A 144179-nucleotide genomic window follows, 5' to 3' on the forward strand; every position below is an offset into this window, starting at 1 on the left:
AAACGGGGTTTCTAATTTTCCTGTTCTCATGGGGCAGGGCTTGAGAATTATATTTTACATTACAGCAATAACACCCAACTTCTATCGTGGGATTCAAAATTTCCTTTGAGGGCATATATACTTCAGTGAAAACTTTGTAATGCTCCAGTTTTAAGTAGCCATAAGTAGATTTACTAAAAGCATTAAGCTGATTTTGAAGTTTTCAAGTAAGTAAATGTGGTAAGTTTATCTAAGTAGGTTTTAAAGAATGACCAAAATGACCTAGTTGTTGGAACATTTGGACTGTATTGACTTCAAGTTTACCAGAAATAGGTAAGAAATTGATTCTTGGTATATTCCACCTCCCCCCGCCCCCTTACCATCCTGTGTCTAGGTGTTGATTAGCATCTTGAGGCCTCCATATAAAAGGGGCTACTTTGGCTTGGCAAAGTGGGGTGGGGGGCACTCCTCTTATGATGACTCCTAGGTGCCTGTTTCCAATTAAGAGTTTCCTGGTATGATCTGCTCCTGAATAGTTTAAACCCATCTGTGTCCTCAGAAACCCAGTGACTGCTTGAACTACTCATATATTTTGAATAGTTACAAGTCCCTCTAAAGGGGGACTTGGCACATGAGGGCTCTAGTTATTGGTGATAACCAATACCCTGTTCTCCAACTAGCCTGCAGTGGGGAGGGAAGGGGGGTATTTAAAGGATTCAGCTGTGGTTACGCTGCAGCCTATGCAGGTGCAGCTTCACAGTGAATTCTTTTGCCATGCCTGCAGCTATTTGGGGAACACAGGAACCTGGTAGCTAAGTTGGCAGTAAACAACCCTCTGATAACAAGTTTCAATTATAGTGCTCCCAACACACAATTGACTAGAGCAGTGGTTGGCAAACCGCAGCTTGTGAGCCACATGCGGCTCTTTGGCCCCTTGAGTGTGGCTCTTCCACAAAATACCACATTTTTAGCAAAGGCCAGCTTAGGAGTACCCTAATTAAGTTAATAACAATGTACCTACCTATATAGTTTAAGTTTAAAAAATTTGGCTCTCAAAAGAAATTTCAATCGTTGTACTGTTGATATTTGGCTCTGTTGACTAATGAGTTTGCCGACCACTGGACTAGAGTGCTTAGAGTGCTGGTCAGAACCCATTCAATCTTACCACAAGTGTGTCTCACTCACTTCCTTTTCTCTTAGCGTCTGTGGTTTAAGAGTACACAACTCTAGTGAAGATCTCTAGAATTAAGCCCTTTGTTTTTCTGTGTTCTCTACCTTCATCAATAGTCACCTCTTTCATGGCTCCAAAAGGTCATTTTTTTTCCTTTGTAAACAATATTAATTAAACTGAAAACAAAAAATATAAAAATAAAAGTGGGTCTTAAAAGTCAAACCAGTCTACAGCCCTGGTTGGTTTTGCTTAGTGGTTAGTGTCAGCCTGCTGACTGAAGGGTCTTGGGTTAGATTCCTATCAAGGGCATGTACCTATTTGCAGGCTCAATCACCAACCCAGGTCAGGGTACGTGTGGGAGGCAACCAATCGATGTGTCTCTCTCACATCCACGTTTCTGTCTCCTCCCCTTCCACTCTCTAAAAATCCTTGGGTGAGGATTAGCAACAACCAAGTCATTTACAAACTATCTCCTAATACTGTTTTCTAATCAGCTGGGGAGAATTTTCTTCAGCTACCAGAACAATTTTTACAGCATCATTCCAGCTAAAGACACTTGAGCCATCCGTTACCTCATTTGGCTGCCGGTGCTCTCCAAATCAAGGCATGCACAAGCTCTGATAGGTTTATCTGGTTTCATCTCTCAGCTCTGTCACAGAATAGCTGTGTAAACCCCTTAGGCACGACCCCTAGCCTTTCCTCATCTTCCTCAATTTCATCTTAAAATGAGGTAAGAGCACCTAACTCTTAGGGTTAGTCTAAGAATAAATAGAAATATAAGTAAAGTTCTTAGCACAGTGCCCAGCACATAGTAGCAGCCAGTAACTATAAAGTGTTAACTATCATTAGCAGATTGAAGCATGGGACCTAGGCCAGGAAAAGCTAGATACAGATTTATGTTAGCTTTCAAAGCTTACCTTTCCTCTTGGCCACCAAAGATGGCCTTCTACTACCTATACTTACACTTTTACTTTTCTAATTCCTCTCCCTGACTTTCTCCATGTAAGCTTTCCAATCCTGTTCATTATGCTCTTTAAAAGGGGTCCTTCTAGAACTGTTCTTTGCTGCTTCACAAATTGATATTTTGCAACTTTAACTTGTATCTCCCAAGACTTTTGAGACAAGTGGATACTCTGAAAATTTCCCAAACTCCTCACATGTGCCACATAGCCTAGAGCAGTGGTTCTGGCCCTTTAATACAGTTCCTCATGTTGCGATCCCCAACCATAAAATTATTTTCGTTGCTACTTTATAACTGTAATTTTGCTACTGTTATGGATCGTAATGTAAATATCTGTGTTTTCCGATGGTCTTAAGCGACCCTGCTAGCGGTTCTCAACCTGTGGGTCGTGACCCACAGGTTGAGAACCGCTGCTGTAGAGCCTAAGACCATAGGAAAACACAGATATTTACATTGATTCATTAACATTAGCAAACGAAAATAGTTTTATGGTTGGGGATCACAACATGAGGAACTGTATTAAAGGGCCGCGGCATTAGAAAGGTTGAGAACCACTGGCCTAGAGGGACTCTCTTAATCGATCTTCATAAACCAATTTTTATTGAACACATCTTCTGTGTACAGTCCACTATATTAGACCAAAAGTTCTCTAAATTTATCTACTTCTTTGGCCATTTCCAGACAATGCAAGCTGCATTACTCCTAAAATTTTAAATTTCAATGCCCCACCAGACTTTCATACCTATTTCTTGGCCTTATTCTCACTAAACCCTCCCTTTAATAGTGCAAGACCTCCAGTCCCTTCACCGCTCCCTTTTCTTCTTGGCTGTTTCCTAACCCTAACCCCAGTCAATTCATGATGCATTATCCATACCAGGACTATGTAACCTTTTCCCTCTTCCTCCTCCATTCAAACCAAGGAAAACTCCTGGATATATTACTAATCGCGCAGTGCCATAAAATTATGCTCTCATAGTTCAGCTGAGGCTTAAATGCTGATCAGTAATTCCTGTGTATCTCCTACATAACTCCTTCTCCCATTCTCATCTCATGCCTTCACCATTTATACTTTGATTTCCTACCCTTCCAAGGCTTGCTGTCAGGCAGGAATGTGCCCCACCTCCCCTTCACAAGGAGCTCAACATTTCTACTTAACAGACTCAGTATAAGAGATATCCTTCCAATTTTGAAATGCTAATACTTCCACCTACCTACGTTCTTAGGACCAGGTTCTATCTACTACTCTTCTTTAACTTTGAGCTCTTTAACGGGTATCTCCCTAGAATCCACAAATATCCAAGACTAATCTTAAAAGCCTTCAAATAAGGTCAAGTACTAACCATGTTCCTTTTCTTTAGAGCAAGACACTTAATAATCCATTGCCTTCACTTCTTTAATTAGCTCATTCACCATACAACTGCACATAATTGGGAAATAAACTTTATTTAGCATCCACTAAAACGTCTCTAAAGGTCAGTGGCCACCAATGGTTAATTCTGGTAGCCTCTTTATTCTCTTATTTGCTCTCCCGGTGGCATTTGGTATGACTACCCTTCATCATTCTCTCTGGCTTCCATAATGCTCTATTCCCTTATTTCCTGGTTCTCAGCTATCTCTTCCTTCCCAAGTTGTCTTTGTTAATTTTTTTTTTCTGCCCACTAAGTGTTGGTGTTCTTCAGGGTTCTCTCCTTGAGATCTATCTTTTCCTACATGCTTGCTGCTTCTTTCAATTTCCAGCAAAACGTATTAAGAGCTTACTGTATCTCAGGAGATATAAGAAAAAGAATGCTTGTCCTCAAAGGGTTTAAATTCCAGAATTATGGTTTCAGACCCGTATAAAGAATTGATCACTATACCTCTGAGCCTTGATGACCTACAAGAACCTCAAACTCAACATTAACCGTGCCATCAATCGTACTCTTTCTGTACTACCTTGGTAAACAGCATCACCATTTACAATTACCCAAGCCAGAAACTTAAGTTTCTATAAACTGTTATTTCTCTCATCTTAACCACTTTACCAAGTCCTTCTCATTGACACTGGCGTATGTTCTATTGTCTATATTTTAAAAAATGGTTATGATACCCTCCAGAATTTACTCTCCTTCACAACCAAATATTCCAAAAATAGGTGTTTACACTTGGGCTCCACACTCCCCAAACTGGCTTCCATTCAAACTAAGTAACTGCAAGGGTCACTGATCACTTTCTTACCACTAAATCCAACAGATATTTTACAATCCTTATCTTACCTTAGTAGAATATGACAGAATTGAACACACCTCCTTAAAGTCCTTACATCAAGCTAGTCTCATAATGTTTTCCTATTTCTTTTTATCTACTTTTAAATAATGAGTTACTCAGAGTTAAGCACTAGGCCTTTTTCTATACTCTATCCCTAGGTAACCATCCATGTACAGTACTGCTCCTCTAAAGAGCTGGGCTGGTTTGAGAAAGTCAAAAGAAACCAACATGGCTAGAACACAATGAACAAAGGAGAGTTAACACAAAGTGCTGAGAGAGAGAGAGAGAGAGAGAGAGAGAGAGAGAGAGAGAGAGAGGTAGAAGTCACAGTAAAAACAAACAAACCATACTTTTATTCAAAGGGCAGTGTGAAGGCAATGAATGAGTTTCCCGAACCTGCCCCCTCACCCAAAAATACTTCTTAAAAAGAAACAACCCAGCTGCCTGGTGGGGAATATTCTGGAATAAAGCCTATAAGGAGAACATTATAGTGGTCTAGGCAAGAAATAATGGTTGCTTGGGTGAGACAAGAAGAGAAGCAAGAGGGTTCTTCACTTAGTAAGTAGAAATAACTGCAATTGTGACCAAACATAGGGAAAGCACGTGAATTGGTTACTATGACGACAACATTAAAGAACCTAGCTTGAGAAACTCAGTGACTTCACTTATCCAGATAAAGAATAGTGAGAAAGAAACAGAATGATTTGGATGTGGTTTGCTTAACTATGAGATGGATGAGTACAAGCCTGACCTAAGAAAAGTTTGGTCTTAGAAGTACAAATCTTGGCAGCAGATATATTAGTAACACTAAACTCCATAGAACTGACTAAATCATCAGAGACACACAAAATGAGCCAAAGGTCAGGTACTGGTACAGGAACTAGGGTTGGAATCAGTGATGGGGCAGCCAGGAAGGGTAAGAAGAAAAACCAAGAGTCAAATGTCAAGAAAACTAAGAAAATATTTCAAAGAGGAAGTCATCAAAACTACTGAATGCTCCTCAGGCAGTGATTGAGAGCAGAAAAAGAAACCCAACAGATATGACACAATGGAAGAGACTGGTGACCCTGACGAGAGCAACTTCAGAACTGTAGGGGCATATAAAATGGGAGTAAATCGGAAGAGAAGAAATGGGTGTCTGAGTAGGCAACTTAGCTATGGCGGGAACCAAATAAGTGACAGCCCCTTCTTTGAAGAACAGTAGCTACTATGGTATATTTATAATCTGTTATAAATGATTTAATCAAGGAAGGTTGATGAGTAATTAAAAGTTTAGGAAGTGAGGGGGGATGGAATCCAGACTACATGGGGAGGGGTTGGTTTTTAGTAAGTATAAGACAGTGCAGATATAGATGGGTTTGTTAATTTGGTGGCAAAAATGGTGGTTAAAAGATATTCAGATGAAGGGAGTGGGAATATTGAGTGAAAGCATATATAAATCATTGAAGTTTGTGGAGGTTAGTTACAATAAAACCATAAAAAACCTGTCAGGCAGATTTTAGATAAACCTTCCTGGTGTAATCATTTTCTCCCATTCAACTGCTCAGAAGTAGACAGAAGGTTCTAAGACTCTTCTAGATCATGACAGAGAGCGGCATGGTCTCAGGATATTTACAAGGGAGTGTGTTTAACAGTGGGATCTAGTCTCTCAGATGAATAAGCCAATGACACAAGTGAACTGACCAACAGTAAGAAAGTAGTGGTGGTAGGATTAGTTATGATATGGTAAATTCTTTAGTGGAGGTAATCTGAGGTGAACTGGAAAAAATAGTGGTTGGAGAAAGGGAATGTTGAATCCAAGACTTGGAAGTAAGAGGTTTTAAATATAACATCTCGGCAAGAAATAATGGTGGCTTGGGTATAGAGCTCCCATTTATAGGAAGATTATTGAAATGAGAGCACCTTGAGTAAGACCATTGGAAAAATAAGTGATTTGTGAGGCACAGTAAATATAAAAATTAAAAACACATAGAGAATGGGCATGTGACACTTTATTATTATTAATTCTCTCTAATGAGAATTCATGGATGAGTCAGCCATACAAATACAGGAATAAGCATTCCAGACAGATGAGACGATATGAGTAAAGGCCTTGAGATGGGGGAAGATGCTTAGGGTATGTTCAGAGAGATGGAAACATCAGGAAAATGATAGGTAGCTAAGTATTTAGAGAAATTGCCAGGGACTTTGAGTAATAAGATTAGATTTTAATAAAAGTGCATTTAGTTGGCATTCAATAAATACTTAAATGCAGGATGATATTCAAAACATTAATACATTCAATCAACTAGAATGGATAAATTGACCAGTCAGAATAATAACCATTAGTAAACAGCTAATCAAGCCACCTTGGTGCACACCTGCTGATGATCAGTCCTGGCTAAATAAATGCCATTTTAAATCATTTCCCCAAAGTGTGTTCCTTACTACACTAATTTAGTGATATATACCTCAATATTAAAAAACATTGAATAGACCTAACCTTCCAACCCTCTGGTATTTCAGTAAACATTTTGAAAAAGGCTACTTTACTGCTCTACATTTTAACACCTCTCACCACTAGTTTCTCACCTCCATTAACATTCTTTTAGCTGGCTCCCATCATTTTTCACCTGGACTATTTCAAGCCTCCCTGCTTTTTTATTTTGTTTTTTTGTTGTTAATCCTGACTTGAGAATATTTTTTCCATTGATTTTTATTATATGTTTTAAAATATATTTTTTATTGACTTCAGGGAGGAAGGAATGGGAGGGAGAGATAGAAACATCAATGATGAGAATCATTGATCAGCTGCCTCCTGCATGCCCCCTACTGGGGATTGAGCCCACAACCTAGGCATGTGCCCTTGACTAGAATCGAACCCAAGACCCTTCAGTCCACAGGCTGATGCTCTATCCACTGAGCCAAACCAGCTTTTAATCTCCAACTTAGCCAATGTATTCTCTCTATAGTGCCAATTATCTAAAATTGGTACCTGATCAAATTGTTTAATTTAAATGCATTAAGTAACCACTTAAACAATCAAGCAAAAAAAACAAGATAAAGGTTAATATGGCATACAAGAACCTTCATGATCTCACCCATCTGCCTCTTTAGTTTCTCCAACTTCCTTTCCGCATGGACTACTTACAATACTGCAAATGCACTATGCCCCTTTATACCTCCATGCCTAGAATTCCTTTCCCCTCCCTCTTACCATCTGATGTCTACTCATTCATCTTTCAAGACTCATCTTTTCTATGAGACTTTCATAATTGCCAGCCTTCTTTCGCCTTACAAAATAGAGCATTCTTCCTTTGATGTCTCTAGCTATAGTATTTACATACTTTTATTTTAATAGCTATAGCAACTGTATTTGCTAGCTTAATAATCAAAATTTATCTTGTTAAAACTCTACCTGTCTAGCCCTTTAAAATAATTTATGCTGAATTTAACATAGCTGAAAATTTCCCAAACTGTTACATTTCACTTAACACAACAATGTATTTTGAATAAATAACATGTTCTGATCTGTAAGATTCAAATTCTTTGGGTTTAGAAGAGAAAAAAACCCCAAAATAATTTTATAATGATGAAATCTTAGGCAAATTGAGGCTGCAGGAAAAATATATCTCAAGACAAATGACTGAGGAAAAGTATACCATGAAAAATATATTCTTTATGATTCTTTTTTTAATACTTAGGCATTACATTCCATATCAAATTTTACCAACATGCTATTCTATATTCATATTTATTTTATACCATAATTTGATTATTTCTGTTCCATGCTAAAAAGCCCACTCTTCCATATAACTTTGAGCATACAGAACCTGGAATATAAAAAATTTAACTCAATGTTGTCAAACTCTTCTAACATATACGAGAACCATTACAGAAATGTCTAGTGGTCAATGTTCTTAAGTTAATGAGCAAAAGAAAAGCCCCAATACATTCACATTTTCACTTAACAGTGGCTCATCACTAAATTAATCAGAAATAAACCTACTTGCCTCTGCACAATATAGGGAAATTTTGCCAAATGCCTACCTTTAAGAGCTAGATCAACTCTGAAGAAAATTGTACGAAAACGTAAGTTGTTAACAAAAATTTAATATTAAAATTACTCAAAAGTTATTGTTAATATAGGAAAGAAAACATGTCTTAAACACCCACAAGAACTTTTATTTTAATAAATAACAGTGGACTTACCAAAGGGTAGGGATTTTAATGTGTCAAGTTTTATGGATATTGGTAATAAACCTTAAGGAGGTGAAACCAACTATTCAATATAACCCATTAGGCCCTAAAAATAAAACTATAATACTTGTTCATTTATTCAGAGTACCAGCAATTTCAGTTCATGTTAAGTGCTTCATTTTCCTGCAAATCTGATGTTGCACAGGGAATATACACATTTTCATATCATCACAATCTTATTAATATCTCAGGCTAATAATATTGTGAATGCAACTGGTTTATAACAAACACAAAGTCAAAAATCAATGCTACTATTTATGGCAAACAGAAACAAAAGTCAATTTGAAAGGATGTTTTTCTTTTGTTTCCCGTGCTGATTTTAGTTGGACTTCAACTAAACTCTCCTGAAATTAACTTCTATCTCTAGCTGTAAATCCACAGTATAAATATGGTAAATAAAGCCAAACTATAAGAGCTAACTACATACTGAATAACCAAAATAATCAATAATAATAACTAATACTGCTCTGGAGGACCAATCTAATGAAAAAAGTATCATTAGATATGGTGGGAAATACAGACAAATCTGTACAATCTAACATCTATAAACAGTAAAACCGAAACATCCAACTTCCTTATAGAAAGTGTTTCAAAGGACTCTTGCATTTTATAAACACAAGATGGGCTCACTTTGATGATACCAATTTTAAGATTTATAAAAATGTTTAAAAAAATTTTCCACAAAATTTTATACAGTTTAAAGCTATACACCAATCTATAAATCTCAGAAAATGGGGAAAAAAAACCCTTTGTAAGATCACATGTATAAAACAAGAAATGAAATGTGATTTTATTTAAGGCAATACTGGGCTACTTCACAAATCACCACCTCAAATATTTACACTGCTCCACACTACTAGTTTCTATCACATTCACAAAGGATTTTTTTTTATAATACCAAATGTTTAAAATCTTTGATGTAAATTCTTTATTCACATTTCCATTATATATCATGGAATCATATTATCTATATCCAATTAGAAGCACAGGGAGTGGGGGGACTGTAGCTATAGGAAACTGCTAAAGAATCTGCTTTAATTTCACATAAATACCACCCCAAAATCCTGGATGGCAAATTTACAAAGCAGAGCAAGGTGTTGATATAATGTGCCTGCTTTGTGAAAAGTGATTCTGAGATCATCTTGTAAATAAATGCTTTATGTAAAAATTAATGAACTATGGCAGAGTTTCTAGTTTTAGTTTAAAAAATTCTTAATTTAAAACAATAAAAGAAGTTTTAAAAACTTGCTTAGTTAAAAATTAAAATTCCAAATATAAATGTGTCATTTAATAGTTTAGACTTACATACTGCTGGTGGCAGCAAATGATTTACAATAATAAATATATACAAAAAAGATATCTACAAACAAAGAGTACTGTTATACATGAGCAGTGATTGGTGAAACAAATCAATCTCACAGATAATTCATTTTAGTTCATGAAAAGGACAACTGGTTGATAGAAATTTGAGTTTTAGCTCAATATTTACAATAACTTAAGTTTTGATTCTGTTCTTCAAGTCCCATAGGGATAAAGAAAGTTTTACATGACAAACGTCATGCGTGTTCTTTTTTCTTTTTTTTTTTTCCCCCTCCATTTTTTGGCCAGGTTATTTCATGTCAATAACAACAAAAAATAATGAAAAAGTTTTACAATTCTAGCATGCTTGATGGCTATTTAAAATAAAATTCTAAGTGACATATTTATAGCACATTAGTTATCAGTACTGTCCTCTCCCTGTGGCTTTGCCCATACTGATTTCTTTCATAACAGACACAGATCGATCATTTGAATGTACTTCAAGTTTTTTCAGACTGACAGTAGGTTTCATTTCCTGAAGTTGCTTTAAGACAAGCTCGGTGCAGTCTTTTAGAGTCTTGTCTAAAACAATTTTTACATTATCACTGCACTGAAGCTGTGATGGATTGGCAAACTGTACAAAGGTTTCACTTTCTTTATGAGAACATATATGATTTCCACTATTCACAGCAGTCTTGTCAATATTTTTTCTTGAATTTGAATGGGATCCTTTTTTATTTCCACTATTTGAATGCTCTTTGTCAGTATTTTTCTTCTGCTTCACTGCAGACTCCTCAAGAAACTTCAGAAATGATACTTCAAATCCCATCGGTTTAAATGAGCTCCAGTCAAAAGATGCAGGATGCTCCTCAGTGGTTTGAATCGCAACAGCAGTTTCTTCTTCTTTATGCGTATTACTTAACTCAACTGCTGGTGCTGGTTCAGCCTTTTCAACTTTCCTCTTTTTATTTTGGGATACATTTTTTTCTTTATTACCTCTCTTCAAATTACTTCCTTTTTGTTTTTCTTGTTGGCAGGGTTTATTTTCCTGAAAATCATTATTTACATTTGAAGAGGTATGAGCTTGGGTCTCCACACTTGTGCTATCTTCATTTATTAATTTTGTAATAAATAATTCTGTTAGTTCATCCATTTCATCTTTTTCATTTTTTTCAACTTCCTTCTGTGGAACTGTAGTTGTTCTTGCGTTATCACTGCTCTCTGATACACACGTATCAGATTCTTTCACATCATTCTTATCAACGTCTTGCTGAGAAGTTTCCTTTAATTGTGAATTGCAACACTGTTTGAAGACAATAAGAAGATTGCGGTGCTGTGATGTAAATGCTTTAGATAACTTATGACATTTATAATGTCGAATTATATTGCTTTCACTTGTAACAACTGATGTACACCCCTTTATCATACATGGATATTGGGTTACAAATTTGCTTGTACATTCAGATAAGGCATCATTTCTTGCCTTTATAGAATATACATGCTTTCCACGTTTCAGAGAATAAGGCTTATTTTCTTCAATCTGTACAATCTTTGCATTCTTGTTTTCTAAATTATTTTTTTTCCTTCGTTTGATCTTAGGCATTTTGGTTCCTTCCTTTCCAGATCTGTGTTTTGTTCCCCGATATTTAGACTTTGTCTTGTCTTGGTTTGCTTTGCTTGATATATTTTCCTGACCAGATGTTAATCTTCTTGGCCGAATCAAATGAGCTTTATGTTTATCATTATGCTTATTAAAAATGTGTCGAAGGAGATTAGACCGAGTTGCATATATACGGTCACAGCCCTCACAATCACACTTGTATATGCCATCTTCTTCAGTTTTACTCCCCCTTATCCCAATTCCATGGTCTGCCTCAAGATGAACAACATAGTTCAAATATGTGGTAAAGAAAGATTTACACTCTAACTGGTCACACGGAAATTTCCCAACATCCACGGAAGCAGTCATACTTTCAATTTCCTCAGGAGTCATTTCATGAAGTTTCATATAGTGTTGTATTAAGCCAGTAATAGCTTGGAAAATTCTAGAACAGTCACTCACCTGACATCGAAATTCTTTCACCGTTTGTTTAGTTTCAATTTCTTCACTTTCTTTTCCAGTTTCGCTTTCCTCTTCAACCTCTGCAGAAAATGCAGGTAGATCTGATTTGTGTACAGCCTGGTAATGCAGAATTAAGTTCTGCTGTATTGTAAAGGCAGCAAAGCAACCCTGATGAACACATCGGTAAGGTCTGTAAGGACTGTATCTTGTTGGAAACTCAAGGGATTGGGAAACTGGTTTCTTGCGTTTTTTCTCCTCCTTTTCTTTTTTATGTCTCCTGATTTTCCGTCCTTTGGTTTGTATGTTTGTGAGGGAATTGGTATTACACTGTTCTGAAATAACTGTGCTCACTTGTGGAGAACTTTCTGTTTTTTCAGAACTTTTTTTTTCTAGAAGTTGATTTTCTGGAATCACTGCTATATTACTGAAGGCATTTTCCTTCATTGCTCCCAATTCCATAGCAGACTGAAATTCCCTTTTATTTTCCTCTATCATAGCTAGCTGTCTTTTTACTTGTGTTATTCGTGAGACTGACAAACTTTCATTCTGAGATTTTCTCCCATAAGGTCTTTTTATTTTTAACTTTACCATTTCCTCTGTTGTAAAATGATGTACCAACTGACAGTGCGCCCGGAGATTAGAATTTCTTGTAAATGTTTTTGTGCAGGTAGGTACTACACATTTAAATGGAGCAAATTTCAACTGATTCTTCTTAATTTCAAGTATCATCTCTGGAGTGTACTGATGAATTTTACCATAGTGCTTAAATAGTGCATCCTTTGTCATAGCACTGTAATTACAGCCTTGGTTTTGACACACAAAGGGTTTATTAACTTTGTCAATAAACTGAATATTTATCATTTCAGAAACTGGCTGAACAACTGTAACATTTGGAATTACTTTAACAGGAACAGGAGTCAGTGTCATTGATGTATTTGTTAGTACACATTGGGATGCTGGAGTGGATAGGTCATTTTCTAATTTTAATTTCTGTAAGCCTTCTAAAATTTCCTGTATTTGATCCTCCTTATGTAATACTTCAGACTGAGGAATGTTACTTTTTGTCGGCACAACACCTACAAAGGAGGAAAACTGAGAAGAGTCAGGTAATTTGTTATTTTGTACAGTGTTTACTGAAGGAAGTTGAATGTTATAATTTATTTGAGCATTCTGTGATGTTTCACCAATACCCTGAGATCCACTTTTTACCTCAAGTATTTGAGAATTCATAGCACTTTTAATAATTTCAAGCGTCTTTTCAAAGTTTTGTATAACATTGTCTTCAGTAATCTGCAAATCAGAACTTACTGAAGTTGTGCATGAATTCAAAGCCATCATTTGGGAATCACCATTTTCAGTTTTTAATGGTAAAGGGGCTAACACTGTATGAGACTCAAGATTGGTTTTAAAGTTTTCTTTCACATCAGTCAGAAATAACTGATTGTCCACATTACTTAATTTCTGTGTTAGATTTTCCACCAAAGCCTGAGGTTCACAATTTGGAATTACGTTTGAATGAAGGTCAGCTGGTATCTCAATGCTCTTTGCTATAAGTCCCATTGCTGTTAAGTCACTAGTTACCAAGTTTTGGGAAGCATTAGGTGCAATAAGTGGAGGAGTAACTTTCTTTCTTCTCTTAGAAGCACTGTTTCCCTTTTTATTTAAATGACTGGACCTTGTGTTCTGAGGACCACTTATAACTGAAACACGTGAACTGTTACTGGTAAAATTTTGTGATGGCCCACTAGCATTAGGGAATGTACTAGAGCACAAACCATTTTCAACAGTCTTCAGTAGTAAGTCATTTGTTGGAAAAATGGGCAAAGTGCTGCATTCCTCAATGGAGGGAGTTTTGGAGTTTGGTGTTCTATTCTGGCTTGTCAGCAGGGAGTTTGGGTGGCACACAGTCTGCAACAGGGTGGGTGGCACTGCTGGATTTGGTATCACTGTAGCATTTACTTGAGCTGCATCTGAGACACAACCTGTTGGAGCTTGAGAAAGCATTTCAGCACCCTCAAATGTACTGGGAATCCCAGCAGTTTCCAAAGCCTGTTTAATAATTTCACTTCCTTCTTGGCTAACACTTGTATTAAAGTTAGTCACACCAGTCCTAGGAAATGTATTTGGTAAAAATGTTGAAGAGCGATTTTCAGCAGCAAGAAGTTGCAGGAATGATGGATCTTTAAAACATGTTTCTGGATTGAAGGTACACTGTTGTGGCTGCTGCAAATTTATTGCATTTGTGGAGAGAATCATGCTGGCAAGAAGAGAAGGCTGTCCATTACTCTGTAGAAGTTCTTGAGCAATTTCTGCTCCATCCAGAGGTTTACAATAAGATCGCTTAGACAAGTGTCCACCCAGCGATCTGGGATTGGTAAAAGCCCTATAACACCTGCTACAGATAAATTTCCCATCTCTGATAATTGCAGGCCACTTAGCCCTTTTGTTGTGCTTGGGTTTTCTTTCCTTCCCATTTGGGCCCCGCCCACGGTCTTTTTTAACTTTCTCAGGAGCAGATTGTTGCGTACTGGTGCTGCTGAAGTCATTTGCAACATTTACTTGTGAGGGAAAAACTGCATTTTCAACATTACCTCCTTTTAGAAAGGAGGAATTAGTGTTTCCTTCAATCTGTGAGGAAAAATGACTTGTATTGTTTTCCAGTTGGGAAAAAACAGAATTAGTTCCACTATCTGCTGGGGAAGGGAAGAGAGACATTGAACTACTTTCTGCAGGTAAAGGAAGGAAAGGATCTGAGCCACTGTCAATATTCAAAGGCAAAACTGTTTTGGTTAGATCTTCCATTTGTGCTGGTATGGTAGTATTAGACAAATTTTCCATCTGGGAACATAATATACTACCACCCTGTTCATTTTTATCCTGAGAAGGTAAATGTGGATTTATGACACTTTCTACTGAGGGTAACAATGGAGTTGATACACTGGCCAACTGAGCTGGAAAAATGGAAGATGAGACTTGCTGCAACTGATTTGAACAAGTAGAATTTCCATTGGCTTTGGTTTGTGGTGTAAAAAATGCATTGTTAGAGCTGCTCACCTGTGATGGCAAAAAATAAACAAACTTTCCATTATTTGGTACATTTAAGTTGTTAGATTTCTGGCCTTTTTTACTTTTGCATTGCATTTTAAATGCAGCATACTGGTCAGGGTGTGCTGTCTTCATGTGCTTCCCAATACTCTGTGAAGAATTATAGGTTCGAGTACATCCCTCAACCTGGCAACTGAACTTTTGAACTGGCGCTTTTGGAGGCACTGATGGAGTTCCTAAAGAACTACTTAGATTGGGCTGTGGTGGAACAAATGTGATACTTTCTAATGTCTTAAGGGGTAAATTATAAAGATTGGCTGATGTTTTAACATTACCTCCACATTCAAACTTGGATGTTGGCAAACTGTTTTGAAATCCTGTCTGATTTTGCACAGAAAAGGTCATCAAGTTGTTCACTTGTCTTTCTAAGTTTTGTGGGGTAAGGTCACCTATTTTGAGGGTTTCTGAGTTTACTAAAGAATTCTGAGTAATCTGGGCTTCATTAAAGCAATCCTGTTCTTTTCTCTCCTGGAAACTTGAATGACACAAATCATTACAAGTATCTTCAACTACTGTATGTATGTTTGTGACCAGTGATTCTCCAGTATCTTCCACAGTTGAATTTTCTTGCTTTCCAAAGTTATCCTCAATTCCCTGATTGAGGGACACCTTAATGGACACAGCCACTTCACTGGCCTGTAGCAGAGGAGTAGTAGCAGGGTTTTCCAAACCATTTGACAATGGTTCATCAGCTTGCCTGAGCTCAGAAGCAGAAATATGGTCTTGTTTGGCCACAGCTGATTCTGCATTGCTTTTATCCCAAGCATCACTTCTATCTGTTGATAACGTACTTTCAACGTTATTTTGTGAAGGAAGCATAGACCTTTCTTTCTCAGTAGTCCCTTCTGAGTTCTGATTCACTTTGGAAAGCTGAACAGAAGCTCCAGAAGAATTAAGTTGGTCTTCTGGAGGCAGTGCTTTTTCAGGAGTGCTATGATCTTCCAGATGCTTTTCTAGCTCACTCTGAGAACGATATACTTTACCACAACCTGTGAACTTACAAGTATAGGTATTATAATGCTGTGCTTCATGATCGTATAGTAAGTAAGCTTCTGAAAAAATTCTGCCACATTTAGGAAACATACACTTCGCTCTAAAAACTTGATGTTCTTTTCGGTGGGTTAAGAGCTCTGCATAACTATTAAAACCAGCCTTACATTTCATCTGTATACAGATATATGGTTTACTGCCACAATGCATTTGTAAGTGATCATTGAGATGAGTAACACTTACAAAATGACGTCTACAGTACTGGCAAATAACTTTTTTGCTTTGCATTTCAAGAAAGCGCTTGGCATCTTCATTATCCTTATGCCCCTTTACATGAGCAATTAGATTTTTAAAGTACTTAAAGCCCTTTTTACAAAAAGTTACAGGGCAATTAAATTCATTGACAGGTACTGGTTTCTGGACTGGGATGACTTCTGGCTCATACGACTTGTCTTTGTCATCATTTTCATCATCTGAACCATCATTGTCATTAAATACTATAAAGTCTGTTGAATAAAGACTATTCTTTTTTATAGGCCGCTGTTCCTGTTTGGTCACAGCATTAATCTTCTGATTATCATTGGTAGTTGTGATCTTAGGCGGCCTTCCCAATCTTCTTAATGGTTTCATAGCTGCTAGTCTCTCTTTACTAGATTGTTTAACATGCAATGTGACATGAGGGACAAAAGTTTCTTTAGAATTAAAGTTCTTTGCACATATAGGACAACTGTAAATCCCATCTTTGTAATGTTTTTGAGCATGTCGTACTATTCTATGACCAAGAAATTCTTTGTCACATAGCACACAATACTGCATGTAGGCTTGCCAATTCCGAAACCTAGCAGATATAAATCCTCTCTCTCTTAATTGCTTTATCTCTCTCTTCTTCTGCTTTTCATCACAAAGAAGGCCAGAATTAGCACCAACTCCACCAGAAAGTCCATTCACAGAAGTTTCTTTTGTCTCTTCCTGGTAGTCTACTACTTTCTCATAAACTTCACTGTCATTTAGTTCATCAATTGAAGACACAATGGATGCTTCTTCCCCCATTAATGCAAGACATTGTCGTTTTAAGGTTTTCCAGTCCCAGAATTCTGGATCAAAGGGCCACTGAGTTTTTAACACAAGTAAGAGCTCACAGCGTAGAGAATTTGGTATTGGAAGATTCTCTTCATCATATTTCTGGTCTGGCTGGTTATATAACATTTCCACAGCATAATATGCATCTACTGTAGGCTCAATAAGAAATTCGCTCAGTTGACAAGCACGTTTAACTTCCAGATCATCAGGCAACAAACAAGAAATGGTCTTGCAAATAGATATTTTCACTTCAGTATTTTCTGTAGATTCCAAGCGAAGAGCTTTTACGCATAGTTCTATACAGGTAGCAAGTCCAGCACCTTCAGTCTGTGAAAAAACAAATAGGAAATATTAACTTAATCTACACTAATCAACACAGATTTGTGAATTTAGTAATTTAAAATCGAGGTTTCCTTTTCTCAAATTTTGCAACAGCCAATGCATGAAAAGATGCTCCTTATAAAGCACTGCACCATAGCCTGGATTGGTGATGGTGTGTGTGTGTAAAATGAACTGCACAATATAGCAGAAAAAGCATAAGCATTGACAGCCTAGATCAGCTGTGGGCAAACTACGGCCCGCCGGATCCGGCCCGTTCGGCTGTTCTATCCGGCCCGCGGAGCCAAAAGAGCGGAGGGTTCTCTTGCTCTCCCCTCCGCTCCTTCACCAGCAGCAGTGTTAACATGGCAACGTCCGGAAACACGGCCGCAGCTCCTTCTTCTGAGTGGGTGGATTTATATCCGCCCATTCAGTAGAAGGAACAACCTCTCAATCTTCCAGAGGCTCCTTGTAATGCCCGCGGATGCGTCCCCCGACATCACCCTGGGAATGCGTAGACACGTTATCGTGGTGATGTAGGGAGACACGCCCCTGGAGAGCACAGTATCAGAGCATTAGCTAAAAAGGAGACCAACAACACTGTTCCCACTGAAGTTGATGTTTTAAAGACCAAAAACCTTTCAACCCAGTCTACATTGCCATCTACATCTATGTCCCAGGCATAATTTGGAAGTTGCACTAAAGAAAATGTTTAATTTACTGTTTACACATTTTGTTCTTTTCTATTTGTTTTAGTTTTAAATTATTTTATTATATTTAAGTTTAATTTGAAAGGCTTTTGTACCTTTCCTTTGTTAGGCAATTTTATTTTGCCTTTGCCATTTCAATATAAGGTATGTTATTGTGCTATGATTCCTCCATTTTTTGAAGTTTCAAATTATAATAATTAGTGTTTACATTCTTCTTGTTAAAATGTTTGAAATGAATAAAACTATTGAAATAATAAAAAAAAAAAGACCATACCCTTTTATGTAATGATGTTTACTTTGAATTTATATTAGTTCACACAAACACTCCATCCATGCTTTTGTTCTGGCCCTCCAGTCCAGTTTAAGAACCCACTGTGGCCCTCGAGTCAAAAAGTTTGCCCACCCCTGGCCTAGATTATTTAATAGCTAGGCAAACTGTAAAGTTATTTAACTTCTCTCACCTTTCATATCCCACTTATAAACAGAGATAAAAAACCACTAACTTTGTAAAATTGCTGTGAGCATTAATGAATATTATGTATCTAAAGCAGTTGATATAGTTTGTTATAATGCCTGGCACATAGTGATTAATAACTGCCATTAATTTTATCAAAAATCTCATTTCCTAATTTAGCATTTGCAACCCTTCTGAAACAAAATCCTCTTAAACCAATTACAAAATGATAATGTCCTCATATTTCCTAACTGAGTAATAAAACAAGGTTTTCACTTTTAACAGAGTAAAGTTATTTGATCCTTAATAGTGCAGATTCTAGTTCTATCACAAAATTCAATGTCAAATTACCTACCTCATGGCCAGATCAGCTTAAGAATTAAGAGTACAAGGAGACATAACAAACTTTTTCCCTTTTGAATTAGCATCTTGCACTATTATAAGACTAGAGGCCTGGTGCATGGATTCATGCACAGGTGGGGTCCCTCGGCCTGGCCTGCGGGGATTGGGCCAAAACCAGCTCTCTGACATCCCCTGAGGGGTCCCGGATTGCTAAGGGCAGTTCTTGGGTGACGTACCCTGGAATTGGCCTCCTCTCTGGTTCCAGGGTGCATCACCCAAGAACCGCAGCTGCCAAGTCACTGCAGCTCTGCAAGCTCCTGAGTTGAGTGTCTGCCCCCTGGTGGTCAATGTGCGTCATAGCTACTGGTCGGAATGTCTGCCCCCTGGTGGTCATTGCGTGTCAAAGCTACCATTCAGACATTCAGACGGTTGTTTAGGCTTTTATATATATAGATAGCAGTAATGAATGTAAGAGTCATCTGAAAGATACATGAACATAAAATGGGTTTAAAAGGGGAAATATATATGAAAAACAAGCCAGCCAAAATATGTGGCCACATTTATGAGAATGAAATATGTGTTGTATCAGATGAAAAGGCAAGAAAGAAAAGAAGTCAAAATAGCTGACAGGGTCTGTATTTTCACAGATTAAGAAGAAAATTAAATATTTTAATAAACAGAAGCTTAGATTTGTGAGACAAAAATAAGAGCGAGGGAAGGAGGCTGGTATACTGAACTGGACTTAATTTCAAGAAAAGGAAGGGCACAAAGACAAAGAAGAAAACCAAGGAAAAAAACAAACCGGACAAAACAAGAACATAAAACCAATTTTTATAAGTGACAGTGAAGAAAGGACAATTGGGAAAGAGGTGGAATCATATGGCTGTCTCTGGCTTTCACATAAAATTGAATCATTATTTTATACTATTTTGGAATAGATTTAAGCCAGAAAACTTTTACAGTAAAAACTTTTGCATAATTGTTACCTTACGGGCCACTCATAATAGTAGACAATTAGGCCACTCCTATGTTATCATATAGGGTGGGTGGGGGGAGATGAGGTCAGTTTGCCTGGAATTATAGGCTATTTGGGTAGAGGAAAAGGTAAAAAGATGAAGCTAGATGAGATGACACATAGGTTAGATTGTGAAAGCCCTTTTGTATTCCATGCTTAATTATTTTAAATTTTAAAATACATAGGTAACCATTTAAGAATTTTGAAGCAGGATAAGACATAATGCTGTGGAAGGCTAGGGAAAGATTACAGGGATGTACGTGGGGAACTGATATCAGCATGTAAGCCTTGGGTAGCTTTGAGTCAAGGAGACTGGCCAGCCAGAGGAAAGGAACAGAAAAGAGTGGAATTACAAATATAAAACCTTGCATTTTGTTTTAGAAGCTTGCCTGCTGCTATACCAGTGCCAGAAAGAGCCATTTGTCTCTATTCCTCCTTTGAATTGGTATCACTTAGCTTTCTGTTCTATGAGTTATAATTAAGCTGGTGCTATCATTACTTTTATCAAATGAGGTTATAAAGTACATTTTTATGGACGAATTATTTAATTACAGGTACTCATGGGAAACTGATTTCAAACTCAACTTTAAAAACACTTATATAATCAGTTTATGATATATTACTTATAAACTTAATTTTTAATTACACACAGAAAGTTGAATACGCAGAAGAATAAAAATTTTGGTAGTTTATTGTTTTGTTGGTGTTAAGATTTCAACTTTATAACAAAGTTGTTTTGTGTGTATGTGTGTTATTTTTTTGTTAATCCTCACCCAAGGGTATTTTTCCCATAGATTTTTAAAATATCTATATTTTTTATTGTTGGACCCCAAATCTGTGTGGGGGCAGACTAATGGTTATAACTTCTTAGAGGAAACATTTTGTCCTCTGCCTCACAGCACAGTTGAACATGCGTAAGGTTCCCTATCATCCATCTGTGTTAGTAATATTTTTCTAATTTACTTTTCAATTAATTTTTAGTACTTCACCAGTTGGGAGAGGAGGGGAGGGAGACATAGAGCTTAGCTCTAACTCTCCAACTTGACAGAGCCAAGATCTTATCTCCTATCCCCATATTGCTCTTCTGTCCCCATGTAAATATTAAAACTCCAACCCCTTATCTCAATATCCACCAGGAAGGAGAGATCGACCATCAGCTCAAGCTCTCTGCTCCACTCTAAAAGTTCCTCTTCATTTTGAACCTGGGGAATCTCCATAATCCTTGCAATCTCAGCTATTATACATTTTAAAAAAATTGTTTTACTTCAGCAAGTATTTCTGGGTGTTCTGTAGAAGTATTTTTTGTAGAAGAACGTGTGATCTGCCAGATGGCTGGCAAAACCAACCATATATTTCTCTTTATATTCTCTACATTTCTATAGTGGGAAATTATCAAAATAGAATGATACCTATGAGTGAAAATTATAGAATGGTAAACTACAAATATTAAATATATTACTTTTCTAAAGGCTAAGAGCAAACTCCTGGCTCTCGTTTGCATCTTTAAGTTTCTCTGCATCAAATGTTTTAAAGGACTATAAAAAAAAAATCAATGTTCAGACTCCCCAGACGGCGCGACTCCAGCACGGAGCCCACGTCATCTTGAAGGGGAGAACGGCCTTTTTTAGGAACTCATCAACACCACCAACCAGACAGGCCTTGGAACTGCCCCGCGACCCAGCAGCAAATCCAGCCAAAATCCTGCTACCCCAGCTGCAGACCCGCGGACCCTGGGACCTCCACCTCCAAAGGTGCACCGCTCGGCAGCAGTAAGTGCAACCTCCCTCTCCCCAGCGGCAGAACTCTGGAGTAGCGTGTATCCAGCCCCACAGGCAGCCAGGGCACTCCACTCCAGATTCGCGCATATCCAGACTCTCAGGCAGCCAGGGCACTGCACTCCGGATTTGCGCATTTCCAGCTACGCAGGCAGCCAGGGCACTCCACTCCTTAGGCAGCGCTTTGGAGCCGCTAAGAGCCCCCGAGGGTGTGATTCTGCACAGAAAAGGGCACGCGGCCTCGCAGCAGAAATTCTGAATTCCCTCTTCCTGGATAACTGCCCACATTCACCCCAGTGGCTCAACTGCGGTGCCAGGCCCCTTCAGAGGGCATCAGAACTCTGCGCCCGGCAAGCGCACCTCCACAGATGCGAAGTTCCAACAGGCAGGCACCCTGAGCCCATCTACCCACAGGGCGCTAGTGGGAGCCACTGTGAGCTCTCCCTAGGTGCGATCTTGAACAAGCGGGGGCACACTTCCCCCCAGCAGTAGAAGTTTTGAATTCACTCATCCTGGATACCAGCCCACAGGCGCCTCAATTACACGGCTACACTGCCAGGGCCCTTCAGAGTCCTTCAGTGTGCCTCGCTCGCAAACGTACCGCGGGTGCTCTGGTGAGCTGCCACTGGGAGTAAGCGCCTGTCCACCACAGGTGCAACAGCAAAAGCTGGGTCTGCTCACACCATGACTGCAGAACTCTGGGCACCACAGTCATGCCATTCCAGAGAGCAGGCCCCCTGAGCCCCATCACCCCAACAGACGGTTCCTGGGTGCCACTTTGAGTCCCTGCTGGGCATGTGTAATTTCAATTAAGGGTGCAAGACAGCAAAAATTGGGACACTCCCCTCCATGGCAGCTGACTTCTAGACACCGCAGTTGTGTCTCTCAAGCTTGCAGGTCTACATCAAGAGAACCCAAATAGCTCAAGTAGGGAGCTACAGTAGATTAACAAGCCCAGGAGAACTGAGAGATTATGCCAGTAGCACCATCCCCAAAAGAACCTGGGTAGCAAAGCAATTGGATCTACAATTAAAAGATTACAGGAAAACATGGGAAGACAAAAAAGCAATCCCCAAAGGAAAGAAAAAGAGGAACCACCAGAAAGGGAGTTAAATGAATTCGAGGCTAGCAGCTTATCAGAGATAGAATTCAGAGTAATGGTTATAAGGATGTTTAAATGGATGGATGACAAATACACACAACTCAATGAGAACTATAAGGAGCTGAATGAGAATGTCACCAACATGAAAAGAAACCAAGAAGAGATGAAGAACGACATAGCTGCAATGAAGAACACAATGGAAGGCCTAAACAGTAGACTAGAAGAGGCTGAGGATCGCATCAGTGAATTAGAAGACAAGGTAGGAAAAAACACACAAACACAGCAATAACTGGAACAAAGACTTGAAAAGCAAGAGGAGAGCCTAAGGGAACTGTGGGACAACACAAAACAAACAACATTCGCTTAATAGGGATACCAGAAGGAGAGGAAGAGAAGCAAGGAATAGAAAACCTGTTTGAAGAAATAATGACAGAACACTTCCCTGATATTGGCAAGAAAAAAACTATGCAAGTCCAAGAAGTACATAGAGTCCCAAACAAGTTGAACCCCAAAAGACCGACACCAAGACACATAATTAGATTGGCGAACACCAACGACAAAGTAAGAATCTTAAAGGCTGCCAGAGAGAGAGAAAGTTACTTACAAGGGATCTCCTATTAGAATATCAACTGATTTCTCAACAGAAACACAACAGGCCAGAAGGGAATGGAATGAAATATACAAAGTGATGCAAAGCAAGGGACTGAATCCAAGAACACTATACTCGGCAAGGCTATCATTCAAAATTGAAGGTGGAATCAGGAGCTTCACAGACAAAAAAGGGCTAAGAGAGTTTATCACTACCAAGCCAGCAATGCAAGAAATGCTAAAGGAACTGCTGTAAAAAGAAGAAAGAGAAAGGCAAGGAGAAACACAAACACTAAGGAAAAATATGACAACAAACATGTACTTGTCAATAATAACATTAAACGTAAATGGATTAAATGCACCAATCAATAGACATAAGGTAGCTGAATGGATAAGAAAACATGACCCATACATTTGCTGTCTACAAGAGACCCACCTCAGAGCAAAGGATTCACACAGACTGAGAGTGAAGGGATGGAAAAACATTTTTCAGGCAAATGGAAATGAGAAAAAAGCTGAGTTGCGATACTTATATCTGATAAAATAGACCTCAAAGTAAAGGCCATAATAAGAGATAAGGAAGGCCACTACATAATACTAAAGGGAGCAATTCAACAAGAAGATATAACTCTGGTAAACATATATGCACCCAATGCAGGAGCACCCAAATACATAAAAAATCTCCTGGAAGATATCAAGGAAGAGATCGACAACAATACAATCATAGCAGGAGACTTCAATACACCACTGACATCACTGGATAAATCCTCTAGACAAAAAATCAGCAAAGAAACAGCAATTCTAAATGACACACTAGATCAGATGGACCTATAATTGACATCTTCAGAGCATTTCACCCCAAAGCCACGGAATATACGTTCTTCTCAAGTGCACATGGGACATTTTCAAAAATATACCACATATTGGTCACAAGCAAAGTCTCCCCAAATTCAAAAAGATTGAAATCATATCAAGCATTTTCTCAGACCACAATGGCATAATATTAGAAATAAACTACAATAAAAACATTCCAAAAATTCAAACACTTGGAAGCTGAATAGCATGCTACTAAACAATAATTGGGTTATCAATGAGATCAAAGAACAAATTAAAAACATCCTAGAGACTAATGCCAATAAAAACACAACATTGCAAATCCTCTGGGACACAATGAAAGCAGTCCTGAGAGGGAAGTTTATAGCTCTACAGGCCTACTTCAAAAAACAAGAAAAAATGGTAATAAATCATCTGACTCAACAACTCAAAGAATTAGAAAGAGAGCAACAAGAAAAGCCCACAGTGAGAAGGAAGGAAAAAATAAAGATCAGAGCAGAAATGAATGACATAGAGACCAAAAAAAAAAAACCAAAAAAAACAAAACAAAAAAAAAAAAACAAACAACAATACAAAAGATCAACAAAACCAAGAGCTGGTTCTTCAAAAGGATAAACAAGATTGATGAACCTCTAGCCAGGCTCACCAAGAAGCAAAGAGAGGACCCAAATAAACAAAATCAGAAATGAAAGAGGTGAACTAACAACAGACCCCACAGAAATACAAAGGATTGTTAAAAAATACTATGAACAACTCTATTCTAACAAACTAGACAACCTGGAGGAAATGGACACATTCCTAGAAAAATACAACCTTCCAAAACTTACTCAGGAAGATTCTAAAAATCTCAGTAGGCTGATAACTATGGAAGAAATTGAAGCAGTCATCAAAAAATTTCCAGCAAACAAAAGCCCGGTGCCAGACGGCTTCACAGGGGACTTTTACCAAAAATTCAAGTAAGAACTAAAACCTATCCTCCTCACACTATTCCAGAAAATTCAAGAGGAAGGAACACTTCTAAGCTCCTTCTATGAAGCCAGCATCACCCTAATACCAAAACCAGATAAAGATAACACAATGAAAGAGAATTACAGGCCAATATCCCTCATGAAAATAGATGCCAAAATCCTCAACAAAATTCTAGCAAATTGAATCCAGCAGTACATCAGAAAGATCATACACCATGACCAAGTAGGATTTGTCCCGGGGATGCAAGGATGGTACAATATTCGCAAATCAATAAACGTGATACATCACATAAACAAATTGAGAGATAAAAATCACATAGTCATATCAACTGATGCAGAAAAAGCATTTGACAAAATCCAACACCCTTTCTTGATACAAACTCTCAACAAGGTGGGAATAGAAGGATCATACCTCAACATAATAAAAGCCATATATGACAAACCTACAGCCAACATCATACTCAATGGGCAAAAACTAAAACCATTTCCCGTAAGAACAGGAACAAGACAGGGATGCCCACTCTCACCACTCCTGTTAAAAACATAGTGCTGGAAGTACTAGCCATTGTGATCAGAAAAGAAGAAGAAATAAAAGGCATCCAAATTGAAAAAGAAGAAGTAAAACTGTCCTTATTTGCAGATGACATGATACTGTACATAGAAAACCCTAAAGACTCCATCAAAAAATTATTAGACTTAATAAATGAATTTGGCATTGTAGCAGGATACAAAATTAACGCCAAGAAATCCATGGCATTTCTATACACCAATAGTGAACTTACAGAAAGAGAGACTAAAAAAGCAATCCCATTTACCATTGCACCAAAAAAATTTACATACCTAGGAATAAATTTAACTAAGGAGGAAAAAGACCTATACAAGGAAAAGTACATGACACTGAAAAAAGAGATAAAGGAAGACATAAACAGATGGAAGAACATACCATGTTCATGGATTGGTAGAATCAACATCATCAAAATGTCCATACTACCCAAAGCAATCTATAAATTCAATGCACTTCCCATTAAAATACCAACCGCGTATTTCACAGACCTAGAACGAACCTTCAAAAAATTCATCTGGAATAAAAAACGACCCCGAATAGCCACAGCAATCCTGAGAACGAAGAACAAAGTAGGGGGGATCTCAATACCAGATATCAAGCTGTATTACAAAGCCACTGTTCTTAAAACAGCCTGGTACTGGCACAAGAACAGACATATAGACCAATGGAATAGAATAGAGAACCCAGAAATCGACCCAAACCACTATGCCCAATTAATATTTGACAAAGGAGGCATGAACACACAATGGAGTCAAGACAGTCTCTTCAACAAATGGTGTTGGGAAAAATGGACAGATACATGCAAACAAATGAAACTAGATCACCAACTTTCACCATACACAAAAATAAACTCAAAATGGATAAAGGACTTAAAGATAAGACGGGAAACCATAAAAATACTAGGGGAATCCACAGGCAGCAAAATCTCGGACATATGCCAAAGGAACTTCTTCACTGATACTGCTCCTAGGGCAATGGAAAGTAAAAAGAAAAATAAACAAATGGGACTACATCAAAATAAAAAGCTTTTGCACAGCAAAGGAAATCATCAATAAAACAACAAGAAAGCCCACTGCATGGGAGAACATATTTGCCAATGATATCAACGATATGGGTTTAATCTCCAACATTTACAGAGAACTCATACAACTTAACAAATAGAAGATAAACAACCCAATCAAAAAATGGGCAACCGATCTAAATAGACACTTTTCAAAAGAAGACAGAAGGAAGGCCAAGAGACATAAGAAAACCTGCTCAAAGTCACTAATCATCAGAGAGATGTAAATTAAAACAACAATGTGCTACCATCTTACACCTGTCAGAAGGGCTATCATCAACAAATCAACAAACGACAAGTGTTGGCTAGGATGCGGAGAAGAAGAAACTATTTTGCACTGCTGGTGGGAATGCAGACTGGTGCAGCCACTGTGGAGAACAGTATGGAGTTTCCTCAAAAAAACTAAAAATGGAGCTCCCATTTAACCCAGTGATCCCACTTCTAGGAATATATCCGAAGAAACTAGAAACACGAATCAGAAAGGATATATGCACCCCTATGTTCAAAGCACAATTCACCATAGCTAAGATTTGGAAACAGCCTAAATGCCCATCAGCAGATGAGTGGATTAGAAAACTGTGGTACATCTACACAATGGAATACTACGCTGCGGTAAAAAAGAAGGAGTTCCTACCATTTGCAACAACATAGATGGAGATGGAGAGCATTATGCTAAGTGAAATAAGCCAGGCAGAGGAAGATAAATATCACATGATTTCACTCATTTGTGGAATATAATGAACGGCATAGAGTGATGAACAAGAACAGGTCCAGAGACTGAGAAACATCGATCAGAACCTCAAACTTCAGGGAAGGAGGGGGTTAGTGGGAGTAAGGGGAGAGATTAACCATGGGACTTATGTGCATGCATATGAGCCTAATCAACGGACAAAAACAACTGGGGGGTGGGGCATAAGTGGGGGGTGGGGCATAAGTGGGGGGTGGGGTAATGGGGGAATAAGGACACATATGTAAAAAAAAATAATAATAAAAATAATAAATAAATAAATATAGGAAAGAAATTGTGAGGTAACCAGAACCCCAAGAACGCCTGAGAAACTCTTTCTTGCCTTGAGAGCAGTCATCAGCTGTACGGTAATATTACCTGGGGCAAATGGGTAAGTATTTTGGACTTATGTTCCTGACCCTTCATGGGTAAGAGCCCTTACGTGGGCTGATCCCCCGCCTAATGTAGTCACCAATAATACCAAACACCTTGGTCATCCAGGAGGACTATAGGTGGGGCAAGGAAGTATAATTACACAGGGGTCGCCACCCAGCTTCCCTTTTGTATGACACAAAATCAAATCACTGCTCCTTTGTGTGTAAAATTAAAGAGAGGTTTCTGGCTTGCGTGGACACCAAAGGAAGGGAATATCACTACTTGCTCCTGGGAGATGTGCAGAAAATGTAACTAAGACCTTGTCTACACAAAAAGAAATTGACAGCCAGTTTGAAATGGAATTGCCATGGCCTAGAGCAAAGAATATCCTTACATGATATTATTCTACAATGTCATTATAATTTTTCCCAGATTTGTGTTACCCCCATTACCTATAATAGTACCTCGCACCCTTGGGAATCAATAAAAAATCATCTTTATGGTGCTTGGAGACAAAGGTAACACATCTCTTGATATTTTAGAATTACAACAGCATAATGTACAATTATCCCAAACAAACTTACAAACTAATTCTTTGAATGTCTGCCAGTAATTTAAAAAGAACATGAAAGGGTTTAATTCCTTCCACTGTGTAGAGGGCCCCCTGGGGAGGCACCTGAGCATTCTATATTGGCCCCTCTTGCCCTTTTGGCCAAGAGGGTCCCTCTTCTCACAATCCAATTGCCCACAGCTGTTGCCTATGCTTTCTGTTCATGCTGAGGTTGAAACCTCATGATGGCTGGTACCATGGATCTGTCTCTCGCCCAGTGGGGTGAGCTGAGCCCTCCCTGGAGAAGAAACCTGGGTTCCCCAAGATACATGATCAGTGCCGGGGACCCGCCAGCAGGCGAGGGGATCCCAAGGCAGGTGCTCGGCGTGGAGGCCACGGGGGCATAGGCTACCAAGGAGACAGAACTGCACCTTACATCACATTGCTTGGCCCCGGAGGATGGCTGGTTAGCCAGAGACGGGTAAGATTCCTCAGGGAAGGAACAACCTAAGATAGGCACAGTCGCAGAGGGGCCATCAGGAGAGTACTAGGGGGTCAACAGAAGTGGGGCACAGACCCTAACCCCCCCAACTTTGCAGGAGCCTGAACCCTCACCCCTTCTGAGGGAGGTCTCTTGCCCCCATGGCTGCTTCGCTACCCATGCCCGGCTCAAATCGGGACCCAGGTAACAGACAGAGACTTGGCCAACAGCAGCTGCCCTCTCACTGCAACAAGACTTGTTTGAGTTGTCTTGTACCCATGGTGTGGGGAAGTAGGTTTTTGATATCTAAATCTAGCCTAGCACCAGGAATGCTCAGGGCCTACTGAAGAAGGCAATCCTTTCCACTAATATTTACAGGGTAAAATAAAATTGCTGTTAGATTATTAAATTTGACAGTAAAATAGTAGTTAAGTTCTCAGACTAATTTAAATTGGCTAATTGAAATCAGTGAATATTCTAGAAAAATTAATGGTACTGGACAAAGAGCTGTTCCTAAAGTGTTAACTAAAATTTTTATTGGTAGTTCATCTCATGGTAAAATTGTGTAACATGTAATGAACCTAAAGCAGTCATATTTTAGTGCAAAAAATTAAAATTTAAAAGCTATCAAGACTACATTACAAAATTTCCAAAAGCCTCCTAATATTTAAATCAAAAAAGGGGGGATAGTAGAAGAATACCATGTAAGGAAAAATATCCTGTAAGTAAATTACATCTAGAAAATTTTTACTTTAGAAAATTAACTTTCATTTGAAATGCTAACAGCAAGACACCCATGAAAAACACACATGGTGTCGAAACAAGCCAAAGGAAAATCGTTTGGGCAAAAAAATGAAAAAGGATCCCAAGTCAAATTTATAGAAAGGATTCCTTTATTAACTTTTGGTTGAGAATATGTTTGTATATTTTCAGAAAACAACTCCAAGACCATGTGGATTCCTGCAATGGAGAGGAACTGACAGGACTGCTCCAGCCATGAAGACAGAAGAGAAACAGTCCAGAGATGGAAGACGCTGACGACGCCTTACCATACTAGCAGTCAGCAGCTGTGCGTCAAGGCAGGTTGCTCAGGACCAAATCAGAGAGGGTCGGACCTGCAATACCATCATTTGTCCCCCATCCAGAACTGAAATATCATTGCTGACATGTACGCCTAAGGAACTGTTTGACATTGAAATTGGGACTCAAAAGAACTGTTGGCCCAGAAAGAAACTCACTACAGACTGATTCATTTGCCTCTCAGCATAACCATTATTGCTTGTCTCAGTTTCGGTTCTTATAAGTGTATTTCTAGTATCACAAGATCTCACTCATCTAGGGGAAATAATGAACAACATAAACTTATGAAGAAAAACAGACCCGGAGACAGGGAAGCATCGATCAGACTGTCAAACCTCAGAGGGAAGGTAGGGGAGGGTGGGGGTAAGGGGGAGAGATCAACCAAAAGACTTGTATGCATGCATATGAAGCCTAACCAGTGGTCACGGACAACAGGGGGGTGGGAGCATGCGTGGGGAGGGGTTTGGGATGGGAATGGGGGGATGAGGACAAATATGTGATACCTTAATCAATAAAGAAATTAACAAAAAAATCAATGTTCAAAAGCATTAAATGAAATAAAAATCAGTGGAAAATGTGCCAAAATAAAACTCTTATTAAATATACTTTATGTATTTTGAATTAAGAAAAGTCTTACCTCTGAATTAATAACTTTAATCAGGAAGAAAATGTGATATACTGTCTTGGTTAACAAAGAAAGTTGACGACATCTTTCCAGGTACACGTGTACAGATGGTTCTACTCTCTGCTGCAATTTACTCCAAAAGAGAGTGAGTTCCCTAAAAAGGTATAAAAATAAGTTGGAGCAGTAAGGTAATAAACACGGACTATGACAGTGCAGTCATTACATTTGAAATTAAAACTGATTTTATATTTGAATTCTACAGGTATAATTAAGCTTAAGAGCAAAAAAAAAAAAAAAAAAAAATCTCAATTTTTCAAGAGTAAATAAAATCAGGATGTAATTTACCATTTTATTACTATTTTTCAATCTCAGAGAGAAAAGCACTGCCTTTTACTAGGAAAGTACATTTAAATAATTTAAATAAATGGTAACTTTGAGGTACATCTGAATTTTAATAAGAAACACAAAATGTGTGTGTACATATCTATCTATCATTTTGTGTGTGTTCCCTAATAGGCAAATAATCCTATCTAATAAAAGAGTAATATGCAAATTAACCATCACTCTGGCACACCCACAAGCCACGCCCACCAGCCAATGAGGAGAGAGTATGCAAATTAACCCAACCAATATGGCTGCAGCCATGGAGCGAGCAGGAGGCTTGGGTTTCCCCAGCAATGGAGGAAGCCAAGCTTTCCACACACCCTGGCCTGCCTTGGCCTCCGCTGAAGGCTACAAAGTTTCAATTATAGAAAATAAATAAATCCCAGATACCAGGGCCTCTGCTTGGGTCGTCAGGGGGTGTGGCCAGCCTGCAAACCACCACAGGCCCCTCACCCAGGCCGCCCCACGCCCCAAGGGAACCCCCACCCTGATCTGGAACACCCTTCAGTGTAAACCAGCTGGGCCCACCCGTGCACCAGGCCTCTATCCTATCTAATAAAAGAGTAATATGCAAATTGACCATTACTCCAACACACAAGATGGCTGCCCCCATGTGGACACAAGATGGCCAGCAGGGGAGGGTAGTTGTGAGGGACCCAGGCCTGCAGGGGAGAGCAGTTGGGGGTGACCAGGCCGGCAGAGGAGGGAAGTTGGAGGCGACCGGGCCTGCAGGGAAGGGCAGTTGGAGGGGAACCAGACCTGCAGGGGAGAGCAGTTGGGGGGGGACCAGGCCTGCAGGGGAGGGCAGTTAGGGGTGACTAGGCCTGCAGGGGAGGGCAGTTGGGGGTGACCAGGCCTGCAGGGGAGGGCAGTTAGGGGCAAATAGGCTGGCAGGCAGAAGCGGTTAGGGGCAATCAGGAAGGCAGGCAGGCGAGCAGTTGGGAGCCAGCAGTCCTGGATTGTGAGAGGGATGTCCGACTGCCCGGTAGGATCAGGCCTAAATGGGCAGTTGGACATCCCTCGAGGGGTCCCAGATTGGAGAGGGTACAGACTGGGCTGAGGAACACCCCTCTCCCATGCACGAATGTCGTGCACCGGGCCTCTAGCATATAATAAAACCCTAATATGAAAATCGACCGAAGGGCGGAATGACTAGTCGCTATGACACGCAATGACCACTAGGGGGCAGACGCTCAATGCAGGAGCTGTCCCCCAGTTGTCAGTGCGCTCCCACAGGGAGAGCGCTGCTCAGCCAGAAGCCGGGCTCATAGCTGGAGAGCGCAGACTAAGCTGTCAGTTGGACACCCCCCAAGGACTCCCGGACTGTGAGAGGGCACAGGCCAGGCTTAGGGACTCCTACGCCTGCGTGCATGATTTTCGTGCACTGGGCCTCTAATATATATATATATATATATATATATATATATATATATATATATATATATATATATAATGCAGCGATGGTATAATGATTTTTAAAAGGCATTTAATTTTTATCTTTTCCCTTACATTTAAAATTGACTCATTTAATTGGTCAATTAATTTTCAAATTTCAAATAAATTATCATTAGATAAATGTTAAGAATCTATGACACAGAACCTGGAAGTAATTAACTAACTACCCTGTGTCACAGCAGTGAAAAAATAATGGAAATTTTAAAAAATGAACTTTGAAATATATTCAAATGCAATTACAATGTATTTTTCATAGAAAATAATCTTACTGAAATAGTGAATTTTTCTCCCCTTTACCTATCATCCTATTTATCTTCTCTCCTCCCTGGTTAACTTCCACAAAAATCTTCTTTCACCAAGTATTCGCCTCAATACAGGCTTCCTATTAGCATTACCTCAGTTTCCACTCCTAGGAACTCTGATCTTTTACCACCCACTTGAATAACTTGCTCATTTCTGGATTTTAAACTATATACTGAGGACTTCAAAATCTGTCTCTCCAGTCTTTAACACTTTCACCTATTTCTTTATAAGACTTCTCCACTTTGATCTCTTCTGAAACCTGAAACTTAATATATGAAAAAGATGATTAACATTCTTTACAGTTCACCATCTTTCTAACTTATGCATCATTATCACTGACCCTATCAGCCTCTGCTTTTTACTATCCTCAAGACTGTTACCTTATGTTTCTTTTACTACAGCCTACATCTATAAGGAAGCCTTCATAGCCTCCCAGCTGGACTATTATACTGCTATTCATCCTCCCCAATTCTGCCCTCACTGTCCAAGACACTCTCAACTGCTTGTTTTAAACAGTTTTTCTAAACAAAAACTTCTGTTTTGTCCTACTTCTACATTAGGTCTTATAATAAGACTGCTTTCGCTTTTCATATATAACTTTAGATAATTTAGAAAACCAATATAATACATTAATTTATTAGTCATCCATCACTGATACTTGTTATATAAAAAATCTACTTGTCTTCAATAAATACGTTATTTATTCTCTTCAGAATCTTTCTGACTTTTATTTTCTCTATATTGCATATATAATTTTCCATTCATAACAAAGCTCAACTGCTCAGAAAACCTTTATAATTATGCATTGTAAATCTTTGATTACACAACCATTTATTTTTAGCTTGCCTGCTCTATACTTATTTGTATGCCATGTGTCACTTGGTACACCTTCATAAATGTCAGAATTCTATAAAATTAAATATTCTTTTTTATTCCCGTAATACCAAAACAACAATAAAGATTATCAATGCTGTTAACTGACCAGATAAATGGTCAATTTTAGCACTATTTTACGATAGCTGATCATAAAAGTTTTTTTGCGTTAACTGAAGTTAAACTTTCTGTTAGCTATATCTTTCCCTCCCCCCACTCCCAAGGACTAAATATAACAGCCTTTGCCCACTTGGAAATGTACCATATATAAATGGTACATTTTATCCCATACATAAATGACTAACAGTTTCATAGAGTTAAAAGTGTGCAATATGCAGAAGAAGAAAACAGACACATTCAATCATAGGCTGTATAAATATATGAGGAATTATTGTGGCATTAGACAAAATAAACCTTTCTTTCATTTTTCAACATTAAAAAATTTCTCATCAATATGAATCATTACTGGCATATTAAGGAGTTGTATGGTCCTTAATACAAAAAGTTTTCGAAGTTATAGTATGAACTACTTGATAATCAGTTTAAACAGCATATATCTGAAAATAAGCTTTTTGTCTTGATAAGACTTAAAAAGATTTAAAAAAATATGCTCTTAAGTTATCTGAATTTTCACAACCTATCCTGTATTATTACTTAACAAACTTTTCTTTACAAAAGAAAAACAACTCACCAAGCACAATACATTTCTCCTTGTTGGAGCTGACGTGACAAAAACGCAGTACATAAAACAAGAGCACTTTTTTCATCACCCTCAGATTCTAAGTTACAGATCATTTCTAGTGCATCTTTGCAATCAACTTCTGAAATCTATAGGAAAAGGATATAGAAATATGCCATAAGATGGTATTATATTAAGATATATAGTAATATACTTGCAAATTTTCATTAAATATTTACAGATCATTTTCATCAGTAAAACCGCATTAACTCAACCACTATCAATTCATAATTTGTCATTACTAGGCTAGAGTTTACAGAAATAATCTTTCTGCAAGCCAGAAAACCAACTATTTTCAAGAACTTTACAAGCATGCATTTATATGTAAATAACTAATGCTAATTATAAACACCAGCTCTACCCATTAAATCACATTTATGATACTGAAAAAGCTGCAGCATTTGTATTTTCCCCCCTTTATCCAATAATTTAAAAAGCATTAGAATTAGCAAAAATATACAGAAAGGTCTACTGGATATAGACTAATAAAAAAAGTATCTATTCATCTGAGGAAATAAAGTATAAAACATTTTATATAGATGTAACACTTTTAAATTAAGCTCACCTCAGTTTTCTATAAATCTCCAGTATTTTTCTTTTTCATATACAATCGTTCCATCTCAAAGCTTGTCAACAGTCATGCATGCAAAGGTATAATACCTAGATGACGGCAACTCGCTTCCTTTAATTATGCACTTACATCTATTGCTTCTTAAAAAATTAAAATTTACTACCTCATTACAATGACTTACTACATAAAACAAACAAAATTTACCTATGATTTCCATAAGCATTTGCTCTAAGACAAGGATATAACAAATAGCAAACAATGACAAATCACTGGTGTTCCACAGAATAGAAAGACTAATTCCAACATGCATAACTTAACTGAAGATACAGACCATTAGCACCCATGTACCACAGAGGTAAGTAACCATGTCCCTCCTTAGATCTTCTATCTCTCCCCTTCAACTTTTAAATATACGTGTGTGTGTAAGTGTAAAATGTAATGCATTTAGGATTGAAAAAGTGTCTAACTGGAGATGAAGGTATCTTGAAGTTGACCTTTGATAATGAGGATGAAGGTTACCTGGGGATAGATTCAGAGGTTCCACTTTATATATTAAATTGGGCTAGAAAACACTAAAACAAGACCCAATTCCTTGTCTGTGTTTAACAACAATAATTTCTTTAAGTAAGTATGAAGTTAACGGCAGAGTGAAGACTGAAGCCTAAGTGTTGGAACTCCTAGATGCAGTGTTCTTTCCATTGCTCCTCTGTCCGCCTCTTTCTTACAAAGTTACCCCAAACAAACAAACAAAAAGGGCTGAACAATATATGTATGTATACATATACATATACACACATGTATACATTTATACAATCAATATTTTCAAACACCTACAATATTAAATGCATTGTCAGATATTATATATGTTACATTTAATCACAACTTTTCCACTAGGTTGATATTAACACTTTATGTATAATGAATGTGAGGTTCAAATAAATTATGTAATTTACCCGTTACCACCGTTAGTTAAGTGGTAAAACCACAAATCAAGTATGTCTGACTGACATCAAAGATCTGCTCTCTTTTTATTTATCACAGTATCTTTTTATTAAAAGCTGTATTAACTTTAAACAATTACCCTGGCACACACATGCAGACAAATATTAGAAAATCAACCCATGAGCTGTTGTGTGTTTTTTTACTTTTTTCATAAGATGGTAATAACAACAATAACAGATACTATTCATTTATTAATGCCAGCTTCTTAAACAGCATTGCTAGTCAGCACAGTAGTTTGCCTGATAGATACTACAACTTCATTTTAGAGATAAGATTCAGAGAGGTAAAGTTACTTGCTCAAAGGTACATGCTTAATTAGTGGCAGAATCAAGATTTCAACCCAGGTCTAGTTTCAAAGTCTCTGCACTTGCCAGAATTCCACAGGCACAAGCAAACTGAGGCTCTTTATTGTTAAACTAGAGGCCTGATGCACAAAGATTCGTGCAAGAAACAGCATTTCCTTCCCCTGGCTGCCAGCACCACCTTTGCTCCGGCCTGGAGCCGCCTTTCTGCCTTCCCATGCTGCCCAGAGGCCTGGAGCGGCACGGAACACCTGCGTATGCAAAGTAACCCGCCATCTTTGTTGGATTAATTTGCATACTCACTCCTGATTGGCTGGTGGGCGCCACGAAGGTACAGTCAATTTGCATCTTACTCTTTTATTAGTGTAGATATTGATTTTTTTACATTTTCAGGTTTAACAACAATTCTTTTATCTTAAAACTCCGATTTACTTTAATTCTGATTATTTCTTTTTAATCTTCTAAAACCTAAGCCATTCTTGCTAAATGTTCAAATGATATAAAATGTGTACATTATATATAAAGAAATAAATTTATTTTCCTAATGATATTACCTGCATTAGCTTATACTTAATAATTTAAAATATATTTGTATATATTTAAGATAGCCTCTACATATTCTCATATATACAATATACCAACTGAAACATTTGCTATCCCATCTTTAAAAAGGGGAAAAAGTAATATGCAAATTGACCGTCACTCCAACACACAAGATGGCCGCCCCCATGTGGTCAAAGATGGCTGCCCCCATGTGGACACAAGATGCCCGCCACAAGATGGCCGGCAGGGGAGGGCAGTTGTGGGTGATCAGGCCGGCAGGGGAGGGCTGCTGGGGGCAACCAGGCCTGCAAGGGAGGACAGTTAGGGGTGACCTGGCTGGCAGGGGAGGGCAGTTAGGGGCAATCGGGCCGGCAGGGGAGCAGTTAAGCATCGATCAGGTTGGCAGGGGAGTTATTAGGGGGTGATCAGGCTGGCAGGCAGAAGCAGTTAGGGGCAATCAGGCAGGCAGGCAGGCGAGCGGTTGAGAGCCAGCAGTCCTGGATTGTGAGAGGGCAGTCAGACATCCCTTGAGGGGTCCCAGATTGGAGAGGGTGAAGGCTGGGCTGAGGGACACCCCCCACCACCCCCCATGCACGAATTTCGTGCACTGGGCCTCTAATATTCAATAATATAGAAAAACATCACTTTTTATAGGTATACTAAGAAAACAATTGGTACTGTGCATTTGATAGCCTTTATTAAATCCCTGATTTGCCACTAATAGCCCTATTTTAAAAATGTGACACTAAAGAGAATGGCAGGGGAAATGAAACCATATTTAAATTAATGAATGGTTGAGTTAAAATTGTGAAAGTGAAATACATGTCAAATATAGCCATCAATGTCTAAGAATTATTTTTGAAATCCAAGGTAGAGATTACCAACTCTTCTCTACTGCTTTGAAAAGTGAGCAAAGATTTGCCTGGCTAGGTGTGGCTCAGTGATTGAGCATTAACCCAGGAACCAAGAGGTCACTGGTTCAATTCCTGGTAAGGGCATATGCCCAGGTTGCAAGTCCGATCCCCAGTAGGGGGCATGCAGGAGGCAGCCAATCAATGATTCTCCCTCATCACTCATGTTTCTATCTCTCTCTCCCTCTTTCTTCTTCTCTGAAATCAGTAAAAATATATTTTTTAAAGTGAGCAAAAATTTAAATACCAGGAAATTTAGAACTCTGAATAAAATACTTCAAGCCAATTAGATTGAAGTTTGTTAAAGTCATACTATGCTAAATCTGTTTATATAGCAAAAAAAAAAAATCATTTAAAAATGTGAACAATTTTTATGTTTTAATATGGCTCTTTATGCCAGGTATTCAAAAAATACAGAACACTTAATCAATACTTTATTATCTACTTTTACCAAGTGTACTTTTAAAATGTATTTGCTCTACTTACATTTCAAAAATAGTCTTTTGCTTATCAAAATAAAATTGTTTTCATTCCATAAAGGAAGTTAAATGGTAAACCTGTCATACTAAAAAAATGTAAAATCAAATAATGAGCTCCTATTTTTTTTTTTAAACTCTCAGGCTAGCAAAGATTTAAAAGATAGATAACCTTCTAGTATTAAAAAAGAAGAAATTTCATATACTACTTATAAGGGAATAAATTGGCGTAATCTTTTTTGGATGACAGTATGGCTGTGTATTAATTTAAAATGTGTAGATGCTTTGATCCAGCAATTTATCACTTCTAGAAATTTACCCTACCAGTACACCCCCGACAAGAATGAAAGGTTGTATGTACAAGTCAACAATTTAAATGTTCCTTAGTGGCTTAAAGATATTACAAATCCATAAAATGAAATTATGCAGCCATGAGAAAAAATTAGATGAATCTATATGGAATAACATGGAAAGATGTCCATAGTAAGAGATGAAAAGTGACTAGCATCCAGGGTGTGTATATGTATGTTTTAATATATAAAGTATATAATATGTATACACATACACAAAGAAAAATGTCAGAAAGTTTATATATCAAATTTCAAACTTAGTGATTATTTCGGGGAGTATTAACTGAGGAAATGTTGGCTAGAAAGACACAAGATAGAGGATTTTACTATTCAAATTTCTATGTTAATTTTAACAAGAAAAAATAATAAAATACTGGATTTAAAATGAACAGTGCTAATTTGCTTTTTATACCTAAACCAAGAATCCAAGCCAAAACTCATTCCTTCCAGAGATGCCAGATAGACACTAATTTCCCTCAGCAGCAACTCCTCTGCCAGGGCTAGCTGCTATTTTTATCACATTGAAAGGGTCTGGAAAATAGCCAATCCCTTGCCTACTACTGGCTCACTTTGATAAGGATTTCTTCAAAAGGATCACAGCTCCAAGGTATAGTTGACTCTTTCCAATATCTATTTCCACCATACTGTAAGGAATGGGTAAAAAACTCAAATGCCTACAAAAACCAGACAGGTAAAGTAAATGAATGAAGTAGGTCATGTGAGAGAGCAAGCATACCTATTCTGATGGGAACAACTATTCCAAAGTGACTACCTTTACTTGGGGCAAAAATAAGAAAATTTACTTCATAAAACAATAAAGAAAAAGTTTCTATGTTTGTAACAGAAATTTAAAAGAATAATCAAACAATCTCTAAGCAAAAAGGGACTTTTAACAAGAAAATGTGTAGACTTACACATAAATTCTGTCCTGTATTATGTGATCTAGTTTTGTTTCTGGGGTAGGGTACAGAGACTTTAGTGAATTCTGTTTAAGAACATGGAATGGCCCGGCCGGTGTGGCTTGGTGGTTGAGCATCGACCTATGAACCAGGAGGTCATGGTTCGACTCCCAGTCAGGGCATATGCATGGGCTGTGGGCTCGAGCCCCAGTGTGGGGTGTGCAGGAGGCAGCCGATCAATGATCCTCATCATTGATGTTACTATTTCTCTCTCCCTCTCCCTGCCTCTATGAAATCAATAAAAATATATATTTTTAAAAAAGAATATGGAATGTCTTAATTTTTCCTGCTTAACAGGAGAAGGAAAAATAAAATCATTTCATATGACATCAGAACGAGAGTCCACACAGAGAATTTTCTTTAGGGTCTCCCAGAGTAGGTTGAGCTGCTGCTACTCAACTCAGGATAATTAAACCAAAAGGGAATTTAATTTAGGTTCAGTATTGCATAATTTTTAAAATTTAAAACAGCTAAAAATACAATTTTTTTTCCTGGAGATTACAAATTCATAGTCTTCAACTTCAAATAAGACTTCAAAGCTAACCCAACAGCCCTATGTTTAGATAGCTTTCTACTAGAAGGGATGGGATGCTCTTCAGGGCAAAGCCTATGCCTTACTCACCTTTAACTCTCCCCTCCCCCTGTATCCCCTCACCCCCATGCTTAGCACACATCATTCACTAAATAAAAATTGTTACAGGAAAGAAGGACCAATAGACAGACTGACTTAGGGCAGGGACTGAACAGATGAAGGCTTTATGTAGCAGCATAATAACTAATTTAAGAATTAAAAAAAAAATGTTACACACATATCAAAGACTTTCTCAAGAAACTTTATACATCAGCTTATTAACTTGTCTACATAGTTATTCTGAACTAGTAAGAAAACTTCAATCTTCTATTTTGCTCTGCTATACAGTGATTAAAAAGCCAATTACCTGAGATAAAAATAGCAAAGAAAAAAATCTATAGATGAGCCAATGTTCAAATTAATGATATAATTTCCTAAGCTAGAACCCTTTGCTCTACTCCATCCAGCTTAGAAATTGCCTGGACATCACTCTTCTTAGTATCCTCATTATCCTTGCTATACACAACAGGCTTATATCTAATCTTGGTCCATTACAAATACAACCTCTAACTGCATATGGGCATTCAGCTTTCTGTCTGTGGCTATTCTCTTTCTGGACTCTGATTACAATCTCTGTCTACTCAGCTGATCATGCATACTCTGTTAAATGTCCTGTCTTGAATCTCAACTTTTCCGTTTATATATCTTTAAGTTTGTCCCACAATCCCTTTGTTCTCCTCTCCTTTGTTCTGGAGCTAAAGGATACTTATATTAGAGATACAAGACATTTGTACACATTATATTCTCACACAATACTGTCTAACATATTAGTTTTCATTATCTAAATACATATCCTTTCAATACATATTCCCTATTTCTTGAACAACATTTATTTCTCCTACAACTGCCTTCAACTTCACTTTGGAATTATGAATCACCCAAAATGCAAAATTTCCATTTGGACATGATTCTATTCTCAGAATTCTATAATGTAAAACATAAAAATACACGAATACTATGCTTTACGGGAAGCTAGGGGGGAAAAAAGTCATGTGTCACAAAGAAAGCAGTTTTACATTAATATGCAAATATAAAATTTATCCTTACATATAATTAGGAAGAGATACAGACATCTAGCTCTCATGAGAGATACAATATTAAATGAAATGTTTTTTTATACACATTAAAACCACAGAAAGAACTCCTGGGGGAAGTCATATAAATGCTATAAAGTTATTTAAATTAGTCAATTAAAAAAATCTGCAAATATCTGGAAGTCAGGTAAAACTAAGTTAAGGCCCAAATGCTGACAAATAATAAACATTCTACTAAACTGTTAAGTCATCACTACCTTCCCCATAATTCAGCCAAAGCAGTTAAAAGATCCAAATTATTTAAAACAGAAGTTAGATAAAATTATTTTACGTTATAATTCTGAAAGTTGTTTAGAATCACTATCCAAGAGAATACCAAAAATAAGATTAACAATGGTTTTCTCACTAAGAGAAAGAGAAGTCAAAGCATTCTAATCTAACTTAAAAGTTTCTTCAGTTTAAAAAAGAATTACTAACAAAAGAAAACATACTCACCTCTTCGATTAACTTTTCATTTGGTGATGATGTACAAAGACAGACAAGGTAAGTTTGCTTAAAACTACCTTTTGTACCAATCTCTGGATGGTCAGAACACAGCTTTGCTAGAGCAGTTGCTTGACTTAACTGATTTGTTTTGATTAGATGTTTAATTCTCATATCCAACAAGATGGGACCCTCAAAAGCTAAAAATTCATTCACTTTAAAAAACAAGACATAATATATTATTAGTATTTAGTAATAATTCATTTGCAATAAAATACTTATAAGGAGTATTTTTTTTAAAAGCATAGGAACTACCCATTAACATTTGGTAATAATTCATTTGCAATGTAATACTTAAGAGGAATATTTTTTTAAAGCACAGGAACTACCCCAACCCTTCTTTGCAATTAACTATTACTGTTACACAGTTGTCACAAAACACTTGACCTTATAAATAAAATGATATTATATAGCTAACATTTAAAAATTGCATTAAATACCTTTTGCCCCTGAGAGTACCATTTAGAATGAGGTGAATTAACTTCTTGATAAAATAATTTCACATTAAATTCTAATAGTCAATGTTATTAAAATTATACTAATCCACCCCCCCCGCCCCCCCCGGCCCGGCCCCGCATTTATTCTTAAATACCAGGGGTTAGCATCCTTAGAAATTTGCAGTACTAGGGCATTACATACTTATATAGACAATCACAAAAGGATGTTTGGATATTCTAGAAAAGGACATTCAACTAAAATTGTGTTTCAGTACTAAGGACTAAAGTCTATCTTGCTTTAGTAAGTGTTTTAGAACAAATTAAGACATAAAAAATAAATAAAAAGTTGGGGGGAGTCTGCTAGAACTTCTGTGAACTTGTGCTGGGTTTTTTTTAAAACATCAATCAATAAACCTCAACATTTGCTTAAGTACTACTTAAGCATCATACATTTTATTCTTTTCAGATCTTTTAATTTCCTAGTGCTCATTTGATCCACTAAAAATAAGAATTTCATTTTTTTCCTATTTGTGGTTTTAACAAATGCAAGTTTAAATTTTTCCCTAAAGTTTTCTTTACCAGGATGAAAATCATATTGAAAAATTTATTTGGTGATGGCCAACTTGAAACCTTGGAAAGCTTTTAGTAATAAAACTTTAAATGCCCTTTAAATAAAACACACAATTTCACTACCTATGAACATACTGGAAGATATGTCTAGTATGTAATGTGCACATTAGAAGATGAAAAATGAGAGATGCTCTTCCCTTCTTTAAATATTCTTTGCTACCCTCTAGTGTCTATAAGATAGTATGATCAATGCTCCTCAGTATTAAACTATGACCATATAAGCTACTGAACACAGGATGCCAAATTTCATCTTTTTCTTGGTAACTAGACCTTTGTACCTGCTACTCTATAATCTTTACATTAAACTAAACCAAAAAGTATAAAGACTGAAGACAAAGTTTATAAATGCCCAACTCTCTGGTACTTCTGACTATATGTCTTACATATACATGGCATTACTTTTCTTTCTTTAATATCACATGATCCTATTATGTCAATTGTATCTTTTCATAGCTCAGTTCACTATCAAAGCAAAATGTGTAAGGGTTTTAAATAAAAATTTAAGTAAAGTTAAAATAAAGCTATCCTAGCTATAAATAAATCACAGACTTGAAAAAACAGCTTTAGTTTCCTAATACAATAGTTCTCTCAAAAGGAAAATCTGATACAAAGTTTGGGAATTACTTCAAATACTCCCACAAAAGTTCATAATCAATGAACTCTGAAGATCATGCAAAAAAATTATTTACAGGTACCAAGTATTTAAAAAAAACATGATGACAATCTTAACAGGAGAACTGCAAACAGTCCCTAACATCTCAAATATCAGCAAGTTAGAATGACAGATTGTGCAAAAATAATTTCTGTGCTAACTTGATATTTAGGAGAATATACATTAATGTAAATTTCAAAAGCATAGTTGTATGTTTGTTTTTCAACATGGGAAACCACTGCCATACTTAGGGCAAAACTGATTTCAAAGAAATACAGACTATTTCCATATAGGTCATTTTGTCCAGCTCCAAGATTTGGCAGATGAGTAAACTGAGGCTCACAGAAGGCAAGTGACTTCCTAGGTTCAAAAAGCCAGTTAACAACAGAACCAGGAGCAGAAGAATGGAATCTTCTGATTTCCAGCTTTATACAGTGGTGAGAGAAGAAAAAACAAAATCTCATTTGACTACTATATCTAATTAGAACAAGTTTATAGCAGTGAAGAACTGTGAAGAAGTATTAGCTTTAAAAGGAAAAAAAAATATGTATTCTGAAGCTCATGATTCAAATAGATCAAAAGTAGATTACATTCTAATACTCAATTGAGAACCTATTGAAAACTCACTTCCCCCTCCCATCCCTTGTCCATTTCTCGTCAACTGCTTTCTTTCTCCTCCCTTCTTCCATATCTTTCTCTACTTTGCTCCAATCCAGAACATGTTTTTCTTTATAGACTTATAATACCACATCAAAGTCTATCTCTTTCAGAGCTTGCCAGATTTATTTTAAAAGTTTTATGATTTTTATCCTTCAGTAGCTAGTCAATAAACAATCTGAAAAGAATATTAAGAAAAAAATTCCATTTACATTAACAGCAGAGAATAAAATACTTAGGAATAAACTTTGACCAAGAAGATGAAAAATGTGTACACGGGATCCTATAAAATACTGTTAAAAAAATTAAAGACACAATACATAGAAAGATCCCAAGCTCATGGATTAGAAGACTTAATCAATCATGTTAAGATTTACAACTACCATAAGCAAACTACAGATTCAATATAATCCCTATAATAGTCACAATGGCATTTTATGCAGAGATAGAAAAACTTATCCTACAATTATAATCTCCAAGGACCTCAAATAGCCAAAACAATTTCAAAAAAGAACAAAGTTGGAGGTCTCACACTTAAAGTAATCAAAACAGTATGGTACTGGCATAAAGATAGACTATAGGTAATGCAATAAAATAGAAAGCTCAGAAATAAACCCTCAAATGTATGGTCAAATGATGTTCAACAAGGGTGCCAAGACCACTCAATGGAAAAAGGACAGTCTTTATAACAAATGGTGCTGGGAAAACGCTATCTGCATGCAAAAAATAGAGTTGCACTCTTATCTTACCTACACCATATAAAACATTCCAAATGGATTAAAGACCTAAATGTAAAACCTAAAAATATAAACTCCTAGAAGAAAACAAAGGGGAAAAGTTTCAAGACACTGGATTTGGCAATGATTCATTGGATATAACATCAAAGTATAAGCAACAAAAACAGACAGAGGATTACATCAAACTTAACTTTGTTGTATCAAAACAGAAGTGAGACAAAATCAACAGAGTGAAAAGGCAATAGGAGAAAATATTTACAAATTATACATCTGGTAAGGGGTTAATATCCAGAATATATAGGGACTCCTACAACTGAACAACAACAACAAAAATACTATTAAAAAGTGAGCAAAAGACTTGAATAGATATTTCTCCAATGATACACAAATGACTAATAAGCATATAAAAAGATGCTCAACATCACGAATCATCAGAGAAATGTAAATCAAAACAATAAGATATTAGCTCACACCCATCATAATGGCTACTAGAAAAAAACAAAAGTGTCTTTGAGGATGTGACGAAATTGGAACATTTCTGCACTATTGATGGGACTATAAAATGCTGCAACCTCTATGGAAGAACCTGGAAGTTCCTAAAAAAAATAAAAAAGAACTACCAAATGATCTAACTATCCCACTCTGGGTATGGACTCAAAAGAATTGAAAGGAGGCTATTAAAGAGATATTTGCATGCCATGTTTACAGCAGCACTACACACAACAGCCAAGAGGTGGAAGCAATTCAAATGTCCATCAACACATGGATGAATAAACAAAATGTGCTATACACACACACACACACACACACACACACACACACACACACACACACAATAAACTATTATTTACCCCACAGAAAGGAAGGAAATCCTGTCATATCCTATAATACGGAGGACATTTGGCTAAGTTAAATAAGCCAGCCACACAAAAAAGTAAGGATGGTATGATTCCACTTATATGAGGTATAAAGTAGACAAAGTCATAAAAACAAAAAATAGAATGATGGTTATCTAGGGTCTGGAAGTGGAGGGTGGGGGAAAAGGGGAGTTGTTTTGTTATACAGTTTAACTTTTGCAATATAAAAAAGTTCTGAAGATCTGTGTACTTCACATCAATATGATCATACTTAACACTATTAAACTGTACATTTAAAATGATTAAATTATACACTTGATGTTATGTGTTTTTTATGCATTAAAAAAATCAATTCAGCAATGATTGTAAAAAAAAATTCAGCCCTGGCCAGTGTGGCTCAGTTTGTTGGAGCATCATCCCATACACGAAAGGTCATAGGTTCAATTGCTGGACAGAGCACATAACTGGGTTGCAGGTTCAATCCCTGGTCAGGGTACATATGGGAGGCAACCAATCGATGTTTCTCTTTCTCTCTATCAAATCAATGGACATATCCTTGGGTGAGGATTATAAAAAAATTCTAAATTTGGAAATTTAACAAAGGGACCCCCCCCCCAAGTGCACCCCAGGGAAAGGGAAAGGGAAGGGGAAGGGGAAGGCGAAGGGAAGGAAATTATAGGGCTTTTAGATTCAAGAAAAGACTGGCAAGTGATAAAAATACAATTTTTGCAATTGCAAATTATCCTATCTAATTAAAGAGTAATATGCAAATTGACCATCACTCCAAAACACAAGATGGTCACTCCCATGTGGTCAAAGATAGCTGTCCCCATGTGGACACAAGATGGCCACCACAAGATGGCCTGCAGGGGAGGCAGTTGTGGGCAATTAGGGGTGACCAGAGCAGCAGAGGAGGCAGTTGGGGGAGACCAGGTCAGCAGGGAAGGGCAGTTGGGAGGGACCAGAACTGCAGGAGAGGGCAGTTGGGGGAGCCAAGCCTGCAGGGGAGAGCAGTTGGGGGAGACCAGGCCTACAGGGGAGGGCAGTTGGGGGGGCAGGCCTGCAGTGGAGGGCAGTTGGGGGGGGGGAACCAGGCCTGAAGTGGAGGACAGTTGGGCGGGACCCAGGCCTGCAGATGAGGGCAGTTGGGGGAGACCAGGCCTGCAGGGGAGGGCAGTTGGGGAGGACCCAGACCAGTAGGGGAGGGCAGTTGGGGGGGGGACCAGGCCTGCAGGGGAGGGCAGTTGTGGGGGACCAGGCCTGCAGGGGAGGGCAGTTGGGGGGGCAGGCCTGCAGTGGAGGGCAGTTGGGGGGGACCCAGACCAGTAGGGGAGGGCAGTTGGCGGGGGGACCAGGCCTGCAGGAGAGGGTAGTTGTGGGGGACCAGGACTGCAAGGGAGGGCAGTTGGGGGTGACCAGGCCTGCAGGGGAGGGCAGTTGTGGGTGATCAGGCCAGCAGGGAGGACAGTTAGGGGTGACCAGACTGGCAGGGGAGGGCAGTTAGGGGTGACCAGGCCAGCAGGGGAGGGCAGTTAGGGGCAATCGGGCTGGCCAGGGAGCAGTTAGGCGTCGATCAGGCTGGCAGGGGAGTGGTTGGGGGGTGATCAGGTTGGCAGGCAGAAGCGGTTAGGGGCAATCAGGAAGGCAGGCAGGTAAGTGTTTGGGAGCCAGCAGTCCTGGATTTTGAGAGGGATCCCAGATTGGAGAGGGTGAAGGCTGGGCTGAGGAACACCCTCCAACCCGTGCACGAATTTCGTGCACCGGGCCTCTAGTCCCAATATATAAGTAGAAAGGGCTGAAGGGATTCAGTGTGACTGTAATAGAGAGCTCTGTCAGAATTTAATTTTCAAATGATGACATATAGAAGGAAAAGCAGGCTCAGGACCAAGGATACACTGTGAGTATGCAAAACATTATTAAAGCTAAGAGCCAAGATGAATCCTAAGTCACAAAAATGTTGAGAAAAATCAAATTGGTGGAGGTGAGTAACTTTTGAGGAAAAAAAGTCCTGCTGCCTGGGTCTGATGATCTATTACTTATGATGACAAAGAAAAGGAAAATTTCTCTATTTTTATGGTGGTTCTGATAATAAGCTTTATACTGAGAAGGATAGAACAATGGAGGCAAATGAAAACAGATGGTAAAATATAATTTTCAAAATGGGGCTAAAGGTACATTTTGCAAAACTGTAGGCTAGAGGAATAGTTATAATTCTAAGAGTCTCCAAATTAATTATACTAAAAACATGGCTTGTGATTGTTCAGAAAAAGAAGTGTGACTGTGAAGAGCCAAGCAGAGTCACTAAACACAAATTAAGTCACACTTCACAAAAGTTATCTCAAAATGTATCACAGACCCAAATGTAAAACGCAAAAGTATAAAACTTACAGGAGAAAAATATATGACCTTAAGTTTAGTGATAACTTTTTAAATAAAATGCCAAAAACATGGAAAACATTGGTAAGTTGGACTCCATTAAAATTTAAAACTTCTGCTCTGTTACACACATTATTTAAAAAAAGAATAAGCCACAGAGTAAAAGAACATATTTGCACAGCTTGTTTCTGATAAAGTACTTGTATCCAAAATATACGAAGGACTGTTAAAAATCAACAAGAAAATGAACAAATCAATTAAAAAATAGGCAAAAAAACGCAAACATATGCCTCACGAAAAGATATACAGATGGCAAAAATGCATGTTAAAAGATGTTCAATATAATTTGTCATTATAGAAATACAAATTAAAACAACAATGTGTTATCAGTACACACCTATTAGAATGGTTAAAATTCTAAAAACAGACAATAGCAATTGCCGGTGAGGATCTACAGTAACAGTAACTCATTTCATTGCTGGTGAGAATACACAATGGTAAACCACTTTTTTTTTTTTTAAACATTTTTATTGATTTCAGAGAGAGAGAAGGGAGAGGGAGAGAGAGATAGAAACATCAATGAGAATAACACATCGATTGGCTGCCTCTTGCATGCCCCCTGACAGGAACTGAACCAGGGACCTCTCAGTTTAAGGGTCAATGTTCAACTACTGACCCACACCAACTGGGCAGGTACAGCCACTTTTCAAGAGGGTTTACTAGTTTCTTGAAAAACAAAACATAGTCTTACCATATGATCTAGCAATTGTACTCCTAGGTATTTACCCAACTGATGTGAAAACTTATGTCCATACAAAAATATGTATGCAACTGTTTACAGCTTTATTCAACCACCAAAAACTGGTAGTAAACAAGATGTCCTTTCCTAGGTGAACTGATAAACTGTGATACTTTCATACAATGGAATATTATTCAGCAATAAAAACGAATGAGCTGTTAAGCCAAAGACATAGATGAATGTTAAATGCATATTGCTAAGTGAAAGAAACTAGACCAAAAAGGCTTTAATTATGACAATCTCAAAAGAAAAGATGGTGAACAGGTCAGGAACTGTCAGGTGCTCAAGAGAAAGCTAAGTAAAGCAGTTGATTTTCTTAGAGCAGTGAAACTATTCTGTATGATACTGTAATGGTGAATACATGACACCACGTGTTTGTCAAAACCCATAGAACTTTATAGCATAGAGGGAATCCTAAGGTATGGAAATTTTTAAAAAGTTATTTAGGAGGTTTGGGGAGCCCAAGATAGAATGCAAAATATGGCAAAAGAATCTGATTGTATTAGAAATGTTATGAAAGAATTTCACTGAAAGAAGTGGGGGAAAAGGTTCTTAACTAACTTTGGATAGGTGAACTCTATAAAACGGTAAAAGAAAAGTGTATGTAGCACTGTATTCTAATGGATAAATATTTTTCCACAGGGATACAGGTTCTCAATTCTGAAACCATTATACATGTATACTAAAACTGATTAAGTATATGGATGGTCAATGGTAGAAAAAGACAATCTGAAAAGACCACATACTGTAGGATTCCAATTATATAACACTTTGTTGAAGTGAAGGTTATAGGTAAGCAAGAGGAGGATGCTAGAATGATCAATGCGGTATGGATTAGAGTTAGAGACATCAGTATATAGATATGGCTAGTTACACATAGAAATTTATAGATACGTGTACATACACAGATTAGTATACCAACATATGTTTTCTTGCCTTGTCTACTGAGAGGTCCTAGAAACAACGTCATCCCAGTATTAATGAAAACACCCAGCTACCAGGTTTTGGAATCTAATACTATTCTCAATAAAAGAAACCAGGGTTCCTTGGAGAAACTGTTGATTTTAGAACTGGGGCAGGAAATATGTAAGATAAGCCTGAAGCATCTTATAGTGCCAGAAAGCAAGGATGTATGCAAACAAAAAATATAACTCATAATGATGGGGCTATGTCAAAGGGGCACAGAAGTTAACTCCGAGTTCCCAATGGCCAAAGCTGGAATAATTGGCGCAACAAAATAAATAAAGTAGTATTGGATTATGACCAAGTATAAAATAAGTATCCAATGAGTCCTCATGAATATAAATGACTAAGTAAATAAATGGAGACAAAAAGACAAATCTCCTGTGTAAAATTTCAAATAATCTCTGTAGATACTGCCCCCCGCTCAAGGCAATGGAACTTAACTCTCTGCCTTTTAAGTGTGGGCTGCATATAGTAACCTCCTTTCAAAGAGTACAGCATAGAAAGGAGGGGGGGAAATAGTAACTTTATAGTGGAAAACCTGACAAACATACTATCTAAGCCAGGTGATCAAGTTTAACATCAACAGTCAAAAGTAATATGGACAGTATGCATCCTTGATATAATGTAGTGACAATGGCACTTTACCTCTGTGATCTTCCTCCCCCAAACCCACAAGCCCAGTTCTAATCACGAGAGCAACATCAGACAAATCCCAATTGAGGGACGTTCTACAAAATACCTGACCAGTATTCCTCAAAACTGTCAAGGTCATCAAAAACAAGGAAAGTCTGAAAAACTGTCACAGCCAAGAGCAGCCTAAGGAGACATGATGACTAAATGTAATGTGGAATCCTGGATGGGATCCTAGAACAGAAAAGGGACAATAGGTAAAAACTAAGGAAATCTGAATGAAGTATGGACTTTTAATTAATAATAAAGTATCAATATAAACTTATTAATTGTGACAAATATATCATAATATATTAATAGGAAAACTGGTTGTGGGAACTCTTCATAATATTTCTATAAATCTAAATAAAAAGTTCATTTAAAAACAATAAATTAGGTCAGACTAAACCTCATTAAACAGTCTAACTTGACAGAACTCTAGCCAAATAGTATTCATCAAATCCTTATAGACAAAAATGAGAAGCATGGGCCAGACATAAGGAAAAATAGTTGTGTTTGATGAAGCAATAAAAAAAAAATATTGATTAAAGGACTGAAGGCAAGTAGAATGATTTCTATAAGTATCACAGGGACTAGGTATTCTGGACATGATCTTTTCATGATTATTATCAAGGACTTGGATGCTAACAGAATATACACTAGTAAGTCTGCTAATTAGAGGAAACTGGAAAGGATTCTGAATAACAAAATCAAGATTTAAAAGGATTTTGACAAGTTACAGAGACAGAATAAACCTTATTAAAGAGTGAAATTAAAGAGAAAAAAGTAATACCCTATGTGCCAAAAGACAAAGTATAAAAATGTAAAGAATTTAATAGTAGCATTTACTTCAAATAAATATATATATATATATATATATGTACATGTATATGTATATGTATATTGGTGGTTTTAGTGACCTCGTTGAGTTTTGAGAAAGATATGGCTACCCCAAAAGACAATGTCATACTAAGTATAAATTGTTAGGTGAAGGGGAGAGAGTACCAATGGCAGCTCCTATTTAGGGTACATGTTAAGTTCTGAGAATTACACATTAATGAGAACACCAACAAAATACACTCAAAAATTAGGTATCATGATTGTAGATTTAAAAGCATGCCACACCAGGAAGGATTTTAGTCTACAAAAGAAAAGAAGACTAAGTGTTGACATGATGGCAATCTTTAAATATCTCAATTGATATGGCCCAAAAAGAGGGACTTATACTCTTGTTCAGTATGGCTTTAGAGGTAACACTAGATCCAAAAGATGTAAACTCTAAGAATACAGTTTTCACAATGACTATTTTCTAATAGAGGGCTAAGAATGGACTGAACTACAGTTACCATTCTCTAGAAATATTCAAGCAAAGGCCAATGTATTTTTATCAGTGATGTTTAGAAGGGAGCAAAAATTGAGTTTTAAAAAAAAAAAAAAGAGCATTCAGTTGGTCTTTCCAATTCCAAGATTATGATTAAAGAAAAGTACAAGTAATATGTAAGCCTAAAGTTCCTGTGATATTAAAAGGCCATCTACTTGAATTACGTTGGTTTAGTAATTAGAGTTACCTTATTCTAAGAGGCTAACATCTTAAAATGAAATCAGCATTTTAAATTTTGAGTCATGCCCACACCCAATCCCAGAAAGATTTCTTGGTTTAGCTGGGTTTTAGTAGGTCCAAAATCAGTAAAAAAAAAAAAAAAAAAAAAAAAAGATAAATAAAACACACACACTCTAGAGGCCCAGTGCACAAAATTCATGCACGGGGTGTGTGTCCCTCAGCCCAGCCTGCACCCTCTCCAATCTGGGATCCCTCTCACAATCCAGGACTGCTGGCTCCCAACTGCTCGCCTGCCTGCCTGATCACCCCCTAACCACTCCCCTGCCAGCTTGATTGATGCCTAACTGCTCCCCTGCCAGCCTGTTTGCCCCTAACTGCCCTCCCCTGCAGGCCTGGTCCTCCACAACTGCTCTCTCCTGCAGGCCTGGGTTCCCCCCAACTGCCCTTCCCTATAGGCCCGGTTGCCTCCAACTTCCCTCCTCTGCCAGCCTGGTCACCCCTAACTGCCCTCCCTTGCAGTCCTGGTCCCTCCCAACTGCTCTCCCCTGCTGGCCTGATCGCCCACAACTGCCCTCCCTTGCAGGCCTGGTCCCTCCCAACGGCCCTCCCCCGCTGGCCATCTTGTGGCGGCCATCTTGTGTCCACATGGGGGCAGGATCTTTGACCACATGGGGGCAGCCATCTTGTGTATTGGAGTGATGGTCCATTTGCATATTACTCTTTTATTAGATAGGAGGATAGAGGCCTGGTGCACGGGTGGGGGTTCCCTTGGGGTGTGGGGTGGCCTGGGCGAGGGGCCTATGGTGGTTTGCGGGGCAGCCATGCCCCCCTGCGACCCAAGTGGAGGCCCTGGTATCTGGGATTAATGTATCTTCTATAATTGAAACTTTGTAGCCTGGAGCAGAGGAGGCCAAGGCAGGCCAGGGCTGCAGAAGCTTGGCTTCCTCCATCGCCAGGGGCAACTCAAGCCTCCTGCTCTCTCCAGTTCCGTGGCTGCCACCGTTTTTGTTGGGATTTATTTATCTTCTATAATTGAAACTTTGTAGCCTTGAGTGGAGGCCTGGGCCTGCCAGGATGTGCGGAAAGCTTGGCTTCCTCCATTGCTGGAGAAACCCAAGCCTCCTGCTCGCTCTGTAGCTGCAGCCATCTTGGATGGGTTAATTTGCATACTCACTCCTGATTGGCTGGTGGGTGCAGTGGAGTGATGGTTAATTTGTATATTACTCTTTTATTAGATAGGATTTTGTCCATCTGACAAAAAAATAGGTGTAAATTTTTTAAATTCACACCTGATGGCTATTGTTGTGTTGGCTGTTGTCATTTTTTTATTTGACCATCTAAGGGAAAAGCCCCTGACTAAATAATCAGATATTGCATGTTTTAAAAGTTCTTGCAGCACACTGGCATGCCTCTTGTGCCATACCAGTGTGCCACAGCACACCAGTTGAAAATCACTGAAATACTATATCAAAACTCAAGGACTTCACTAATAAACTAATGAGCAAAGCCTACTGACATGTACTTATTGACCTCTGAGCTGAAGCTCCTCTCTTCAAAGTTGGTATAGGTTAGATTAAGTTAAACCAAGGGGCTGAATATCTATAATAATAAAAGTGTAATATGCTAATTAGACCAGACGTCCTTCTGGACGAAGCCAGAGCTGTGAGGGAAGCCCAGGTCCCGGGTGCCGGAGAGAAGCCGATGTCGGCAGCCGGGAGAAAGAAGGTCTACTCTTGCACAAATTTCATGCATTGGGCCTCTAGTATAATATAAAAAGTTAAAAGTTCCCCATTCTTTTGAACCATCAAATTTGAAAATGTAAATAAATTAGCATGTGTGTGTAAAATGTTAGTTCCTTCAACTTTTTCAAAGGAGGAAATGAATAGTTTGTGTGATTATACATAAAATAACTCCCATCAAAGAAGCAGTCTAAAAAATAGAGAACAAAGTAAAGATTATGGCTGCAAAATTCCTTGATCATATAATATTTCTCTGGTTGCTTCATGAGTTATACGAAAGTCTGGCTACCTACAATCTATCTGCTATTGTAGAAACTCCTCTTGGTTGCACAATCCAAATTATCCCAGTGGCTATGTCAGGTGAAGACCAAGAAATAAAGCAGCACAGAGATGGGCAGACATTTGTTAACAGACACAATGTTAGGCATATTTAAACAAGAAAATGGAACGCACTTTTAAAATAAATTTTAAATCTCCGCTAAGGTGAAAGTTTCATTTTCCTAATTTAGCATAATGTGTGAGTTTAGCAAAAATGCTCTTCAGAAAAAAGGAGTTAATTCCTTTTTTATTAATCCTCACCTGAGGATATGATTTTATTGATATTTTAGAAAGGGAGGGAGAAAGAGAAGGAGGGCAAGGGAAGGAGGTAGGGAGAGAGGGAGGGAGAGGGGAAGGGAGAAGGAGAGGGAGAGGGAGAGGGAGGGAGGGAGGGAGGGGGGGGAGAGGGGGAGAGAGAGAGAGAGAGAGAGAGAGAGAGAACATTGATTGTTTGCCTCCCATATGTGCCCCAACCAGGAATTGAACCGTAACCTTTCGGTGCATAAGACAACGCTCCAACCAACTGAGCCAACTGGCCAGGGAAAGGAGTTAATTCTTTATTTAACCTAGATGCAATTTTATTTTATTAGGTTAGGTGCAACAGAGCATATTATAAAAAGGAGATAAGTTAACAATCTCATTTCAATTCTTGCCTCTGCCTCACACCACTGGCAATGTGATACAGAAAAGACAAGTAATCTTTCTGAGCCTCTACTTTCTGATCCATAAAACAGAACAATAAAGAGCCTACCTTTTTTACAGGATCATTGTGAAGGTTAAATGAAACCATGCATATTAAAAGACATTTAAAACTGTTAAAAACTATACAATGTAATTTGATATTATTATTAATATATTACATCCAATATTTTTAAAAGTTGAGAACATTAGATAATACAATTTCATTATAGCAAAACAACAACAACATCATAGTGGTATTAATATAATGGAAAGAAAACTAATATGCCAAAGACAAAAAAAACACACTAAGATTCTCAACTTTTAAATGTTGTTCTTCTTCTTATTTTAAATAATGAGTGTCTATTCTCCATTTCTCTGAGGTATGGAGAACACTGCAGCTAATCTGTGGCTATCCACAAAGGAAGGGGGTACTAAAAATAAACTTCTTGTGAAAATTTAAAAAACAGATAACATTGCTATAAACTATCAGAAAAGCAATGGAGAAATGGTAAGAATGGAGGCCATGTAGGAACAACCAGCCTGGAGAGAAGTTTGGAGATTAGCAGGGGAGCCTTTCAGTAAATATCAAAGTACCAGAAGTGTTTACAAGCAATGGGCTAATTATACTCCCTTCTTAGAGCCTTCATAATTTGCTATCATATTGCAAAATTCTTAGACTCTGCAATCAATCAACAGAAAAAGTTGCAACAAACAATGGAAGCAGCTTATTTAATTCTCTAATTAAATACCTTAGGAAAGGTCAGAGTGAAAACTGGGAACTTTCCAAAATAATCTCAAGTACTAAAGACAACAACTGTGCCCTTCTTTGTGATATATACAATTTTTGGACTCTGAACATTGGTATGCATATTAGTGATTTAGCCATCTACTTCCAACAGGATACCAGCCAGTCTGAGTTTAACTGGGGTCTTTATTGCCTAACTCATACAATAACAACAAAGTTGGATAAAATAAGACTGAGAAATAAGCTGCTTGAGAAACAATACTAATCTTAGAGACAGAAGACTTGAGAGTTCTAGCACTAATTTTGTATTCTATTTTTAAGAAAATCATTTAACTACCCTATTTCTGCATCTCCATCTGTCAAGTAAGTAAGATATTAAATATAAGCCAGATTGCCACCTGTCAGGATGATGTAAAAGAAATACCTCTGTTAAAGAGATGCTGGGAAAAAAAATTAGTTTCTCTGTAATGTATGATTCTAAAGTCCTATAAATACATCTTTCCCCCAAATAAAATAAAAATGAAGGGCCTCAACCATCTCAGATAAAATGTAATTAAATGATCCTTGTTTGGGATATCTTGAGATGAATTATATCAAAACAATTTTAAGTACTTAATTTTTTCTGGTCTAATGATTCTTTTTTTCTCTTTTCTCGCTCTCTCTCTCTCTAGAAAATTTACCTTTATCCTTATCCAATGGTTCCTGGGAAAGAATAGTGCACAGTACCGGGTTTTTCCACACCCCAGTCTCTTGAGCTAGAGTAGCTAAAAAATGCAATTCACAGCTGCCATTCTCCATCAGCTTTTCATGAGCTACCTATAAATATTAAATAAACATCCAAAGAATTACAACAGATTTTTAAAAGCAAGCTTATTAGGCTTTAAATATAATACTAAACTTTTGAAAAATAAGACTTTTATCTTCAAATTTTCATGCCACATTACAAAGTGCTAAATTCCTTTACTTCTGACTTTTGAAGTCAAATCTCAAGGATAAGCTTATATTATTATAAGTTTTAAATAAGAACAATGTATTTTTATAAATAAGTCCATATTAATTTTTCTCCAAAATCTTAAACCAAGAGCAAGGTTATTTCTCAGGGAAGTTACCAAAATATCCATAGCATAAAAGACCTTACACATTTACATCCCGTGTTAGTAAAAAAATTTTCAAAAACTTCTACCATTAATAAATGACAGACCTGCATCAAAGCCCAAGTGACAACTTACACATATTCCAAAAAGAGACTTATGAAAGCAAACCAGCTAAATGTATGATTTTTCATTTATTCACTATATAGCCTTGGCAAAATCCTATTAAAGCTGACATGAACCTTACTTATTCGTTTTTCCAAACGTTCATGCAATTGGCATATTCCATAGACCACCAAAGATCAATAATTTTTATTCAATTAAAAAATGTTTACTGAGAATTTCTATGGACAAAATACTAGGGAAGAGAACAACTAGTCCCTGTGTTTATGGGGCTTATCCTCTAGTGGAGTAAAAAAATATTTAAACAGTTAACACACAGGTAAAATGAAACAAATGTTGTTAAGCAGATATAAAATAACCCTGAGGAAGCTCTAAAATAGGAGAAAAGTGTCATGGAAACTCTTAAAACTGCATGCTATGTTTATACAAAACAGCTATTCCTCAACACCATAAAACTTTCCCACTGCAACAATTTCAAGTGCTTTAAAAAATTTTCTTTGAGCAATTGCTGAAAATATTATAGAGGGATTTAAAGAGTTATTTCCTTCGCATTAACTCACATAAAAAGTATCTATTAGTGCTATTGTTTTAAAAAGGAAAGTTTAGAAGTTTATCTTATACTGACAAAAAAAATAAGTAGCATGAGGGATTCAGTAGTATATTTGTATATAAACAACTTAATTCAGTGTAGAGTATATTTGAATGGCAAACAAAGAAAAGTTCTGAATTATTTACCTAAAAATAAACACACTAGGAAAAAAACCTAAGACACAAGGAATGATATGCTGAAGCAGAAATTGCATGATCAAAAGTTAGTTGCAATGTGACAAACAGGACAAGACACTTTCATTTCAACAAACACTTTTTAAGTATCTATTATGTATAAGACATAATAGAATCCAAAGGTATTAAGATATGAATCCTACCTTCAAGAATTCTGCATTTGATAGAGTTTAATGTTTAATATTAAATAGGAAAATTGATTTCTCTAACTATATTTCACATGCTTCTAAAATTTGAGATTAATCCTCTTTAATACATCCCCTACGAAAAACATAAGGCCAAAGGATATTTTAAGAACTCTGGCTAGAGAAAAAGACAACTATATTTTTTAAAACGAGCGAGCAGGAACATCTCTTTTAACCAATTGATCAAAATTGACTTGAAGCTATAATATATCCAGCACAATCTAGTGCCTGAAACAAAGTTTAATGCTCTTGAAAATGCTCCAAAATAACTAATTGCAAAATTGTGTAGTACTCATCTAAGTAGAATAAAAACCACTAAATAAAAGAAATAAAAAGCATGTGTTTTCAGCTCTAGGAAAAAAAAAAAAGCATGTGCTTTGGAATGAAACACCTGGGTTCAAATAACTACTCTGTGATATTAGCTGCATAAGTACGGGAAAATAAATATTTTAGATCATGAGCCTCAGTTTCCTCACCTTTAAAATGGGAAAAAAACATACCTACCCCCACAAAGTTTTCTTAAGAATTAAGTGAGAGACAAAAAAAAAAAAAAAAAGAAGTGAGATATGTTAAATTCTTATTAAGTATATTGCAGATTTTCAATATTAGTTTAACTGTTCCTTAATACAAATGAGGACATTTTCTTTTGTGTTACCTTACTGCTCTGACAAAGTCCTTTAGTTACCTGATCTTCAAGAACAGTGTATTATTCAACCAAACTACCTAAATGTGTAAATTCACTTAGGAAACATTTATTGAGCATCTACTATATGCAAGACACTAGTGTTAATACAACAGCAATTAAAATTTGTCGTTAGGTGTTTTAAAGTTTAACCCAATAATTTATTAAGAATAAAGAAAACTAACTTAAAATGTACCCATATTAAACCTAACAGGTAAATATTCTCACCTGCACCAGTGTCTGAAATTGTTCCCACTGTTTATCTGATAACTCAACAGGCAGACACAGTAGAAGTTCAACACAGCTTCTAAAAAAAAAGGTAAAGATATATATAATTATTAAAATTTGAAGTAAAAGAAAATGAATTCTAACATTATCAGTAGACGTCCCAAAACTAAATCTATTTAAATTATCATAAGAGCTAAGATATACAATTAAAACAAAAAAAGCTAAACCTAATTTTTATTTACTCAAAGGTGTACTCACAATGCCAAGCGTTCCAGAACCAATGCAACATTTTCACATTCAGAGGTAAGATAAGGTCGGGCTTTAACATAACTTTGGATGGCCACTGTGTATACCTCCAACAAAGGTAAGGGATCTTCTGAAGTTTTCCATTTCTCTGCATATTCAAGGAGTGTCTGTTTTGGAAGGAATAATAAAAAGTATTCAATGTAAATCAAAATACACACTGACTAATCAACTTTTTCTTTCCTCCCTGAGAAATTTTAAAAATAATTTTTTATTTATAAAAACAAAAATTAGTTTATACTGGTTAAAATATTCAAAGTTATAAAACCATAGTCTTGATTTCCAGTTCTCTTTAGGGAGAAAAAAAAAAATAGTGTTAATTCATCCAACAATAGCATCATTTCATAAAGGCTGGTGTTAAATGGTGTAAGCATTATCTCCTTTCTACCCTAGTCAAAATGCCAGCTTTCACTCAAAATTTCTAAGATTTAAGTTATTTTAAATAAAAGACATCTAGGCAAGTAATACTAGACCAGACATGCAATGAAGAATTTAAGAGTATTTGTTTTCTATTTTTTTTGTGTAAGGAATATAAAATTCAACACATAACAAAAAATGAATCACATATAGTCACAAAAAACATGTAATTTTTCAGTTAATAAAAAATTATAGCACATAACATTACTGTCTTTTATGACAAGTTTAACATTTAAAAAATCATCTAAAGACCTTCAACAAATGTAATCAATATTAAAGACTGATTACAAGGTCAAGTGATTTTTGTAATAAAGTGCTTATTTATTAAATTAAAAACACCCCTCATTCCTTAATGAAGTACATATTTCAAATTCACCTTATCACAGAATTGTCAAAAAAATAAACAGCACTTTCATGCTGTTTATCCTACAGAATAAAGAGATGGAAGAAACTGCTACAGTAGTTAAACACCCACATGTTAAGATAACTACTAAAATTACTAAAAACTATTTAAAAGATTCTAGAATTATGCTAAATGACGTAGGGCTCTAATTAAATGTGTTTTTTTTTTAATATAAGACTGACACAATTGGTCCTCTTCACACTTCAAGGTTTAAGATTCATCTCATCACATGTGAAAATTCAGATGTCATTTCCCAGAAAGGATGTGATCTTGAAGGAAAATCCACAAGGGCTTGTGTTCTCTGGCATACAGAAGCAACTTAACCCCCAAAAAACAACTGTAGGTAGTACCTAGGAAGGAAGAAGAGACAGCAGGAAGGAAGGAAAGAGGAAATGAACGTTCAAAAGAAAACACATACTGCCTTATCCTGTCTCTATTAACCTCTAAATAGCAGAAGTAGTAAGTGATCACAGAGAATAAGGAAGAAAGAAAGGAAGAACAAAAAAAAAGGAATCTGGCAAATGAAAGGGCAACACAATAGCCCTGGCCGGCTTAGCTCAGTGGATAGAGTGTCGGCCTGCAAACCAAAGGGCCCTGGGTTCAATTCCGGTCAAGGCAAGTACCTTGGTTGCAGGCTCCTCTCTGGCCCAGGCCCTGGTCTGACCTCGTGCAGGAGGTAACAAATCAATGTGTTTCTCACACATTGAGATTTTTCTCTGTTTTTCCCTCTCTCTAAAAATCAATGGAAAAATACCCTCGAGTGAGAATTCAAAAAAATTATAAATTTTAAAAAGGGGGGCAATATAATAAAAACTCACTTTCTGAGTAATCATATATTCATGGACCCCGATCCCTCTAAGTTGGACAAAAGTGCAGGTAACCTGAAGACCCAGTACTTACAACTGGCATCTGAAGTTAGGGCCACCTTGTGGGACTAAGCCCTTTAACCTGTGGAGTCTGACACTAACTCCAGCTAGTGTCAGAATTGGATTGAACTGTAGGACACCTACTATTTGGTGTCAGAAGTCAAAACAATCTCTCAACAGGACTTACACAATCTAAACAAAACTTACCAAATGAATGGAAAAATCTGTATTCTGGGATTCTTCTGTGATTGTCCCTCTACTTCTAGGAATAAAACTGAGTATGATGTTTTACATCTAAGAAATGTTAGATGAGCCCTAGCTGGTTTTGCTCAGTGGTTAGAGTGTCAGCCATGGACCAAAGGGTCTCGGGTTCAATTTCCAGTCAAGGGCAAGCATCTCAGTTGCAGGTTTGATCCCAGGTCTGGGTTGGAGCATGCAAGAGGCAATGAATTGATGTGTCTCTCTCACATGATGTTTCTCTCTCTCTGTTTCTCCCCCTCCCTTCCACTCTCTCTCTCTAAAAAAATAAAAAATAAATGGAAAAGTATCTCTGGCTTAGGATTAACAACAACAAAAAAGCAAATTATCTGCATAACTGCATAAAGCTATGAGAGTTGATATTCATAACCAGCAAGTATAGTATACTGATGGTAGAGCTTACCTAGTTTCTCAAGACACCAAGATCAGTAGAACCACTGTGAAAATGGAAGCACCCCAAACATGATTGATTAATAAATTATGCTTTCCTCAATTAAAAGTTACTTGTTGCCCTAGCCAGTGTAGTTCAGTTGGTTGGACTGTTGTGTTGTCCTGTACACCAAAGGGGGGCAGGTTTGATCCCCAGTTGGGGTGCATGCAAGAGGCGACCAATCAGTGTTTCTCTCTCACATCGATGTTTCAAAACAATAAAAGAGTTACTTATTTGTACCTACTGCCTTAATCTATACAAGGGCTTTCAGGTGGGAATCCCACAATGCTCAGACTCATTCCTTTCACAGAATTATAAAGATCATTTAATTCTGTTTTAGAGAGGAGTAATTAAAAGATCCAGTGACCTGCACAATATTAATACAATTGGTAATTAGCAAAGCCAGGCAGTCTCACTCTCTGTGAAACATTCTGTCCACTACCAACAGATACTGACTATGGTAATGTAACCGAACTATAAATCTGCAGAATTACTTTACAATTACAACGTGCCTTTTACCTATATTATTTCAATTATTCCTCATAACTCCATGAGGTTACTTTTTATCCAATTTGCCAGCCACAATAGAATAACTTGACTTCTTTATGTATTAAGATTATTTTAGCTAAAAGAAAATGCAACTCAAATCATCGTAACAATAAGAAAGGTTTATCATATAATAGGAAATTAGGAGGAAAGGCCAGTTCCAGGATTGGTTAGTTCAGTAGCTCAACAATGTGTTCAAGGACAAACTGTCTTCAATCTTCCATGGTCAGATGATGCCTCCACCTAACACCCCACCCAAGTGTCAAGAGAGTGAAACAAGCTTCTTACCAAGGGTCAGCAATAACCAGAAGAAAAGATGAGGCCATTTTTCGTGTGTCTCTGTTTTAGGAACAAGGAAACCTTTTCCAGAATACCCCCAACCCAATTCCCATTAGATTTCTCATCAGGTCTCAATGGTCAAAAGTCACACAGCCATACTGGAATCCCATGGCTGACTTTTTTTTTTTTCTTTTTTAAATCCTCATCCGAGGATATTTTTATTGCTTTAACATTGCACCATTTGCCCACCACCCAAAGTAAAAACTTTTCCTGTCACCATATATTAGGACCCTCTGCCCGACTTTTTTTTTTTCTTTTAAGAGAGAGACAGACACATGGAGGTGAGAAAGAAACATCGATCAGTTGCCTCCCGTACTTGCCTGACCAGGGGACTGAATCTGCACCCTAGGTATGTGCCCTGACTGGGTATCGAACCTGAAACCTTTTGGTGTACTAGATGATACTCTAACCAAGTGAGCCACCAATCAGGGCAGTAATATGCTTCTTTTAAAAATGGACAAACTGGAGCACAAACAGGTTAAAGTAATAAGCCCCAAGATCACAGAGCTATTTAAGAGGCAGAGAGAAGATTCAAACCCTACATTTCTGGACAAATGGAAATTTGATTCATAGCCAAAATCACAAATCTGAAAACTTGTCACATAAGAGGCTTATTCTGTGTGGTCTCACAGGGCAAACCAGGAGCTCTAGGTTAAAGTGTGAAGAAGATACATTTCTGCTTTCCATGAGGCAGAAACATCAAACAATTAGAGTTAACCAAAAATAGAACAGGTTAGCCTCCTGGGATAGGAGTACCCAGAACTGGCCAAGATGACTCTGAGTTCAGAAAACTGTATAGGAGTCATATTTTGGAGCCACATTCCTTCATGAAGGGGGCGGCTAGCTCATACAGGTTTTGATTGATGTATACATTGCTTAAAAATGATTTTATTAGTGTCATAATATTAAAAAAGAAAAAAATTCACATAAACCTTAAATTTCTAACTTTTCTTTCTTTAAAATTTTGGAAAATTAGGCAACTCATATTCCAGCATGGCAACTAATGGCTGGAGCTGAGTCATAGATGAGCCAAGCTCCCTGACTGAAACCAGGCATGGACTCTCTGGCTGCTAAAAGCCTCAACAAGCTGCCTCTCTCTTTAAAGAACCTATTGGACCCTAACAAGGTATTTGTGGTTATACCCTCTATTCTACAGTGTGTATTATGGACAGGCCTGAGATAAGAGAAATACAAACCAAAAAAAGGTTAAAGGATCATGCTCAAAGGAGATCTCCAACACAGTGTTTCTCAGTCTCTACTATCATCCGCTCCCAAGGAGCCTTTTAACTTTTTTCCCTAACTGTCCCCCATCCCCACTGACATGTAATACTACAGATATATTATAGTGTATCTGTTTATAGGATATATATATTCTATATAATAAAAGCCCAGCAACCATAATGACCAGAACGACTGCTCAACCAGTTGCTATGAGGTGCATTGACTACCTCTCGTTCCTCCCCCCCTCCCCACTTCCAGCCCGCAGGCTCCAATCGCAGCATGGCGAACAGGGAACCATGGGGAACCAGGTGGGTGGCAGCGGGGCGAGACTGGGAACTGGCAAGTGGGCGGAACGGCTGACCTCTTGGTCCCTCCCCCCAGCCTGCAGGCACTGATTGATTGGTGGTGGCGGCAGGGCGGGACTGGTGAATGGGCAGAAGATGACCCTGATCGTATATCAAGCATCTTCTCAGATCACAGTGGCATAAAACTAGAAATCAACTACAATAAAAACAATTTTAAAAAATTAAACACATGGAGGCTAAATAGCATGCTATTAAACAATAACTGGGCTACCAAAGAGATAAAAGAAAAAATAAAAAGCATCATGGCAACAAACGACAATGAAAACACAACAATCCAAAATCCATGGATCACAGTGAAAGCAGTATTGAGAGGGAAGTTCATAGCTCTACAGGCCTACCTCAAAAATCAAGAAACAATGGTAATAAATTATCTAACCCTACAACTCAAAGAGTTAGAAAGAGAGCAACAAGAAAAGCCCACTGTAAGCAGAAGGAAGGAAATAATAAAGATCAGAGCAGAGATAAATTATACAGAGACAAAACAAAAAAACAAACAAAAAAAACAACCACAATACAAAAGATCAACAAAACCAAGAGCTGGTTCTTCGAAAGGATAAATAAGATTGATGAACCTCTAGCCCAGGGGTGGGCAAACTTTTTGACTCGAGGGCCACAATGGGTTCTTAAACTGGACCGGAGGGCCGGAACAAAAGCATGGATGGAGTGTTTGTGTGAACTAATATAAATTCAAAGTAAAGGAGCGGAGGGGAGAGCAAGAGAACCCTCCACTCTTTCGGCTCTGCGGGCTGGATAGAACAGCCGAACAAGCCGGATCCGGCCCGCAGGCCGTAGTTTGCCCACGGCTGCCAGACTCACCAAGAAGCAAAGAGAGAGGACCTAAATAAACAAAATCAGAAATGAAAGAGGTGAAGTAACAACCGATCCCACAGAAATACAAATGATTATGAAAAAATACTATGAACAACTTTATTCCAACAAAATGGACAACCTAGATGAAATGGACATCTTCTTAGAAAAATACAAGCTCCCAAAACTCAACCAAGAAGAATCAAAAAACCTGAATAGGCCGATAACCGAAGAAATTGAAACAGTGACGATCCCACTTCTAGGAATATATCCCAAGAAACTAGAAACACCAATTAGAAAGGATATATGCACCCCTATGTTCATAGCAGCACAATTCACCATAGCTAAGATTTGGAAACAGCCTAAGTGCCCATCAGCAGATGAGTGGATTAAAAAACTGTGGTACAGCTGAAACCGGTTTGGCTCAGTGGATAGAGAGTCAGCCTGCAGACTGAAAGGTCCCAGGTTCGATTCTGGTCAAGGGCATGTACCTTGGTTGCGGGCACATCCTCAGTAGGAGGTGTGCAGGAAGCAGCTGATCGATGTTTCTTTCTCATCGATGTTTCAAACTATCTCTCTCCCTTCCTCTCTGTAAAAAATCAATAAAATATATTTAAAAACAAACAAACAAACAAAAAAACTGTGGTACATCTACATAATGGAATACTATGCTGCGGTAAAAAACAAGGAGTGCTTACCATTTGCAACAGCATGTATGGAACTGGAGAGCATTATGCTAAGTGAAATAAGCCGCTCAGAGAAAGATAAGTATCACATGATCTCACCCATTTATGGAATATAATGAACAACATAAACTGAAGAACAAAAACAGATCCAGAGACAGAGAAACATCGATCAGACCATCAAACCTCAGAGGGAAGGTAGGGGAGGGTGGGGGTAAGGGCGAGAGATCAACCAAAGGACTTGTATGCATGCATATAAGCCTAACCAATGGACACAGAAAACAGGGGGTGAGGGCATGGGAGGGGGGGATGGGGGGTAATTGGGGAATAAGGACACATATGTAACACCTTAATCAATAAAGAAATTAAAAAAAGAAAAGAAAAGAAAAATCTACCAGCAAACAGAAGTTCTGGTCCGGATGGCTTTACAGGGGAGTTCTACCAAGCATTCAAAGAAGAACTAAAACCTATCCTCTTCAGACTATTCCAAAAAATTCAAGAGGAAGGCACACTTCCAAGCTCTTTCTATGAAGCCAGCATTACCCTAATCCCAAAACCAGATAAAGACACCACACACAAAAAAAGAGAACTACAGGCCAATATCCTTGATGAACATAGATGCTAAAATTCTCAACAAAATTCTAGCAAATTGGATTCAACAATACATTAGAAAGATCATAGACCATGACCAAGTGAGATTTATTCCAGGGATGCAAGGATAATACAATATCCGCAAATCAATAAATGTGATACATCACATAAACAAAGAGACAAAAATCACATAATCGTATCAATTGATGCAGAAAAAGCATTTGACAAAATCCAATACCTTATCTTGATAAAAAAAACTCTCAGCAAAGTGGGAAAAGAAGGATCATACCTCAACATAATAAAAGCCCTATATGACAAACCTACAGCCAACATCATACTCAATGGGCAAAAACTAAAACCATTTCCTCTAAGAACAGGAACAAGACAGGGATGCCCACTTTCACCACTCCTGTTTGACATAGTACTACGAAGTACTAGCCATAGCGATCAGACAAGAAGAAGAAATAAAAGGCATCCAAATTGGAAAAGAAGAAATAAAACTGTCCTTATTTGCAGATGACATGATACTATACATAGAAAACCCAAAGACGCCATAAAAAAACTACTAGACCTAATAAATGAATTTGGCAATGCAGCAGGATACAAAATTAACCCCCAGAAATCTATGGCCTTTTTACATACCAATAATGAACTCACAGAAAAAGAAATGAAAAAAAAATCCCATTTATCACTGCACCAAAAAAAAAAATTAAGATACCTAGGAATAAACTTAACTAAGGACATAAAAGACCTGTACTCGGAAAACTACAGGACATTGAAAAGAGAGATAAAGGAAGACATAAACAAATGGAAGAACGTACCGTGTTCATGGATTGGTAGAATCAACATCATTAAAATGTCCATACTACTTAAAGCAATCTATAGATTCAATGCAATACCCATTAAAATACCAATGATCTAGAACAAACTCTCCAAAAATTCATCTGGAATAAAAAAAAAGACACCGAATAGCCACAGCTATTCTGAGAAAGAAGAACAAAGTTGGAGGAATCACAATACCAGGCATCAAGTTATATTACCAAGCCACAGTTCTCAAAACTGCCTGGTACTGGCACAAGAACAGATATATAAACCAATGGAACAGAATAGAGAACCCAGAAATTGACCCAAGCAATTATAATTAATATTGAGGAGGCAAGAGCATACAATGGAATCAAAACAGTCTCTTTAATAAATGGTGCTAGATATTTAAAAAAAAAAAAAAAAAAAAAAAAAAAGCCCTAACCAGTTTGGCTCAGTGGATAGAGCATTGTCAGCCTGTGGACTGAAGGGTCTCAGGTTCGATTCCGGTCAAGGGCATGTACCTTGGTTGCGGGCACATACCCAGTAGGTAGTGTGCGGGAAGAAGCTGATCAATGTTTCTAATTCTCTATCCCTCTCCCTCGCTCTCTGTAAATATCAATAAAAAATATTTTTAAAAAATGAAAAAATAAAAATAAATGGTGCTAGAAAATTTGGTCAGATACATGCAAAAAAAAAAAAAAAGAAAGAAAGAAAGAAAGAAAGAAACTAGATAATCAACTTACACCATACACAAAACAAACTCAAAATGGCTAAAGGACTTGAATGTAAGTCGGGAAACCATAAAAATCCTACAAGACTCCATAGGCAGCAAAATTGCAGACATATGTCGTAGCAATATCTTTATAGACATAGATCCTAGAGCAAGAGAGACCAAGGAGAAAATAAACAAATGGGACTACATCAAAATAAAAAGCTTCTGCACAGCAAAAGAAACCATCAACAAAACAACAAGAAAGCCCACTGCATGGGAGAGCATATTTGCCAATGTTACTCCGATAAGGGTTTAATATCCAACATTTACAGAGAACTTACACAATTTAACAAAAGGAAGATAAATAATCCAATCAAAAAAATGGGCAAAGGACCTAAACAGACACTTTTCAAAAGAGGATATTCAGAAAGCCAAGAGACATACGAAAACATGCTCAAAGTCACTAATCATCTGAGAGATGTAAATCAAAACAACAATGAGGTTCCACCTTACACCTGTCAGAATGGCTATCATCAACAAATCAACAAATGACAAGTGCTGGCGAGGATGCGGAGAAAAAGGAACCCTCCTTCACTGCTGGTGGGAATGCAGACTGGTGCAGCCATTGTGGAAAACAGTATGGCTCTTCCTCAAAAAATTTAAAAATGAAACTGCCATTTGACCCAGTAATACCACTTCTAGAAATATATCCCAAGAAAACAGAAACACCAATCAAAAAGGATATATGCACCCCTATGTTCATAGCAGCACAATTTACCATAGGTAAGATTTGGAAACAGCCTAAATGCCCATCAGCAGATGAGTGGATTAGAAAACTGTGGTACATCTACACAATGGAATACTACGGTGCAATAAAAAAGAAGGAATTCTTACCATTTGCAGCAGCATGGATGGAACTGGAGAGCATTATGCTAAGTGAAATAAGCCAGTCAGTGAAAGAAAAATACCACATGATCTCACTCATTTATGGAAAATAAAGGACATCATAACCCGATGAACAAAAAGATAGGTAAGAGAGGCAGAGACGCATCAAACAGACTGTCAAATTACAGCAGGAAGGCTAGGGGGGGTTGGGGGCGGGGGGAGAGGTAAGAGATCAACCGAAGGACTTACATGCATGCATATAAGCATAACCAATGGACGCAAGACACTGGGGGCGGGGGGGGGGGGGGGGAGTGGGATGAGGGCATATGCCAGGGGTTAGGGGAGGCCAGGAGAAGGTCAATGGGGAAAAAAAGGAGACATATGTACTACTATTTGTAATACTTTAAACAATAAAAAAAGAATTGTGTACAAATTGAAATGTCTGTGTACTTATCCTCAGAACAACCAATAAAATCTCAATTATGAAATAATTTTTGAAGCACATACACACACACGCACACACACACAAAAATCTGTCAGATCTCAGGATAAATTAAAGCATAGCATTCTACAGAGAAATAGAAGACCAGGAAAATAGTAAGAGATTTCTACCAATTTGACAATGAATATCTTTACTTAAAGAGCTCTTTAAAGAAGGTATCAAAACAACGTGAGTTGTTTTCCTCCCCTTACCATATTGGCCACTTGTACGCACACCCCTTTCCAGATGCATTCAGAAGACGACAATTTCCAGGGATGCAAACGAAGGAGGGAAGCACAGACTGTGATGTTACCATAAAGAACCAAAACTCACTCTAGGGGACAAGTTGTTTTTCATGTACTGTTTCTGGCAAACTACAGACTGACTACTCAAAATATCCAGAAATAAATTCCCCGGACATGTTTTATTTGGCTCATACAGTACATTATTTTCCCCCTAGATATTGTGAATTAGTTGCCAATATTTCAAAATTGGGACATTACTCATAAGAATCTGGATTTCTAGTTATTTCTTTAAAAAATCAGAATCTAGCAACACTGGGCCAGTTAAATCCCATCCCATGTAGCAGTAATAAGCAGGTAGGTAGCACTTGGGTAAATCTATAGGAGCTTTCTAGTTCCTCACTGCTCTTTTCCCATCCAAGTTTGTTACTTTACATTCCTGGGGTTTACAACACTTAACATTGTCACTGCTGGCATAGGCAATTAAGTAGTAAAAGCAGTTTTTAATCCAAGAGAACCAAACTACACTAAGTTATCAGTAAATTAGGTTCATCTAATAGCTCTTCAGCTAAAGATCTGGCTCTGGATATGTCTATTTTTAAGTGGCCAGGCCTTGGAATGCAGAGATTTAATCAAGTGAGATATTAGACAAGATGATTTTTAAAAGTTCATGAATATTTATCATGACTGATCTGGAACCATAATCAACAGTACTTTTTATGTATTTAAGACAGAGAGGGCTTGCCTAATACTGGGAAATGGTGGAAAACCTTTTCTGCATGGCATCCTGTTCCTAGAATACAAAATATTATTAAAGTATACATTGTGAATGAAAAAAGACTTTTGTAATTAGCCTGGAAATTGTACTTCCATTAATAACACAGAAAAAGTATGCTTGAAGTTCTAAAAGAATACAAATAGAACACCTACAAAATAAAAATTATTTTCACTGTCATACTATGTCAACTAAAGGGGCCTTAAAAGCAAAACAGTAACTTTTTAATAAGATACAATATACAGAGTATACTTAAATTTCATATTATATTTTCTTGCACTGGCCAACCTACAAGAAAAAAAGTATTTGATAGCATAATATATTATAAATATTTTTCTCCCTTTTTTTAAATACCAAAGTTAGTTTCCATGGACTAGCAAATGACCCAAATATACCATGTGTATAAGGGAGAAAGTATTGGTACAAATCTACAGCTTTTATGCATAAGTACATATGTATAGTATGTAATTTACCTTGTTTTAGCTCCACAGCATCAGATAGGGTCCAACCAAGAAATAGAACCACACAGTAATTTAATCAGGAAAAGTTTCACATAAAGAGTAATTACAATGAGGAAGCAATTTTCAGCCAATGTGCTGCAAGAATTTTTAAAACATTCACTACCTGACTATTTAGTCAGGGGCACTGACCCCTTTTCCCTTAGATCAGGGGTGGAAAACATCCAGCCAATGGGCCATATAAGGCCCACGAAATCACTTAGTCTGGCCCTGCTAAGGCATTAGGGTGAGTTAATTAAATGTTTAGCCAAATATAGCAGGCGAATTTTTAAGTTGATAATTTTGTATGGCCCACGATTGATGTTATAAATATCCAAATGGCCCTCGGCAGAAGGTTCGCCATCCTGCCTTAGATTATAAAATTTTAAAAAATGGTAACAGCCAACAAAACAGCCATCTGGTGTGAATGAATTAAAATTGTACCTATTTTTTTTTTTTTTTGTCAGATTGGCAAAATATATTTTTGGTGTGCTGCAGAATTTTAGTAATTAGTTTGTGTATGCCATGAGATGAAAAAAGTTGAAAACCATTGCAATAGAGGGTAACATATATAAACATGTCAAGAGAACTCTAAATAATACCTGAAGGCTGTTACAGTACACAAGGAACATACAAACTTGGAAGAGCGCCCTTCCCCAAAGCTAGGGTTTAGACTTTGTTGGAGAAGATGTGGTTGCAATCTACTAGAGTGCAAAGTTGTTCTCCAGGTTGGGTTGGGCCAAAGAGGATGGTGGGTGAGTGCACAATGGGAGTTAGGACACTGAGAACCTGACTGCCAGCAGCATCTGCATAGGAAGGGCCAGGGGAAACAACCATCTGTGACACCACAGACATTCATGAGGAGTTGGGATGTTGACTGGTGGCTTTCCATCAGGAGATATGAGGTTTGGGGTATGCAATGCCCACATCAGGAAAACTGATGAGGTGGTCACTAAGTTGGGGCTGTGAGCTCACAAAATCTGTCCACTCGGCATCCACCTGAATGGCCACATATCCATGCCACTTGCAGCCCTGCAGGAGGAACAAGAAACAAAAACAGAAGCCCCTAACTTGCATAAAGTTCCTTAGGCATCCTCTATTGACAAAGCTTAACTTCATGCAACATAGATGCCTAAAGGGTAAAGCTAATATTGCAGAGCAAGTAATAGAATTGATTTAGAGCTAGAAGGGAATCTGATAACTGCCACACTCAATACTCAGGGATCTACATGAAGGATAAAGCATGACAGAAGCAATAAACTATAAGTATATATTACATTAAATTTGACTAAAAGTTTCAAAAAAAAAATCTGATTGGCTCACTGCTGTCACTTCTCCATTACACTTTGAAAATGGGAAAAATAGCTCAGGCAGTTATTTAACAACATATTTCAGAAACTTCAGCTACTTACAGCACTATAAACTGTGGTTTCCAAAGAGAGAGTATACAATGAAGTATGGGGGTGGGAGGGGATATAGTTTTCTATTAAATTTATTTAAAACAAACTCCTTTTTATTGAATTTATTGGGGTGACACTAGCTATTAAAATTACATAGGTTTCAGGTGTACAATTCTACAACACATCATCTGTCTATTGTATTGTGTGTTTACCACCCCAAGCCAAGTCTCCTTCCATCACCATTTATCTCTTTTATCTCCCCACACTCTTCTCTTAAAACAAACTTTATTATTTAATAAACAGATTCTAACTATATAAACTGAAACTACATATATATGCATATGTGTGTACATCCTATCTAATAAAAGAGTAACATGCAAATTGACCGTACCTCCGCTACACCCACAAGCCACGCCCTCCAGTTATGCCCACCAGCCAATCAGGAGGGAATATGCAAATAAACCCAACCAAGATGGCTGCAGCCACAGAGAGTAAGAGGGAGGCTTGGGTTTCCCTGGCAATTGAGGATGCCAAGCTTTCCGCCTGCCCTTGCTGGCCCAGGCCTCCACTCAATGCTACAAAGTTTCAATTATAGAAGATAAATAAATCCCAACAGAAATGGCGGCAGCCACGGAGCTGGAGAGAGCAGGCTAGGGATGCCCGCGCAGATGCGCAGATGGAGGAAGCCAAGCTTCTGCAGCCCTGGCCTGCTTTGGCCTCCGCTTAAGGCTACAGAGTTTCAATTATAGAAGATACATAAATCCCATCAGAAATGGCTGCCACCACGGAGCGAGCAGAAGGCTTGGCTCCGCTCCAGGCTACAAAGTTTCAATTGTACAAGATAAATAAATCCCATATCCCAGGGCCTCTGCTTGGGTTGCTGGGGGGCATGGCTGGCCTGCAAACCACGACAGGCCCCTCGCCCAGGCCACCCCGCACCCCAAGGGAACCCCCACCCTGATCCGGGACACCCTTTAGGGCAAACCAGCTGGCCCCAACCCATGCACCAGGCCTCTATCCTATCTAATAAAAGAGTAATATGCAGATTGACCATTACTCCAACATACAAGATGGCTGCCCCCATGTGGTCAAAGATCCTGCTGCCATGTGGACACAAGATGGCCACCACAAGATGGCCAGCAGGGGAGGGCAGTTGGGAGGGACCAGGCCTGCAAAGGAGGGCAGTTGTGGGCGATCAAGCCTGCTAGGGAGGGCAGTTAGGGGTGACCAGGCCGGCAGAGGAGGGAAGTTGGGGGTGAATGGGTCTGCAGGGAAGGGCAGTTGGGGGGGGGGGGGAACCCAGGCCTGCAGGGGAGGGCAGTTAGGGGCAAACAGGCTGGCAGGGGAGCAGTTAGACATCAATCAGGCTGGCAGGGGAGTGGTTAGGGGGTGATCAGGCTGGCAGGCAGAAGCGGTTAGGGGCAATCAGGAAGGCAAGCAGGCGAGCAGTCCACTGGAATCGGGCCTAAATGGGCAGTCGGACATCCCTCTAGGCGTCCCAGATTGGAGAGGGTGCAGGCTGGGCTGAGGAACACCCCCCACCATGCACGAATTTCGTGCACCAGGCCTTTAGTATGCTTTATAATTAAACATTGCCATATTGAAGTTTCATATTCAAACTAGGGGCCCAGTGCATGAATTCGTGCACCTAGAAAGAAACTGTGGGCCGTGAGGCTGTGGTAGGCACAGGGGCGAGTCTCGGCTCATCCTCCGCGCCCCCGCTCAGTCCCTCCTGCTGCGGCCCCCGATCCCCTGTCTGCTGGCAACCCCACTCCCACCGCTACCGCTGCTGCTCCCACGCGTGGCCGGCACCGGCCCTGTTCACACGCACTGACAGCGCGAAGCGATTGGGGCTGGCACCAGCAGCGGGTTCAAGCAGGGCTGGCACCGTCAGTGGGTGTGAGTGGCGGCTGCTGCCCTGATCGCCCCTCAGGAGCAAGGGGAGGTGGAGAAGCCCTCAGGGGCGATCAGGGCCAGCAGCCGCCACTCGCACCCACTGATGGCACTGAGTGATCGGGACTGGCGCCGGGCACCAGCAGCAGGTATGAGTGCGAGGCAGGACTGCAGCGTGCAGGAGCAAAGAATTTTCAGTAACCACCAGAGGCTTGCCCTGATGACAGCAACCAGCGCCCAGCCTTGGTCTGACATCCCTGCTCACCTGCTTCACCATCCCACCGTGGTCAACGCCCACCATGTTCTACACACGCCCCCTGGTCGTCAGTGCACATCATAGCGACCGGTTGTTTGGTTGTTCCGCCATTCGGTCTATCTGCATATTAGCCTTTTATTATATAGGATTATTATATAGGATATTTACTAGTATAATACTCAATTAAAAGCAGTTTAAAGACTACTGATGTAGACAATGACCCTACCTTTCCCCATGGATTTTAAGTACATCTTTGCACCATACAAAGAGGCCAAATACTTAAGAAATGCAGATTTTTCAAAATTAGTGCAATGAAATAAAAAATTATACTTGTAGATTAGAAACAGATTTCTTCAAGTTGCTCTCATTGTAGTTCATAAATATGTATTGATTACCTTTAAAAGACCCACATATTACCCAAAAAATCTCAAACTAATCCCCACCACTGCTAAACAAAGAACACTAACACAGTTTTTTAAGTAAGGCTTTCATTGTTGTTCTTTCTGAAGTTTAGTTTCAAGTGATTAATATTGTAAATACCCTTTAAAACAAATTCCATAATCAGCAACCTATGAAAAAATGTTTTACTTAGTTTGGGTTTTGCTTTTGCTTGTTTTTTGAAAATTAAATCCTAGTTACTTGATTTGGGCAAGTTATTACACTTACCTGTGTTTCAGCAGTTTCTCTATATAAACAGGTTAGTAACTACCTACTGAAGATTAAATGAGTTTCTCTCTCTCCTTCCTCTCATACACTCACGTTTGCTTTATAAGAACTACATATATTTGATCAAACTGAATCCTTGTCTGCCCTGAACATAGGTACCCAATGTCAGAATTGAGATGAAACAAGAGTGGTCATAAGAAACCTAACTTCAGTAAGTAATAAACTCTTATGACCAAAAAAATTCACTCCTCCCTCCAAACAATTAAAAACCACCTATTCAAGGAAAAAAAGGAGACAACCATTCAACAAAATTTAATTACTCGCCATTCAGTAAAATAAGGCCTGGCTCCTTCTTTTAAAGAGCTCCAATTTGGGGTAAAGGGATACAGTCATAATACAGAGAAGCTATGATAAAAGCCAGAAAAATACACACTGTCCAATAAAAAAGGATGAAGCATATGTCATTAAATCCATTCAGGATTACTATAAGAACGTCTCTCGAAAAATGTAATAATATACAATAATTTTATCATAGATTGAGGGAAATGTGCAGAAATGGGATTGATAAAAGAAGTTACACTAAAGGAGAGAGCTAAAACCAAAGCAGAGGTGTGGAAGGATGTGTAAACTATACTGTAAAAACAGACTATAAAGGCCCAATGCTACAAAGAAAGTAAGATATGGCTGCCAATCAGCCAGGCTGGCACACTGGGAGTCCTTGAATATAAATAAGGCTACCAGTTAGCTTAAATTTTATTTTTCACAGAATAGCATTTATGTGGTGCTTACTTATGTGATGGGCACCATGCTGATGTCTCATTTAATCCCCACAACCCTAAGAAGTAGGTATTATCATCATTTAATAGGTTAAGAAACTGACCCCCATAGTTGAAACTGAGCAATGCGATTTCAGCTCATGGTGTCCAACCCAGAATCTGAACTCTTCAACATTGTGCTGCCTTTTAAAGTCTTTAAGGACAGAATCTGATACCTGTTTTTTGAAAAGATAACTGATAATCTTAGTAACAATACAGAAGAGGATAGTCTGGAGAAGAGAAGACAAAAAGTACCTTCATTAAAAAACAGTTTTTGTTGAATAGAGTAAACAGTGCATGAGTGAATTTGGCAATTGGGCTGTGGAGGTGAAAGAAGGGGGAGCTAAAAATGATTGGAGATTTCAAAACCTAAATTTGGGGGAGGTCGGGCTGTCACCAATACCAACAGGCTTTCTTTTTGGTGCAGGGTGGGGGAGTGGATGAGTTCAATTTCAGACATGAATATCTGAGCGGAAGAGTTTCACAAGTGGTTGAAAGTAGGAGCCAAGCCAAAAGCTAAGAAAAGTGATAATGTCTAAAACAATGGACATGTAGAAATCCTATCCAGAGTGAGATACAGGGGATGCTGTCAGAGTGGATGACTACTTAAGATATGTATGTAAAGCATGGATTATCAACCAGGACAATATGAGCCACTTGAGGGAGTCCTGTGGTCAGATGCCAAAATGGGTTAGGGAAAACTGTTAAGTTTCACTAATGAAGAGTGAAAAGAAGAAAAGCACATTGAGGAAAATCATACACACACACACACAAATCTTGAATTTAGTTCTTTTAAAATATATTTATACTAGAGGCCCGTGGGGGTCCCTCGGCCTGGCCTGCGCCCTCTTGCAATACAGGACCCCTCAGGGGATGTCAGAAGCCCGATGCATAGATTTGGCCCAATCCCCGCAGGCTAGGCTGAGGGACCCCACTGGTGCACGAATCCGTGCACCGGGCCTCTAGTATGCATATCTCTGGTTAATCTCTTCCTGCCCTCCCCTCTCCCCCCTCCCCTCCCCTCTGAGATTCATCAGTCTGTTCCATGTCTCCATGCCTATGTGTTAAGTGTCTCCCCCCTGGTGGTCAGTGTGTGTCATAGCTATTGGTCGAACAGTCGCTTAGGCTTTTATATATATACTAGAGGCCCGTTGCACAAAGATTCATGCAAACAGGCCTTCCTTCACCTGGCTGCTGGCACCGGTTTTCCTCCGGCACCCGGGACCCAGGCCTTCGCTCTGGTTGCCACCTTCCACCTTCGCTCCGGCTGGAGTCTTCACTCCAGCTGGAGTCTGCAGGCTTCTTGCCCGGAGTCTTCGCTTCACTCTGGGTGGAGTCTTCTCTTTGCTTCACTCAGGCTGGAGTCTTTGCTTCACTCCGGCAGGAGCGTTGCTCCTGTAGCTCCATCCGCCCCCCGCCCTCCCCCTCATAGCAGGCGTCCTGCCCCACCTGGCCACTCCAAGACTGGAGTGGCTGGGCTGCCGCCATCTTTGTCCTGCTAATTTGCATATTCCCTCCTGATTGGCTGGTGGGCATCACGGAGGTACAGTCAATTTACATATTTCTCTTTTATTAGTGTAGATAGACTAGCTAATAATTACTGTGTGTTGCCAGGTGAAAGGAAGAGTTAGTGAAGACATGAGACAATAGAAAATATATATATTGGTCTCTGCCCCTGGTCCCTGGCATAGAGCTCCTAAAACCTTTGTAATTTCCTAAGTGATAACACAAGCAGCATCTCTTGTTCTAATATTTGTCTTTGACCCCATTCCTAACATAGGACTCCCAAAATCCTGTAAATTCCTAAGTGATAAGAGATAAAAGCATTTTTGTTTGTTGTGGGCCAGCATCCTGGAGAGGGAGTATTAGTCACCAGACATCCAAGTCATTATTAAAAGCTTAGGAGTTTCAGCCGAAACCGGTTTGGCTCAGTGGATAGAGCGTCGGCCTGCAGACTGAAAGGTCCCAGGTTCGATTCCGGTCAAGGGCATGTACCTTGGTGGCGGGCATGTCCCCAGTGGGGGGTGTGCAGGAGGCGGCTGATCGATGTTTCTCTCTCATCGATGTTTCTAACTCTCTATTCCTCTCCCTTCCTCTCTGTAAAAAATCAATAAAATATATTTAAAAAAAAAAAAAAAAAAAAAAGCTTAGGAGTTTCAGTCCCATTCCCAATCCATTAGAGAGGGGAGAAGGGCTAGAAATGGAGTTAATAATTAATTACGCCTATATGAGGAAGCCAAAGTGTAGGGTTCACAGAGCTTCCAGGTGGGTGAACACATTCACAGGGAGAGGGTGATGCACCTCAACTCTACAGGGACAGAGAAGCTGCTGTCCTTGGGACTCTCCCAAACCTCACCTTGCCCTATATATCTCTTTATCTAGTTGTTCATTTGTATTCTTTTTTAATTTATTGATAGAGACAGAGGGAGGGGGAGAGAAAGAAACATCAATGTGAGAGTGCAACATCTAACGGCGATATCCTGCACGCCCCTACGGGGGGGGGGGGGGGGGAAACGACAATTCCGCATCCCAGGCATGTGCCCTTGACCCATGCCCGGGAATTGAACCTTTAACCTCCTGGTGCACTGGACAATACCCAATCAACTGCACCACACTGGCCAGCACCATTCTTTATCACATCCTTCTTATTTTAATTACTCACCTGAGGATGTTTTTTATCGATTTTAGAGAGGGAGGGAGAGAGGGAGAGAAAGTGAGAGAGCAAGGGAGAGAAACATCAATGTGAGAGTGCAGTATCAATTGGCTGCCTCCTGCATGCCCCCTACCAGGAATCAAACTCGCCTTGACTGGGAAGCAAACCCACAACTTTTGGTGTACGGGACAATGCTCAAACCGAGTCACACCAGCCAGGGCTCTTTAATGCGTCCTTTAATAAAATAATAAACATAAGCACAGTAAATCTTTCCCCAAGTTCTGTGAGCCACTTTAGCAAATTAATCAAACTGAGGAGGAGGTTGTGGGAACCTCAGATTTATAGCTAATCTAGTCAGAAGTACTGTTGATAATCTGGGCTTGTGACTGGCCTCTGAAGTGGGGTTGGGGTGGGGCAATCATATGGGACTGAGCTCAACCTGTGAAATCTGTCTGACACTTCAGGTGACAGTGTGAGAATTGAATTAAATTGTAGAGCACCCAGCTGGTGTCAGAGACTTGTTGTTATAGGAAAAAGTCCTCATATATCTGGTGACCAGAAGTGTTTTGTGAGTAGTAAAGGAGACTCACAGGGAAGAAACAGTAGGAAAGAACTGGGGTTTTCCCTACATAGGAAAGAAAAAAGGTTTTCCTTTACAGATGACAACTATGGAGCAGTCACACAGGCAATAGAATCAGGAGAGCAGTGTAAATAAATTGAAGGAAGACAAACTTAATCCTCACCTAAAAATATATTTCCATTGATTTTTTAGAGACAGTGGAAGGGAGTGAGAAAGACATCGAAGTGAGAGAGATACATTGATTGGTTGCCTCCACACATGCCCAGACCAGGGCCAGGGATGGAGCCTGCAACCAAGGTACAAGCCCTTGACCAGAATCAAACCCAGGACCCTTCAATCCTAGGGCCGATGCTCTACCACTGAGCCAAACTGGCTAGGGCAGTGGTCGGCAAACCGCGGCTTGCGAGCCACATGCGGCTCTTTGGCCTCTTGAGTGTGGTTCTTCCGCAAAATACCACGGCCTGGGTGAGTCTATTTTGAAGAAGTGGCGTTAGAAGAAGTTTAAGTTTAAAAAATTTGGCTCTCAAAAGAAATTTCAATTGTTGTACTGCTGATATTTGGCTCTGTTGACTAATGAGTTTGCCGACCACTGTGCTAGGGCAAGGTCACAAACATTTTAAAATGCCAACAGGGAGGGTTTAAGCTGGCAGGAACTTCAGCCTGTAACCATGAGTCCAATATTACCATTATCTTCTGATTTTCCAAAAGAGGCCAAACATCCTCATTTCAACATAAAAACATGACTTTTCAAATGCTGACAATTGAATTTTCTTTAACATATTATGTAGGCACATGAAGTAGTCAGAGCTGTTGGACTGCTACTCAGGCCTACAGTTAATGAAGTATTTGTTATAGATATGCCAAGCAAAGGACCTTTAAAAGAACATTTTAAGTGTTGTGAGAGATACAGTCCAAACTGCAATGGAAGGTAAGAAATGAAGGCAATTAATATACCTTTCTAAAAAGTCTGGCCAACAGCCCTAACTGGTTTGGCTCAGTGGATAGAGCGTCGGCCTACGGACTGAAGGGTCCCAGGTTCGATTCCCGTCAAGGGCATGTACCTTGGTTGCGGGCACATCCCCAGTGAGGGGTGTGCAGGAGGCAGCTGATCAATGTTTCTAACTCTCTATCCCTCTCCCTTCCTCTCTGTAAAAAAGCAATAAAATATATATTTTTTTAAAAAGTCTGGCAATAAAGATTAGGGAACAAGAGTTAAAGTATCTTTTAGGATAAGTCCCATATGTAGAGAGAAGGGGTTAGAGAAAAGGGAGAAATCTGAACACAGATTATCAAATGGGGGGGGGGGGGAGAGAGAGAGAGAGAGAGAGAGAGAGAGAAGGAGGGGGAGGGAGGCAGGCGCATATCTATAGATTAAAGGACATGCATATCTATAGATTAAAGGACAGGAATGATGGAAAGAAAACTGATGAAGACAAAGTGGAAAGGTTCTCTGAGGGAAGATCAAGTGCAGAGAGAAAAAGATCCACTTTCCAGAGAATCGCCGCTTCTTTGGAAACCCAAGGAAGAAAATGAAAGATCCAGAGAAAATATAAGATGAAGATGATTTGGAGGAATGCAAATACCTAGATCTTCTTAATGAATTTTCACAAAGAATAAACATTAGCTGGGTATATCTGTGGAACTGTGTGCATAAGTTTTAGTACTTAATATTTATTGTTCATCTCATAAGGTACAATTTCTCTATTCATACTATATGCACGTCAAGTGCCATGCTTCCAGAGAAATAAAGTTATTTTAAATCTCAGGTACAAGAAAGTAAGTTTATTTAATGTGTCTTAGTATGTAAGACAAGAGTAAGCAGCACAATTAAAAGTTTTACAAAATAAAATAAAATATATGAAAGTCTTCAGTAATGGCTTTATTACATCTCTATAACAAAAACATTCATTATCTTTGGGAAAGTACACAGAAAGAAACAGTAGAATGAGGAAAAACCCCAGTTTAAGAAGAAAATGTCAGAAGTATGCTTGAACTCCCGTACATCCTCTAGCAGTGATGCTGTTATATTCTAGATTAGGATTTGTCAAACTGTTCTGCAGAGGTAACTTTTCTGCTGTATACATTAAGCTACCAGGTAAGATTTTGGGGGGAAGGGAGTTCCCCTAATTTTATTTAAGTTGGAAAACTACTACCTAGAAGACAAGAAACTGAAGAGTATTTTACTAACACTAAGATTAATATTCTTTTATGAGGGAAAATTTCAGACCTAGTCCTCTTAAATGCATTAATAGCTAACATTTACTGTGTACTTCCAGCATCATAATATGCAAAGTGCTCAGCACTTTGTGTTGTTTGTGTTTGACTCGCCCTACCCCCAAAAATCTTTCATAGATCTTGTTTTACTTGATGGAAAAACCTACTCTCTAGATTCTTTCATATATACTTTGCTTGACAGCTCATTAGATACTGTGAATTAAAGGCTTGGGATTCTTACGCTGGTTTTAATTTTAACAAAATTGTCTACTGCAACCCACGGCATGCTCCTTATAACTTTTCTTTGTTGCTTTATCCTTGAAATGGAGATGATATAAACCCTTTGTTGTTGTTATAAGAACTGATCAAAGACATAGTTATTTAAAATGATTGTTGTAGTATAAAGTGACATTTTCATTTACACTTAAGAGACTACTTTAGAAACACGTTTGATGATAATACCCTAGAATAATTTTAAAGCAGTGGTTCTCAACCTTTTTAATGCCGCGACCCTTTAATACAGTTTCTCGTGTTGTGGTGACCCCCAGCCATAAAATTATTTTCGTTGCAACTTCATAACTGTAATTTTGCTACTGTTATGAATCGTAATGTGAATATCTGTGTTTTCCGATAGTCTTAGGCGACCCTGCTAGCGGTTCTCAACCTGTGGGTCGCCTAAGACCATCGGAAAACACACATATTCACATTACGATTCATAAAACCCACAGGTTGAGAACCGCTAGCAGGGTCGCCTAAGACCATCGGAAAACACACATATTCACATTACGATTCATAAGACCCACAGGTTGAGAACCGCTAGCAGGGTCGCCTAAGACCATCGGAAAACACATATATTTACATTACGATTCATAACAGTAGCAAAATTATAGTTATGAAGTAGCAACGAAAATAATTTTATGGCTGGGGGGTCACCACAACACGAAACTGTACTAAAGGGTCGCGGCATTAAAAATGTTGAGAACCACTGTTTTAAAGATTAATAATCCTATAATTTTCAAGTCATCTATTGTCATTACTTTGAAAATAACATTACCATAGCCGGTTTTCCCAGTGGTTAGAGCGTCGCCCTGTACCTCAGTTGCTGGCTCAATCCTGGCCCAGTCAGGGCACATGCAGGTGGCAACCAATCAATGTGTCTCTCTCACATCAATGTTTCTCTCTGTGTGTCTCTCCCTCTCCCTTCCACTCTCTTAAAAAAATCAATGGTCCCTAAAGAATCACATCTCCCTGTACCCACAAAGAGGATGGGTTTGACCACTTGATGTAGCCCAGGGGTCCTCAAACTTTTTAAACAGGGGGCCAGTTCACTGTCCCTCAGACCATTGGAGGGCCGGACTATAGTTTAAAAAAAAAACTATGAACAAATTCCTATGCGCACTGCGGGCCCGGGACGAGCCGGCTGCTAAGCAGGACAGGCAGCGGCACCCAGCGTGCTGGATAAATGTCCTCGGCATGTGGCCCGCGGGCCGTAGTTTGAGGACGCCTGATAGCCAATGGGACAATGGCAAAGAGGACACAAGCAGAGCCTGGAAAAGCAGCTGTGCCCTATAACTTGCTTTCTTGCTGTATGGAAAGAAATCCAGGCTACCTTACTAGAGGATAAGAGTGGAGCAGAGATGAGCCGACCCAACTGATGCCCCTCTACCAACCCACTGGACAACCGTAAGACATATGAGCTAGACCAGGGGTGGGCAAACTTTTTGACTCGAGGGCCACAATGGGTTCTTAAACTGGACCGGAGGGCCGGAACAAAAGCATGGATGGAGTGTTTGTGTGAACTAATATAAATTATAAGTAAAGGAGCGGAGGGGAGAGCAAGAGAACCCTCCGCTCTTTCGGCTCCACGGGCCGGACAGAACAGCCGAATGGGCCGGATCTGGCCCGCGGGCCGTAGTTTGCCCACGGCTGAGCTAGACCAATGGTCACCCACTGGTGGTCCTCGAGGTCCGAAAGGTTGGTGACCGCGGAGCTAGACCATCTGGGACCACTGAGCCCCACCCAAAAACCTACCAGCTAACTGCAGAACCACCTAACAGAACCAAAGACTTGAGAATAGTAGTAAAAACATTCATTCTTTTAAAGCCATTAAGTTTTGGGATAGTGTGTTACATGGCAATAATGGATACAAGCTACTTCAAAACAAACAAAGCAAAGCTTCTAACATTCTGAACTTAATTTTATTTCAATACTAGAGGCCCGGTGCATGAATCCGGGGTCCCTTGGCGTGGCCTGCGGCGATCGGGCCAAAAACGGCAGTTCAACATTCCCCAAGGGATGTAGTGCGTGAAGAGGCAGGTGGCTGGGGAGGAGCCCGAGTCCAGGCCAGGGGCCATGCCGCCACTGCTCAGTAGGCTTGCTGCCGCTCCACTGTGGTCTCTGTGCGTCTGTCCTAGGGTGATACTGGCGCGCCCATGACCAAGAAGCAACCGTGGGCTCACGCCCAGTCAGTCCCGATCCCAGTCTGGATGGGGGAGGGGCATGCAGGGTAGTGTCTGTGAGAGAGGCTCACACCCCTGCAGCTGCGTTCGCCAGCCATGAGCTGACATCTAGTGCCCATCAGTCAGCTGAGCGGTGCTCCCACTGTGGGAGTGCACTGACCACCAGGGGGAAGCTCCTGCATTGAGCATCTGCCCCCTGGTGGTCAGTGTGCATCATAGTGACTGGTCGAATGGTTGAATGGTCACTTAGGCTTTTATATATATATATAGACTAGAGGCCTGGTGCACAAAATTCATGCACTGGAGGGAGGGGGGGGGTGTGTCCCTCAGCCCAGCCTGTGCCCTCTCATAGTCTGGGACCCCTTGGGGGATGTAGCTGTGCACCAAGTGGCAGGTGGCCAGGGAAGAGCCTGAATTGGGGCCAGGTGCCTCGCCACTTACACTCATCCCAGCCCGCTGATGTGGAGTCAGAAAAGGCTCCCACGTGGCAGCTGCGCTCGCCAGCCATGAGCCCAGCTTCTGACCACCTGCAGGAGTGCACTGTGGGAGTGCACTGACCACTAGGGAGCAGTTCTGGTTAAAGTAAGTAAGTAAGTAAGTAAGTAAGTAAGTAAATAAATAAATAAATAAATGTAATTGATTGAATTTTAACAAATCTTCTTGGCCAAAAAGTGTATGTACATAAGGACCATTAAAATTTTGTCATGTGAAGTTAAGGGTGAAGATACCTTTTTTTTTTTTTTTTTTACCAACCAGTCGTTCTGGTCGTTCTGCTGTAACGGTCGCTTAGGCTTTTATTATATAGATCCCAAATTTGTAAGGGTGAGTCTTTAGGCAATGTAACCACATATTCTTTACACTTACAAGATTAATTAAAAGTCCTTGGTTTGGATCCTTAACCCTTTGTCTGATTTTTCTATGTAATTTTTCATCCTGAGCCCTGACATTTTTCTGCAAGATGCCAGTTTGAATAGTAGTTTCATTTCTTTCTTTTTTGTTGTTGTTGTTAATCCTCATTCGAGTATATTTTTCCATTGATTTTTAGGGAGGGTAGAAGAGAGAGAAACATCGACGTGAGAGAAACATTGATTGGTTGTCTCCCGAATATGCCCTGACCAGAGCCCAGGTTGGGGAGGAGCCTGCAACCAAGGTATGTGCCCTTGACCGGAATTGAACCCGGGACCCTTTGGTCTGCAGGCCAATGCACCAACTGGCTAGGGATACAGTTGTTTCATTTCTCTGCTTATTCCCATCATTCCCACTTTTTGGTTATACAAATTCATTCAAGACCCAATGTAAAGTGTTTCACTTTCCTGCTCAATTTTTAGCTAAATTAATTTCAAAATGTTATAGTTCTCTTACATTACACTCTTATTATATTTATTACTAGATACTTTACTACCTAATACTGTTGCTTAACTATTAATATGTGCACCAGATTTTGTAAACTCTTTGAAAGAAGGGACCACTCCTTAATTCTCTACAACTCCCTTAGTACTCTTACATAAGAGGAATTTAAGAATCTGATTAAAACCATCCTTTTCTTGGGGTTGCACTACTATCCAATTAACGTCTAATGAGGGCAGTACTGCTAATGCCTAAACAACACATTTGCATCAGGTGGGGCTCTACTTTACCTTGGTGTAATTTTTGGAAAAATAAAAAAATAAAAATAAATCTGGTTAAAGTAAATAAATAGATAGATAGATAGATAGATAGATAGATGTAATTGATTGAATTTTAACAAATCTTCTTGGCCAAACAGTTTATGTACATAAGGACCATTAAAATTTTGTCGTGTGAAGTTAAGGGTGAAGATATCTTTTTTTTTTTTTTTTTTACCCACTGAAATGTACTTTGCAACTTTCAAACCCAAAAGAGAAACAATAAATCAAGTGGCTCTTGGAAAACAATACATAGTTAAAAGTTAAATGAGGTGTGTGACAAACATCAATGAAAAGCAAACTTTGAGGCTACTCACATACTGATTGGTTAATTTTAAGAACTAGATTTATGTGTGGGAATTGGAGAAAATATGGTTAATTTTTCAACCTTGACAGAATCTCAAGGAAAATCAGTACAGCAGCAGTTTCATATAGTATTAATAACATGTATTAAAAAAAAAAAATCCATGGCTTTGCAGGTCAGTAACATAAAATATTATGAAGAGAAATTGCAGAATACATCTTCTCTTCCCCCATTTTAATTTAGACCCAAAAAAGTGTCAAGGAGGAGAGGCAAGCAAAATTTGGCAAAAAGTTTTCCTTTGCTAAAATTGGTAAAATGTGAATTTTACTATCTCCAGCATGCAGTCATACTAATTATGAACACTTGGAAAATTATTTCCCCTGAGCATTATCTAAACTTTTCAAATTTAAATGACTTATTATTCCCTTAATACCTAAAGTAATTATCACTAATTAACAAGCAAGCCATCTTTTTCTTGTGATTTGAAGTGTCCTATAAATTAACTTAAGATATCCTCCAATATGCAAAAGACAAATGTCTAGTTTTTTAGGGAAAATGTTCAAGCATTTTCAAAATCCTTACCACTATAAGTAAAGCTAAGCAAAACATGCAAATAAAGGAATCAACATGTATCAAATAGATGAAACAAAAATATACACAGAAATATTTTAACTACATAATTTAAATACTCTGTGGCTCCCTAATAGTTTTGATTTTTGTTTCTTATACTAATAAGGCACTAAGAATAGTTAATATGGTACTAAGCAGGGGTGGGCAAACTTTTTGACTCGAGGGCCACAATGGGTTCTTAAACTGGACCAGAGGGCCGGAACAAAAGCATGGATGGAGTGTTTGTGTGAACTAATATAAATTCAAAGTAAAGGAGCGGAGGGGAGAGCAAGAGAACCGGATAGAACAGCCGGATCCGGCCCACCGGCCATAGTTTGCCCACGGCTGTACTAAGGTCTAGCAAAAATCATACTTCCTCAGTAAAGCGTTCTGATACCCCAACCTAAAGTGCTTACTACCTACCTTGGACTCTTTATTGAAATTACTACACATAAATTATTCCTCTAAATCAGGGGTGGGGAACCTTTTTTCTGCCAAGGGCCATTTGGATATTTATATCATCATTCATGGTTCAGACAAAACTATCAACTTAAAAATTTGCCTGCTATATTTGGTCAAACATTTAATTAATTCACCCCTAATGCCTTGGCAGGGCCAGACGAAATGATTTCAAGTGCCTTATAGGGCCAGACTTTCCCCACCCCTGCTCTAAATATTCACCAATAATTAACTAATTAATTAGACACAAGCGCAGACTGGAATTATACAATGTAAAACAGAAAGCCATAGATTTTACATGGGTAGCTATGGAATGACCTCAAAGACACTATTTTGGGGTGAAAAACGAAATACAGAGTTTAGTACGTCCTCATCTTTAACTTTTTAAAATATATTTTTATTGATTTCAGAGAGGAAGGGAGTAAGCGAAAGAGAGAGAAACATCAATGATGAGAGAGAATTATTGATCGTCTGCCTCTTGCACGATCAGGAATAGAGCCCGCAACCTGGGCATATGCCCTGACCAAGAATCAAACTGTGACCTCCTGGTTCATAGGTCGACGCTCAACCACTGAGCTACCACAGCTGGGCTTTAAATTTTTTTAAAAAACAGCAACTATTTCTGGAAATATGCATACAAAACTTAGGTAATTATCTTTGTGGAAGGTGACTGGAAGTCTAGTGTGGGAAGGAGATGAAGTTTTTGTTGTATATCCTTTCCTGGTGTTTGAATTTTTAAAAGCCATTTCAATGTACTACATTTTAAATTTTAAAAATAGAGAAAAGAAAATAAAGCAAATTTATTAGTTAATGATACACAACCTTTTGGCATTTCTTGAACTATCACCCTGAAGTGATATTTAAATCTTTCCTCATTATTTTATATCCCACTAGCTTCTCCTGTACCTTATATCCCCTGCTAACATCTAAACCTAGTCCTTGCATTAAATGCTTTTTAAAAGTACAGAATTAAATTATATCAAAAGGTCAAATCGCTGCATCAATCAGGACAATAATATGCTACCCTCTTTAACCTAGTAAAAGTGGAATGTTTTAGTAATTGCTTGTAATTCCTGCTAAGAAAGTAGAAATTTTCTTGACCTTGCAAGCTCAGTGTGAATTTAAATATGGTTGAAGAGCGTTTACCTGGACCTGTTCCAGATTAACTACATTTCTTCATATAACTATATTATCTTAACATGAAAAGAGCATAGTGATTTAAAAAAAACACCTTAATGTATTTTTTTCAATCTGTTCAGTGTTTCTCAAAAGGGTACTGTGGGTATTTAGGGAGGGGATAAATTTCAGTGGAGTGGAACTGTCCTGTTCACTTCAGAAAATTTAGCATCCATGACCTCCCAGTCATTGCAATGACCAAACAACTGACCTCACATATTTGCAAATGCCCTCAAAGAAAGAAATACAGGGGGGAAAGTACTATGCCCAGTTGTGAAGCACTGCTAATACAAACTAAACTATAAAAAGTTTAGGGATACACACACATACATTTCCACAACTGCAATTCAACCTTTTAAAACGATCAGCCACCAGAAGATAAACGACCAGTAAAAGTCGTAACTCATGTATTAATCAGCCAGTCACCCAGCCCAGTATATAATACTATCAACAAACATCATACCTCTCCAAAACATCTTTCTTCAACTAATACAATGGCTGAACTTTTTAAATGAATATTTATTTTAAAATCATTTTAAAACAATTCTTCTGTTGGAATGCTGTTTAAATTTCCCCCCAAAATAACCTTCCATCCACTGTACTAAACTGCACTTACTTCAGAAATAGAAGACACTGCCCTAGCCGGTTTGGCTCAATGGATAGAGCATCTGCCTTCGAACTAAGCAGCCGTGGGCAAACTACGGCCCGCGGGCTGGATCGGGCTGTTCTATCCAGTTCTCTTGCTCTCCCCTCCGCTTCTTTACTTTGAATTTATATTAGTTCACACAAACACTCCATCCATGCTTTTGTTCCGGCCCTCTGGTCCAGTTTAAGAACCCATTGTGGCCCTCGAGTCAAAAAGTTTGCCCACCCCTGATTCCGGCCAAGGGCACATGCCCTGGTTGTGGGCTCGATCCCCCCCTGTAGGGGGCGTGCAGGAGGCAGCCAATCAATGATTCTCTCATCATTGATGTTTCTATTTATCTCCCTTCCTCTCTGAAATCAATAAAAAAAAAAATGTATTAAAAAAAGAAATAAAAGACATAAATCACAGTTTACTATCATTTGTCTACCTTCCTTGGGGAGTGTAGGCTCCTTGAAGCCAGGGACACCATGATCATGCTTGCCTGGCCCAGAGTGTAGGTACTCAGTAACAATACTGAGTGAGTGAGTGAAAACTGGCCCAGTCTAATCCAATAAGTAGTCCAATAAGTTTCAACTACAATCAATTTTTAAATATAGTAACGATCCTGAAACAAGTTAAGAAATTACTTTAAGAAAACTAATAAGTCAATTACATTATCCAGATTAAAGCTAGCTTGTAAAGATATAAGGAATTTAAGGTTTTTTGATTGCCACTTCAAACATGCCCATCCTCTACCACCTTCCCCTCCTCCCAATTAAGCTTTAAGCAAATCTATAATAATAAAAGCACAATATGCTAATTAGACCGGACAGCCTAACAACCTTCCGGACATCCTTCCGGGTGAAGCCAAGGCAAGCCGCTGCAGCTTCGAGGGCCAAGTCCCTTGCACAAATTTTGTGCATCAGGCCTCTAATGTTGATATAAATAAGTGGGACATGCTTTCAGGAAGCAACCTAATATAAAGATCAAAACAATAAGAAAAAATTTAATGTCTTTCATTGTTTTATTTTTTACAATTCAAGAAATGTTATCCTGCCTCATTCAATAAGAAAGAAAATTGCCCTAGCCAGTGTAGCTCAGTGGATAGAGCACCAACCCTCGGACTGAAGGGTCCTGGATTCGATTCTGATCAAGGGCACATACCTTGGGTGCAGGCTCAATCCCCGGCCCCAACTGGGGCACGTACATGTTTCTCTGTCTCCCGACTCCCTTCTACTGTCTCTAAAATTAATAGAAAAATATCCTCAAGTGAGGATTAACCAAAAAAGAAAAGAAAAAAAATCAATAAATTAGAAAGTGTAAGCAACTTCTATTTTTGTAGGTTTCACTATATTCGCTAGAAAATCACCTTTTGCTGAGGTAAAAATTCAGAATGTAAACTAATTCATTTCCAAATAAATGCAACAAATGAGGATTACACAAGCACTAAGCATCAACACTTATAGTCTGTTAACTTTAAAGCCCACTAATTCTGACATTCATTCATCTTTGCCTTCTTGAAGTATTATGAATATCTCAGTTTTACAGGAAAATATTAGATAGAAAAACATTAAATGATAATCTTAAGGTTAGTAACAAAGACAATTTCTAGCTCCTAGTATTTCTAGCACTGCTTTTAGATTGCTTCAATAAATTCTATAATTGTTAACCACTGCTTTGCTCAATTCATATCAAAAGGTTAGCCCTAGCCCAGTGGTCGGCAAACTCATTAGTCAACAGAGCCAAGTATCAGCAGTACAACGATTGAAATTTCTTTTGAGAGCCAAATTTTTTAAACTTAAAGTTCTTCTAACGCCACTTCTTCAAAATAGACTCGCCCAGGCCGTGGTATTTTGTGGAAGAGCTACACTCAAGAGGCCAAAGAGCCGCATGTGGCTCATGAGCCGCAGTTTGCCGACCACGGCCCTAGCCCATTTGGCTCAGTGAATAGAGCGTCAGCCTGAGGACTGAAAGGTCCGAGTTCAATTCTGGTCAAGGGCACATGCCTGGGTTTCGGTCTCAGTCCCCAGTAAGGGATGTGCAGGAGGCAGCTGATCAATGATTCTCTCTCATCATTGATGTTTCTATCTCTCTCTCCCTCTCCTTTTCTCTCTGAAATCAATAAAAATATATTTAAATAATAATGGCCAGAATCCAATTTTAAAGAAGAGAAACTTCAAGTTACTTCTACTTGACAAGATCACTAACAAATAGGTTATTTTAAAAAAAATTACAGAAAACGTTCTAGAGGGGATCAAACATCAGATACACTGTACCTATTCAAATAATGGAGATCACTTTCAAATACATTTAAATTATTGTTGGATTTTAGTGCATGACATCTTTCATTATTTTTGAAATCCACAAACAGCATTTATTTTATTACTGTTTCATATAGCACTGGTCAATAAAAACAATTTATGTGTTGTAAGACTAATAACTTAAAACTAATACAGGAAATTACTTTCTTACTGATAAAAAATGTTTTAACCATTTAAAATGTTTTAGAAGTGATAACTTTATGATATTGCACACCCTCAAAAAAGTCCAACTTGCATGAAATTCCATTTTCCCAGAATTATCAACCCTACTTATAAATATTGCTGGCCAAGAGCATTTACAATAATTATGCCTGGCCAGCGTGACTCAGTGGTGGAAGTCACAGTTCAATTCCCAGCTGGGGCACATGCCTGGGTTGCAGGTGTGATCCCCAGGAGGCAGCTGATCAATGGTTCTCTCTCATCATTGATGTTTGTGTGTCTCTCTCTCTCCCCCTTCCTCTCTGAGATCAATATATATATATATATATACACACACACACACATATATACACACACACACACACATATACACACACACACACACACACACACACACACACATACATATTTTAAAAAAGAGTATTTATAATTAGCCTAAAACCCATCAGGACACTGTCACCTGAAAAAAATGTTTCAGCAAAGTGAGACTTGAATACTTTTCACTGATTAAAAAGCTGACCTAACTTATAAATGAAAGACTTCCTTTTTGGGGCATCTTACTGAAGTATATTTTTATATCTAAATTAAGTCTTTATATCTGAAAGACCAATTAAGAATGAGTGGGTACTACCAGGTTAGTGAAATTTGCAAATTCCAACAATTCTTTCAAACTAGGAATCAAAAGAATGACAGAATCTCTAATTTTGCCAGATATTCACCAGACCTATGTTATCTTAGGGAGCTTTCACATGGCCTATACATCCTCTTAGAAAATCACCACTTGATCTCACAAAATTTTTAAAAAAATATTTTTATTAATTTCAGAGAGGAAGGAAGAGAGAGAGAGAGAGAGAGAGAGAGAGAGAGAGAGAGAGAGAGAGAGAGAGATATCAATGATGAGAATCATTGATTGGCTGCCTCTTGCACGCTCCTCACTGGGGATCAAGCCTGCAACTTGGGCATGTGCCCTTGACCGGAATCGAACCTGGGACCCTTTAGTCCGCAGGTGGATGCTCTATCCACTGAGCCAAACCGGCTAGGGCTGATCTCACAAATTTTAAGATAATTAACAACCACCAAATAATTAGTGACAATAATGTACATACAGCAATGGAGAATTTTTTTTGTATGGTATCAAGTATCCCTGATCTTATAAATGATAAAGAAAAGATTTCAGAACTTAGAGGCTAGGAATTGAGTGAAAATGTAATCTATTCTGAAATGGAAAAAGGGTCATTGTTCCACCTTGAATTCAGTATCGTTCCAAAACAACTTCTCCATGATACATTCACAACCCAACTCTAAATGTGACCTGTACAAATTGTCTTTTTCCTCCCCAAGAAGACAATCTAACGAAAATCTTCACCACAGCCAGCAGTAGCTCCTTGAAATTTCAGACATAACTAGAGGTTTTGTAATCAAGTCCAAATGTAGACCCCAAACCTCCGATTTCTCTCAAAGTGTTATTAACATTCTAAATCCTGGCTAGAACGCAATTACTGGAAAGCAGTGTCCTTATGCAAGAGAAGGGAAGGTCTGGAACTGACAAGAGCACAGGTCCACAGAACCTCAATCCTCTCGGTTTCACCGGGAGGCCAAAGAGGGAAGGCTCCAAGTAATGGGGGGTGAGGGGGTGGGGGGTGGGGACAGGCAACTGCACTCCTAGAAGGGTGAAAGCAAAAGAGAAGCGACTCTAGAAAAGCGGCCCCACGGGGACATTCGAGCTTAGGATACACAGACAGAGTCAGCTCCTCTCGACCGAAAAAAGCAACCTTTACTATGGAAGCGGTGCACCAAGCAAGCAAAGGCAGAAAGGGGCAAGCTGCGCACCCCCACCCCAACCTCTGGCTCAGCCAGAAGGGGTCGGCAGGGACTGCTTCTCCGACCATCAACAAAGGCCCCTTCAGTCCCAAGGCGAAACTCGAACAACAAAGGCCCGCAGACTGCGAGGACAGGGCCGGGGGCGGGACGGATGAAAGCAGGGGAGCAAAGGAATCAAACCAGAGGGGGCGGAGGCCCGTCGGAGTGGAACAGAGACGCGCAGTGGCGGGGGGCGCGGTAATCCCAGTGCACAATAAGAGGAGGTGGGAGAAGGGGACCGGGCCTCCAATCGCCCCTTTCCCTCTCCCTGCGGCGGAGAGGGCTCCCCTTCTCACCGTCTACATCTCCTCGGCCTCGGGGACCGCGCAGCCCGAGTTCGGGAAAGGGAAGGGGAGGGGGGATTTTCCGCCCAGACCACAACTCCCTTCCCCCAGCCGGGAGCTGCCGACAGCAGCCGCCACAACGGCAGCCACACAAAGGCTCCTTCCTCGTACTCCCAGCTCCCGCCGGGCGGCGGCTCCGGAGACGCCAGGGCAGGGACGACCACCGCTCGGCCACTAGGCGCTCGCTCGCCCTCTTCCCCTTCTAGCTGGGGAAAGGGGGAGGGGACCCCAGGCGCTCTCACCTGGCACAGCTGCTGACAGTACTCCGTGGCCGCCTCCACGGCCGGCGCCCGGCTCTCTCTCAGCTCTCGCTCCAGTTCCTGGAGCCGCTCGCCCAGGCGCTGCAGCTCCGCGACGCAGCCGCCTCCGCCGCGACTCAGCCTCTCCTGCTCGGCCTCCTCGTCCGCCATCTTCACACCCCGCTCCGTCGCGTACGCACCTGGGTCACGTGATAACACAATGCCACGTTCGGAGGGGTCACGTGCCGGGCGCGCTCGCACGCCGCCGAGCACGTACAAAGGGCCCGGTGGGGAGGATGGCGGGGCGGAGAGAATGGTGCGAGGGAGTTGGGGGGTGAAGGGAAGGGGAGAGGAGGAGGGCAAGGTGGGGGCGGTGCGGAAAAACCACGGTTTACTTCCCCCCGGCGGGAAGTGGGCAGCAGCGGCCGAAAGGGCGGACCGGTTCTGGCGCTTTCTCGGTCACGTGGGCGACTGGACCAAGGGAAAATCCTGGGGAGGGGCTGCCCTAGGGCGTCCAGATCCCGGCTTGGCTTTCCCAGTCCCCGGAGTCTTCTACGGAGGTGTGCCCCCGTTCCCCAGGAGGACGGGTGTGGGAGAGCTCTGAGTGGGCTGGGGCAAGGGCAGCGTCTGCGGGTGGCCTGTAGGCAGGCCAGAGGCAGGAGGAGAGAGAAGGTAAAACCTACCCATGGACCTCAAGCGTGAGAGCCAAAGCGAGACTGTGAAATGTCAAAATAGACTTCTCACCAGGTTCGGGAGGAGGGATCGAGTGCCTGAGGCACCAGCTCTCTCTCCACTCTCCTCTTCAGCCCCTGGAACGCCTCTCCCCCGGAAAAACAATCTCTGGGAGGCGGAGGCAGCAGAGAAAAATAACAATTGGACCAGAACAGAATGAAGTTCAAATCCTCACCGGGAGAACGGGGCAAATTCATGAAAATCATGGCTTGAAAGATTTCAGACGATGAAAGTGTGGGCACTGTAACAAGATGATTTTTAAGCCACCAAAGTATTTCTAGAATAAGCGATAGCTAACTGATGTGTTTCACTGTGATTTAAGATTCTTTTCTCCTACACACTACAGAAATCACCATCACTGAAAACACGCTATATATGCAAGGACCTAAAAAGAAAGTAGGTCAAGGGGGGGGGGGGGGGAAGCACTAAGGACTCCATTAAAAATCTCAACAAGGAGGATAAGTTGATGCTAAAATAAAAGAACGTGGTTATCGAGAATTAGAAATTCAACAGCATTTTTTTCTGGTGCTGCAAACAGAGATAGCATTCGGAATCATATTTTACTTACAATCTGGAAAGAATGAATACTTGGCACTTGAACAAACAGTAGAAGAGGTACTACCAAAATTCAAGTGGTTAACCCTAAAGTTCAGCATAAAAAAAACTATTTTGTTAGTAGCAGAAAATAAGACAAGAGGCTTATCTTTCTCACAACTGGTCTACAGAAATTCAGAAACAATGGCATTGATGAGGCAACTAGTATTTTCATTATCATATTCCAAGTGAAGTATATATTTCTAGTACAAGCATTTAAAATAAAAAGAATTCCTATTGTGTGCAGCATCCTCCTCCAAGAGATTTCTATCATTATTAGAAAGTGTTCTAATAGTATGTTGTCCAGAATAAATGTTTTGTAATGCATCAGTGGTGATGTTTTTGAAGTGCCTTTATGTAAGGTGAGTGGGCACAACTGAACCCTTTTGAAAGACAGTATCAGCTAAAATATTAGTATAGCATGTGTGCTGATACATATTAACAAGACAGGTTCTTCACATGTTAACAGGTTCTTCACATATTAACAAGACAGGTTCTTCACAGGGAAGAAGCTGGGGAGTACATTCAAAGACTAAGGTACAAGGATATAAAGTATCACTGAGAACTGAAAAAGCAACAATTAAGGTAGCTAATAGATTTTAATATTTGCAGCTCACTTTCCCAAGGTAAGTATTTTAGATATTCAAATCAGGTTTCTCCAACTTATGTTATGATGCCATTGAAAATATAAAAAGTGAGAATATGGGGTTAGCCAAATGTACCAGTAAATCCGAGGACAGATAAGATATCAAAGGTAGGCAAAGTACATTTTCACTTCAAGCATTATGGCTTACACACCTAGTTTATAGCAAGAAAGGAAGAGAGAAAAGAAAGGAAAATATATCCAAATATTTTTTTTTAAATTGCCTGAGAATGTAGGTCACTCCCACCTCCTGCTCATGATAGTCCTAAAACCAAGGAGGTTTGATTAGCAAATTGTTTCTGAGCACCATTACTGTCTTGCAAGTGCCACTCAGCATGGATTATTAAGTCCTTCACTTGTATTTGGTATCTTTAAGGCCTATCTTCCCATTCCTTCATTCCTCTGTTTCAGAATGTAGAAATTTAATAACTAAGAGTGAGTTGTGTAATTAATAATTATTTATTGAGTACTTAGGTGTAGGCATTACTTGGTGGGAAAATCAAAGGTGAGGAAAAACTATCCCTTCCTTAAGGTAATGTACAGTTTTGTGGAAGAGTGACCTGCAATGGTAATATATGCAATATAAGTATTGTATTATGAAAATGCATGTAGATTCAACGCAGAACATCAATGTAGTCTAAGGTGCTGACTACAATGTCCACCAAATCTCTATAGAAGTGCAGGTTTTTAGTTAAATGATAAGGATTGGGTATACTATCCCTTGTCAGATCGACTTTGCCTCAGAGATCTCAAAAATATCATTCTTATTCATAGAAAAGATGTATCAACAAGTACACATGACTTATTGTACCTAAGTCCCAAGCTGTCACTTAAGGGGAATCATTATATATGTACTTACTGAGAAGTTCCTGGGGGATTTCGAAGGCCCATTCCATCGAGAAAACAAGAATAAACTCCAGGGCCAAGAGACTCCGCGTCTCGAAGAAACTGTGCAGCTAGTGCTGGTGCCCATTTCGGACACATTGTGATTGCTACAGGCGAGATGTAACCATATGGACCTTCGCTCTAAAGAGAGTTGATTTCAGAGTAACTGGGAGAGAGAAACAAACCTTTACTCCACCCCCCACGATCACTAAAGCTGGGGAGACCCAGAGGGGACAAATGTGTCTGCATGCAGGCCGAGCGCGCGCCTCCTTGCTTCACGAGTTCTCTGCGCTGCACGGACCCGTACCGCACCGTTGCACATTTTTTCCCTTGAATTCTTGAAATAGCAGGGCCTAGGGGCAGGAACGTAGCTGATTTGTGCCTGCTAACAGAGCCTGGGATGCAACCAGAGCTGCGTTTGCAGATGACGGATCTCTCAGGACTAAGGCCCAGCAGGTCCTTCTGAGCCCCGGTCCAGAGAAACCCCACAGCCCGGCCCGGGCCCTGCGCGCGGGGAGCCAGCGCAAGGCCAGGAGGTGGCGGAGAGCGCGCAGCGCCCTGGATCTGCTGTTTATCTTCCCCCAGCTCTCTCCCTGGGTGGGCCCTGGCGACCGAGAAGGTCCGCAGGACTGGAACCAGGCTAAAAGCTGGCTCCGTTCTGCTCCGCTGACCCTGTCTGCGAATCCCCACTTGCCCGAGGCCAGACTGGGCTCCCGGGGCCGTGGTTCGGTGCGCGCTCGCCCAGCAGCCGCATGGGTGCTCAGAATCGTCGGTCCCGGGCCGCCGGCACTCAGCAGCCTCAACCTCGGCATTTGCAGCCGCGGCTTTTCCACCCAGAGCTGCAAGTCAAGCCCGCAGAACTGCTGTGATTCCTGGCCCCTGTGCAGCGGTTGCCCGGGGCCTCCAGGCCGAAAGATGTTGGAACCTCTCCAGGTCGCGGTGGGGCTCGGGGCCTCTGAAACCAAGGCGCGGGCATGCTGGAGTCTGTCCCGCGGAGGTCGGGGCGCGGGCACTGCTGCGGGGCTCGAAGACTCAATCTGCTCACTTCCAAAGGGCCGGGCGTCCGGCCCCATACTGGCCGCCTCTTAGATCCCAGAAGCGAGGGCTGGAGTCTGTCTGGGGCTTGGTCCAGTAGAAAGTCCTCTTCAGAGTCTGGAAAGCAGTGCTATGCTCACTGACAGAAATAGGGAACACGGGTTAAAGATCTAGTGGAATCGGTTTAAAATGCCACACATATCCAAGGAACACATTTTTCCTTGAGAGGAACAGCGAAGTGGAAACAAAATGTTGAAAACATGAGACAGGTGCTATAACACAGAATTGAAATTATTCCAAAGGCACCAGAAACATTGGACCCACATTTAAGAGGATTCATTTCAGTCCCTAAGTTCTTCCCAGAAAGATGATAACACACACAGTTAAATGAACAGGTAATTAAATGAGGGATATTTGTATTGCCTATTTGGATATTCTGTTTTCTTATCATCGGAGGAAAAGCCAGTGCGAATGAGAAAGTAATAACCTTTTATTATCATTTTTAATCCACATTAGAGGATATGTTTTTATTGAGAGAGAATTGCCTCTTTTTTAAAAATAAATCTTTATTGTTCAGATTATTACAATTGTTCCTCTTTTCCCCCCCATAGCTCCCCTCCACCCAGTTCCCACCTCACCCTCTGCCCTTACCCCCCACCACTGTTCTCATCCATAGGTGTACATTTTTTGTCACGTCTCTTCCCGCACCCCCCCACACCCCTTTTCCCTGAGAATTGTCAGTCCACTCCCTTTCTATGCCCCTGATTCTATTATATTCACCAGTTTATTCTGTTCATCAGATTTTTTATTCACTTGATTTTTAGGTTCACTTGATAGATATGTATTTGTTGTTCATAATTTTTATCTTTACCTTTTTCTTCTTCTTCCTCTTCTTAAAGAATACCTTTCAGCATGTCATATAATACTGGTTTGGCAGTGATGAACTCCTTTAGCTTTTTCTTATCTGTGAAGCTCTTTATCTGCCCTTCAATTCTGAATGATAGCTTTGCTGGGTAGAGTAACCTTGGTTGTAGGTTCTTGCTATTCATCACTTTGAATATTCCTTGCCACTCCCGTCTGGCCTGCATAGTTTCTGTTGAGAAATCAGCTGACAATCGTATGGGTGCTCCCTTGTAGGTAATTAACTGTTTTTCTCTTGCTGCTTTTAATATTCTCTCTTTGTCTTTTGCTCTTGGCATTTTAATTATGATGTGTCTTGGTGTGGTCCTCTTTGGATTCCTTTTGATTGGTGTTCTGTGCACTTCCTGGACTTGTAAGTCTATTTCTTTCACCAGGTCGGGAAAGTTTTCAGTCATTATTTCTTCAAATAGGTTTTCAGTGTCTTGCTCTCTCTCTTCTTCTGGCACCTCCATAATTCAGATGTTGGTATGCTTGAAGTTGTCCCAGAGGCTCCTTACACTATCTTCATATTTTTGGATTCTTTTTTCTTTTTGCTTTTCCAGTTGAGTGTTTTTTGCTTCTTTGTATTTCAAATCTTTGACTTGATTCTTGCGATCCTCTAGTCTGCTGTTGGATCTCTGTATATTATTTTTTTATTTCAGTCAGCGTATGCTTAATTTCTAGTTGGTCCTTTTTCATATCCTCGAGGGTCTCACTAAATTTATCGGCCTTTTCTAGAAAATTCTTGAAAAACCTTATAACCGTGGTTTTGAACTCTATATCCAGTCGTTTGCTTTCCTCCATTTCTTTCATTTGTGACCTGTTTCTTTGTCTCCGTGTTTTGGCTGCTTCCCTGAGTTGATAGAGTGTCTTTGTGTGCTAGGTGTTCTATAGGGCCCAGTGGCTTAGCCTCCCCAGTTACCTGAGGTGGACTCTCTTGGTGCACCCCTTTGTGGGTTATGTGCACAGTCTTGTTGTAGTTAAGCCTTGATTGCTGTTGGTATCACTGGGAGGAATTGACCTCCAGGCCAATTGGCTGTGAGGTTCAGCTGTGTCTACGATGGGAGAACTTCTGTGCTGGAGACACCCTTATGAGGCAAGACTTGCTTCAGTGGGGCTTTGGTGCTCACTGAGTCTGCCCCCTGAGTGTATCCCTTATGTATCTGAGGAGTTGTAATCTGGATGGTCCTACTCTGACCCCTGGGTACAATGGCTCTTGGATCTCCAAGGAGGTGCTAATTTAGCCTCTGCCTGAGGCCACCCAGCAGGAGCTGTGGAGAGATCTGCAGATTCCTCTTCTTTGTTTGGGTTTTGGAGGTGCCCAGATGAGGCCCAGCTGTAAAGCAATGCAAGCTGCTGCAGGGCCTTGGGCCTTCTTTTGGATGTTCTGGGTCTCACTGACTCAGCTGCAGTTTGTTAGGTAAGTTTAGAATTCAAAGGACCAGGCCATTCATATGCAAAAGCCTCTGTGCTCAGCTTGGATGGGGTGGAGTCTCAGGGCGGAGCTAACAGCAATGGCTTCCCATCAGCCCTGCCCTAAGAGGACCCCCATGTCTCAGTGTCCCTCGGTAATTGCTGCAAGCACCTCTGAGAGAAAGCCGCCCTTGAGTTTCGACCGCTGCCAGACAGTCCAGCTTCTCCCCGTATAAGTCTGGGTCCCCAGAGTCTCACTCGGAAATGGAGTTCAGAGCAGTCGGGAGCTTTTGTCTCCCTCCAGCTTGAAAAAGACAGCTGCGTACTCAGTTGCCAGCCCTCTCCGCGTTGCCAGCCCTCTCCTTCCTTTACTTCCGCAGCTCCTCTGAGTCTCAGTGTGCTTTTCTCTTTCCTTCTAGTTGTAGAATTTCCACTCAGCCAGCCTTCCTGTGGTTCTGGATGATGTCCGTTTTGTCTTTTAGTTGTAGTTTTGAAGTTGTTGTGTGAGGCAGCAGTTCAGGTGTTTACCTATGCCGCCATCTTGGTTTCTCTTGAGAGTTGCCTCTTGACCTCGCCCCAACCGGGCATCAAACCTGCAACCCAGGTATGTGCTCTGACCAGAATAGAATCCCCAGTCTTTTGGTGTACCAGACCAGGGATCCAACCAACTGAGCCACCTGGCCAGGGCAAGAATAATAACATTTTTAAAAATGCTTTTAATAGACCCCCAGTCACTCAAACATTTAACTTAACCAAGGTGAAAATATTTGAGAAGTGAAGCAAAATAAAACCTTGTAACAAAATATTTGAGTTGGTTCACAGTATCTCTCCAAAGAAGCAAAGAAAGAAATATAAAAAGTGACTTTCTTTATATTTCTAAGTTTTAATCACTGCATCTCATTGGAAATCCACCAGAAAATAGCTCTTTTGTGGTGGAGAGTGTGCCATGCCCTTTATCTGCTATTTATCTTTATCACACTTTAAGACAACAATTTCTTAGGAGTTTTGCTGATTTCAGTGATTTCTACAGACATATAGCAATAATAATAATAACAACTTAATAATATCATTTTGAGTATTTAGTATTATAGTCATATATTGGAGCAGGATCAGTCCCACCAAGAATTTACCCTCTATCATACCTTTACAAAAATGTTCTTACTAACAGACTGTCCAACCTATGAGGGAAGGTGGGGAGGAGGGGTGAGGGGGTAAGAGATCAACCAAAAGACTTGTATGCATGCATATGAGCATAACCAATGGACACAGACAGTAGGGGGTGAGGGCATGTGCTAGGGGGTGGGGGTGGCTGGGGAGAGGTCAATGGGGGAAAAAGGAGACTTATGTAATACTTTAAACAATAAATAATTTTTTAAAAAATGTTCTTACTCACTATTTCTCTCCCCACAGCCTCATCCTCTCAAGTTCCTTTCTAACCAGAGCTCCTCTGTGAAGACTTCCTTTGCTTGGGTGGATTGAAATCAGGATACAACATCTGTCAGCAGAGTAAATTTGACTGACTTGTTTTGCTTTCCCTTAGTACCCCTTCCCATACAGAAATAACCACTCTTTAAAACTCTGGTATGTTTGATTTACTACTTACTGTATTTTGATTTGGAATCTGTCCTCATGTCTTTTATCATAGTCTGTAGATAAGCCTCACTCACAAACTTGCAAGCCCTTTGAGGGTAGAGACTTTGTCATATCTAGCCTCCCTTCTCTAATACCTTTTGGCACACTGCAAGGTAATAAGTAGTCAGTAAATGCCCGTTGAACTAAATTCAATTTCATTTATCTTTGGCAATCATAGATATGTATTTATACCTATCCTCATTATCTAAAATATCCCAGACTTACCCAGGGAGATGAGATGCTCTCCAAACTGTAGGAGCTTATTTATAACTATCTTTTAAATATTTCAAGGATCTATGTTTTATTAATACAATTTTCTATCATAAGACGTTATAATAGTACTAGAGGCCTGGTGCACGAATTCGTGCACAGGTGGGGTCCCTCAGCCTGGCTGGCGATGGGGGGCTGATCAGGGCCATCTCATCCAGTCCTGATCAGGGCCAAGCAAGGCCGGCCAGCCAGGGGGAAGGACCACAGGAGGTTGGTTGGCCCCAGGAGGTTGGCTGTGAGAGCACACTAAACACCAGGGGACAGCTCCTGTCTTGAGCGTCTGCCCCCAGGTGGTCAGTGTGCATTATAGCGACCGGTGGTTCAGTCATTCGGTGGTTTGGTCGCTTAGGCTTTTATATATAGAGATAATCAAAAGGAGACGAGATATGCTCAGTTGTTTCACTGTAACAGATGCACTGCAAAAATGTGGACTCTAGCTTTCTTTTTCACAAACTTAACCTGTGCTTTAGGCCTAATTTAACTTTGTCTTTGCTCTTATGCTGTGTGACAATATTGATTTTTAAAATCATCTTCTCAAGAGATTCTAAATCTCCAAGCCAATTGTTTTGTTAACATGACTGAATCATTTCTCAATTTCTTCACCATGAATTTACCCACTAATATTTAGTGCACTGCTTCATATGGGTCCTACTACCTTCCTAGAAATCTAAGGAGAACGCTGATGACGCCTTGCCACGCTAGCAGTCAGAAGCTGTGTGACGCAGCAGCGTGCCTAGGACCAAACCAGAGAGGGTTGGACCTGCATTGCCACCATGTGCCCACCATCCAGATATCATTGCTGACATGTACACAGAAGGAACTGTTTGACATTGAAACGGGGAATCAGAACTGTTGGACATTGAAATTGGGACTCAAACATTTTTTGTTATTATATGTTTATTTCTAGTCTGCAGTGGCAAGATTTTTTAAAGGAAAGAAAAGGGGGAAAAATAGATACAGAGGCAAAGAAGCATTGAACAGACTGTCAAACTACAGCAGGAAGGCAGAGGAGGTTTTGGGGTGGGGGCTGTAAGAGATCAACTGAAGGACTTGTGCGCATGCATATAAGCATAACCAATGGATAAAAGACACTGGAGTGGGGGCAGGTAAAGGCATGTACTGGGGGGAAGGGGAGGGTGGGGGGAGGTCAATGGGGGAAAAAAAGAGACATATGTACTACTATTTTTAATACTTCAAACAATATAAATAAATAAATAAATAAATAAATAAATAAATAAATAAATAAAAAGAAATCTAAGGAGAAAATAAATATAAGATTATCTCTGACTCCAGGTAGGACTTATTCTTCAGGATCTGAGTTATCTTAGAGAAGAACCTCTCAAACCTTAGCTCACTTAGACAATCTGACTGAAAAGCAGAATCTCAGATCACACTTCTAGAAAGTCTGATTCTGTAGACTGGGTCCCAGAAATCTGCATTTCTAACCATCCCTTCAGGGTGCTTCAGTTCATATTGCTCTGAACCTATAGTTGTCTAATTCTGCCTTCCCTCCCCTTCCTTCAACTCAGGGCCCTTGCACCATTTTTGTAACAAATTCCTGAACTCCATCCTTCTTGCTTCTCCCACCAGTGGGCACAGGCCACTTTTTAAAAAAGTTATAGCCAGCTCTTCATAATTTGTATGAATCACCCTAATTATCCAAAGCTTTTGTTTTGTGAATCATTTGGATCTTAAACCCCTAGTTTAATGTTTGGCACATAGTAGGTGGTTTCTCAGTAGATGTGCATTTTCAATCCCTTATTCATGCCTTCTCTAGTGATGCTCCTTGTTAAGCAGAACTTGATTATTTCTTAACAACCCTATCAGGAAGTGTGTGCAGGAACAAGTGGAAGATACTTCAAAACCTTTCCTGCATTTATCTGCCTTATTAAAATGCATTTTTATATGCATAAGGATAAGTGAAGCAGAAAGAAACACTTCACTTAAAATTCGATTTGTGAATTCCATGCTTCCAACAGTTCCTGTCATTGTTAATGGGTATCATTAATTTTTAAATTATAAATATAATTCATGTTTGGGGAAGTTTTTCAAGAAGTAAGGAAAGACATGAAATAAAAAATAAAAATCCTCTAACCCCTAGTCCCACCTGTCACTGGACTCAGTAACAGTCTATTTATTCTTAAGAAATTTTTATGTATATATAGGCATTTGTAAGTCACCACTCCACTTTCTTAAACAAATTGATTCATACCACTCATCTGGGTGGTGTTCCACTTTGCTTTTTCCCCTTAATAATTTTTAGAAATTTGCCATATCAGCATTATTTCTAATAGCCACATGGTATTGCACAGTATAAATGCGACAAATTAATTAATTATTTAACAGATATACAATTGGGTTATTTACTTTTTTCCCCACTATAAAAGTACTGCAGTGCCCAGCTGGCGTGGTTCAGTGGTTGAGCATCGAACCAAGAGGTCACAGTTTGATTCCTGGTCAGGAATATTAAGATGTTGCTAATGGCCCTGACTGGTGTGGTTCAGTTGGACTGAAAGGTTGCCGGTTCAATTCCCGGACAGGACACATGACACATGCTCAGGTAGGGGGCAGGCAGGAGGCAGCTGATTGATCTCTCTCTCTCTCTTCCTTCCTCTTCCTCTAAATATATATATATATATTTAGCTAATGTTTATTTCTTATTTAATATTTCTGCCAATATAATACCTTTCTGGTGTGTTATTCCCCTTTTGGATTAGTGATGAGAGGTAAATGTTCCAAGAAGTTACCTATTTGGGGCATGAAATATTCAGTGAAGCAAGAAGGCAACTTCCTTTAACTTTGTTTCAGGATACCAAGACTCACTCTGGCATTTCAGTGCCACTGTAGGGCTTCCTTCTTTGGTGCTCTGCCCTATTTCAAGTGTAGAAAGTAACAAAACACTTACAAACACTCAACGGTCTGCCGCTTTGCTGCATCATTTAGAAAGCAAGACTCATTTCTCACCACACACTCTGTGGCACAACACAGCAGGGGAGTAAAGCTGAAAGATGAAACTATGAGAAATGTATGTTTTCTTTCTGCTTGAGTTTCCTGTCAAATGCATAAGACCAGGACTTCAAAACGAACCAAATATGCTTCAAATGAACTTGCAAGATTAAAGTCAAAACATTATTTTTTAACTTCCAAATGATCAGTATGTGTTGCTCCTCACAGAATTATTAGAAATTGCTCTGTACATATTTGTTTGCACTCATAAGGCTGTAACTATGAAAACTAGTTTTATGACAATTCAATCTTTTGGAGTATTTTGCATTTTTCATATACTTGAGGTCTTTATATGGGAAGAAAAGGCTTAATTAGTTCCCTGTATAAATTTTTTGCATGAAGAATCTTCACAGTTACTCCAGATACTTTTCCCTCAAAGCATAGTGAAAGTAAAGCACCTTAGCTGGCCAGTGTGGCTCAGAGGTTGTGTGTTGACCTATGAACCAAAAGATCATGGTTTGATTCCCAGTCAGGGCACATGCCCCGGTTGTAGGCTCAATCCTAGTAGGGGGCATGCAGGAGGCAGAAACGATCAATGATTCTCTCTCATCATGGATGATTCTCTCTCTCCCTCTCCCTTCCTCTCTCTGAAATCAATAAAAGCATATGAAAAAGAAAGTAAAGCACCTTGTTCTGAGAAAGAGGACAGCAGGACATGTACCTTTCAGTGTGTAGTGCAGAATGCCCAGAAAATCTTCAGTGATGACCTTTATGAATGGAAGCCCAAGGTCCTCACCTTTGATCTCAAAAAGCCATTTTCTGTACAATTATTTTGGAAAAGAACTTCCTTGTGACACCTTTTCACTGTTTAGTTTCTATTTGGGAGGCATATCTTCTAAGATTCTTAAGACCTGAACATCTGTCTTAGTTGCTCAAGATGTTCAGTGATTAATTATTTTCTTTGTTTTTGCCTCCAGTGATAGAACATGGTTCTATTACACTGGATCTTTGATCTCACTAAAAACTCCTTCAGGCTGCTAAATGTTTTTTTTTTTAAGTTTTTGCCATCAACCTTCTCATTATATCCTCTCCTTTGACAATCTCCTTTATTTTATGGCTTTAATTTTTATTTTTATGAACATGACTCTCAAATCAATATCTGCAATCTGAACTTTTCTCTGAGCTTCAGCTTCACACACCCACCTGCATGCTGGACAGCTCCACTGAATGTTTTGCTGGCATCTCAATCCCAAATAAATTCATCAAACTCCCCTCCCACCCTTGCTCTCATCCGGGGTTAAGCTTCCTCTTGCTTTCCTATTTCTGTACAGGGCATTGCTGTCCTTCCAAGTTTCAGATTCCAAACATGGAGTTCAGCTTTGAGTCTTGCTTTCCGTTTTCTTTGTTTTTGCCTTCAGTAATATAATGTGGTTACATCATCTAAGGCAGACGTACCAAAGAAGTCTTTGTATCACATTTTCATTCCCAATGTTGTCCCCAGTGGCTTTCATAAATCTCTCTTTCTCTCTCTTTTTTTAAAAATATATTTGTTAGGTTGCCAAAGGAGGAACGCACGAGGCCAGAGTAGTGAGGGATTATGAATTTATTCGATCATCTGCACACCAGGTGGCTGAGCCTGGATGGCGCCAGCCCCCAGTGACAGGAGTCAGCAGACTTTCAGCGGGATTTTTCTGGGCGGAGACTGCTTTATGTATACCCAGAGGGGAGAGAATGGAATGTGGTCACCACAAGTGAATGTGGTCTTCAGCAAAGGGAATGTCCATAGTGAAATGTCCTGAGAAGCCAGTTCCTGGGGGAATGGTATCAACTCAATTGCTCCATCAAACTTAACAATATTTTTTATTGATTTCAGAGTGGAAGGGAGAGGAAGAGAGAGATAGAAACATCAATGATGAGACTCATTGATCGGTTGCCTCCTGCACGCCCCACACTGGGGATTGAGCTTGTAACCTGGGTATGTGCCCTGACCGGGAATCAAACCTGTGACCTGCTGGTTCATAGGTTGACACTCAACCACTGAGCCATGCTGGCCAGGTTTCTTAACTTGTTTCCTTACCTTCTGCCTCTTCTATTTTGTGCTAAGGATTTCCAGCTAGAATGTCCTTCTCAAGGACAACTCTGACTTTAAGGCAACTTAGTCTGGAAGAGTTGAACCCCTTAAATCTCAAGTGAGCTGTGTAGAGGATTGGTTAAACCATTTTATTTTTTACTCCCTATTTTCTTATCTGTATTGTGGATAATAATTCCTATACTGTTACTGTTGCAATGAATGAAAATATGCATATAAAATGCTTATCCCTGGCACTTAATTAGCACTCAATAGATGTTAACAGTTATTATTGTCATGTGAATTTACCTTTCAAAACTGTCAGTGGTGCCATAATGCCCAACCAATGGTCCAGCTCTAACCTACCTCTCCAGAGTTCCACTTACTGACTTTCACAAACTTTTTTTTGCAGTCGTGCACACCAAACTGTTCTCTATACAGAGTTTATTTGTCATATGGTGTTTTCCTTTTCTTTTAAGACCAGTCATATTGGTGTAGGGCCCACCCTTCATCTTAACTCAATTACATATGCAAAGACCCTATTTTTTAATAAGGTCATACGCACAGGTACCAGGATTAGAACTTCAACATCTTTTTAAGGGACAACCCAGGACAGATTATGACCTATAATGATCTTTTAAAGTTCAAATATACTTTAGCACAAAAATGAATCTGTGAGTATATAATAAATCACATTCAATATTAGAGTGCTGTGCTAGTCAGGATAATGTCCCAAATCCCCTATAGATATCTATGTCCTCATCCCCAGAACCTGTGAATATGTTAGGTTATCTGGCAAGGGGGAACTGAGTTGCAGACAGAATTACAGTTGCTAATCTGACTTTAACATAAGATGATCACTCTCCGAGTAGGCCCAACGTCATCACAATGTCCCTTAAATGTGGAAGATTGATGCAGAAGAGGAGGTCGGAATGACCTGATGTGAGAAAGACTGGTGCAGCCATTGTTGGTTTTGCAGATGAAAGGAGGCTACTAGCCAAGAATGCAGCAACCTCTAGAAACTAGAAAAGGCAAGAAAACAGATTCTCTCCTGAGCCCCCAGAAGGAAGGCAGCCCTGTTGAAACCTTGATTTTAGCACAGTAAGATCCACTTAGGACTTCTGACCTCCAGGACTGTAGGTTAACAAATTTGCATTGTTCTAAGTCACTGAGTTTGTGATCATTTATAACAGCAGTCATAAGAACCTAATGCAAATGTGAATGTTATAAAAAAAGAAAAAGAAGATAGTCGGTAAACTGGTTAATTTTAGTATAATTGGGAACAACAACTTAAAACTTTAAAATAGACATATTTAAGGTAGGCATTTGAAAAAACAACAGTAATCTGGCTCATATATGAATTTATCAAAATAAATTGCTAATGTGTTACTACTGGAGGTAAAGGATGCTACATTAAATGGGCAATATTCTTGATGCAGAGCATGTTTCCACATTTGTTCAGTAGCGTATACTTAGAAGCTAAGAAAGACTTTCAATCACACTATTTGTGCTTTGTTTCTTTTTACCAAAATAAAACTTATGAAAATGATGTGTGTGCCCATTAGAGTGTGTTGCATTCAATCAACATAGCTGGATTTAGAATTTCAATTTCACTAGCAGTATCAGGAAGTTCACCTGGAAGCAGCTTCCTCTGGGAAGATTGCCTTTCTGTGTAATCTAATTTTTATAGTTACATAGAAGAAGAACCTGGCCCCTTGAAAACAAGAATCTACCTTATTCTTATTCATAAAAACTGTTTTTCGTTGCAAGGATTTAAGATTCTGAAAAATCATCCTATTCTAAAGGGATATTGACTAAAGCTTGGAGTGATGCTTGCTACTCTCATTTTGCTTCAAATATTTTACAGATTCCTGTAGATTCAAGTTGTATAGTATTCCCCAAAATAAGACTATCCATAGAGAAGTCAAGAAGTCTCTGGCTCAGACTAGAAGTCCTGACTTTTCATAAACTGCACATTTTAAATGGGCTGTATCCCCTTTTGATTTGCTGGTTCTTTTCAATAAAACATCTCTGATTCTAATTTATAAATCAAAAGCAGAAGAAGGGGGGAAAGGCTAGCTCTCTGAGAGCTTTTATGGAGAGGTCAGAATGACTACAGAAGGATTTATGAATCCAGAGATGTTATGGTTGGTATTATAAAATTCCCAATTTCTTGCAGAGATTTATTTTCAATTGTTAAACTTTATTCTGCAAAGTGTTTACTTCCTTAGTTTCTTTTCCTTTATTATCAAAACATTCCCTGAGAAGTTTCCTCTATATCCTTATATACATGCATATACTTGCAGCATTGCCATTTCAGACAATACCAAGTTCAATTTAGTAAGGGTAATGTGCAAAAATAATTGCTGCAAGTTCCTTTAAGTCTAGGGAGAGTGCTTCTAGAACTGTTAAGGCTGGCTATCCTATATAATAAAAGGCTAATATGCAAACTGATTGAACGGCGGGACGACCGGTTGCTATGATGTGCACTGACCACCAGGGGGCAGACGCTCAATGCAGGAGCTGCCCCCTGGTGTTCAGTGTGCTCCCGCAGGGGGAGCACTGCTCAGCCAGAAGCCCTGAGCCGAGCTCATGATTGTCGAGCGCAGCGGCAGTGGCGGGAGCTTCTCCTGCCTCTGTGAAAGTGCTAAGGATATCCAAATGTTGGCTTAGGCCCCCTCCATGCGGATATCCCCTGAGGGCTCCTGGACTGCAAGAGGGCACAGGTCGGGCTGAGGGACACTCCCCCCCCCCGAGTGCACAAATTTCATGCACTGGGCCTCTAGTGTTAGTTAGTATAAGGGAGAATTATCTATAATAATAAAAGCATAATATGCTAATTAGACTGGATGTCCTTCTGGATGAAGCCACAGTGGCGGGGGCCAAGGCAGAGGCGGCAGAGGCCCCCGGCCGCCGCAGTGGGCAGGGGCCGAGGCAGAGGCAGCCGCTGCCGTGGCAGGGGCCGAGCCTCTTGCACGAATTTCGTGCATTGGGCCTCTAGTTCTTTAATAAACACTCAACCATAAAATTCCTCCTGGTAGGTGGGAGAAACATGCCACTGGCTTCCAGAACCCAAGGAAGTAGTGTAGGTTGGACTATGATGGGCTGTGATGAAGGAAGAGGTTCCCATATTAAGGGGCATTAGACAAAGAAACTGATGTATGAAAAGTGTGAGGTCCTGGCAGAGCAGCTCATTTTTATCATCTCTGTATATTCTATACCTGGAGTTGCCTGGTTTTCATTACCAGGACCTCTGATTGCTGGCTAGATTCTTTTGATCTGTGGGCTCATCTATGGGCATATTTTCAACTTTCCTTATTTCTAACGACATAGTTTTCCTCCTAGTCCCTATTTTAATTAGTGTCATATTCTAATTTAGGTACTACAATCACTTTCATGATTTGACCTTTAAATTTGTAGCTTGTCTCATTTCAGTTTCTTGACTTGGGGCCAGGTAATATAATCAGATAACCAAAGGAAAGTTCATGTTTCAAGGAGCTTTTCCTAAAGATATTAGTTTGGTTTTGCCTTCCTGGAAAGCAAACATTCTATTTCCAACCCTTTTTCTAAGTCAAGGTTTTCTATGTAAAAACTACACAAAATCAAAGTAGTCTAGAAATATTCTGCTGTTCTGTATTGCCAGAAGCAGAGCAAGTATGGAAAAAAGGGGGTTCCACATTTTCACATCCCAGCTATATGCAGGAAATATTTTTTTGAATTATATTTCCTTAAATCTTCTATCAATCAGTATTGAGAATTGCCTTATTTTCTCAGTAAAACAAACCAGAGCCTCTAAAAGAGGCTGCATAAAATATAACAGCAAAGATGAATTCAAATTCAGCTTTAGTAAGTGCTGTGTTAGGTCCTTTGGGTTTTTGATTGATGATAAACCTATGTATATGATTTGTTAAATGTCTATTGATTTCAGCCTCATGGTAAAAATCATTGCTTAGTGGAAAAACAATAGCTGTGAAATGATAAAATGAAAAGCAATATAATATTCATTTTTTTAAAAGATTAATGGGAATTTAATGAATGTAATAAATTCCTTTTGTAACATAGTTGGTTAAATAATAAGAATGTAGAAAATACTGAGAGAAGAATGTAATATAAACACTTCTTAATAAAAAGCCTTATACATCTCTTCACAGCTACATATATCTTCCTACAGCTCTTGGTTTATAAATAATTTTCACTCACACAAACATTTGCACTATTTACAATTAATTCATAATATTATGGTAAGTGAAAATTTGGCAAGAAAATGTTAACTTCCTCCTTGATAACTCCCCTGAGATCAATGACTTAACAAATACATTATTTTTTAGGGATGTATAGCCTCCATTTTTATTTTATTTTTTTAACACCAAGATAACAGCTCTTTATACAGCTATTCTCTTACTTGATTAGGGACAAAATGTCACTTTTGCCAGAAGCAAATCACTACTTTTCACACCAATCAAATGATCAAAATTTCATTTTACAGATAAAAATTGTTAATGAATTTTCATAGAAAAAAAGTTGTTGCTGGAGATAAGAATTGGGGAAACCTTAAGGAATCTGAGACAAACTTAATTTTATGATTCATTTAAAAATAATTATTTAAATTTATTACTAAATCCTATTTTTTTTTTTTTGTAATATAGCTAATGTTTATTAGGCCCATGCCAGGTATCACTTTTTTTAAAAATTGTTGACAGTATTACAGATGTCCCCCAGCCCCCACCCCACCCCAGGCCTTCACCACATTATTGTCTGTGTCCATGGGTCATGTATATATACACATATGTTCTTTGGTTAATCTCTTCCTGTCACCCATCCCACTTCCCCCCGCCATCTGTCAGTATGTTCCATATATCCATGCCTCTGGACCTATTTTGTTCATCAGTTTATTTTGTTTATTAGTTTCTACATATAAGTGAGATCATGTGATATGTTTCTTTCCCTGACTGGCTTAATTTTCTGAGTATAATAATCTCCAGGTCCATCCATGCTGTCACAAAGGTTAAGAGACCCTTATTTTTTACAGCTGCATAGTATTCCACTGTGTAAATATACCACATCTTTTTTATCCACTCATCTACTGATGGACACTTGGGCTGTTTTCAGATCTAACTGTGGTAAGTAATGCTGCTATGAACACAGGGGTGCATATATTATTTTTGATTGGTGTTTCGGGATTTTAGGATATATACCCAGAAGTGGGATCCTTGGGTCAAAAGGCAGTTCCATTTTTAATTTTTTTGAGGAAACTCCATACTGTTTTCTCTAGTGGCTGCACCAATCTGCATTCCCACCAGCAGTATACTAGGATTCCCTAAATCCTGTTTCTTAAAAATATTATTTTAATAACTCCTCCAGTAATTATTAGACTACCTTTGATATTGAACCTAATCACCATAGTCTGCAACTGGATGATGTTTCAAAATATGAATGGATGTGTTCCCCCTCCATTTTCTTTCATTCCCCCACCCTTTCCTCAATAGTGCAACTGGTGTCAGGCCACCATTATCCCAAGGACAACAGATCCAGAGAACCAAGGCAGCAGCTTCCTGTTTTTGTTTCTTTGTTTGCTTGCTTTTTAACATTTTTCCACTTTGCCCCTACCTCCCTTTATTCCCACCTGGGAGCAAATTAACAAAACAACACACACACACACACACACACACACACACACACACACACACATACACACACACACCACACACACACACACACACCACACACACACACACACACACACCCCACACATACACACACATACACACACACACACACACGAAACCTCACGAGGAGAGAAAGAGAACATTGGAAAAAATAATAGTTAGATATTAGTAAGTGGTCCCTTAAAAGGAGGTCTGTACCTCTCAAAACGAAACTCTGGATTGGGAGAGGTGATGGTGACAGACTCTCCAGATAAATTTGGGCATCCAAGAGTGGTTTTGTCTGGTGTCCTGCTTCCTGCCAAGAGGCGATATGGATCAGATTATATGCGTAGGGAAGCATGAGCAATAAAAAGGCTTCCAGGAAGAAGTCCAATTGCATACAACTTGCTCTCTTTTCTGCTCCCTCTCTCTCTTTTTAAAAACTCTACATACAGACACATAATTAATGGACAATAGCTATTTATAAAGCATGCCAATTAATCAATCAAATATGAATTGACTGCTGTTTGTGACCACCTTAGAGAATTCTTGAGAAATTTATTATACAGCCCAAACAATGCACGATTTAAGAGCTAGAGAAAGGAAAAATCAGATTCATGGAGCAGACAGGCCTTGGTGGGAGGTGTAGACATACTGGTTGTTAGTAAAAATAAAACAAATCAAAAACACAAAACCAGGCTCAGAAGGACTAGGTCCTCAAATGGATAATTTTTTATTCCTGGAATTCCCTCTAGACAAAACCCAATCACAACTCCTTTAGCCTGCTTTGTGAAGGCTCAGTGTGGATAGAGATATCTGAGGTGACTTCCCTTCAGCAGGCTAACGGGCTGGGGGAGAACTGCTGCTCCTTATTTTTGCTTCTCCTGTTGGTCTTCAGGCGGAATTGTCAAACAACAACAACAACAACAACAACAACAACAACAACAAAACAAACCCACTCCAAATGATTTTTGCAGTGTAAATTTCCTTCAGAGGATCCACAGACTGCAAAGTGCATTGTTTAAGTCTTGTGGAAAAATAATCCAGTACCCCTAATTACTGTCACATACATAGAGCTAAAGAGTTTTTGCATAATGGGTATATGTAGTTGAACAAGTATAAACGTAAAAAAGCAGTCTACTGCTTATGATATGAACCACCTACCACAGCAAATGCGAGACTCTGTAGTAATGCCTTCTTGGATGGAAAGGGTGGTGTTAAGAACCTGCGGGATGATCAGACTAAATGAATAAACTAATTCCAGATTGGTTAAAGCCTTGAACTCAGTGTGAGGACATGTGCAGGAGGGAAACTGCTTGAGTTATTCAAGCCAAGGACATGAAATCTCAGTCTCACCTTTTGGGGAAAGTCGCATTACCCCATAAATTATGGTGACTGTGTTGCATATACAGAATCTGGGCTGTCTGCATGAAACTAGTGACTAGAAATTATATTTAAAGGCTTGTAGGGTCAGCAATTCTCCCTTAAGTGCAAGTTCCCTTTGTATGAAATTCTAGTATACTTAAATTTTATATTTTGTGTGCATTTTAGTAAGTATGAAAATTTATTTCCAAAATAGGTGAATGATTATTTTGGGGGCAATTAAGGAAAGAGAGAGAATTGGAAACAGAAAAGAGGAAAATGACAAAAGTATTGATGGCAGGTTAGGCGAACAGGATTTTAGAAATCTTGAGCTATAGAAACAAAGATGAAAAAGAAAATCCAGATGTTGGAATCAGCCTGCTACATCTATTAGAACAAAAGATACTGGGATGCCTCTAAAGGGCAGGTGAATCAGGGACCCCTTCAAGCCTACAGTGGGATTCTGGGGGCAAGAGTAAAAGTCCATGCTTTTAAAAAATATATATACATTTTTATTGAATTCAGAAAGGAAGGGAGAAGGAGAAAGAGATAGAAACATCAATGATTAGAGAGAATCATTGATCAGCTGCCTCGTGCACATCCCCTACTGGGGATTGAGCCTGTAATCCAGGCATGTGCCCTTGGCCAGAATTGAACCCGGACCCTTCAGTCCACAGGCTGACACTCTATCCCACTGAGCCATACTGGCTAGGGATAAAAGTCCACAAGAAGAGACTAAGGCAAAGAGAAGAAAGGCTTTAACACTGGGTGAAGAAGCAGACCACAAAAAGGATAATTTTCAGGATGTGTATTATCTCTAGAGAAGTCAATTGCACCACTGGAGAGTGCCTCCTCTTGGCCCTCCTGGTTCCTGCCTAGGTTAAGGTCTTTATCATAAATTTTTATCTATATATATAAAAAGCCAAATGACTGGTCACTATAACGCCCACAGCAGCCAGGAAACTGGCCCAATCAAGGGGTGGGGCTGGCCGGTCAACCTCCTGTGGCCCCTCCTCCCAGCTGGCACCACCCCTAATTGGCTCTCCCACTCCAATTGGCCCGCAGCCCCTCCCCCCCAGCCAGCCCCACCCCCGATGGGACCCCACCCCCCCCATCGGCCCACAGCCCCTCCCCTCAGCCGGCCCCACACCCCGCCATGGGCCCCCACCCTTTTTATCCACCCACAGCCCCTCCTCCCGGCCAGCACCACCCCCAAAGAGCCCCCACCATTCCAATTGGCCTGCAGCCCCTCCTCCCAGCCAGCTCCGCCCCTGATCGCACCCACACACACCAATCAGAGGTGGGGCTGGCTGGCCAACCTCCCCTGGCCCCTCCTCTGGCTGCTGACCCCCGATCGGCCCCCCACCCCATTTGTGGGTGGGGCTGGCTGGCCCACCTCCCACAGCCCCTCCTCCCCACAGCCAGCCCCACCCCTAATTACTCCCCCACCCCAATCTGGGGCAGGGCCACTGGCCAATCACCCATGGCCCTTCCCCCTAGCCAGCCAGGCCCTGATCTGGCCCTGATCGGTGCAGGCCAGCCCGCCAACCTCCCGCCATCTCCTCCTCCCGACAGGCCTGGCCCCAGTCTGCCTCTATTTCCCCAATCTGCCCCGATTGGGGCTGGGCCAGCCAGACCCCACCCATGCACGAATTTGTGCACTGAGCCTCTAGTATAATCATAATAGTTTATGCGTATTGCCATTCATTTTGTGCCTCTCATTGTCTAAGTCCTTTTTGTGTAAATTTACTTTTCAAGTCAATCTTGTAATGTGGTGACTCTCACCTTTTACATGTATCTATGGGTAACTATCATTTATCATTACTTATGACTAGAAGAAGATGAGATTTTTCAGCCTCAGTTCTACTCTATTTTTTTATTTTATTTTAATGATTGAGCTCTGAGAAATCTTTATTCCCATTAGTAATTGGAATGGAAGAAGTTTTATTGTGGCAATATTACTCAATTTTTAAAACTTCTTTCAAGGTATGTGCTAAAAATATTGCAACTGACAACTTGATTGGGTGCTTCTTCAAGTCTGTTGAAAGTGCAGAACTAGAAACCACCTAACTTGCATAGTATTTGTTACTCAGTTATTAGAGTCCTTCATTTTGGGGAAATCTTCCAAAGAGGTTTTACTAAGAGTTATCAAATAAGTGTTAGTTACTCTTACTCGTTCACTTAGAGGCACCTTGATGTATGCAGAAAGGGTTGGGGAAAATTGGAAAACTTTCCCCAATTGTTAATTTATTAATGTCAATTCACCTTTGTGAATATAATATTTTATCTTTTGTGATTTACTTTTAAAAATAATTTTTAAAAATTTTCAATTACAGTTGATGTACAATATTATATTAGTTTCAGTTATACAACCCAGTGATTAGAGTTAGACACTTGCAAAGTGGTCACCCCAATAAATCTAGTACCCATCTGACACCTTACGTAGCTATTACAATATTATTGAATATATGCCCTATACTACACTTTACATCTCCATGATTATTCTGAAACTACTAATTTGTACTTCTTCTTTTTTTTAATACTCACTGGAGAATGTGTTTATTGATTTTTAGAGAGAAACGAAGGTAGGGAGTCTCAGAGAGGGAGAGAGAGAGAGAGAGAGAGAGAGAGAGAGAGAGAGAGAGAGAGAGAGAAGAGAGAGAGAAAGATCTATAGGTTGCCTCCTGTATGTGACCCGACTGGGGATTGAACCTGCAACTTTTTGGTGTATGGGACAATGCTCTAACCAAATGAGCCACCCAGCCAGGTGTACTTTCCAATTTGTACTTTCTAATCACCTCACCCTCTTCACCCATCCCCCAACCTCCTTATCAGGCAACTACTGAAATGTTCTCTGTATCTGAGTCTGTTTCTATCCTACTTGTTCATTTATTTTGTTTATTAGATTCCACATAGAGGTGAAATCATATGGCATTTGTCTTTATCTGATTTATTTCCCTCAGCACAATATCCTCTAGGTCCATCTATGTTGTTGCAGATGGCAAAATTTCATTCTTTTTTATGGCTGAGTCATGTTCCATTGTATATATGCACCACTTCTTCTTTACCCATTAACCTATTGACACTTAAGTTGTTCCCATATTTTGACTATTGTAAATAATGCTGAAATGAACATGTCTTTTCAATTTTATTGTTGTGGGTTTCTTTGGATAAATGGGCAGAAATAGAATTGCTGGGTCGTTCTTTGATTCTTAGTATAGCCTTTGCTTTAAAGTCTATTTTGTCCGGTATAAGTACTGTTAGTTCAGCTTTATTTTGTTTTGTTTCCATTTTCATAAAATATATTTTTCCAATCCTTTACTTTCAGTCTGTCTGTGTCTTTCTATCTGAAGTTGGTCTCTTGTAGACAGCGTATGTAAGGGTCCTGATTTCTTATTGGTTCAGCCACCCTTTGTCTTTTGATGGGAGCATTTAATCCATTTACATTTAAAGTAATTATTGATAGACAGGTATTTATTGTCATTTTATTATTCATATTTTTTATCATTTCCTTTCCTTTTTAAAGAAGACCCTCTAATATTTCATGTAATGCTGATATGGTGGTGATGAACTCCTTTAGCTTTTTCTTGTCTGGGAAGCTCTTATCTGTCCTTCAATTCTAAATAATAGCTTTGCTGAGTAGAGTAATCTTTATTATAGGTCCTTGCTTTTGTCACTTTGAATATTTCGTGCCAATCCCTTCTGTCCTGCAAAGTTTCTGTTGAGAAATCAGCTGACAGACTTTGGGAGCTCCCATATAGGTAACTATCTTTCTCCTGCTGCTTTTAAGATTTCCTCTTTATTTTTATCTCTTTGGCATTTAAATTATGATGTGTTTTGGCGTGGGCCTCTTTGATTTCATCTTGTTTGGAATTCTCTGTGCTCCCTGGACTTGTGTGTCTTTTTCCTTCACTAGGTTCGGGAAGTTTTCAGTCATTATTTCTTCAAATAGGTTCTTAATCCCTGGCTGTTTCTCTTTGCTTTCTGATACCCTTATGAGGCAGGTGTTGTTATGCTTGATGTTGTCCCAAAGGTCTCTTAAACTATCCTCATATTTTAAAATTATTTTTCTTTTTGCCATTTTGATTGAGTGCTTTCTGCTTCCTTATCTTTTAAGACTAGGAATGTGCTTTAGAATAGTGCTTCTTAAATTTTACTGCACATATGAATCTTGATAAAATGAAGATTCTGATTTACTAGGTCTGAGGTAGCGCCTCAGTTTCTGTAGATCCAAGAAGCTCGCAGGTGATGCAGATGTTTCTCGTCTATGGATTTGATTCATGAGAGAAGGGATAGTCTACATATTCTCTGGGAAATACTTTATATGTTTTTCTTTCTGGGAGTTTTGATAGGAATGCATCAAGGTTAAGTGTGAGGTTATACTCCCTGACATGTGTCTGGAAAGCAGCAGTTATTCAATGTGTAGTGTCACCGGCCTTGGCTTTTAGTAGTAAAGTGGCTGCGATGAAAGGTTAGGGGTCCAATAAGGCAGCTACCTAACCTCTGCACAGAGATGGCTGTGGCAGCATATGTAGGCATGGCACAGTTCTTCTCAAAAAGTGCTATTTGGTTATCTCTAAAACACAGACCAAAGAGCTTTCCGAAGGTCAGAATTCTTCACCCTGATCATGTACACAATTATTTTATCCCGGAAAAACTTTAGAGCAGCTATAACTATAAATAGTTTATTTTATTTTATTGATTTTTCACAGAGAGGAAGGGAGAGAGTTAGAGAGTTAGAAACATCGATGAGAGAGAAAGATCGATCAGCTGCCTCCTGCACACCCCGCACTGGGGATGTGCCCGCAACCAAGGTACATGCCCTTGACCGGAATCGAACCTGGGACCCTTCAGTCGGCAGGCCGATGCTCTATCCACTGAGCCAAACTGGTTAGGGCACTATAAATAGTTTTAACCATAAAACTATTTCAGTAAGGATTCAGAGGATATGTAACCTTAAAGAAATATAACTTCCTGATGAACATATTAAATTAAACTAATTATAAACTACAATTAAATGGATTTATAGAGTTTTAAATTATGAACTCATCTAATGTTGGGTAATATTAAAAGAAAATAAGGACTCATTCTAGGATACTTGGTCTCTAGCCTTTTGGATGGAAGTAATGTGATAGGAAGATGATTTCCCTGTCAAGGACAATCTTGGAGTGTTTGGGTAGAGACATGCCATCTCTACATAAGAGAGTGCTTATCTTTCCGTTCTTTATAGTGGCATCATGCATTCAGATCAAAGAAAAGTGGCATCAAATCACAAAGGGAGAGGGATAGGGAGTTAGAAACATCGATGAGAGAGAATCATCTATCAGCTGCCTCCTGCACACCTCCTACTGGGGATGTGCCCACAACCCAGGTACATGGCCTTGACCGTAATCGAACCTGGGACTTATGAGAGGAGAAGGGGGCATTGCAGATTCCTATTTTGCCTCAGTGGACATTACTAGCTGACACAACAAGAAACCAGTCCCTCTCCCTCTCCCCCCGCCCCAGACTCATTCGTAAGCTAGTTCAATATATATAGATTTTAATTAAGCATATAAAACAAAACAAAGTTTTAAAATGTTTCTATTTGAGTAAATTCAGCTTGACAATTTATTTTGTTTTCAAAGGGAAAGAAAGATGGATAAAAGACAAGAAAAGTATGATATTACTGTGGCTGAGACAGTAATACATACCAAATGTTCCATTTGATTTCCTATATTTTTTATCCTCTTTGTACTTTGCAGTTTGTGAGCCCATGTGACTAGTTTTGACCAATGATGGCAGCAAAACTGATATTCAGACTGAGGCAGTAAAAAACCTATATCTTACATTCTAGTCTCTCTCTCCCTATCTCTCTCTCTCTCTCTCTCTCTCTCTCTCTCTCTCTCTCTCTCTCTCTCTTCTTATTGAGGAAGCTCTGTGCTCCATATGGAGCATCTACAAGTTGGTCAGCCTGAGCTCCCGTGTGGAGCAGAGACTTGGCTGACCTGTGATGGACATGTGGTCTGAGCAAGAAATAAATCTCCATTATGTTAAGCCACCAAGAATTCAGGATTAATGTTACCATAGTATAACCCAGTATATCTCAACTAATATGTTTTTGTAATAGATTTTTTCCACAAGCTAATAGAAGAGTTAAATAATATTAATAGGGAAATGGCTTTCTTGAAAGAATCCCTGCTCTTCACAATGAACGTTGGTTTGAGAAAGCCAACCTTAGTTTAAAAGACATGGAACTGGCATACCCATTGGATGGAAGATGTAGTAAATTTGTAGGTTAAAGAATTGTCCTTAGAAAAATGAAATTAAAGTATTGTTAGAATTGGGATCTATATGTGTAGAGTTAATGAAGGTAAACAAATAAGCATACATTCAAAACAGTACTTAAGGCTTAACAATTCTAGTCAGAATCTTGTACTATTTGTTATTTATTTAGGTTGAACTTTTAAAGTCAATATATAACAGATGAAAACAATACTAACACATAGTCAGAGAGCATCTTGGAATGTGGAAAGTTAGGGTTTGGGCTTAAATGTTGGCTCTACTGCTTCTTAGTTTTCTAGGTGCCTTTGTAAAATGGAGATAAAAGTTCCTGGGATTGCCCTAACCGGTTTGGCCCAGTGGATAGTGCGTTGGCCTGTGGACTGAAAGGTCCCAGGTTTGATTATGGTCAAGGGCATGTACTTGGGTTGTGGGCACATCCCCAGTAGGAGGTATGCAGGAGGCAGCTGATAGATGATTCTCTCTCATCGATGTTTCTAACTCCCTATCTCTCTCCCTTCCTCTCTGTAAAAAAATCAATAAAATATATTTTAAAGAAAGTTCCTGGGATTGTCTTTCAGGGTTGTTATGAGAAATAATTATGATAATATAATGTATATCCACTGCTTAGTCTGGGATCTGGCCTTTAGAAATCATTTATAATTGTAAAGATAATAATGATGGTTTTATCAACCAAGATCTGAGATTTCACAACTTAAATCAGAAATTATTTCTTGAGAAACCATCAACAAAACAATGAGAAAGCCCACTGCATGGGAGGACATATTTGCCAATGCTATTTCAGATAAGGGTTTAATCTCCAAAATTTACAGGGAACTCATACAGTTTAACAAAAGGAAGCTAAACAATCCAATCAAAAAATGGGCAAAGGACCTAAATAGACACTTTTTGCAAGAGGACATACAGAAGGCCGAGAGACATATGAAAACATGCTCAAAGTCACTAATCATCTGAGAGATGCAAATCAAAACAAAAGTGAGGTACCATCTCACACCTGTCAGAATGGCTATCATCACCAAATCAACAAACCACAAGTGCTGGCGAGGATGTGGAGAAAAAGGAACCCGAACCCTCGTGCACTGCTGGTGGGAATGCAGACTGGTGCAGCCACTGTGGAGAACAGCATGGAGTTTCCTCAAAAAAGTTAAAAATGGAACTCCCATTTGACCCAGTAATCCCACTTTTAGGAATATATCCCAAGAAATCAGAAATGCCAATCAGAAAGGATATATGTACCCCTGTGTTCATAGCAGCACAATTTACAATAGCTAAGATTTGGAAACAGCCTAAGTGCCCATCAGCAGATGAGTGGATTAGAAAACTGTGGCACATCTACACAATGGAATACTACGCTGCTATAAAAAGAAGGAACTCTTACCATTTGCAACAGCATGTATGGAACTGAGAGCATTACGCTAAGCAAAATAAGCCAGTCAGAGAAAGTTAAATATCACATGATCTCACTCATATGTGGGATATAATGATCAATATAAACTGATGAACAAAAATAGATCCAGAGACAAGATAGCACTGAATAGACCGTCCAACCTCAGAAAGAAGGCGCGGTGGCAGGGGGCGGGGGTGTGCGGGTGCGGGGGGGTGGGAGTGGTTAGAGATCAACCAAAGCACTTGTATGCATGCATAAAAGCATAACCAATGGAACAGACACTGGGGCAGTGGGGGCTTGCCCTTGGCAGTGGGAGTGGCTGGGGGGCGGATCAATCATGCAAAAGGGAGACATGTAATAATTTAAACAATAAAAAGAAAAGAAATTATATCTTGAAAAACTTGGTTCTAGAACCTGCCCTCATTATAAGATCTAATCCAGCCGTGGGCAAACTACGGCCCGCGGGCCAGATCCGGTCCGTTCGGCTGTTCTATCTGGCCTGCGGAGCTGAAAGAGTGGAGGGTTCTCTTGCTCTCCCCTCCGCTCCTTTATTTTGAATTTATATCAGTTCACACAAACACTCCATCCAGGCTTTTGTTCCGGCCCTCCGGTCCAGTTTAAGAACCCATTGTGGCACTCGAGTCAAAAAGTTTGCCCACCCCTGATCTGATAAATAAACTCAGATCCTGTTGTAATCCAAGACATGGTGTGTGTGTGTATGTGTGTGTGTATGTATGTGATTGTGATTTCTTTCTTCCTTTTCAAAAAAGAGAATGAAGGAGCTTAAACCATTTGTAGGGAATAAGAAGCCAATAGCATCTTCTAATTTGTTTCAGATGTCTTATTATTAATTGTGTGGGTTTTTTCTTTTGAGCCCTGCAATCTTTATCAAATGGCTTGCTGGGAGCATCATCAGTTTGCTGAGAGAGAACAGCATATTTGTGATCAGCAGTCCACTGATAGAAGGTGAGAGGAGTAGCCTCACCTTTGAAGTAGCAGTGCTGAATTTGAGAAGTCATTGTATAGCAAGAAGCCACCCACAAAGTCTGGAAGATTCCTGATGCTTTTACCCTTTTCAGAGCCTTAATTTTTACCATTCAATCCCAAGCAGAAATGGCTTCTTGGTAAACTATGTAAAAGAATAAAAAAGGGAGGAGGGATTACCTTATTCTAGTCCAAATATTCAATTTGTGAGAAAGCAGAGGAAATAAGATGTCTACACTAATAAAAGAGAAAGATGCAAATTGACTGTACCTCCGCAACACCCGCCAGCCAATCAGGAGTGAGTATGCAAATTAATCCAACAAAGATGGTAGGTTAATTTGCATATGCAGGCACAGAGCGAAGACTGAAAGGCTCCGCCCGAGCGAAGACTGAAGACAGAAGACTGAAGACTGAAGGCTCTGCTGTGGCCAGAACCAAGCCTGAAGGCTGAAGGCTTGGCTCCCATGAAGGCTGAAGGCTTGGCTCCGCTGAAGGCTGAAGGCTGAAGGCTTGGCTCTGCTGCAGCCCGGGTCCCGGGTGCCAGAGGAAAACTGGTGCCAGTGGAAAACTGGTGCCGGCAGCCAGGGGAAGGAAGGCCTAATGCACAATTCTTCATGCAATGGGCCTCTAGTTTTCTGTAACTATATCTAATGTAGAAATACAGCCAAAGCTTTTCCTAGATTAATATTTTTTACTATTTTTCAGAACAACCAGATTCTGTGCTAAAATACACTTAGGAAGAATTTTTCCTTTTAGATAAATATGTTTTATCTTAAAGTCTGGCTCAGCAGAAAGCTTATGATAGTGCTCCACAGGAAGTCACTATCAATCCTTCATGGCCTATTTAGTATAAATAAAAGATAGAAGAACATAAAAGAGAAGCTACATATCCAAAATTCAGACTGGGTCATTATTAGAGAAATGTAGGCATTAAATTAATTAAGGATAAAAGAAGTAAGCATGGCTAATTCATCTCTATTTTCAATCAATTCCCGCCCCCCCTTGAAAACTGAAGATAAAAAATTTAAACCTTCTCTATTTATTCTGTTTCCCAGTTCAATTTTGTTCTAAGTTTTGTTTCATATTTTTTCTCCTCTTTTCCATTAGGACATTATTACAGTTTATAGTTATGTATTTACTAGAGGCCCAATGCATGAAATTCATGCAAGAGTAGGCCTTCCTTCCCCCGGCTGCTGGCACCAGCTTCCCTCCGGCACTCGAGACCCAGGCTTCCCTCTGGCCGCAGGCAGGCACCTGGGACCTAGGCTTCCCTCACAACCCAGGCTTCATCCAGAAGGTCGTCTAGAAGGATGTCCAGTCTAATTAGCATATTATGCTTTTATTATTATAGATTGGGATTTGCTTATTATTTGTGTACTACTTGACCATAAGCCCTGTGAAGGTAGGGAGCTATACATTTTGTTCACATATAAATTTTTGTTTATCAATCAACAGTATATGGGTGAACAGTGTCTGGTACATGGAGACATTCAGCGAAAGTAATTGAATAGAATATTACATCATATAATATCATCCTATATAATAAAGAGGTAATATGCAAATTGACTGTCATGCCCTTGCACAAGATGGCCGCCCCCATGTCGTCACAAGATGGATGGCAGGGGAGGGCAGTTAGGGGTGACCAGGCCAGCAGGGGAGGGCAGTTGGGAGTGACTGGGCCTGCAGGGGAGGGAAGGAAGTTGGGAGGGGGACCAGGCCTGCAGGGGAGGGCAGTTAGGGATGACCGGGCTGCCAGGGGAGGGCAGTTGTGGGCAACCGAGCTGGCAGGGGAGGGCAGTTGGGGGCGACCAGGCCAGCAGGGGAGGGCAGTTGGGGGCAATTGGGCCTGCAGGGAAGGGCAGTTGGGGGTGATCGGGCTGGCAGGGGAGCAGTTAGGCGTTGATTGGGCTGGCAGGAGAGTGGTTAGGGGGTGATCAGGCTGGCAGGCAGAAGCGGTTAGGGGCAATCAGACAGGCAGGCAAGCGAGCAGTTGGGAGCCAGCAGTCCTGGATTGGAGAGGGTGCAGGCTGGGCTGAGGGACACCCCCCCAGTACATGAATTTCATGCACCACGCCTCTAGTATCCTATATAATAAGAGAGGAATATGCTAATTATCCGTTACACTGTGAGGCATAACGACTGACCATGTAATGACTGGATCACGGATCTGCAGGAGGGTGGGGCAGTGAACTACAAGCGGGTGGTGGAGAGCTACAGGAAGGAGCAGGGCAGCAAGCTATGAGGGGGAGTGAGGGGGGAGGGTGGTGGGGGGAGCTACAGGAGGGCGGCAGTGAGCTACTGGCTACAAGCAGGCGGCAGAGAGCTACAGGAGGGGGCAGAGCAGCAAGCTATGAGGGGAAGGTGGAGGGAGCTACAGGAGGGCAGGGCAGTGGGTGGAGAACTACAGGAGGCAGCAGAGAGCTACTGGTGCACGGATTTGTGTGCAGGGCTACTAGTTATTATATAATATGTTATACTATTTAGTTCTTTTTAAAGAATATACATTAAGCCCTAACCGGTTTGGCTCAGTGGATAGAGTGTCAGCCTGCAGACTCAAGGGTCCCAGGTTCGATTCCGGTCAAGGGCATGTACCTTGGTTGCGGGCACATCCCCAGTAGGGGGTGTGCAAGAGGCAGCTGATCGATGTTTCTCTCTCATCAATGTTTCTAACTCTCTCTCTCCCTTCCTCTCTGTAAAAAATCAATAAAATATATTTTTTAAAAATGAATATACATTAAAACTAGAGGCCCGGTGCATGAAATTTGTGCACTTGGGGGGGGGAGTTCCTCAGCCTAGCTGTGCCCTCTTGCAATCTGAGAGCCCTCAGGGGATATCCAACTGATGGCTTAGGCCCGCTCCCATGTGGAGCGGGCCTAAGCCGGCAGTTGGACAGCCTTAGAGCTGCCGTGGAGGTGGGAGAGGCCTCTGTGCTTGCCAGCCGTGAGCCTGGCTCAGGGCTTCTGGCTGAGCAGAGTTCCCCCTGTGGGAGCGCACCAACCACCAGGAGGCAGCTCCTGCATAGTGACCGGTTGTTCTGCTTTTTGCTCAATTTGCATATTAGCCTTTTATTATATAGGATTATCCATAAAGTCAATATATTAGAATCCTTACCTTTAATTTACCAACTGGTCATATTACAGTAAAGAAATGTTAGATTTTGAGGATACTCAAGGTAGTTTCATAGTTTAAACAAGTAAAAATAACTCCTCAACTGTTGATCCTCCATTAGCTTGGAACATAGACACTCTCTATGGTGGTATTGGTCATAGGAAATCAATCTAAGGCAGAATCTGACTCAAACTGGATAAATCTTAGCTAGTTCACTGATCATATTTGATTGGTGTATTAATTTCCTACTGTTGCTGAAACATAGTGCCACAACACAAATTTATTACCCTACAGTTCTGTAGGTCTGAGTCTAAATCAGTTTCACTGGGATAAAATTGGCAAAGACAGGCTTCCTTCTGGAAGCTATAGGGGAAATGCATTTCCTTGCCTTTTCTAGCTTCTAGAGACTGCTTACATTTCTTGGTTTATGGCCTCTTCTTCCATCTTCAAAGCCAGCAGCATAGCACTTATCTCCTCTCTGACCTCTCTGTTTCTATCCTTACATTTCTCTCTCTCTCTGATCCTCTTGCCTCCCTATTATAAGAACACTTGTGATTATATTGTGCCCATCCTTATAATCCAGGATGATCTCTCTATCTCAAAATCCTTAATTTAATCACATATGCAAAGCCCCTTTTACCAAGTGAGGTACCATAGTCACAGGGTCTGGGGATTAGGATGCACATTACCTTTGGGGCAGGGGCATTATTCAGCCTGCCACAATTGATCCAGGGGTACAATCTGACTGAAGTCAGGCCAGAGCCCTGGATATTTTGCCCTAGCACATAAGAAAAATCCCCCACAGGGATGGAAGCTCTGACAAAAGAGGCTTAGACTCCATTAGCAGTTATATTTCTTATTGATTTCAGAGAAAAAGGGAGAGAGAGTGAGAGATAGAAACATCAATGATGAGAGAGAATCATTGATTGGCTGCCTCCTGTATTGCCCCCTACTGGGGATCGAGCTGGCAACCAGGCATGTGCCCTTGACCGAAATCAAACCTGGGACCCTTCAGTTCTCAGGCTGACACTATCCACTGAGCCAAACCAGCTAGGGCAGCAGTCATATTTTTTGAGGTGTGGAAAAAGCTGGTATGAAAGAAAAAGAAGGGAGTGCCCTGGAAGAGAGACCAAAAGGGGAAATGGAGAGGCTAAGGCCCAGGTGTACTTTTACCTCATGAGTCACCAGTCTCCCAACATTTCCACCTTTTGCCTAAACAATTTGAGAAAACTTTCTAACACTGACAACTAATTCAGTTACGTTCTGAATTACAACTGGGATAACTCACTCTGCTTATTCCAAGCCAAGGTCATGAAAACCAAATTTGCCCATATCTGACTAGTCGACAGACAAGACAGACCTCCTGAGCCACATTCCTGGGCCGGGGTAATCAGTGATTCAGATAAACCAGGACGATACTCAAGATCAAGGCCTGGGCAGTGAAGTGACTGAGAGCAGGTCTCTCAGCCAGGAGAGCCTAGAAAAGATCTGAAGTTTCTGCCAGTCAGGTTATACAATAACGGGGTAGACCTCTTCCCCTTAAGAGGTCCTGGACAAATCGTTATCTTTTCTCTTCGGCAAACTCTAACTCAGTTCTCAAGACCTAACTCAAGACTCTTCTCCCTTTGCTGGTTTGGCTCAGTGGATAGAGCATAGGCCCAGGGACTGAGGTATCTCTGTTGCAGGCTCATCCCCCTCCCCTAACCCACCCCTCGTTGGGGCACATGCGGGAGGCAACCAATCGATGTGTCTCTCTCACATCAATGTTTCTCTCTCCCTGTCTCTCCCCTTCCCTTCCACTCTCTCTGAAAATCAATGGAAAAATATCCTTGGGTGAGGATTAACAACAACAACAAAAGTCTCTTCTCCAGTGAAACCTTCCTTGGATGTCTCCTTTACCTGCTTTCTTCTTCTCTACCACCTCCCACTCTTCCAGAACCAATTGTCCCATCCTGCCATGCTGTGTGTCCCCATGGTAGTTTAAGCATTCTGCTGCTGGTGTCTTTAAAACATGATATATTACATTTGGTTGTCCACCCTCATCCCCCCTTGTATCCCTAACTACTTGCCTTGAAGATGAGTTCCTTGAGAACATGGCATGCTTCAATGTGTGCCAGGACTATGCTATAAAAAAATGCAATAAAAGACAGTCTTCACTCTCAAGAGCTAACAGCCTAATGGGAGGCAGTCAGTAAAATCCTCAATGTGTGTGATGAGTACTGTGGCAGGGGCATTGACAATATCATGGGAGCACTCTTAGGGACACTACTCAGGAGTGCGGGGGCTAGGGATGATTACTAGAAAGATGATGTTGAATATTAGAGGATAATAGGAGTTTTGGGACAGTCCAGGGAAAGAACATTCCAGGCAAAGTCACAGAGGCATGAAAGAACATAGTAGATTCTGTGCAGCATCAGCAGTGTGATACTATAAGAACAAAAAGTTTGTGTAGAAGAGTGATGAGAAATGAGGTTAGGGAGCTGAAAAGGGCAAAATTGAAAAGGTCTCAAGGGTCATGCTAGGGAGTTAAGATTCTATTTCCAAAAGCTATTGCAGTGTCTGGCATAAAATACTGACCATCATGTCGCTGGTGGTTCTAGGGATTGCTCACAATCGATACAGAGATCAAAAGACATGGTCACATAATTGATGTTTGGCATTGCAACTATTGCACTGACATCTTTGCTTTGGGAGAGAAAAATCAATGTTAAAGAACTAGATTTTTCTGCATTTTTAAAATCCAATGATCAAAGACATAAATATGACTGGGTAATAGTACATGAAGGGGATGATAAGTAAAATTGGAAAGCTTGGAAATAATATACACTTAATACTCAGGGCTCCTCTACATTCTTCAGATACTAATTACTATTAGCAGGGACCTTAGCCTGGGGTCTGTTGATGAGCCTCTTGGGGTTCTGAAAACATCTTAAAATTTTTGGCAAAATTTTGAGCATATGTGCATTTGTTTATTTTCCTAGCAATGTGGGTTATGAATTTTTATCAGATTCGAAGAAGTTTAAGATCCACTGGCTTTTACCATAGATAACTAGAACAAAAGAACAATCTGAACAAAACAACTTTGTTTAGATATCGCATGTGAGATTATAGTTGCAAAAAAAATATTTTGGGTGGAGTGTAGAGTTAGTAGGTAGGCCAATACCCAATAGTCTAATAAACAATACTGTAAACCCAGTGCCTTCTTATAATAACACTTTATATCTTGCTCACCTTGAAGATCTATGGAGTCAGTGAGGGAGGGTCTTCTATACACAGTCCTTTAACAAGCAGTTTCCTTCCATGCTGTGGCTTTGCCATCTTCAACATGTCACTTCAAGGGTACTCTGGCATCATCCAGGAAGCACTCAGGAAAAAAAGAGGGAACACACGGGGAAGGCACACACCTCTTAATTGCCTTGATTGGGCATTGAAACATCTCTTCTCACATTTCATTCACCAGAACTGATCATGTGGTTGCATTTCTAAGTGAAAGGCAGTTGGGAAATATCTGGGTACACAGAAAGAGAAAATGTATTTGGTGAATATCTAGCTAATCTTGAAACTGTTTGGATTCTTATTTGCTGGTCATGGTTTTGGTCTAGTTCTAAATGAAAAAGATGGAATGAGACAGGTATCCTTTCTCAAAGACCTTCCTGTGTGTGTATGTTTTTAAAAATGTGTCCTTTCAACCTCAAAAATTCTCTGATTTATCCTCAGAGGTAGTCACCAACCCAATAGCACAGATGGGATGTAAGATAGAGATCTAAGACTTCTCTTTGAAGAAAAAGATTTCTCCCTATACTCTGTTCTATATTGAAAAGAGCTAACCCTTTCAAGGCCTAGTATATTTTATTATCGAATAAGATTCTCTTTCTGCTTTCATTCTGATAAGCTCCGTTCTAAAGCATTAGTCCAGGAGCTCAACTCAAACCGCAGAATGAGTTAATTCCAGAGGGGAACAGAAAGATAAAGTGATGTAGATCCTCTAAGAACCAGAGCATATTAAAATGCTTCACTTTGAAAGTCATGTTCAAGTGACTACTTTAATCATATAAAAATTTTGCTAATTAAACAGCCAATTTAAATGCCAGCTCTACTAACTGAATTTTCAGTTGCATTTAATTTTAATTCTTTCTGTTCTCTAAAAATATACATCAGAGCTTTTTCGTTTTAATTCCACATTTAATGCAGCAGTTAACTCTCCCACGCAGTCAGCTCCTGCAGTCGCAAAAGCAGAAATAAGTGCTTGCTGAAGGTACAGTTTCCCAGTTTTTTAAAAATCCACCTGTTGAACTGTTTAGATTGAATTCTGCCCAGCACAGTATCTTACCAGACTCACAAAAACCAAGCAGACAGTGTGGTCTGTAAAAATGTCATCGTGGTTCAATTCTGACTTTACATAGTCTACTTCTGACTTTATTTTATTTATTTATGTTTCTTTATTGATTAAGGTATTACATATGTGTTATTTCTGACTTTAAATAACTTTTTATCCATTAAAAATAGTCCTACCTCTTCTTCTTGACTGAAAACCAATATTCTGGCTGTCTTTATTTACTTAAAAAATGTAGAGTATAAAAAATCTTCTACTTAGCTGTGTGACCTTAGACAAATCACTGTGCATTATGGAGCCATGTTTTTTTGTTTGTTTTTTTTAATCTTTAAAATAGGAATAGTCTCATAGATTTGTTGAAAAGACTTCAAGCCAGATGATGAATGGGAAAATTCTTTGAAATCTTTAAAGAGCTGTAGAATTATAAGCTACAATTATTAATATAACCACTAAAACCCAAAATGGGTGAAACAATAAGTGTTGCAGAGCTCAAAGGAGAAAGAAAGTGTAACTTGAAGAATCTTACTGAGAGTAAGAGGTGAGAATAGGGAGGTAAGACTTGTGCTGGGTCATGGTGGAAGAGGAGGATTTAAAATGTAAAAAGGAAACTGGGGGTGGGGGGCGGGCAGGATGGTAAGGAGGGCACTTCCAACGGAATTGTAAGATGTCTTGAGGAAAATGCAAACAGGTGGGAATGGACAACTCAAGCTGGCTGGCTGAAGCAGACTGTTGTCCTGGTTGAATTAAGGAATAAAAAGTAGACTAGGCCCTAGCCAGTGTGGCTCAGTGGATAGAGTGACTGCCCGCAGACTGAAGGGTCCTGGGTTCAATTCCGGTCAATCAAGGGCATATACCTTGTTTGCAGGCTCTATCCCCAGCCCTAGTCAGGGTGTGCAAAGGGCAACCAATCAATGTGTCTCTCTCACATTGATGATTCTCTCTCTCTGTCTCTCCCCCTCCCTTTCATTCTCTTTTAAAAAAAAAATCAATGGAAAAATAATCCTTGGGTGAGGATTAACAACAACAACAACAAAAAGTAGATTAGGATCAGGTGGAGAGAGTCTTTTCATTGACAAGGACTTTGAGTCAATTTTTGGTTAGGAAGTGGTGAGAGTAGGTTGGTATTTTCAGAAGACTTATCTGGAAAGAAAAGAGAGTGACCAGATACATTAAGACCAGTTAGAGGGCTGCATGCCAGTCCTGGAGAGAAGAAATAAAAGCCTGAACTATATGAAAGCACTGGGATAAGAAAGAATAGTATGTGAGAGAAATCGAAAACCTTTCGGTGTCAGTGTACCACCACTGCCACCACCAAAACCCACAAAAACTAAGGTACTGAAAGAGAGTTGCAAGGATTTGGTAGGACAGATAAGGGAAGCAGTCAAGAATGAATCTAGCTTTACAGTTCAGTGACTAGGAAAATGACATCATCAACAGGCAAGATGGTACTTTTCCAGGAGAGAGGGATGCAGCCGATAGTGTAGGATATATTGAGTTTGAGGTGAAAGCTGGAGATGCAGGTGAAAAGCTCAGGGTTCCATTGCTTGCCACTCATTGCTTTGAATGTTATGTACCTGTAATGTTGAACAGCTGTAGTCTCTTTTTTTGCATGCACCACCACACTGTCATGCTTCCATGCCTTTTCTCTTGCTTTCATCTCTGATTGGAATGCCCTTCCCACCTTTGAAAATTATTTTTAATCGGATCTCTGTCCTGCTAGTTGCTTTCCTTAATTTCATATATACAGAGTTATACTGTGTATAGCATTTTGTGTCAGGTTTCCTTACTTAGCATAATGATTTTGAGATTCAGTCATGTGTTGCATGTATGAGTAGTTCGTTTCTTTTTATTGCTGAATAGCATCCCTCTGTATGGATCTGCTATACTTTGTATTGTTAAGGAACAAAATTCAACTGAGTAAATTTGAAGATTTAATTGGCTTGAATTGTGCAGTAACCCATCTAGCAACTAGAAGGGAGTGCTGAGGGGTTGTACAAAATAGAAGGTTTTATAGGAAGAAGGGTGGGGCAAGGGACCTGTTCATAAAAAAAAAAAAAAAAAAGGATTATTTTTTGACCAGGACATCTTCTTTTGGGGGAAGGGTTTTTATCAGACAGATTGCCTCTTCTTTTAATTGGCAACAGGGAGATGGAGAGATATGACAGACTATCTCATTGGTGTTGACCAGAACATTTCAGACTGGTTGATTAAGATTATGTTTTGGAGAGAGTCTGAAACAGCAATTAGGTCAGGTATTAAATTTACTAGTATACATTCACCAGTTGAAGAACAATTGAATTATTTTTAGTTTTTGGCTATGATGCTTAAAGCTAGTATAAAATTTCATGTACAGTTGCATGAACATATGTTTTAATTTCTTTTGGATAAATACCTAGGAGAGAGGTTTCTGGATCCTAATGTAAATATATATATTTAATGTTATAAGACACTAGAGGACCGGTGCACGAAATTCGTGCATGGGGGAGGAGGGTTGTCCTTCAGCCCAGCCTGCACCCTCTCCAATCTGGGACCACTGAGATCGGGCCTAAACGGGTGGTTGGACATCCCTCTCACAATCCAGGACTGCTGGCTCCAAACTGCTCACCTGCCTCTGCCTGATTGCCCCTAACTGCTTCTGCCTGCCAGCCTGATCACCCCCTAACCACTCCCCTGCCAGCCTGATCGACGCCTAACTGCTCCCTGGCTGGCCCGATTGCCCCTAATGGCCCTCCCCTACTGGCCTGGTCACCCCTAACTGCCCTCCCTTGAGGGCCTGGATCTCCACCCCAACTGTCCTCCCCTGCAGGCCTGCCCCCCCCCCCCAACTGCCCTCCCCTGCTGGCTTGGTCTTCCCCAACTACCTTCCTCCACTGGCCTGGTCCCCCCAAATAGTCCTCCCCTGCAGGCCTGGTCCCCCCCAACTGCCTTCCCCTGCAGACCTGATCGCCCCCAACTGCCCACCCCTGCAGGCCTGGTCCCCCCCAACTGCCCTCCCTTGCTGGCCATCTTGTGGTGGCCATCTTGTGTCCACATGGGGGCAGCCATCTTTGACCACATGGGGGCAGCCATCTTGTGTCTTGGAGTGACGGTCAATTTGCATATTACTCTTTTATTAGATAGGAATGCCAAACTGTTTACTCAAATAATGATATTATTTATATTCCCACCAATAATGTATGAGAGCTCCAGTTACTCTGTATCCTCATGAGCAGTGGCTATTTTGGGTGCCTTCTCTCTCTCTGGGGGAAGCCAGAAGTCCTATGGAGAGGCCCACGTGGTAACCAGCCTGTCTCAGCTCAACAGCCAGTGAGGAACTATGGTTTGCCAGTCACCTTGTGAATGAGTTCAGAACTGGGTTCTCTGCCTAACAGAGCCTTAAGATGATAGCAGCCCCATCTGATGATAGCTTGGCTGCAATCTCATGAGAGATCTTAATTCAGAACCACTGAGCTAAGATACTTCCAAATTTCTGCCCTGAGCAACTATGTGAGATAATATTTGTTGTTTCAAGCTGCTAAGTTTGGGGTAATTGGTTACACAGCAATAGATAGCACACTGAACTAAAACACTAGCATGAAGCTCAAGGGAGCTGCCAGGTCTGGAACAGATTTCACATGAAACTATGAGAGAGGATGAGTTTGGCATACTTTGTGCTTGAGGCCAGAGCTTCTAACCCTACTTCTGGGACCAAATCCAGAATACCTCTATCTCAAAGAATATAAATGATGAAACAAAATTAATTTTATTTTATTTTTAAAATATATTTTATTGATTTTTTTACAGAGAGGAAGGGAGAGGGATAAAGAGTTAGAAACATCGATGAGAGAGAAACATCTATCAGCTGCCTCCTGCACACCCCCTACTGGGGATGTGCCTGCAACCAAGGTACATGCCCTTGACCGGAATCGAACCTGTGACCCTTCAGTCCGCAGGTGGACGCTCTATCCACTGAGCCAAACCAGCTAGGGCTAATTTTAAAAACACAGTATTTGAGGCTTAGGGAGAGAAGGCCACATACTCAATTAATGATTATGTTATCTCAATTCTCTGAACTTTAGGAGTCAACTTCCACACTGGTTTCTGTCTTTTTATCAACAACTCCTATGCTATATTTATGGTGTTCTATTCCTTTGGCAATTTTCAGGTATATGCAAATTCTCTTCCTTTTCTCCCCCTCATCTCTTCTTCCTGGAACCCAGTTTAAATGTTTCACAGAGTGACCCAAGTTAAAGCCACTCCATGGAATCTGATGAGGCACTGAGGTAACTGAAGTGAGAGAAACCTTTACTCGCTATTCCCATTTGCCCCCCACTCCAAATCTCAGAGAGTACATTTACCCTAGAGATGTGAGTGTGGGGAATGTATGGGTCTAGAGAATGCTTGGTGGGTAATGGCTGATTTATACTGCCTTGTACATGCTGGAGAAATGTGGAGGCACCAATGTGAACAGCTGAATATCCCACTGTCTGAACAATGACTGGAACTTGATCTGTTCAAATGAGGCTTGGGCAGCATTTAGAGGCTGAGATTAGACAGAATATTCCTACCCTCCAGTTCAGCTAGAGTTCAGGGGTTGGGGTGGTTGAGTACATGGGGAGAGGGTGTTGGGATAATGTTTTTGACAATGTCTTCTTTTTTTCCTTATACATATTTTTCAGTGACTAGAAGCCAAGATTTCAGGCTGGACAACTGGCACTTCTGGCTCCTTCTTCTTGTAGGAACTATGGTATTCCTGTGATCTAAAGCATCATCCAAAGGAAAGCTTCTTTACTTGATAAAACTGGGTCTGATTCCCTCCTTCCAAGTTCTTCACTCTCTCTAAAGTGACACATGGTCATTCATACAAATGAGAAGGAAACTACGCAGAGCTTTCTGAATGCAGCACCCTTACCTCTCATGGCAAAATAGCTATGTTCTTTAGGCAAACCCACATGATATCTAAATCTCCTACGACTTCCCCTGCAAAATCAGGGCAGAAAGGTCTTTCTGGCTTCATCTCTATCCCCCTCCCATACTGCACTATAAATATAACTGAACCACTCTATCAATACAGTTGCTTCTTTTTGGATTCTTGCACAAAGCCCACTTCTCTGAAGTCTTTCATTGATAGTTCATTACTGAAAGCTTTCTGAGTGGAAGTGCGAGGATATATGTGCAAAGCAAAAAGAAATGGGAAAATGTTAAACAAATTACCTTCACCTGTGAGATTTTCCTTCCATTCTTCCCAGCATTATTTGCCTAATCCATTGACATTTCAGACTAGAGGAAGATTATGCATAATTGTACCAGCAGTTTCTTTCTCTCTCTGAGGGTTCAAGTGACAGAGGTTGTTAGTCTGAGAAACAGGATGTTTGCATTATTGATTAGGTCACACTCTCTGGGCTGAAATAGCAGTGAATATTCTTGGCTGATTTGCATGTGTCAAGTTGGCCTGCTTCTTGTCCATCAATTCTGGGGAGATTTTGTTGCTGCTGTATGTGTTAGACATCACGTCTCAGGATGTTCTTCCAGACTGTCAGTCACCTTACCTGCTGCTGCTGATTACAAACCTTATCTCAACCAGCAAACTGTCTGCCGCTTGTTTTTGTGTCTGTGACCACGGATAGTTGTTTGGTGCTTTGGGCAATGCTTATCATAGGTTCCCATTGCTGGGAGTTTCAGCTGTTTGTGCGGAGTGGAGGCTCACATAGCTGAACAAATGGCTTTACCATTTTCAATTTAGTTGTGCTACAGGGCAGCTGAAGATGAAAACAAACCACATTGCCCCTTAACTACATTTCTGGCTTACTAAACAATGCTGTAGCAGTCATGCTTCTCAAGCTTTGGTATATAAAATGCAAATTTCTCAGCTGAACTGACAGAGATTTTGATCCAGTAGGTCCCAGAAGGGACCCTGGAAATCTGTATTTTAAACAAATAGTCTGGTAATTCTGATTTAGATGAAACATGGGATATAATGCAAGAAACATAGCTATATAGCATTAAAGAGTCTAGTGGAGGTTAAAAAATCAGGTTCTGTCTTAGCCTCGTGACAAGTCAAAGATAATATTGAGGGAAAAATCTCACTACTTCTCTCATTTATAGCAACCAGATTGTTAGCAACTTAAAGATATGATTTATGTCTAATTTTCCTTTGGCAATGCACTTTGGTTGATACACTCGGTAGATGGGCACTAAATAATTAAATCTAATAGTGATCTTAATTAATGTAAATATTTATTATCATTTATTGAACATTTTTATTAATATAAATCATAATAGAGAACCCAAAACTAGACCCCCATCCCCCAAATATTTGGGAATTTAGTAGCATTTCAAATTAAGTCAAGAAAAAAGGCTTCAATATTCTGTACGTGGTGTTATAACAACTGGCTTGCCATTTAGATTTCAAAAGAAGCTGGATTTCTACTTCACTCCTCACCCCAAATAAACTATACATGAATTAAAGATCTAAAACAAAAAATATAAAGCTGGATACATGCTAGAATAAAGTACAGATACTTCTTTTTAGTATCTTGGCATTGCATAAAACCAAGTCTAAAAATTAAAGATAGACATATTTGACTATATGAAAACTATTGTATGGCAAAAATGTCATAAAAGAGTAAATAACAAGAAAAAGATTTTTGAACAGAAAAATAACCCATAAATGACCTATAATTTATGAAATGAAGTTCAACCCTGCTCAGAATTATGCAAATGAAAATAAGATATGATTTTTCATCTATTTTAACATATTTCATGGATCAGCTTTGAGAAAGGATGGAAAATAGCACTTGAGCAGTCTCTATACAATTTTAAAATACATTCTTTGACCCAGCAATTCCACTTCTAAAGATGTATCCTTGAAGTATAATTGTACATGTAATCAGAACAAGGATGATAAGTATAGTATTTTTTGTAATAGTAAAAAAATGGAAATAATGCTAATAATCACTGATAGAGGCTGGATAAAAATTAATAACCCATAATACTTTGTAATATTTAAAAAGTCTGGTTATTAGATTTGAATATTTGATATGGAAAAGCCACCAAGATTCATTGTTAGAGTTAAAAAAAAAGAAAGAAAAAAGACAGAGCACTAATGTGTAAATTATTTCTATTTGTAAACAGCAAAACCTCAAAAAGTGTGTGCACACACATAAGAAAATTTCTGGCAACATTAAGAAATTGTTAAAAATGGGTACCTTTGGGAATGGGAGTAAAGATTTTGGAGTTGGAGGAAGACTTGTTTTTTATACTCTTATATTGCTTGAAAATTTTAAATAATGTATCATTGAAATTACTGAATAAAAAGCTACTTGAAAAAGCAAGGATTTTATATATTTTAGCTGTTCTTCTGGTTAAGCATAATGTTTGTGATAATCATACTTCACTATGAAAAAGATAAAATTATACTTAATAAAACAAGTAAAGTAAGCACGTGTAACATTTACAAGGTGGTTCTTTTTTTAAAAGTGGCAGAGTACATTTCTTTTTTATTTTATTTATTTTTATTATTATGATGATGGAAAACATATAACTTACAATTTTCCATTTTTCCCCATTATAGTTCATATTCAATATTATTCTGTATTAGTTTCAGGTGCACAATATAGTGGTTAGACAATCATATACTTTACAGAGTGGTCCCCCTAATATTTCAAGTACCACCCCGCCACCTGTACATAGCTATTACAATATTATTTTTTTTTCCTCCATTGACCTCTCTCCGGTCACTCCCACCCACCAGCAAATGCCCTCACCCCCTAGCGACTGTGTCCATTGGTAATGCTTTTTTTTTTTAAATGTATAACTAGTGAAATATATAATTGTATAAATAATGATATAGCCACAATTTGAATCAAGATACAGGTAGATTAAAACATTGTATGCAAAATCACATGGTTCTACCATAAACAATGTCTCTAAACTGTAAAGTTATTATTAATATTACTCCAATTTCTCTTTAAGGTGTCCATATTATTGGAATGTTTGTGACAATCCTGAATTCTGCCCCAGTTTCCCATTGAATTTATTTTTATTTATTTATTTATTTATTTTATTTTTTTTAATTGTTTGAAGTATTAAAAATAGTAGTACATATGTCTCTTTTTTCCCCCATTGACTTCCCCCCACCCTCCCCTTCCCCCCAGTACATGCCTTTACCTGCCCCCCCCCAGTGTCTTTTATCCATTGGCTATGCTTATATGCATGAGTACAAGTCCTTCAGTTGATCTCTTACAGCCCCCCACCCCAAAACCTCCTCTGCCTTCCTGCTGTAGTTTGACAGTCTGTTCAATGCTTCTTTGCTTCTTTATCTATTTTTCCCCCTTTTCTTTCCTTTAAAAAATCTTGCCTCTGCAGACTAGAAATAAACATATAATAACAAAAAATGTTTGAGTCCCAATTTCAATGTCCAACAGTTCTGATTCCCCGTTTCAATGTCAAACAGTTCCTTAAGTGTACATGTCAGCAATGATATCTGGATGGTGGGCACATGGTGGCAATGCAGGTCCAACCCTCTCTGGTTTGGTCCTAGGCACGCTGCTGCGTCACACAGCTTCTGACTGCTAGCGTGGCAAGGCGTCATCAGCGTCTCCCATCTCTGGACTGTTTCTCCTCTTGTCTTCGTGGTTGGAGCAGACCTGTCAATTCCTCTCTGTTGCAGGAATCCACATGGTCTTGGAGTTGTTTTCTGAAAATATACAAACATATTCTCGACCGAAAGTTAATAAAGGAATCTTTTCTATATAATTGATTTGGGATCCTTTTTATTTTTGCCCAAACGATTTTCCTTTGTCTTATTTAGACGCCATGTGTGTTTTTCATGGGTGTCTTGCTGTTAGCATTACAAATAAAAATTAATTTTGCAAAGTAAAAATTTTCTAGATGTAATTTACTTATAGGATATTTTTCCTTACATGATATTACCCTACTATCCCCCCTTTTTTGATTAATGGAGGCTTTTGTAAATTTTATAATGCAGTCTTGATAACTTTAAATTTTAATTTTTTGCACAAAAATATGACTGCTTTAGTTTCATTGCATGTTCAGGAATTTTACCATGAGGTGAACTACCAATAGAAATTTTAGTTAACACTTTAGGAACAGCTTTTTGTCCAGTACAATTAAATTTTCTTGAATATTCACTTATTTGAATTAGCCTATTTAAATTAATCTGAAAACTTGATTATTATTTTACTGTCAAATTTAATACTCTACCAACAATCTTAGTTTACCCTGTAAATATTAGTGGAAAGGATTATTTGCATTCTTGAGTAGGCCCTGAGCATTCCTGGTGCTAGGCTGGATTTAGATATAGGGCAGCTGCTGTCGGCCAAGTCTCTGTCTGTCACCTGTGACCCGATCTGAGCTGGGCGTGGGAAGCAAAGCAGCCATGGGAGCAGGAGACCTCCCTCAGACAGGGCGAGGGTTCAGGCCCCTGCAAGGTTGGGAGGGTGGGGGTCTGTGCCCCACCTTTGATGATCCCCAAGTTCTCTCCTGATGGTCCCTCTGCGACTGTGCCTGTCTTAGGTTGTTCCTTCCCTGAGGAATCTTACCCGTCTCTGGCTAACCAGTCATCCTCCGGGGCCAAGCAGGGTGATGTGAGGTTCAGTTCTGTCTCCTTGGTAGCCTATGCCCCCGTGGCCTCCACACCCAGCACCTGCCTTGGGATCCCCTGGCCTGCTGGCGGGGCCCCAGAACTGATCACATATCTCGGGGAACTTAGGTTTCTTCTCCAGGGAGGGCCCAGCTCACACAATTGGGCGAGAGACAGATCCATGGTACCAGCCACCACGAGGCTTCAAGCTCAGCATGAAAAGAAAGCTCAGGCAACAGCTGAGGGCAACTGGATTGTGAGAAGAGGGTCCTTCTTGGCACAAAAAGCAAGAGGGGCCAATATAGAATGCTCAAGTGCCTTCCCAGCGCCTTAATTCCTTCTGAAAGGGATTAAATCCTTTCATGTCCTCTTTTTTTTTTTTTTTTTTTTTTTTTTTTTTTAAATTGCTGCCAAACATTCCAAGAATTAGTTTGTAAGTTTGTTTGGGATAATTGTACAATATGCTGTTGTAAAATATCTAAAATTATAATGACATTGTAGAATAATATCATGTAAGGAGAGGGGAGAGGGGGAAAGAGATCAACCAAAGGACTTGTATGCAGGCATATAAGCACAACCAATGGACACAAGACACTGGGGGGTGTGGTGGTGGGATGAGGGCATGCGACAGGGGGTGGGGAGACTGGGGGAAGGTCAATGGGGGAAAAGGGAGATATGTGTACTACTATGTGTAATACTTTAAACAATAAAATTAAATTAAAAATAAATAAGTAAATTTAAAAAATAAATATTTTATGTAGCTGCTTTCATGTATTTTTGACAGTTTTATCCCGTTCCTAGCAGTTCTATTTTCCCCATCTGGAGTAACTGGTAGAGCTGGTGGGTAAGATGCAAATCACTCATCATTCATTTACAGTTACCTCCCAGATGCTAAGATCTGGAGTGTCAATTACCAAGAGGATAGACAGGCTGAAGACACTGGCATGACATGGCAAATAGTTGCCTTTACTAGGCAAAGTCCTAAAAGCATGTTATGCTACAGAGGATGTATCAGGAACATCTTTTCGAAGCAATATGACAAAGTGGGATACATACAGGCTGTGCCAACTGCATGAATTTTTCCTAATGAAGTTTTGTCATTTACACACTGAATTTTGAAAAAGAACCACCCCATTTCCCCTAAGAACAGGAACAAGACAAGGTTGCCCACTCTCACCACTCTTGTTCAACATAGTACTGGAAGTGCTAGCCATAGCAATTAGACAAGAAGAAGAAATAAAGGGCATCCAAATTGGAAAAGAAGAAGTAAAACTGTCATTATTTGCAGATGACCTGATATTGTACTTAGAAAACCCTAAAGACTCCAGTGTATTAATGTCTCCATGGCTGGGAAATATCATGAGTACAATTTGCTATCAGTTTCTAAAAGTTTTCAAATCATTTGGAATACCAGGTTGCTCAAACTTAGTTCTGAGTATGTTGTACCTTTAATTTTGTATATCAAATTGGCATTTTAAAAATGGGTCTATATTTACCTGGATATAATAACAGTGCCTGCCACCACCACCAGACAGACCTGGTGCTCTAATGCCGAGTTACACACGGGGCTATTGCTAGCATGTCTTCATTGGCACTGTAAAGCTGGCCCAGAAGACAAGCTTGCAGAGTAAGAAGTCCATATTGGTGGTTAAGAAACTCAGGTTAGGAGTACTTTTGTCTCTTAAGTACCAGCTATTTAGCTTATCATTCTCAAATGAGACCCATCTGTGTGAATCTGGGCAATATGATGGACTCTGCTCTGTCTGCTAGATGCCATTGTGCATAGAACAACATTTTGAGAAGCTACCCAATGCCTAAGCTTTTTAGTGCTGTAAAATACAGTAGCTGAAATTAAATGCCAGTTAATTTCTCCAGGATGTTTTTAATTTCTTCTTTGATCTCGTTGATCACCCAATCATTGTTTAATAGCATGCTATTCAGCTTCCAAGTGTTTGAATTTTTTGGAATGTTTTTATTATAGTTTATTTCTAATATTATGCCATTGTGGTCTAAGAAAATGCTTGATATGATTTTAATCTTTTTGAATTTGGGGAGACTTTGCTTGTGACCCAGTATGTGGTCTATTTTTGAAAATGTCCCATGTGCACTTGAGAAGAACGTATATTCCGTGGCTTTGGGGTGAAATGCTCTGAAGATGTCAATTAGGTCCATTTGATCTAGTGCGTCATTTAGAATTGCTGTTTCTTTGCTGATTTTTTGTCTAGAGGATTTATCCAGTGATGTCAGTGGTGTATTAAAGTCTCCTACTATGATTGTATTGTTGTCGATCTCTCCCTTGATGTCTTCTAGGAGTTCTTTTATGTATTTGGGTGCTCCTGCATTGGGTGCATATATGTTTACCAGAGTTACATCTTCTTGTTGAATTGCTCCCTTCAGTATTATGTAGTGGCCTTCCTTATCTCTTGTTATGGCCTTTACTTTGAGGTCTATTTTATCAGAGATAAGTATCGCAACCCCAGCTTTTTTCTCATTTCCATTTGCCTGAAAAATGTTTTTCCATCCCTTCACTCTCAGTCTGTGTGAATCCTTTGCTCTGAGGTGGGTCTCTTGTAGACAGCAAATATATGGGTCATGTTTTCTTATCCATTCAGCTACCCTATGTCTTTTGATTGGTGCATTTAATCCATTTACGTTTAATGTTATTATTGACAAGTACATGTTTGTTGTCATACTTTTCCTTAGTGTTTGTGTTTCTTTTTGCCTTTCTCTTTCTTCTTTTTACAGCAGTTCCTTTAGCATCTCTTGCATTGCTGGCTTGGTAGTGATAAACTCTCTTAGCCCTTTTTTGTCTGTGAAGCTCCTGATTCCACCTTCAATTTTGAATGATAGCCTTGCTGGGTATAGTATTCTTGGATTTAAACCCTTGCTTTGCATCACTTTGTATATTTCATTCCATCCCCTTCTGGCCTGGTGTGTTTCTGTTGAGAAATCAGTTGATATTCTAATAGGAGAGCCCTTGTAGGTAACTTTCTGTCTCTCTCTGGCAGCCTTTAAGATTCTTACTTTGTCGTTAGTGTTCGCCAATTTAATTATGATGTGTCTTGGTGTTGGTCTTTTGGGGTTCAACCTGTTTGGGACTCTATGTACTTCTTGGACTTGCATAGTTTTTTTCTTGCCAATATCAGGGAAGTTTTCTGTCATTATTTCTTCAAACAGGTTTTCTATTCCTTGCTTCTCTTCTTCTCCTTCTGGTATCCCTATTATTCTAATATTGTTTCATTTTGTGTTTTCCCAAAGCTCCCTTAGGCTCTCCTCTTGCTTTTTAAGTCTTCTTTCCAGTTGCTGCTGTGTTTGTGTGTTTTTTCCTACCTTGTCTTCTAATTCGCTGATGCGGTCCTCAGCCTCTTCTAGTCTACTGTTTAAGCCTTCCAATGTGTTCTTTATTGCAGCTATGTCATTTTTCATCTCTTCTTGGTTTCTTTTCATGTTGGTGACATTCTCATTCAGCTCCTTATAGTTCTCATTGAGTTGTGTGTATTTGTCATTGAGTTGTGTGTATTTGTCATTCATCCGTTTAAACATCCTTATAACCATTACTCTGAATTCTTTCTCTGTTAAGCTACTAGCCTCAATTTCATTTAACTCCCTCTCTGGTGATCCCTTTTTTTCCTTCCTTTGGGAGTTGCTTTTTTGTCTCCCCATGTTTTCCTGTAATGTTTTAATTGTAGATCCAATTGCTTTGCTACCCAGGTTCTTTTGGGGATGGTGCTACTGGTGTAATCTCCCAGTTCTCCTGGGCTTGGTAATCTAGTGTAGCTCCCTACTTGAGCTATTTGGGTTCTCTTGATGTAGGCCTGCGAGCTTGAGAGGCACAACTGCGGTATCTAGAAGTCAGCAGCCGTGGAGGGGAGTATCTCAATTTTTGCTGTCTTGCACCCTTAATTAAAATCACGCGTGCCCAGTGGGGACTCACAGTGGCACCAAGGAACTGTCTGTCGGGGTGATGTGGCTCAGGGGTCTTCACTCTGGAAAGGAGTGACTGTGGTGTCCAGAGTTCTGTAGTTGTGGGATGGGCAGACTCAGCTTTCGCTGCTGCACCTGTGGTGGATAGGCGCTTACTCCCAGTGGCGGCTCACAGGAGCACCCGCTGTAAGTTTGCCAGTGAGGCACACTGAAGCACTCTGAAGGGCTCTGGCAGTGTAGCTGTGTAATTGAGGTGCTTCACTTCTAAAGATTTCTCTTTAGGGCAGATCCTATGGCCTCAGGGAGTATTTAGATTCCATGGTGTTAATCAGGGTGGGATCTGGGTGTGGCTATATTGGTTGCCTGGAGACTGGAGGGAGGGGCTATCTCTCAGGAGAAAATGGCAGCGGGGCTTAGATATGACTCAGCACCAGACTCGCTTCCACCTCTCCTGGACCGTCCGCTGCCTACTCTCCCCAGATTCCACAACCCCACTCCCTCTTCTGCACCTCAACCACAGGTAAGCGTCTGTATCCTAAGGGTCCTACGAACCAGGTTCAGTGGAGAAAGGCGCAGGCCCCAGCGCGAGGAGGGACCGCGTCTCTGCAAGTTCCTTTCTTGCCGGTACTGCGCGGTCTGGCAGCTCTTCAGGGCTGCCTTAGAGCTCAGATCCCAAATCCAGACTCCAAGGTCTAAAATCCCCTATCTCCCGCAGTCCTGTGGACCCTTTTTTTTTTTTTTTTTTTTTTTAGTCAGATGCTTTGCCTGTCCTCAGGGACGCGGCTTGGCGCTGTGTAGTTTCTCCCTGACCTGGGCTCAGAGGTCCAGCAGATTCTATTGCCTAGATCTTTGACTTTACCTTTATCGGGGGATCTCTGCCCTTCCCAGCTGCAAACTGTCTCACCAGCTGCGCCTCCTTCGCCATTTCAGGCTGGATTCCACTCGTTTCAGCTGCTCCCTCTATCTGCTCTGGGACAAGACTCCTGGTAATGCTTATATGCATGCATACAAGTCCTTTGGTTGATCTCTTATGCCCTCCCCCTCCACCCCCCGCCTTCCCTCTGAGGTTTGACAGATAGTTCAATGCTTCTCTGTCTCTGGATCTATTTTTCTGTATCAGTTTATGTTGTTCACTGTATTCCACAGATGAGTGAGATCATGTGATATTTATCTTTTTCCAATTGGCTTATTTCGCTTAACAGTGGTCGGCAAACCGCGGCTCACGAGCCACATGCGGCTTGCGAGCTGCAATTTGCCGCTCTGTTGACTAATGAGTTTGCCAACCACTGGACTAGACTAAATGTTACCATGTAGTTGGAAGCTGCGAGGATTAGGCAATTGTGGCATATTGTGTGCAAAGAGGTAAAGGGTAGTATATGCTCTCCAGTTTCATCCATGCTGTTGCAAATGGTAAGAGTTCCATCTTTTTTTATAGTGGCAT

At 39.8% G+C, this 144179-nt stretch overlaps 1 protein-coding gene across 2 annotated transcripts; it reads right to left on the reverse strand.

Annotated features, from left to right (window-relative positions):
• Positions 1-7993: 7993 nt before the first annotated feature.
• Positions 7994-93813, reverse strand: ZNF292 (zinc finger protein 292). Of its 2 annotated transcripts, XM_080666750.1 has the most exons (9): positions 93696-93813; positions 93016-93212; positions 58950-59104; positions 58692-58770; positions 56280-56415; positions 41728-41930; positions 34406-34542; positions 30712-30853; positions 7994-17457 (listed from the first exon to the last, which is right to left on the reverse strand). In XM_080666750.1, the coding sequence occupies exons 1-9, from the start codon at positions 93697-93699 to the stop codon at positions 10315-10317; spliced, it is 8196 nt and encodes a 2731-aa protein (XP_080522876.1). In that variant the 5' UTR covers positions 93700-93813; the 3' UTR covers positions 7994-10314. The 2 variants fall into 2 exon arrangements, with proteins under 2 accessions (XP_080522876.1, XP_080522877.1); XM_080666751.1 differs by lacking the exons at positions 56280-56415; positions 58692-58770; positions 58950-59104; positions 93016-93212; positions 93696-93813 and adding an exon at positions 50626-50748.
• Positions 93814-144179: the final 50366 nt, after the last annotated feature.

Source organism: Plecotus auritus (assembly GCF_963455305.1).
Source record: "Plecotus auritus genome assembly, chromosome: 4".
Classification (NCBI taxonomy): Eukaryota; Metazoa; Chordata; class Mammalia; order Chiroptera; family Vespertilionidae; genus Plecotus; species Plecotus auritus.

What these genes read in the sequence shown, in the direction of transcription:
- ZNF292 (XM_080666750.1), bottom strand. An exon ending in ATGAAAAGTTAATCGAAGAG is followed by an intron (nt 34,543 to 41,727) that starts GTGAGTATGTTT and finishes CTTTTCCTATAG; the next exon opens with ATTTCAGAAGTTGATTGCAA. An exon ending in TTAAAGTTATTAATTCAGAG is followed by an intron (nt 17,458 to 30,711) that starts GTAAGACTTTTC and finishes GTTTTTTCACAG; the next exon opens with ACTGAAGGTGCTGGACTTGC.